Raw genomic sequence first — 144,179 nt, 5'->3', positions numbered from 1 at the left:
TCCCCAACGTAGCATTGCGGACTGCTGCATTGGCAATGAATGACTTCTGCCAGAACGCAAAGAGTTTGATGCATCTGGTTGACATGAGGTGTCACATTACTCATAAGCACTCAGTTACGTTACGCAGGATGTCATCTATTTCAATAGGGATGTCCACAACGCAGTGGAATCGCAATGCCCCCTTGTGGTTGAAGACTTCATTGCCAGACGAATACTTTGACATTTTCCAAACATTGCGTCGTCTTCAGTCCAGCCAGAGTCCGTAGAAGAACAAGAAGTTACCAAACCACAGAAGAAGAGAAACATTTGGTTTTTGGCGATGGCTTTATGGGATAGCTAGCATCTTGCAAACAATTACAGATTCCTATAAGTGAGTACTATTTTAATAGTAATGTTAAATAATACACATTGGCTTTTAAGCCAATTAGATTATATAACTGTTGCCTCCGATTTAAGTTTATTGTGATGGTAAGGACTTTTGTTTTTGATGATAATTATTAGGTGGAGGTCGCTAGCTACTAGTGGTATTTTCAAGCTAGCCTAGCTTTTAGCTAGCTAGCTAGCTGCTCTGCTGTGCAAGCTAGCTTGACTTGCTATAAAGTTGGAGAAACAAGTTGAGGAAGAAGTAACTTAACAAAACATGTTTTATTATCACCTGAAACAATATATTTATCTTGTCTTGAATGAAAAGGTAATATTTTACAATCTCCCAAAATAAATGCGATCTCTGACGAGAGACAGCCTCTCCTCCATCTTGCGTTACAAACACTACACCCACAGATAGAACAATGAGACAGATATTTCACCGGTTGTATAAATGTGAAGCGTCCGGTTGGCATTTCCACTCACTACTAAATATGGTGATGAAAGGAATCGCAGTGGCCAGCAGTGGTGGAAGATGGGGCGAGATTGATTTTGGCCGACATTCTGCACATTTTTTCCTCGATTAAACATTTGATCTCAATGCAGTTTTCTGTTTCCAAAACTAGAATCTGTAACAAACAGAGTAGACTATGTTTTGCAGACTTTACCCTTTGCCCCCCTCCCCCCAAAAAATTGCATTGTTTAGAAGGAGTGCAAGGGTGAATTTAGTTATTGCCCACGCGCACTTCCCAGAGTAGGTGTTCCCTTATGGAAATATTCAAATAAATGCTAGAATGTGCCAATAGGATCTCGCTAGCTCGTGCTTGGCTCTGCCCACCTTGCTTGTTCTGCCCATGACAGGCTCTGGTCTATCTTAGGTTAAAAAAAGTATTGAGCTATATTGTTCATCGACAGGCTATTATAATTCCGTAAGCCTCTCAACTGCAGGAGGGTCTACTCAGAATTTCTATTCCACTTCGAAAATAATTTTAGGTTCAAACGAAGCTGTCTGTCATGGGCGTCGTAAGGATAGGACCAAGGCGCAGTGGGTATAGTGCTCATCTTCTTAATTTATTTAAAGATAACACATAAACAAAACGACGAAACAGTTCCGTAAGGCAACACAGGCTATACAGAAAATAACCACCCACAAAACACAAGTGAAAACAAACCCAACTAAATATGGCCTCCAATTAGAGACAACGACATCCAGCTGCCTCTAATTGGGGATCATTGCCACAAACCCAACATAGAAATAGAAAACTAGATATACACATAGAAATAGAAAATATATAACATAAACCAAAAACACCGAAACACACAAAACAAACACCCCCTGCCACGCCCTGACCAAACTACAATGACAAATAACCCCTTTTACTGGTCAGGACGTGACACTGTCTTCCTTTTACATGGTAGGCCTACTGCTGGCAACTGCCTATTCCGTTTTTTTTTTTTGGGGGGGGGGGGACATGTTGTATTTGATGTAAACACCATGGCAACTATGCACTCCAGTAGTAATCATGCATCAATCCACTGTAGCCCTATCTATAATGTATCTAGCCTATATATAGTTGCCATCTTTTTTCCTCCTCAAATCAACGTCTTCATTATTATATTACTGAAATTCCAACTTTTGACCAAGTGGTTATAGCCTTGATCAAGTGGTTATAGCCGGACTATTAGGCATACTAGAATGTTGTTTATTTAATGATAAGCATCACTGGCATGTACAGTTTCTCTGGACCCCCACAAGGTTGGAGTTTTGATTAAAGAGATTTAAGTCCAGACAGGTTAGGCCTGTTTTAGGAAACTTTCTGAATGGACATAGAGAGAATTAGCAAACTCGCACAGGCACACCCACCCACCTAAAATAACCATCAATCAAAGCCGTCTGCAGCCATCTCTCTCAGACATAAGCAAATCACATTTCTCCTTCCCCCCCAAAACATCAAGTCTTAGCTTCAAATCCTTTCTGGCGGATATCAAAAATGAGTGTACATTATAGAATAATGCTAAATCAATGTAGCCTATCATATCAATTAAGGGGAAGACATAGAGACAGCTGTGATATAGGCTATACGAAGATGAAATTGACAACCATTAGAAAATAGAAACACATCCATAGCCTATCAGCCGTTGATGAATTTTAGTGAAGCAATGGATGGTTATGTTGACACTAGGCCTACATTTTAATTTGAGTGCTTTATCTAAATCTGTGAAACCACCTATTGATAAGGATAGTCTAAACAGCAGTTGATATTTCACTGTTCCCTTCTTGGAATTCACGCAAATCTTCTGGCAACTCGTCTATCTCTTCCTCCTCTCTCTAGCTCTTAAATAGACAATGAACAGCGATATACACTGAACTAAAATATAAACGCAACATGTAAAGTGTTGGTGCCATGTTTCATGACCTGAAATAAAAAATCCCTGAAATTTGCCATACGCACAAAAAGTTTATTTCTTTCAAATTGTGTGCACAAATTTGTTTACGTTCCTGTTGGTGAACATTTCTCCTTTGACAAGATAGTCCATCCACATGACAGGTCTGACATATCAAGAAGCTGATTAAACAGCATGATCATTACACAAGTGCATCTTGTGCTGGGGACAATAAAAGGCCACTCTAAAATGCCTCAGATGTCTCAAGTTTAGATGGAGTGTGCAATTGGCATGCCAGAGCTGTTGCCAGATAATTTAATGTTCAGTTCTCTACCATATGCCTCCTCCAACATCATTTTTGAGAATTTGGTAGTGTGTCCAATTGACTTAACAACCGCAGACCACGTGTAACCACGCCAACCCAGGACCTCCACATCGTCTTCTTCACCTGCGGGATCGTCTGAGACCAGCCACCTGGACAGCTTATGTAATTGTGGGTTTGCACAACAGAATCTATTTTTTTTCTTCGTTTTTTTTACTTCTTACCACTTTTTCTCCCCAATTGGTAGTTACAGTCTTGTCCTATTGCTGCAACTCCCGTACGGCCTCGAGAGAGGCGAAGGTCGAGAGTCATGCGTCCTCCGAAACACAAGCCTGCAAAGCCGCACTGCTTCTCTACACACTGCTCACTTAACCCGTAAGCCCACCGCACCAATGTGTCGGAGGGAACACCATACAACTGGCGACCGAATTCAGCATGCGCCCAACCCACCCCAGGAGTCGCTAGAGCGCGATGGAACAAGGACATCCTGGCCGGCCAAACCCTCCCCTAACCTGGACGATGCTGGGCCAATTGTGCGCTGCCTCATGGGTCTCCCGGTCGCGGCCGGCTGCGACACAGCCCGGGATCGAACCCGGTCTGTAGTGGTACCTCAAGCACTGCGATGTAGTGCCTTAGAACGCGGCGCCACTCGGAAGGCCACAACAGAAGAATTTCTGCACAAACTCTCAGGGAAGCTCATCTGCGTGCTCGTCGTCTTCACCAAGGTCTTGACTTCAGTGGGCAAATGCTCACCTTTGATGGCCACTGGCACGCTGGAGAAGTGTGCTCTTCACGGATGAATCCTGGTTTCAACTGTCCCGGGCAGATGGCAGACGTTGGTGTGGTGTGGGGCCAGCAGTTTGCTGATGTCAACGTTGTGAACAGAGTGCCCATGGTTATTTAACACTTTTTAGTTACTACATGATTCTATATGTGTTATTTCATAGTTTTGATGTCTTCACTATTATTCTACAATGTAGAAAATAGTAAAAATAAAGAAAAACCCTTGAATGAGTAGGTGTGTCCAAACTTTTGACTGGTACTGTAACTTATCAGGCTATGTAACGGGGAATGAATACATTAACAACGGAGGGTAGCTGAAAAAACTATTCACACAATGAAACATCAAATGCGCACAAATACTGTCAGGAGAAAGACAGAACTTATACGCCCCTATAGGCCTACGCGTCTTTGCCAAACACTCATTCCCTCTTTCTTGTCTAGACATTTTTTCATTATACTCAATAGCCTTTATACTCAATAGCCTACACATAATCTTTACAAGGAATATGCCTACTCTCAAAAACGTGGTGAGGTGCTAAATAGTAGTCATTCATTTGAAAATAATGCATTTTCTCGCAGGGGCCATGCGGAGCATATCTAAAACAATTATTATTTTTTACAGATGCCTGTTTTTTCATAAAAAGCAGAATATAGTAAATATCATTAATCACAATGGTTAGCCTATGCAAATGAATAGGAAAACATTCAGACCTTATTCATAGGACTACATTTAGCCTATTTGGAGGTGCGGGGAGAGGTTTAAGGATCCTAGAAGTCAGGCCATTGTTTGTCAAATCCAGATGAAATATAGTTGAAGTCCGAAGTTTACATACACTTAGGTTGGAGTCATTAAAACTCGTTTTTCAACCACTCCATAAATTTCTTGTTAACAAACTATAGTTTTGGCAAGTGGGTTAGGATATCTACTTTGTGCATGACACAAGTAATTTTTCCAACAATTGTTTACAGACAGATTATTTCACTTATAATTCACTTTATCATAATTCCAATGGGTCAGAAGTTTACATACACTAAATTCACTGTGCCTTTAAACAGCTTGGGAAATTCCAGAAAATTATGTCATAGCTTTAGAAGCTTCTGATAGGCTAATTGACATCATTTGAGTCATTTGGAGGTGTACCTTTGGATGTATTTCAAGGCCTACCTTCAAACTCAGTGCCTCTTTGCTTGCCATCATGGGGAAAACAGGTACAAAAGTATCTATATCCACAGTAAAACAAGTCCTATATTAACATAACCTGAAAGACTGCAGCAAGGAAGAAGCCACTGCTCCAAAACCACCATAAAAAAGCCAGACTACAGTTTGCAACTGCACGTGGGGAGAAAGATCGTACTTTTTGGAGAAATGTCCTCTGGTCTGATGAAACAAAAATAGAACTGTTTGGCCATAATGACCATCGTTATGTTTGGAGGAAAAAGGGGGATGCTTGCAAGCTGAAGAACACCATCCCAACCGTGAAGCATGGGGGTGGCAGCATCATGTTGTGGGGGTGCTTTGCTGCAGGAGGGACTGGTGCACTTCACAAAATATATGGTATCATGAAGGAGGAAAATTATGTGGATATATTGAAGCAACATCTCAAGACAGCAGTCAGGAAGTTAAAGCTTGATCACAAATGGGTCTTCCAAATGGACAATGACCCCAAGCATACTTACAAAGTTGTGGCAAAATGGCTTAAGGATAACAAAGTCAAGGTATTTGGAGTGGCCATCACAAAGACCTGACCTCAATCCTATCGAAAATTTGTGGGCAGAACTGAAAAAGCGTTTGCAAGCAAGGAGGCCTACAAACCTGACTCAGTTACACCAGCTCTGTCTAGAGGAATGGGCCAAAATTCACCCAACTTATTGTGGGAAGCTTGTGGAAGGCTACCCGAAACGTTTGACCCAAGTTAAACAATTTAAAGGCAATTCTACCAAATACTAATTGAGTGTATGTAAACTTCTGACCCACTGGGAATGTGATGAAAGAAATAAAGGCTGAAATAAATAATTCTCTCTACTATTATTCTGACATTTCACATTTTTAAATAAAGTGGTGATCCTAACTGACCTAAGACAGGGAATTTCTACTAGCATTAAATGTCAGGAATTGTGAAACTGAGTTTAAATGTAAAGGTGTACGTGAAGGTGTATGTAAACTTCCGACTTCAACTGTATAGGCGATAGTGGGCTAAATCAAGGATAAATATAGTTGACATTTTCAGGCTTTGTCATGATCTGTGATTAAAATGGTCGGGGAGGTTTTTGGTGTTCCGTTCAGGTTTTAGGTTATGTGTAAGAACGCAACTGCACTGAAACGAATAACCTGATCAATGAGATTCCCCTGTCCTGAATTCTTTTGGGGTTTATCTTTTAAGCTGTTTGGTCTATGGATAGACCCATACCGCTTCTATTTTTTTGGTTGTTTGCTGTAAGCATAGCCTACCACCAATATTGTAAATTCCAGAGCATTTAAAACAACCACAGTTTCTTTGTGGGATAATGATGCATGCTTTATATTTAACATTAAATGTTTTGATAGGCCTATAGGCCTACCATGAACCCATGTTGAGGCTGAGCATGACCTTCGATAGGCTAGTAGACTATACAGAAAGCATCGTGGAGTTAATTGTTGTTATAACCTAGTTCACTTTTTATATAATCTGGACTGTTGTTTTTTCTCACAATTTATAAACCAACGAGTTTGGCTATATCCTCACATACCCCGTCAATTCAAGCCCTACTTTTAACCATAACACATAAAGCCCTCCACAGAAATTGATAGCATACAGCCTAAGGAATGCATGGTGACAGTGATTGCATCTGTTAAACAGGTAAACCTAACTCCTATTTCTGAATAGGGCTCAGACGAAGCCATCCTGTCCATATTTATTTGAGAAATAGGCCTATATCACCTATAGGCTATCTACACAGTAATGGTGGCTGGCTGCAAATCAACTAGCCTAATATTTTTGTGTATAGAGGTGATAGGCCTATTTTAGCTACAAATTAAATTGATTAGATTACACTGCCAATTAAAAATAATTTCAAAAGCATGTGCATGTAGACATCATGAAGACGTTTGTAAGGCGTTCATGGTGAGATCTTTAATAAAAACGTACACGTAAACTGACACGTGCCATGTAAGTGTAATGTGTACACGATGAGAACACCGTCTACATGACGTGACATGAACGTGTAGGCAGGTTGACGCCTATAATTAGTTTTGTCTCCATTTACTGTCCATGTTAATTCATGGCGGTGTTTTATGGCGCTAGGAAGACGTTAGGTGGGTGACATGCTGAGAGGCATCAGTAGTTTCACTGGGCTTAATTCTGGAATGAATCACTCGCGTTGGTGTGTTTGAGATGGGAGCAAGCAGACGGAGGGAGAGAGAGCGCCATGGCAACTCGGCTACAGCCAAGGCTAGCTAACGTGTAGCAGCCACAATGTTATTTATCATCCCATATAACAGTGCCTGTCTTGACTGGAGTAACCTAGAGAAGCTAGTACTATAGTTAGCTAGGCTAATTGAGGCCACATGCTGTGCATTCTCCCCAACCCCATTCAGTTAAAACAACAACCTAACTGTTGGTTGCTCGTTGTAGCCTACTCCTTCTCCTCATTTAGCTGACTTTTAATTCCCTAATTTTATTCCATCTTGCATTGCATTAGTGAACTCTCACTCCACTTGTTACACATTGAGCCTCTTTGCCGCTCTGATTGGCCAACATAAACAACACTTGGAGGCTACCGCCTTTTTAAGGGGAGCGCACTGTGCACGTCATAAAAACTACATTGAAGGTTTGTGGTATGTCATGGTATATCCTTGTATGTATTAATGTCACATGGATATTTTAATTAAATTTAGAAAAAGCCTTTTCAGTGTTAAAATAGGTCTTTAAAATTACATTTTTTCTTGTAAAAATGACTACTCACACAAGTATTAGAATACTCACATCGTTGGGATATTTGAATACTTCAATATTCGAATAACGTGCACATCTCTAATTTTGTCTTTTAATTCTTTGTTTGCAATTATTCAACATCTGGTCGAATATTTTCTTTACCAGACCATTGATAAACGTACAAAACTAACCAACACAAATCCTTCTTCATTTCCCTTCTAAGTCGTAAGCAGACAGATACACAGTGTTCTTCCCACTACTAATGGCCAACCATGTGCCATTCAATATGGGCCGGACCTTCCAAGTATTGCGATTCCATGGAGCAACTCTTGGGAGAGCAAATAGGCTGAGATAGTGCTCTTATTTTATTCAGCCTCTCTCTGCCCCAGCCTGTGTCTCAGCCTCTACCTCTCTCACATTCCAGTCATGAGGACTGATCCACTCCCTGCCATCTCTCCACTCCTCCTTGTCCATCCTCCCTATCCTCTCTTCTCTGCATGGGTCCTCCTTTTCTTCTTCTCAACATCCATTTGACGTATTCCAATCGTATAAACATATGATTAGATACACTATATATAGTATAACACTTACAGTATTATACAATATTCCGACACTCTTAAAAGAAGGACAATAGAAGTTGTCTCATCCCAGTCAGCCCACGAGGTTAATCATCAAGCCAGTCATGCCAGCCAGTGGTGTCCCACTCCCCCTCTGTCATTTTTCAGTCACAGTGACACACATTCAAACGTAGCCTTGGGGGCAGACCTCGTGCAGCAGAGGGGAGTGTGGCAGTGTGGTGTGGGTCATGTCGTCGAAGGTTAGCGCACAGACACATTTGAGGCTAATGAGCAGGCTAGCTTCCACAGTCCAGGGCAGCTAGCCTAGCAGAGAATGGGTAATGGGCCAGTGGTGGGCCTCTATAGGAGGTCCTAGACTAGAGTCGTCTGGTCTGGTTCCCGCCCTCCCTGTCATGTGCTGATGCATGCCATATGTGTCACTGGTGATGGCCATGACACTTCAGGGCTGTTTGAACTCACTTCAAAGAGTGGTGTTTAGCCATAGATACATACCTGCATATCTGGTACATAGATAGATATTAGATACATACCTGCATATCTGGTACATAGATAGATATTAGATACATACCTGCATATCTGGTACATAGATAGATAATAGATACATACCTGCATATCTGGTACATAGATAGATATTAGATACATACCTGCATATCTGGTACATAGCTAGATAATAGATACATAGCTGCATATCTGGTACATAGATATATATTAGATACATAGCTGCATATCTGGTACATAGATAGATATTAGATACATAGCTGCATATCTGGTACATAGATAGATAATAGATACATAGCTGCATATCTGGTACATAGATAGATAATAGATACATAGCTGCATATCTGGTACATAGATAGATATTAGATACATAGCTGCATATCTGGTACATAGATAGATAATAGATACATAGCTGCATATCTGGTACATAGATAGATAATAGATACATAGCTGCATATCTGGTACATAGATAGATATTAGATACATAGCTGCATATCTGGTACATAGATAGATAATAGATACATAGCTGCATATCTGGTACATAGATAGATATTAGATACATAGCTGCATATCTGGTACATAGATAGATAATAGATTAATAGCTGTAATACATGTGTAGTAGCCATACAAAGCTACTAAACAGGCCTCACTAGCCTTTTCATTATGTTTTTTAACAAATAGTGGTAAACATGTTTCAACATACTGTGCAAGGGGCCCTTTGTACTTTTGCTTCCACTGGTTTTCACTGGTAACAACTCCCAAGGATTCGGTTGATTTTGTGTTGCTGTTTGTGTTTTCCCAGCACAGCAACTAGTCCTCTTCCCCCCCCCCCAGATAATTTTTTTCCGCAGGGGAGGTCTCCATAGAAACCATGCATTCTTTCAGTTGGCTGGACAGTTTTGTTTAGAGTCCTTTGAATTACAGCTTTACAGAAACACACAACAAAGAGATGTTGATCTCAGCTAGTGCTTTATGTGGCCGACACCTCTGGAGGAAGGTATGGCCTCTGAAAACAGAGATAGACAGTGTCAACGAACAAGGCTTTGATACATTTATATCAACGTTCAATGATTTAACTAAAGTGCAGCTATTGGTTTTTTCTTGTTTGTCTCCACCATAAATGTCATTATCCAACTTTTGAAGGGATGGTTCAGCTTTTATCATGATTGGAAAAAACCTGAGCCATCTTTACTTGAACATTATACAATATGATGCTAATGAGATTTACTTACACATTTGGTGCAGAAGCAACAATAATACCCAAGTTCAAAAATGTGTCTGACTGGAATGTCACTTATGTCAGTTTGACTTGGAGATCTTTGAGACTCCATTTCTCTCATGAGACTTCAGATAGAAGTAAGTGTTGTATAAATTATTTGAGAACAGTATCTCTCTCATTGAACACTTGCAAGGGAGATTTGTGAGTGAGGGTGAGTTGAGTGTTTTTTGTCTGGTCGCTAAAAACAGTTAGCCTATTGTGACAGTCTGACATGATCATTGGCCTGTTTTGAGGAAGCATCTTTGTCACTCCTGTTTTCTGCTAATTCATGTCACTTTGAGTGTACGGCGCTTTGTGAAGGGGATGATTGCCTTAGGGCCCCTGTGGTCTCCCAATCAGGCGTTCGCTGTTAACCAAACACAATTTATCTTATTAAATCTGTTATACTCCCATTCCTACTCCCACTCCTAGTCAGGGCTGCTTTGCGCCAGGGTAACATGATGGCACGGCAGGAGCCACAGACTCTCATTGGTACTCCTGCAGGCAAGGTCACATTGCTTCTTTGCGGCTCACTCCCCCCCCCCCCTCTAAATCATGACTAAGGGAGATAGTGGGCCGTGCCCCATGAAAGGCCTCAGCGCTAGACTTAAATGCCAAAGCCCATGAGATTAGGGGTAGATATATAGTTTCTCATTGTTTGCTCGTCGCACGGTCAACTGAGCAGACTGAATACGGACGTGTAATGGCCTTTGTCATGTCGTTTTAAGCATCATTTCATTCAACCCTTACGAAATGTTGGGACAGCCTCCTCGGTACGTTTAGTGTAAGATGATAACAATGATACAAATAGAATGGTGGAAGTGATTAAAGGTCTATTCCCTTTCAGCCCTTGTTGCTCCGTGAAAGATCATGGGGACTGTATTCAGTCATCTTGCATTCCTGCTAAATAAGACATTCTCTGAGGGACAAAAAGCAGTGAAAGGTGTGATATGAGCTGTTTCTCTGGGGCGCAAAGACTGAGCAATATTCATGAAAAGAGATATTTGTCTTAAGACATTGGACATTACTTCCATGGCCATGGAAATGTACAAAGCAGCCTAGTTAGGCAAAGTGTAATGATGAACAATAGCCTTGGTTAGTTTAATCCAAGTCTTGAGGAAATACATGATAGCATTTTTTGTACACATTTTAAGTTAAGATTTCGGTCAATTTTGTATGTCTACTGTATTAGTGTCTTACTGTGAAGTCATTGTCTATTAATACTTTATAGCCTACTGAATATGTTTACATATAGACACATTTTGTGTCAATTCCCAAATTATGATTATGATTACAACAATATGCATAATTAATCTGAGGACGTCTATGTGCTATTTATGTGACGATATGATAATGGTTGATATGCATGTGTTTAGTATGTAGTGTGGATTTGTGCCCTTATTGTTGCTATATCTGTCAAATGTTCATCTATTTTATCATACGGTATACGTTAGAGTATTATATTTTTGTTATATTCATTCATTCACATTACATTTAAATGTATTGTCACACTCAGAAGGCTGTTTCCTGTGTGTTTCTCACTAATGTATGTGGCTGCAAATGGACTTTTAGTGCCTACTCTAATGGCTCACAGTGTCTCACCCCATCCTGTTGTCCAAACAGGATGAGACCAAGGAAACCCACACGTAAGTACGGATTCATCGATCGCCAAACTTTGAGATTAAACAACAAGCAGAAGAGAAACTCTTCCTAAACACACAATTGTAACTATTTCTAGACAAAAGCATTCAAGAGCATTTTGGAATGGTAAGAATTTGATTTAGAAATACACAACAGTAAAACATCAAATATTGTGACAACCGGGACTGATTTGGGAGTGTAGGAATTTCAACGCATCCCTTTTTTGTTTACAAAAGGCACCCTGTAATCTGCTCATAGCCAGGCTGCAGATTCATCCATCAGCAAAAGTTTTGAGATATTTTATTTGTATTTTCCCCTCCTTGGTCTTTATGCTAAAAGGTTAAGATAATCATCTCTGAGCCCTGAACTTGTCAGCAGTGACATTTCCTCATGGTTTTATTGCACTGGGATTATTTATCTGTGTGGACTTTATCAGGGCATGCCCCATTAGCCTGGTGAGGGTTTGAGTCAGAGTTGGAGCCTACATTGTCCAGGGGAGACGGTGGTCGGGCTAGGGGAGGAAGGCAGGCCAGCAGGGTTGCAAAATTCTGGATACTTTCCCAAAGTTTCCTGTTTTTTCAGAAATCCAAGCTGAATGATTTCCAGTTGAAGTATTATTTTCCTGTTCATTCACTCCTGATTTTCGGAATCCTCAAACTGGGATTTTATGAAAAACCTTGGAAGTTTCAAGAATTATGCAAGACTAGCCTACACTCTTAGAAAAAAGGACTCCATTTTTGGTTCCAGAGAGAACCCTTTTTGGTTCCACGTAGAACCCTTTTGGGTTCCATATAGAACCCTCTGTGGAAAGGGTCCTACATGGAACCCAAAAGGGTTCTATGGGGACAGCCGAAGAACCCTTTTAGGTTCTAGACAGCACCTTTTTTCTAAGTGTAGGGTACAGAGTTCACAGACAATAGCAGCCACAACACCGTGACACACCTTCCCCATGAGTCTAGTAAATGGTGTTACATCACCGTCTGGCTCGGTTTCTCTTCTTTCATCGTTGTTGTTGTTAGGTTTTGAAATCAGCAAGGGCACCATAATGACTTACCATATTTCCAGTAGCTGAACTATGATTGTGTAGGACCAGATAAGCTGTAATAAGTCAAAAGGACACTAAAATGTGCTATATTACCAACCCAAATAAAGAGTAGATTTATGAGTATTCAGTGCAAGTACTCCACCCTATTCTCAGCAGGGCAGGAAATGTCTTGAGACTAGTGGTGGTCTGACTCCATGCCCCTCCCTTCTTTGGCTGCTTGTAGAGGGTGTTGGAGGAAGTGCCCCAGTGTTGTGTTTGGGGATAGAAAAAACCGCAAGCTCTTCTTTTTTATTGGTTCGTTGTCGGTCTGCATGATGTGACCCCACCCAGTCTGTCACTGTGTCTGTGTCCCACACTCCATGTGATGAGGGACAGGATGCCCGGTGGCCTCGATTGCATTACACTGCAGACTAGCACTCTGGACGAATCAGGCTCTTTAGAGCTGCCCTTTGCCGACACTGCAGAATCATTCCTGTCATTGCGAGGGACAGTGGTGTCGAACATGAAGCCTCAGAGCTGTTCTTTGTCATCTACATGTTTTGTTTTGCTTTTTGGGCTTGACATCATCGGTAAGACATACTCAGCCCTGCTTTGACAACAGAACGTCTGACCAATGAAGTGTTCACTCAGAAAAAATGTGCTAAGTACAACCATATAGGCTTCTTCAGTTTGTTCTACCTAGATCTTCTATGAAGGGTTCTGCCTAAAACACTCTGAAAAGTTCTACCAAGAACCCTTTTGTCCTCTAAAGCAGTGCTTCTCAACTGGTTTTGGCTCGGGACCCAAATTGAACCAGGTTGTCTCAGTCGCGACCGAATATACCACAAAAAATGATCTGCGAAATACAATCTTGAAAACAATTGTTAATGCTGTATTCATATTAAATGTAGCAATTATATGACAAGGGAACAACACAACTTTCATTGTGAATAAGAACATTTTGCCCATTTTCTTGACGAAGAATATTAATACCTCACTGTTTTGAGACGACAAAATCAACCAAAATAGCCCTGCTAATAGCTCTATATTTTTTTCTGAGATGAAATTATACAAATATTTACGTTCATTATCATTTCTACACATTTTCTACCTGGTTTAAGTCGTTTAAGTTCAGACTGGAGTATTTCTTCGTAATTTTTTTACTCAGACACCTGCGACCCAACAGTTCGCTGCTCTAAAGGTTCTTCCTAGAACCTTCTATGAATGGTTCTCCTGGGATCCGCCAAACCCAGATTCGTCCATCAGACTGCCAGATGGTGAAGCGTGATTCATCACTCCAGAGAACTCGTTTCCAGTGCTCCAGAGTCCAATGGTGGCGAGCTTTACGCCACTCCAGCCGACGCTTGGCATTGCACATGGTGATCTTAGGCTTATGTGCAGCTGCTCGGCCATGGAAACCCATTTCATGAAGCTCCCGAATAATAGTTATTATGCTGAGGTTGCTTCCAGAGGCAGTTTGTAACTCGGTAGTGAGTGTTGCAACCGAGGACAGATGATTTTTACACGCTACGCGCTTCAGCACTCAGTGGTCCCGTTCTGTGAGCTTGTTTGGCCTACCACTTTGCGGCTGAGCCGTTGTTGCTCCTAAACGTTTCCACTTCACAATAACAGCACTTACAGTTGACCGGGGCAGCTCTAGCAGGGCATATATTTGTCAAACTGACTTGTTGGAAAGGTTGTCTCCTATGATGGTGCCACATTGAAAGTCTCTGAGCTCTTCAGTAAGGTCATTCGACTTCCACTGTTTCTCTATAGCGATTCTATGGCTGTGTAGTCGATTTTATACACCTGTCAGCAACGGGTCTGGGGTGTCCACATACTTTTGTATATATAGTGTATATCCTCAGGCCTTTCTTTGAGGGCCTAGTTATAACATAACACATTGGTGATACGAAACTCTTGGTTTACAGGCCACATCAGGCCTGCAAGTCACATTATGCTCACTGATGTGTAATTCCTATTGGAATCCAGCCAGAGTGAGGATATCTAACCATTGGAACTTTTAATCACCAGAAAACTGCCATCAGAATGCATGCCAGGGTAGTGATGAATGAGGATCATCTAAATTGGAACAACCATCTCAGTAATGGGTGCAATAAATCTAACAGATTGGATTAGTTTTGAAAAAGGTTTGCTATTTATCTTTGTGTAGCATAAGATGAATCAACCAATCGATGTACATGCAAAAACACAGATATTGAAAAATATTTTTATCAGGATAGTGATGGGTGTGCCGATCTGGCTGTACTCGTATTACTAATCGTATCCGTAAATTGACAGTTGATAGTTGGATCGGATGATACTGATAGGTTTTAATATGCCTTCATAGATGTTGGAAAAATACATTTACATTTACATTTAAGTCATTTAGCAGACGCTCTTATCCAGAGCGACTTACAGTAGTGAATGCATACATTTCATTCATTTTTTGTTTTCTGTGCTGGCCCCCCGTGGAAATCGAACCCACAACCCTGGCGTTGCAAACACCATGCTCTACCAACTGAGCTACAGGGAAGGCTAAAATACCTATCTCCCTGTGTGTTTTTAGACAAAAAAGCTGCAGATTAGGAGCAGTGCGAGGAGGGGTTTGTGTCTGCGTGTGCTCAACTTGCAGCGGGCAGAGACGAGTTTTCTGTCACTCAGTCAGAATGCGCATCGGAGTTTCATGGTTTTTTCCCCTACCCTCGCTCTGCATGTTAGATATCATGCACATTGATAGCTTGCTACAGTACTAGCAAATGTCCTCGCCATTTGATTTTGTCATTTACATTTTAGTCATTTAGCAGACACTCTTATCCAGAGCGACTTACAGTTAGTGCATTCATCTTAAGATAGCTAGGTGGGTCAACCACATATCACAGTCGTAATAATTACATTTTTCAACAATAAGGGGAGGTGGGAGCTGAGATTTCTTATTTTTGAGATAGGGTTTCTGATGTTTTCATGGTGCCAGGACAGAGAATAATTTTGACTGTGCTAAGCAGGAGCTAATCTCCCATAGGGGTGGGACGGCCAAGAGACCAGAAGTTGCAGAACAGAGTGTTCAGGTTGGGTTGTAGGGTTTGAGCATAGCCTGAAGGTAGGGAGTGGCAATTCAGTTCCTCTTGCTGTTTCATAGGCAAGCACTATGGTCTTGTAGTGTAAACATTTTTTGGGGGGTTGCCAGCGGGCATCTTTATATCAAGTGCAAGGTGCTATGTGGTCTTAGTAGCAGGCTAACAAGCGACAGCAGCAATCTAAATGATTCGACCGAACCATGCGAGGAGAAGTGATCAGGTGAAATTATGAAGCTAAGCGAGTGGCCTGTAAACCAATCTGAGGAGCAGGATCAACGTACAGCCCGCCCTTCTCTATACAGACAGGCAGACTAGCCAGTTGAGTTATTTAGACCATGTAGCACCTCACACTTGATTGAAAGATGCACACTGGCACCAGAAAATTAGAATTTTTCAGATCAGGGATAATAACCAAAAATACTGGGATCATAATCGTATCACGACAATTGCCCATATGCGTTACGATACTTGTTTTGTTCGAATACTCGGCACACCCCTGAGCGTGGTTTGGAGTGTTTTTCTCCTTACAGAGTAAAAATGTCACAATCACACTCAACTCTGGTTATTACCACCAACACTGGGGTTATTTTATACCACTTAGTGTTCATTTTATTTCTGAATCAACATTAAAAATGTTGCACCGAAAATCAACACTCGGTAAAACTGGCTAATTTGCTGTGTACTATACAATACACTGCTGGTTCACTCATACTCCCTTCTCTTCTCCTACCCTCTGCTCAATAAAATCACAGAAAATACTAATTTGAAAGATGGAAATCATGGCAAAGATATCAACTATGTCAGTGCTGTATAAGTACAATTATTAATGGAATACCAGATACCAAATATTCCCATATACAGTTGAAGTCGGAAGTTTACATACACTTAGGTTGGAGCCATTAAAACTCGTTTTTCAACCACTCCACAAATGTATTGTTAACAAACTATAGTTTTGACAAGTCGGTTAGGACATCTACTTTGTGCATGACACAAGTAATTTTTCCAACAATTGTTTACAGACAGATTATTTCACTTATTTCACTGTATCACAATTCCAGTGGGTCAGAAGTTGACTGCCTTTAAACAGCTTGGGAAATTCTAGAAAATTATGTCATGGCATTAGAAGCTTCTGATAGGTTAATAATTTGAGTCATTTGGAGGTGTACCTGTGGATGTATTTCAAGGCCTACCTTCAAACTCAGTGCCTCTTTGCTTGACATCATGGAAAAATCAAAAGAAATCAGCCAAGACCTCAGAAAAAAAATTATAGACCATGGGAGCAATTTCCAAACGCCTGAAGGTACCACATTCATCTGTACAAACAATAGTATGCAAGTATAAACACCATGAAGACCACGCAGCCGTCATACCGCTCAGGAAGGAGATGCCTTCTGTCTCCTAGAGATGAACGTACTTTAGTGCGAAAAGTGCAAATCAATCCCAGAACAACAGCAAAGGACCTTGTGAAGATGCTGGAGGAAACAGGTACAAAAGTATCTATATCCACAGTAAAACAAGTCCTATGTCGACATAACCTGAAAGGCCGCTCAGCAAGGAAGAAGCCACTGCTCCAAAACCGCCATAAAAAATCCAGACTACGGTTTGCAATTCCAAATGGGGACAAAGATCGTACTTTTTGGAGAAATGTCCTCTGGTCTGATGAAACAAAAATAGAACTGTTTGGCCATAATGACCATCGTTATGTTTGGAGGAAAAAGGGGGAGGCTTGCAAGCTGAAGAACACCATCCCAACCATGAATTACGGGGGTGGCAGCATCATGTTGTGGGGGTGCTTTGCTGCAGGAGGGACTGGTGCACTTCACAAAAGAGATGGCATCATGAGGAAGGAAAATTATGTGGATATATTGAAGCAACATCTCAAGACATCAGTCAGGAAGTTAAAGCTTGGTCGCAAATGGGTCTTCCAAATGGACAATGACCCGAAGCATACTTCCAAAGTTGTGGCAAAATGGTTTAAGGACAACAAAGTCAAGGTATTGGAGTGGCCATCACAAAGCCCTGACCTCAATCCCATAGAACATTTGTGGGCAGAACTGAAAAAGTGTGTGCGAGCATGGAGGCCTACAAACCTGACTCAGTTACACCAGCTCTGTCAGAAGGAATGGGCCAAAATTCACCCAACTTATGTGGGAAGCTTGTGGAAGGCTACACGAACCATTTGACCTAAGTTAAACAATTTTAAGGCAATGTTACCAAATACTAATTGAGTGTCTGTAAACGTCTGACCCACTGGGAATGTGATGAAAGAAATAAAAGCTGAAATAAATCTCTCTACTATTATTCTGACATTTCACATTCTTAAAATAAAGTGGTGATCCTAACTGACATAAGACAGGGAATTTTTACTAGGATTAAATGTCAGGAATTGTGAAAAACTGAGTTTAAATGTATTTGGCTAAGGTGTATGTAAACTTCTGACTTCAACTGTACATGTAGCTACAGTTTAAAACATTCTCACACCTATCTTTTTAAACTTATCTGATTACTCAAACTCCTGATGTTAAAGTTTGAACAATGAGGTAAACACTAATGCTTAGTCACAAGAAAAAGTACAATAAAAAGCTTATTCAGATTCAGAAGAGTTACAAAGAATCCTTCTTGCCTTCCAAAGAATCCTTCTTACCTTCCAAAGAATCATCAAATAACCCTTTCTTCCAAAAAAGGTTATTTGGACATTTAAGGTTCTAGGTAGAACCATTTGTCTTATAAAGAACCCTTGTTCTTAGATGAAAATGGTTCTTGGTAGAACCCTATCCCTCCACAAAGAAGCCTTTTGGAACCCTTTTTTCTAGGAGTGTATGGCCTAGAAGTGAAGAGCATGACATTACCTACAGGTGTAGGATCTTATGCAGGAAATGTAAAACATGTAGTGTATTTGAGGTTTAAAAAGGCTTGAGTTTCCCTTACGTTTTATTTTCTTTCAATCCCTACAAAAATGTCCATTAATTATAATCCACATAATAATAAAAATGACCTGTTGCTGCAGGATTGTTTTCCTGCTGTAGCAAACAGCCTCAAATTAAGATCCTACATCTGTATCAGTGGTAACAGGAGGAGAGTAAAATAAGCTGGCCCATCTAGACATTCTCTCCGCCTGAAAGGAAGAACATCTGCTGCAGTTCATTTGTGTGTCTGATGTCATTTCTTTGGGAATACAGAATAGATGTCTCAGATTCCATATTCTCAATGAGCTGTTTTTTTTATATATAAGTAAAGATATATTGTGTCAGAGGAATGGTGATCAGTGTGAAATGGGCTCAATCCAAAAGCGACAAAGGAAATGTCAAGAGGAAAAGTAATTATAGTTATTCCATCTCTGAATTCAGATAAAAGTGGAAAATAGTAGCAGGCTTCATGGCTAGATCACTGTGTATTAAAACGTTGCTAGTGAGCCTGGGTTCCTCTGCACTGATTCTACATTTACTCTAACAGTTACTTCATCTTTCTGTCATATTTTGCTAAATATCTTGTCGAGGAAACTGTTTGGTTTATGCGTTGGTTTCCGAATTGTTATTATGACGCACTCAGAATAAGCACCAAGCTCACTCCAAATCCCCTGACTACATCAGCAATGCGGAACACATCTCTCAGTATTTGAAGTGACACGGCACCTGCGCTCACTAATTTCCCCATTTCCTTTGAAGTTTTTACCTGCCTAATCTAATCAAGCTGACCTGACATATTTCAAATACTTTTTTTAATTTCCCGACACTCAGAACTGTGTCATTGTCCTTGCCCTCACCAAGACTAGACTCGAGTATATCCTACTTAGTATGGCATCACTGATTCCGAGAGAAATTGGAATCCTTGAAAAGCCTGCAGTTTTCCCAAGGAGTAGAATTCCGCGATGTGCAATGCATCCTGGATTGCCAAACTTCCAGGGGCCAGAGAGGAGATGGCATGGGGGATGATAGCATTGGCCTAAGCATAAACAATAATGATACAACAACACACAGGCAACACTACCGCACCTCCAACTGAAGTAAAACTAAGATCTAATACCACATAGAATTTCACAATATGTGTAATCAGAGTAGTTTGAAAATACCCATGGAATATACACTGAGTGAACAAAACATTAGGAACACCTGCTCTTTCTATGACAGACTGACCAGGTGAATCCAGGGGAAAGCTATGATCCCTTATTGACGTTACCTGTTAAATCCACTTCAGTCAGTGTAGATGAAGTGGAGGAGACAGATTTAAAGAAGGATTTTTAATCCCTGAGACAAATGAGACATGGATTGTGTATGTGTGCCATTCAGAGTGTGAATGGGCAAGACAAATATTTAAGTGCCTTTGAACGGGGTATGGTAGTCGGTGCAAGGCGCACCGGTTTGAGTGTGTCAAGAACTGCAACGCTGCTGGGTTTTTCACCCTCAACAGTTTCTTGTATATATCGATAGTCCACCACCCAAAGGTCATGCAGACAACTTGACACAGATGTGGGAAGCATGGGAGTCAACATGGGCCAGCATCCCTGTGAAACGCTTTTGACACCTTGTAGAGTCCATGCCCCGACGAAGTACTACTGCTAGGTTTTACACAGTCAAATGTAACAAATATATATATTTTTTATAAAGCACTGTACAAATGATACATTTGTGACATCAATATTAAAAAATACAAATAAAAAATACAAAAATGAATCAACACAGTAATATGAGATCTGTGTGTAAAACATGTACATTACTCACACACACACACACACACACACACACACACACACACACACACACACACACACACACACACACACACACACACACACACACACACACACACACACAGAAACACACACCACCTATCTTATACCAGAGCTGTGTGTTGGGCTAGACCCATTTGATCACCCAGCTCACTGTTCAAACCCTCAGAGTCCTCTCTGACCACCAGGTCACAGCACACCTCAGATTCACTTCCAATGAAATGTTCAACAACAAAAAATGATAAACCTTTAAATGAAATAAAAATGTATAATAAAAAGGGCATGATGTACCAGTTTATGGTCAGTATTCATGAGTTAAGGGGGCCAGTAGTCTGCAATACCCCCAGGCATTAGAGCCAAATGTGTTGATGCTGGAAGTCTTAACATTCCCACAGAGATTGACCACATGCATTTTGTCTGGCCCCATATTGATACATTTATCATCCTATCGCTAATGACAAAAAGTTTCAAGGGCTAATATTGTGCAACGTAACAATTTACGCATTTATGAAATATTTATAAGGGGACATTTTTCATGAAAACGAAGCAGTTTCTGTGGAAGGGGAACAATCTCTTCTTTGAGGCCTGACCAAACCCCCCTGCCGTTGTTTGTGCTTCATTAAAATGCACACGTGACAGTGAGAGAATTAGCTTGTGAATGCTCCAAGACATATGATCTTCATTTTGGAGAATTCCGAACATTCAAAGCATGCACTGACTCAGTACTGCAGCTGAAAAAACAAAACAAAATCCTGGCTAGATTGTTAATTTGCAGAATAGACTCACCTCTGCTCTTTGACCCACTAGTAACCCTCTGAATGTTTCTGCACAGATTGATTAGTTCATCTCCTGATTTTGCCACTCAAACAGCCTCCATCAAACCTCAGCATAGCCTGTACAGATTGGTGGATAGCTTATACTTATTGGTAGATAGCCTTTACTTATTGGTAGATAGCCTTTACTTATTGGTAGATAGCCTTTACTTGTTGGTGAATAGCCTTTACTTATTGGTGAATAGCCTTTACTTATTGGTGGATAGCCTTTACTTATTGGTAAATAGCCTTTACTTATTGGTAGATAGCCTTTACTTATTGGAGAATAGCCTTTACTTATTGGTGGATATCAAATCAAATTTCATTAGTCACATGCGCCGAATACCTTATAGTGAAATGCTTACTTACGAGCCCCTAACCAACAGTGCAGTTTGAGAGAAGAATAAGAGATAAAATTAACAAGTAAAAATAACAATATACAGGGGGGTGCCGGTACAGAGTCAATGTACACGGGTACCGGTTGTTTGAGGTAGAATATACATGTAGGTAGAGTTGGGGGGGGGGGGGGCAATGCAAATAGTCTGGGGGTAGCCATTTGACTAGATGGTCAGGAGTCTTATGGCTTGGGGGTAGAAGCTGTTTAGAAGCCTCTTGGACCAGGACTTGGCACTCCGGTACTGCTTGCCGTGCGGTAGCAGAGAGAACAGTCTATGACTAGGATGGCTGGAGTCTTTGACAATTTTAGGGCCTTCCTCTGACACCGCCTGGTATAGAGGTCCTGGATGGCAGGAAGCTTGGCCCCAGTGATGTATTGGGCCGTTCGCACTACCATCTGTAGTGCCTTGCGGTCAGAGACCGAGCAGTTGCCATATCAGACAGTGATGCAACCAGTCAGGATGCTCTCGATGGTGCAGCTGTAGAACCTTTTGAGGATCTGAGGACCCATGCCAAATATTTTCAGTCTCCTGAGGGGGAACAGGTTTTGTCGTGCCCACTTCACGACTGTCTTGGTGTGTTTGGACCATGTTAGTTTGTTGGTGATGTGGACACCAAGGAACTTGAAGCTCTCAACCTGCTCCACTGCAGCCCCGTCGATGAGAATGGGGGCGTGCTCGGTCCTCTTTTTCCTGTAGTCCACAATCATCTCCTTTGTCTTGATCACGTTGAGGCCTCCTCCCTATAGGCTGTCTCATTGTTGTCGGTGTCATCAGCAAATTTAATGATGGTGTTGGAGTGGTACCTGGCCGTGCAGTCATGAGTGAACAGGGAGTACAGGAGGGGACTGAGCACGCACCCCTGAGGGGCCCCTGTGTTGCGGATCAGCGTGGCGGATGTATTGTTACCTACCCTTACCACCTGGTGGAGGCTAGTCAGGAAGTCCAGGATCCAGTTGCAGAGGGAGGTGTTTAGTCCGCGGGCCCTTAGCTTATTGATGAGCCTTGAGGGCACTATGATGTTGAACGCTGAGCTGTAGTCAATGAATAGCATTCTCACATAGGTGTTCCTTTTGTCCAGGTGGGAAAGGGTAATGTGGAGTGCAATAGAGACTGCATCATCTGTGGATCTGTTGGGGCAGTGTGCAAATTGGAGTGGATCTAGGGTTTCTGAGATGATGGTGTTGATGTGAGTCATGACCAGCCTTTCAAAGCACTTCATGGATACAGACATGAGTGCTACGGGTCGATAGTCATTTAGGCAGGTTACCTTAGTGTTATTGGGCACAGGCACTATGGTGGTCTGCTTAAAACATGTTGGTATTACAGACTCGGACAGGGAGACGTTGAAAATGTTAGTGAAGACACTTGCTACTTGGTCAGCGCATGCTCGCAGTACATGTCCTGGTAATCCATCTGGCCCTGCAGCCTTGTGAATGTTGACCTGTCTAAAGGTCTTTCTCACATTGGCTGTGGAGAGCGTGATCACACAGTCTTCTGGGTACAGCTGGTGCTCTCATGCGTGTTTCAGTGTTATTTTGCTCAAAGTGAGCATGGAAGAAGTTTAGCTCGTCTGGTAGGCTCGTGTCACTGGGCAGCTCTCGGCTGTGCTTCCCTTTGTGGTCTGTAATGGTTTGCAAGCCCTGCCACATCCGACGAGCGTCGGAGCCGGTGTAGTACAACTCGATCTTAGTCCTGTATTGATGCTTTGCCTGTTTGATGGTTCGTCAGAGGGCATAGTGGGATTTCTTATAAGCCTCTGGGTTAGAGTCCCGCTCCTTGAAAGCGGATGCTGCCTGTAATCCATGGCTTCTGGTTGGGGTATGTACGTACGGCCACTGTGGGAATGACATCATCGATGCACTTATTGATGAAGCCAATGACAGATGTGGTGTACTCCTCAGTGCCATTGGAGGAATCCTGGAACATATTCCAGTTTGTGCTAGCAAAGCAGTCCTGTAGCTTAGCATCTGCTTCATCTGACCACTTTTTTATTGATCTAGTAACTGGTGTTTCCTACTTTAATTTTTGCTTGTAAGCAGGAATCAGGAGGATGGAATTATGGTCAGATTTGCCAAATGGAGGGCGAGGGAGAGCTTTGTATGAGTCTCTGTGTGTGGAGTATAGGTGGTCCAGAGTTATTTTCCATCTGGTTGCACATTTAACATGCTGATAGAAATTTGGTAAAACTGATTTAAGTTTCGCTGTATTAAAGTCCCCGGCTACTAGGAGCGCTGCCTCTGGGTGAGCGTTTTCTTGTTTGCTTATTGCAGAATACAGCTCATTCAATGCTAACTTAGTGCCAGCCTCTGACTGTGGCGTTATGTAAACAGCTACAAAGAATACAGATGAAAACTCTCTCGGTAGGTAGTGTGGTCTACAGCTTATCATGAGAAACTTTACCTCAGGTGAGCAATAGCTTGAGACTTCCTTAGATATCGTGCACCAGCTGTTGTTTACAAAAAATACAAAAATGTCCTTTCCTGTCCCGCTGTTCTATCCTGCCGGTACATCGTATAACCAGCCAGCTTTATGTTGATGTTGTCGTCGTTCAGCCATAAGCATAAGATGTTACAGTTTTTAATGTCCCATTGGTAGTTTAATCTTTTCATAACTCGTCGATTTTTAATTGTCCAAAGATTGCACATTGAGGGAAGTGGGGGTTTATTAGATTGCCTTCGAATTCTCAGCACACAGCCCGCTCTCCGGCCTCCCTTTCTCCGCCTCATCTTCACACGGATCACGGGGCTCGGGGCCTGTTCCCTAGGGAGCCGTATATCCTCTGCCTCGGGCTCGTCAGAGTCATGAAAGAAAAAAAATAATTCTGCTAGTCCGTGGTAAGTAATTGCAGTCCTGATGTCTAGAAGTTATTTTCAGTCATAAGAAACTTTAGCGGCAACATCATGTACAAAATTAGTAAAAAAATAAGTTATGAACAAAAAAACATTCGGTTGGGGGCACATAACACGTCTGCCTTCTGCTCCGGCGCCATTTAGATAGCATTTACTTATTGGTGGATAGCCTTTACTTATACAGACTTTGATTTGGCCTAGCTGGGGCTGAGGCATAAAGCATGTGTCGCTGTGTATGCTAGCATCGTTTATGCAGTGTCCTAGAGGGTGCTATAGGTAGCATTCAGATAAGTCAGCAGCGATGGTGGCCAGCACATGGCTTTGTCCTGTCCTGTCCCTCTCTCTCCGACCTGTCAGCCCAAAGCTGCTGACTGGGCACACAGCAGCAAGCAGGCATTTCCCCCAGACAATAGCCCATACATGATGCAGCTCTGCTGAATTCTGCATACTCGGACCCAGCAGTCACAGCCACACATAGCATTAGCCTGGCGTAGCATTTAAGAGGAGCTACGCTAATAGCATTCTGCCCCCGAGACATAGTATCTACGCGAATGAAAATGTCTGGTAGACATGGTCCTAGGCTGAGTTCTGCTGTTTCACCTTGAGGCCCTAGTTGTGAATTATAACCACCCGCTCTCCATTTTCTCTGCTTACCCCCTCAGCTTCTCACACCATTCTCCACTGTAAGCCAAGCAGCCAAATATATTTCACGTAGGAGCCCCGAAAAACCGCATGATATTTTTACAGGTGGTGTGTGTTATATGGGGGGGGGGAGTCCTAGGGGATGGGAAACACATGTTGGGGTGGCAGGGGTTGTCGGGGCCGGCGGGGTAGGGCTGTAGCGCAGGCCAGGCATTCCTGCGTTCCCTCATGGCATGCCGTGTGTCTCATCTTTCAAACGGGGCTATCAGAGGGGGGCCGTTCCCGACCAGCACACTCCCAGTTTGGGATGGAATGGTGCTAGGGGTGCTTGTAGTGGTGGTGGTGTCTGGGTGGGATGCATACCTCTCCTCTCCCTCTCTTCTCCTATCAGAGCATGCTCTGATACAGAGCTCTGAGGCTTCTCAGACGGGCTGTCTGTCTTGTGACCTTCCAGGAGGCGTGCGGTCAGTCATTACGCCGTGTGAGGCATTGTAATGAACATGAAGAGTCACTGTCCCTGTTGGAGAGAGAGAGAGACACTGTGTGCAGCTTGAGGTTTCCCCTACCGTGACTTCATAACAAATTATGTCTTGATGTCATATTTTGGTATTGGAAGTCTAGCAGTTTTTCGGGGGGATTTTGCAACCTGCCTGTGGAGAAAGTGAGGGGAAACATTGGCAGCCTTGCATCCTGTGTTCTCGCTGGATGCTCTCTCTCTCTCGACACTGTTCCCCTGCAGTCTCCTCCAGGAAAGAATTCCTACATTTTCACCCTCCCCCTCAAAAAAAAAACTATTGTGAAAAAAGATGATATTGAGCCAGCTTGAGCCTCAGCTTGTCTCTCACTCTATTTCACGCTCAACTTGTCTTACTGTTACTTATCTAATTATGTCATTACGGTGTCGGACATCTTGGCTAGCACACGAAACCCAGAGTGACAATGCATTGCTACGGTTGTAGATCGTTCTATTAGATGAGGGCTCTTGAGTAGTGCACTCACTCAACTTGGTCCTTGCCTATTCTACTAAGCTACTACTAAGCTACTGGCCATTGCTGCTTGAGGCTAGATTATCCTTTTCGTTATACTTTCTCTGGGGTTGAAAGGTCAAGGAGAGGCTGTCCTTCTGGCATTCTTACACTGACCTATCAGAGATGAGAATTGGAGCGTAGAGACAAGGGCTGCTGCACAGTAGGCATGGCAGATCAATCCTCTGGAACCTGGAGGAGCCAAATGAATCCAGGGCCGAACTCAAACTGGCCAGAGAGAGGACCAATCCTGACTAGCTCTGATGAAATGGCCCTGGTGTGATATAAACACTGTATGGTTTGGCAATCTTTAACTATTGTTCTGATGTAAGGGTAGACTTGGCCACAATTAATTTGAGTTTAGTTACAAATATAATGCGTATAATGATTCAAATGTGTCTAATAACACAAACTGCAAACTGGACAACAGTTGTAGCCTACTTACACTGTAATTACACTATACCTATCTACATATGAAGCTACAGTACCAGGTAAATACTGTACGTAGGTTTTTTGGGCACTTCATCTAAAGTGGGACCATATGACATTCACCGTGTGCTAATGTGTTTTATTGTGTTTGACTGTGTGAATATGTGGCCGCACATTTTTGTGGCCTGAATATCTGGAATCGATTAGCCAGGCATGCGCTTGAGAAACATTGTCAACAATAGGCCTACAGCATATTATCGCCCGACATCAATATTTTCTTTGTTCAATGACCCTTCCAATTTCTTTCTTCCTGTTTCGTAAGATGAATGGAATTACCTCGTGTGGTGATTGGTGACTGTTCATGTGCATCCTTATTTCCTGACAAAGATATCAAAATGTGAAAGTGTGAGGTGGACGTTCTACAGAATTATCCATGGTATCTATTTTATAAGTCAATACTTTCTTTAAGGTGTTGGTCATATATTTTCTGTTTTTCTGAAGTCAAAGAACTTGTGTGGGTTGTGGTAAGTCGTACTGTTGCCAATGAATCAGCTATTTGTGTGGTCGTAATTTTTTGGGGGCTTCATTCCACCTATTGAGTCCTATGCACGAGGTGTTACTTTCTTTGCTACAGTATTTGTTTTTTATTTGGGGGGGGGGGGTCAGTGATGTGAACTAATTGAACGGACATAATTCAGCTATAGTCCAGCAATTAACCATACACATACAGTATTGCATATACAGTATGACTAGGAGTTTATCCAGGAAAGAATGTGTGTCGGAAAGCTGATCTGCACATGCTCTGAATTCCTCAGGTATGAAAGCATAGACGCATACATATGTTTCCTCTCTAGTAAAACGCTTGACAGGCAGGAATTAGATATTACGACTGTCAATGAGACTGGAGGATGAAATCCAGATTTCTCTCTCTCTCTTTCTCTCTCTGTGTGTGTGTGTGCACGTTTCAAGTTTCACATTTTATTTGTCACATGCAGTGAAAAAAATAATATATCCCAAATACCTCCTCCCTATCCTTCTCTCTCTCTTCTCTCTCTTTCTCTCTCTCTCTCTCTGTGTGTGTGTGTATCATCATGTCCTTCTTCTTTCGATGTATTAGGTCTTACTGCCCGGTATTCTTTTCAATGAATGCTTTTGCAACATTGGGTTACCTCTTGTTTGTTTGAATTCGACGGCGATAGAAGGAGAGGGTGGGCGATGTTTGTTCATGCCTGTTTGTGAAATGAAGTTAATAGTTTGTAATTAAGGTAACCAGCGGTGGAAGGAATGCAACCTGGCCTTTCCCATACATCTCATTATGTTTTAAATGCAAAGAGACCCATGGTATCCAAAACCACAAACCTGGAAGGCCTGGCTATTTCTTAGAATGATGTCTTCACGGCCAATTGTCTTGTGGGTTTCTTGTTAAACAAGTTAACTAGCTCTCTCTCTCCGCCCCTCCCTCCCTTTCTTCCCCGCTCCCTACCTCTCTCACCCCCACCCTTTCTCTCTCTCTCTGGCAGGATGTCTGAGGGGCTGTCACAGCAGGAGAGACTCCAGGCTATAGCGGTAAGTGATGAGATCCTCCTGCCATATGTGGCTCACAACCGTTACACTTTCATGGCCAAAACACTTACTATACAGTATAATGTACACAGCGCACTCCGACATTACCGCGCAGCGAAACGATTGCAATTAATATGTTTATATACGGTAGTAGATGGACTGGTTTTGGTTTGATGGATTTGACGGGAGATTTCTTGCTCCACTTTCATTTCCGTCTCGAAGCGTTCCACGAGCGTATCCTCTTTAGTGGCTTTAATCATTAATGCCAACCGACTGGGAAGGAGAAATAAAACCTTTTGATCCCTAAGCCCATGGCTTTCAGCGTCTTCCTCCGAAGACACCCCCAACTCTCTCCCCTCTCTCTACTCTCTCTCTCTCCCCTCTCTCGACTCTCTCTCTCTCCCCTCTCTCTACTCTCTCTCTCCCCTCTCTCTACTCTCTCTCTCCTTCCTCTCTTTCTATATCTTTATTGCATACACACACACACACACACACACACACACACACACACACACACACACACACACACACACACACACACACACACACACACACACACACACACACACACACACACACACACACACACACACACACACACACACACATACCCTATCACACACACCCTTTCACACACACAACCCTATCACACATACACTCAAACTTCCCTCCATTTTGTTTTTAGTTTTAGTAAGCCACAGAGAGGGGTAATGCAGCCTCTAATGCACCAATCGATCTGCACACACACACACACACACACACACACACACACACACACACACACACACACAATCAATCGATCTTTAAAGATTTTGCCTCATTTCTTTTCTCTGTCGTATCTCTTTATTTCTTCATCTCCCTCTCTCAATTTGTCTCTCCTCTCAGTCTTTCAATTTCATTCTGTCCCTTTTCAATAATGCTGCATGAGCAAAACTTACAGAAAGACTTAGCCAGGGCCAGTGCTGCAGACTGCACAGTTTAAATGGGCACTGTAAATATCACAAGTGTCAATGCTAATAACACTCACTTCCAATACATTTCCCACCACTCCCTTCCATAATAATGATAAAGTCTAAGGCAACTTAATACAGTTATTCTTCCCACGTGGGAATCAAACTCACAGCTGTTGTGTTGTAAGCTTTGTGCTTTAACCAACTGCGCCACTGGGCCAGCCATCTTCCTTGTGCCCTTGGTTTCCCCTTCTATTGTTGGGACAGGTCATACCATTCTCTCCTCTTCACCACGGCCCACTGCTTTCAGATGAAGCTTGTGCTGATGTGGCAGATATACTCTCTCTCCCATGTACCATGTTGGAGCCAGGCGACAGTGTGTGTGTGTGTGTGTGTGTGTGTGTGTGTGTGTGTGTGTGTGTGTGTGTGTGTGTGTGTGTGTGTGTGTGTGTGTGTGTGTGTGTGTGTGTGTGTGATCTGCAGGTCTTCTCATAGGGCCACAGATAGTGAAGTGAACTTTTTTCTTCGGCCAACTAGGGTGATTGCTTTTAACAGCATAGAAAGAGAACAATCCCAAATCAACCCCTAGCCCCTACCACTATGCCCCGACAAAGGCCTGGGTTTAGGGGCGAGTGGATTCTCTCGGATTGGACTCTAGTTGGCAGGGTTGTGTATTGTATTTCTGTGGAGCTGGCGTCTCTGAGAGGCAGGGCAGAGAGGAAGTCATGCCCAGTATGGCCAGACCTTTTAAACATAATACCCTGTCACAATGACAAATGCACGGCCCATTGTGTCTGTGTACGCGTGCGTCCGTGTGTGTCTGTGTGTGTGTTTGCATGCGTGTGTTCACGTGCGTGTGTGCGCGCATCCATTTTTGGGAGGTTGAATATGAAGTACAAGTCGTGTTAGGGCACAAGAGAGGACAGTTAAAGTCACGCCGTGTGTTCCTATCACCTTGAATCAACCATTTCTATAAAACCTTCTCTATTCTCAACATAGAGCACATGTTGATTTAGATTAGACAGTTTATTAGCACAATACGAAGTTCAGCCCAGAATGTCCTTTCGTACAACTCATATCCAGCCTGAAGGAGGGGCTCATCACTGTCAGTGATGTGGACACCGAGGGAACTTGAAGCTTTTCACTTTCTCCGCTGCGGTCCCGTCGGTGTGGATAGGGGCGTGCTCCCTCTGCTGTTTCCTAAAGTCCACGATCAGCTCCTTTGTTTTGTTTTGTTGAGGGAGAGGTTATTTTCCTGGCACCACTCCGCCAGGGCCCTCACCCTCCTCCCTGTAGGCTGTCTCGTCATTGTTGGTAATCAGGCCTACTACTGTTGTGTCGTCTGCAAACTTGAGGATTGAGTTGGAGGCGTGTATGGCCACGCAGTCATGGGTGAACAGGGAGTACAGGATGGGGCTGAGCACGCACTCTTGTGGGGCCCCTGAGTTGAGGATCAGCGAAGTGGAGGTGTTGTTTCCTACCTTCACCACCAGGGGACGGCCCTTCAGGAAGTCCAGGACCCAGTTGCACAGGGCGGGGTTCAGACCCAGGGCCCCAAGCTTAATAGTCAATAACATAGCACATGCCAAAGTCTGTAATGGTTGCAGTTAAGAGCTCTTTAGGAGGAGAGTGTATATGGTTTCCTCTGTACTTAGTAGGGGGTAATGGCCTGGTAAAGCTTATCTCTGTATATTTGGCCCATGCAGGAATCAAACTCACCATCATGTTGTTGCTAGCACTTTGCTACAACTTACTTAGGAACCTTCAGGGTTCCATAATCCATCCGTACTATTTACTGTTGGTTTATATTGAATGTCTTCTCCCCACATACTGACTGTGTTTTTCCTATGCTTCAACAGGAGAAGAGGAAGAGGCAGACAGAGATTGAGAATAAGAAGAGGCAGCTGGAAGATGACAGGAGACAGCTCTCTCATCTCAAGGTAAGAAGGGGGACAAGATGGGACACTGGGGGAACACTGAGGGTTGGATGGGACACTGGGGGAACACTGAGGGGTGGATGGGACACTGGGGGAACACTGAGGGGTGGATGGGACACTGGGGAAAACCGAGGGGTGGATGGGACACTGGGGGAACACCGAGGGGTGGATGGGACACTGGGGGAACACCGAGGGGTGGATGGGACACTGGGGGAACACCGAGTGGTGGATGGGACACTGGGGGAACACCGAGGGGTGGATGGGACACTGGGGGAACACTGAGGGGTGGATGGGACACTGGGGGAACACTGAGGGGTGGATGGGACACTGGGGGGAACACTGAGGGGTGGATGGGACACTGGGGAACACTGAGGGTTGGATGGGACACTGGGGGAACACCGAGGGGTTGATGGGACACTGGGGGAACACCGAGGGGTGGATGGGACACTGGGGGAACACCGAGGGGTGGATGGGACACTGGGGGAACACCGAGGGGTGGATGGGACACTGGGGGAACACTGAGGGTTGGATGGGACACTGGGGGAACACCGAGGGGTGGATGGGACACTGGGGGAACACTGAGGGGTGGATGGGACACTGGGGGAACACTGAGGGGTGGATGGGACACTGAGCATCCAGCTCTTGGGTACAGTTATTTTGGTTTCACAGTACAACAGGATTGGGTGCAGGAGTGTTGGAAAGTACAAATATTTTTTACTTTGAAGAGTGCAGTAGTGCCAACGTTGTCACGGCAACCCCTCAGAGAATTTGGAAAATGTCTTAGCCGTCCGAATCGCTATCTCTTATTTCACTTTCATCTCAGACATTTTGTATGTAGTTGGTGTTTTTAATTGAGCTCAAGATCCACCTAGCTAGCACATAATGTTCTGAGAACCATATGTTTCTTAAAGGTTGGTGAGAGTGTGGTTGTCCTTTGGTTGTTTTGCATACAACCTTCCCACAACTATCTGGGAATGTTGCAGGATAGTTTTGGAATATTCTGAGCACATTTAAGGAACTTGACAAAAAAAATTATTTTCTTGGTATTTCATTACTTTAACGGAACGTTTCCTAAAAGTTCAAACATGGTTACATTTAATTAGATTTTTGGTAATGTTCTATGAACGTTCTTCAGCTGGTTTGACATTGGGAATGTTCTCAAATAGTTCAGAGAATGTTAAGAAACAACGTTCTTCTGTGCAAATTTCAGTACTTCAGCATAACGTTTCCTACAAAGAAAACATTAGTAACGTTCAAAGAAAGTTCTAAGAATGTTATTTAAAAACAAATACATTCCATTCTCATTGTCAACAAAACTCTCTCTATCCTCTATCTCAGTGGTCACCAATCTTTTCTGAGTCAAGATTACTTTCTGAGTCAAAATGCAAGCCGAGATCTACCACAACTTAAAAAACATAAGCCTATGCAACATTAACCAATTAAAAACTGTTATGTAGCGATGAGGCTTGTGCAGTAGGCTATAGGCCCAATACATTATCACTGCATATTGGCTATGCTTGAATTGCCCTGCCAGTGTTGTTATTCTCAGACCATTTAGAAATTATATATATAAAAAAATAGGTATATGATTACGCTGGTAATAGATCATTTGTTGTATTAATTGTGAGGCATTGCTGAGTGAGCATTTTTTTGGGGGGGGCTGATGCATGCATCTGATGGTCAGTCTGAGGGGAGGGAGCAGCGGTGAGGCTGCCTCTCACCCGACTCACCGTCCCTCCGCTCTCCCTCCCTCCCTCCGCTGAGAAAAGGGGACACAGTCTTCCAGCTGATGGCGAAACTGAAGTCGCACTGCATTATTTCTGCCCCATGCACCAATTCATCCTGCTACTCCTATGACCAGCGAAAGTGAACACTTATCAGCACACTTTGCTATACTCATTCATCGCAGCTGCAGTGCTGGTTGTAGTGTGAGTGGATGTAGAGAGAACGCGCATTTTATGGCTTATAAAAGTGTTGACGGCGCTGAATAACAACTTAAACATGAACTTACTTATAAAAACAGCAGCTCTTTGCTGCATTCGTTGATTCTCTCTCTAGTCATGGTTTTACACGTTTTGAAATCTCACAGCACCAACTTTGCTGTGCGTTCGAGGATTCTTTTTTCAGTCTATGGCTCGGGGAAACTGCGTCGACACGGTGATCTGAGCTATCTGATTCGCCAGCGGTAGGCATATACTGTAGGTGCACTTGATTTGCACTCTTGGCCTGCCGGGTAGGCAGAGTTCTACCTTCAGACACATTAAGTGGTTCAACATTGGAACACTTTGCTAGGGCTGCTGAGTCAAGCGCACCTACAACCAACAATGCGAAACAAATAAAATAAATTGGGGTCTGTTTGAATAGTCTAAAATAAACAGCTTTGTATGAGTTTAAAAAAAAACATAGCATGCTAGCCCCATCCTGGTGGCCCAGTGGACTACTTCTTCCATGGATAGAGAACAGAAGACCACTGACGCTGTGCCACAATAAAAAATACATGTGTTTGCATGATTAATGTCTTAAGTAAATTCATTTCCATGTGTCCAATCTGTGCTTGGTGTTAACAGTTAAACTAAGCTAGCAGTGTTATTAAAACATTCAGTAAAAGTTTTAAGGAAGTGTAAGGGGTGCGTAACCGGTGGCAGGGAAGTCAGCCGCAGGAGAGCAGAACTAGGTAATAGCCGGAGCAGTTTAATTCCAAAACCAGCGGCATCAAGAAAATAACAACTCGGGTACAAAACCCGATGCGCACCAGTCGACATGTGCACAAGCACTTACAAACAAACAATACCACACAAAGACATGGGGGGAACAGAGGGTTAAATACACAACACGTAATGAGGGAATGAAAACCAGGTGTGTGGGAAAACAAAACAAATGGAAAATGAAAAATGGATCGGCGATGGCTAGAAGACCGGTGACGTCGACTGCCGAACACCGCCCGAACAAGGAGAGGAACCCGACTTCGGCAGAAGTCGTGACAGGAAGTTATAAAAAAAACTCCAAATAACCTTTACATTTCATTCAAAACATTTACAGCATTTAGAGAATGTTTTCAGAACGTTATTTTGCCATTTTAATTACCTTCAAATAACATAAAATGTCAGTTCTCAGAACGTTAATAAAAACTCCCAGGAAAACTTTCAGGGAACCATAGTAAAACATTCTCAGAACCTCCCTGCAACCTAAAAAGTTCCTAGAACAGGCAAAATGTTCACTTCCGTTCCCAGAACGTTTAAAAAACATTCCATTTTACCGGACAGGAAAATGATGGTTTCGTTCCCAGATCCAATGAGAAACCAAAATTGTACCTTCCCACAATTTCCAAGGAGTGGTATGGTGGCTTGAGTATGATGGTTTCCTACACCCTTTCCTTTTAATATAATGTTTATTTATGAGTGCTGCATTGACAAATCAGTTTTTAGGGGGGTAGTTAACCGTGCCAGTAAAGCTTGGCAGTGGTTGTGCAAGGAACTGGGCACCAACTCCTAAGGTCTAGAGGAGTAGAGGGGCCTCTCTATGGAATGAGCACAGCAGGGATCTAGAAGGACTTGGCTGGGGCTGGTAGAATTGATCTCCTGCGCTGGACATCAGTAAAGGATGTGTGTGTGTGTGTGTGTGTGTGTGTGTGTGTGTGTGTGTGTGTGTGTGTGTGTGTGTGTGTGTGTGTGTGTGTGTGTGTGTGTGTGTGTGTGTGTGTGTGTGTGTGTGTGTGTGTGTGTGTGTGTGTGTTCAAGGGTCCTGAAAGCACATGGCTGGACAGAGGAGGCCCTATGCTCAGACAGCAAAAGAAGAAGAATCCCTCTGAAAAAAAAACCTAAAAACTTTGGCTTTGAAAGACATCCTGTTTTGGGGCAAGAAAAAAACACACTTCCCCTGCTAAGTATGCAGTGCATTGTCTTGCCCTGATTTACTTTCAGCTAGCTGCATTCTTGTATTGTGGAAAGTGAATTTGGCGTTGTTTTTGGTTGCATGGCTTTTTGCTTTTATTCAGTTACTAATACTTGTGGCCTCTAAAACAAGCTTTAATCGATTTTCAATTACCCCTCACTTCAATTATGACTCACTTTTTGAAAACAACAAGAGTAAAATGGCACTAGTAAATATAATAAAATGTTTATAAGTGCAATCTCCATATTGGATTCTGTTACTCTTCTATTTCCTCTGTTGGCCGATGGATGGATTGAGGATCAATAGATAGTGATCAGGTCTCCACATAGGTTGTGCCCCAAATGGCAACCTATTCCCTACATATAGTGCACTAATTCTGACCAGGGCACATACAGTAGCGCTCTGGTGAAAAGTAGTGCACTTTATAGGGAATAGGGTGCCTTTTGGGACATATCCATAGTTATCGGTGAGGCAGCTAATACAGCTAGCCCAATGCAAGCAGAGAGAGAGCCGGGCCAGCCAGAGCGAGATAAGATCCAAAAACTGGACTCATTAGCAGTTTCCATGGAGCTCAACTGTCCAGGCAGCAGACACACTGGACAGAGAGAGAGAAAGAGGGAGAAAGAGGGAGAGAGAGCGGGAGGTAGAGATAGAGTGAGAAAGCGATGGAGTAGTGATATAAAAAGAGAAAGAGGGAGAGAGAGATGAGAGGGAGAGAATGGGTAGGGGATAGAAAGAGAGAGAAAGAGAAACAGAGATGAGACAGAGAGAAACAAATGTAGAAATAGAAACAGAGGGGGGAGAGAGAGAGGGAGAGGCAGGAAGCTGAATGGTGGGTGAATACAGACCAGTTGCATTCAGCTTTTTCACCTCACTGTCACTCAGCAAACATTGATGTTTTATTTCTGTTTATTTTTGATTGGTGCAGGGATGTAGATATTATAGGCTATTGGTCCTTGGGGTGGACAACAGGGCTGCGATAGGTTAATGCCCTCCCAACACAATCAATCCAGGAAATCTACTACAATCCAACTCGTAAATGGGTATTGTGCTGTTATTGTCTATAAAGGTTATTTAGATTTCTTAATTGAATTTCAGTACATTTCCTGAGTTGAGTAATCAAAATAGAAATGGCACCAGCTACCCTCTTAGAAAAAAAGGTGCTACCTAGAACCTTAAAGAGTTCTTCGGCTGTCCCCATAAGAGAAACCTTTGAAGAACCCTTGTTGGTTGGTTCCGTGTAGAACCCTTTTTGGTTCCATGTAGAAGCCTTTTGGGTTACATGTACAACCCTTTACACAGAGGGTTCTACATGGAACCCAAAATGGTTCTACCTGGAACCAAAAAAGGGTTTTACCCGGAACCAAAAAGGGTTCTCCTATGGGGACAGCCAAAGAACCATTTTGGGACCCTTTTTTTAAGAGTGTATGATGGTCACAGGAGGTAGTAGAACAGTAAAGGATGTCAGTTTGGGACTCGGTAACACAATATGCAGCTTGTCTGTTATTGTTAGAATTAGTCTGCAAATGTAGTTTCAGTACAACTCCTGCTTTATTATATTTCCCAGTAGAGTCAGTTTAGAAATGTGAAAAGGATATTGAGTAGCTATTATTATATAAAATCGCTTGTCTGATCATGTTTAATTTGCAGTAAAACATAATAGTGTGAAGCTAACTGCTGTGGCTAGTTCTGTGCCCCTGATCTTTTACAAATGAGTGAAATGCCCAGTTGGTGTGAGAGTGTGTGTACCGTATGTGTGTGTGTGCCTGTCAGTATGCATGTTGTGTGTGCACATCTGTGTATGTGTGTGTGTTTACGCGTATGCACATATACGTGTGTGTTTATTTATGGGGCATTGTGCTCCCCTAGAACAATGGATCAAACACAGGGTACATGTGTGGGAGCTGCTGTGGCTTTGTCCCCTTGCTTCCAACGGGGCGACGGTGTGTGTGTGCGTGCGTGTGTGTGGAAGGGCGTGAACAGGTGATGATGTCACCCAATCATAGAGCCCACCAGGGGAGAGGCAGGGAGAGCATACGCAGGGGAGCTGGATAAGAGAGAGAGAGAGAGTGAAAGGGAGAGGAGAAAGGAGGGAAGGCGAGAGGGGGGAGAGCGGTAGAGTAGAGAGGATTGTGAAACAGATCGCCTTGTAGTCATGTAGTAACCAAAAGTGTTAAACAAATCAAAATGTATTTTTTTAGATTTTTCAAAGTAGCCACCCTTTGCCTTGATGACAGCTTTGCAATTATCTCAACCAGCTTCACCTGGTATGCTTTTCCAACATTCTTGAAGGAGTTTGCACATATGCTGAGCACTTGTTGTCTGCTTTTCCTTCACTCTGCGGGCCAGGTCATCTGATGCATCACTCCATCACTCTCCTTCTTTGTCAAATAGCCCTTACACAGCCTGGAGGTGTTGGGTCATTGTCCTGGTGAAAAACAAATGATAGTCCCACTAAGCGCAAACCAGATGGGATGGCGTATTGCTACAGAATGCTGTGGCAGCCATGCTGGTTAAGTGTGCCTGGAATTCTAAATAAATCACTGACAGTGTCACTAGCAAAGCACCCCCACACCATCACACCTCCTCCATGCTTCCCGGAGGGAACCACACATGCGGAGATCGTCCGTTCACCTACTCTGCATCTCACAAAGACAAGGCAGTTGGAACCGAAAATCTCAAATTTGGACTCATCATACCAAAGGACAGATTTCCACCGGCTTAATGTCCATTGCTCGTGTTTCTTGACCCAAGCAAGTCTCTTCTTCTCATTGGTGTCCTTTAGTAGTGGTTTCTTTGAAGCAATTCGACCATGAAGGCCTGATTCACGCAGTTTCTTCTGAACAGTTGATGTTGAGATGTGTCTGTTACTTGAACTCTGTGAAGCATTTATTTGGGCTGCAATCTGAGGTGTAGTTAACTCTAATTGACTTATCCTCTGCAGCAGAGGTATCTCTGGGTCTTCCTTTACTATGGCGGTCCTCATGAGAGCTAGTTTCATCATAGCGCTTGATGGTTTTTGCGACTGCACTTAAAGAAACTTTCAAAGTTCTTGAAATGTTTCGTATTGACTGACCTTCATGTCTTAAAGTAATGATGGACTGTCATTTGTCTTTGCTTATTTGAGCTGTTCTTCCCAATAATATGGACTTGGTCTTTTACCGAATAGGGCTATCTTCTGTATACCACCCCTACCTTGTCACAACACAACTGATTGGCTCAAACGAATTAAGAAGGAAAGAAATTCCACAAATTAACTTTTAACAAGGCACACCTCCTAATTGAAATGCATTCCAGGTGACGGAAGCTGGTTGAGAGAATGCCAAGAGTGTGCAAAGCTGTCATCAAGGCAAAGGGTGGCTACTTTGAAGAATCTCAAATATAAAATATATTTTGATTTGTTTAACACTTCTTTGGCAACTACATGATTCCATGTGTTATTTCATAGTTTTGATGTCTTCACTATGTAGAAAATAGTACAAATTAATTTAAAAACCCTGGAATGAGTAGGTGTCCAAACTTTTGACTGGAACTGTAAATACATAATGTTTTTTCTCAGAGAAAGGGAGGGAGAAGGGAGGAGGGAGGGAGGGAGGGAGGGAGGGAGGGAGGGAGGGAGGGACAAACCAGCTTATTGATAAGAGTAAGATGGTCAGGTCATGAGATAGTTGGGTTAGATGGATTTTTACTGCCTGGGGTTGAATTCATGAATAGTGATATTATTCTATGCTGGATACACTGGCGTGGCATGAGACTCTTTCACTGCTGCAAAAATAACCTTTACCCACATTTTCCTGCTTTTGAAAGAGATTGTGTTCCTATAAACCAGTCCCCTAAATTAACCCATCTGCCAAGGGGAAATTATGCAAATCCATCATGCTGCATTGAGCTGATTTCAGCCCATTCCTAAGTGGATGCTATTCATGGCAATGAATTTGCATTCACGTTACATTTGAACTAAGTTGGAAATTAACATACAGAGTATTAATGCATGATATGAATCCCGTCTACAGTTTGAATAAGTGTGCGTGTGCGCGCGTGTGTGTGTGTGTGTGTGTGTGTGTGTGTGTGTGTGTGTGTGTGTGTGTGTGTGTGTGTGTGTACGTGTTTAACTATACTTGCGAGGACATTTTGTTAGTCCTCACAAGGTCAAATGCTTTTTCTAGGGGGTTCAGGGTTAAGTTATAATTAGTGTTAGGGTTAGGAGCTATGGTTAGGTTTTGAGGTTAAGGTTAGGATTAGGGTTAAGGTTAGGGTACAGGTTAGGATTAGAGGTTAGGGAAAATAGGATTTTGAATGGGACTGAATTGTTTCATCACACCTTTGTGTGGCATATCAAGAAGCTGATTAAACAGCATGATCATTACACAGGTGCACCTTGTGCTGGGTGCTATAAAAGGCCACTTTAAAATGTGCAGTTTTGTCACGCAACACAATGCCACAGATGTCTCAAGTTTTGCTGACTGCGGGAATGTTGACCAGAGCTGTTGCCAGAAAATTGAATATTTCTACCATAAGCTGCCTCCAACATAATTTCAGTGAATTTGGCAGTACGTCCAACCAACCTCACAACCACAGACCATGTGTAACCACGCCAACCCAGGACCTCCACATCCGGGGGGATAGGGTGCTTTCTGTCTGTATTTCTATCTGTAATAAAGTATTTTTGTGGGGGAAACTCATTCTGATTGGCTGGGCCTGGCTCCCCAGTGAGTGGACCTAGCTGCCATGTGGGTGGACCTATGCCCTCCCAGGCCCACCCATGGCTACACCCCTGCCCAGTGTCATGTGAAATCCATAGATTAGGGCTTAATTTATTTATTTCAATTGACTGATTATGACTCTCATACATTTCACGTTTTTAGTTTTTGTTGTCCTAGGCTACCTGGCTAAAATGCTTGCTCGCTAGCCTAACTTCCTTTCATGGGCAACGATGAGCCAGCTAGTTAACATTAGCCTACTACATCTAGCTACATATTGAACTTCTATCCTCTCAGGCCAGGGGCACAATGTATGAATTTATGGTTGGATCAGAATTGCCGTTATAATCATTGGCCAGCACACAAGTCCAAATCCCTATCTCCATCCATGGCTAATTTAGGAAAGGGCCCATTTTAGCTAGCTAGCTAGCCACCAGAGGACGACACAACAAAATGTGCTGCGTCAACCTGTTTCTTCTTACCTTCTTGGTGTGTTGCGCAGTTTGAATATGCAGACCGTCGTCCGTTACATGATCAATGTGGCTTTTTCCCAGAAGCTTAAATCTGATGTGGGCAATGAAAGGGGTTCTTCAACAATAAATCCACTACATTGTTGTTAACTTTAGCTATTCTGGTGTAGAAAACTGCACTCTGGTAGCTAGCTAGCTACTTGCTACTGAAGTTAGCATGGCAAATGTAAATAAAAAACTATGTAGTTATAAAACCAAGAAAACAATATATAATCTACGTCCTCTGTCTCCTGCAGTTTGAAGAAACAAATTTAAATGGAATATTATCACAAAAAATGTCCAACTGTCACTGTTCACTATCTCAACCTCAATCTATCCAACAATGTCACCAACTCATCAATCTTCTAAATCACACATGCGTAGTATTAGGTTCATTCTCTGATCCTTTGATTGGATGGACAACATGTTAGTTCATACTGCAAAAGCTTTCTTTGGTTGGAGGACATCCTCCGGAAGATGTCATAATTACCATGTCGGTCTATGGAAGGGGTGAGGATCACTCGCCTCCAAGGTTTTGTATTGAAGTCAGTGTAGCCTGAGGAGGACAGAAAATACCTGTCCTCTGGCTACACTATGGCGCTACCCTAGAGGGCACTGTTGAGATTACTGTAGACCTTCACTGCAAAACAGTGTTTTTATCAGGTATTTGGTGACGTGAATATATTTAGTATAGTTTTATCTAAAAATGATAACCTTTTTGTTTCATTATTTTACATCTGCGTTACAAAGTGGGATTGAAATGAATATAATTGTGATTTTCTTTACTCTGTAATGTCAAAATGGGAAAAAATTAAATAACAAAAATTATGAAAAAAAAACAACTAACATACTTTGATTAGATAAGTGATCACCCACCTGAGTCAATACATGTTAGAAACACATTTGTGAGTGATTACTGCTGTGGGTCTTCTTGGGTAAGTCTAAGAGCTTTGCACACCTGGATTGTGCAATATTTGCCCATTATTCTTTTCAAAATTCTTCAAGCTCTGTCTTTGTCAAGCACATCCATACCCTGATGCAGCTTGACTGAGTGGCCATACAAAAGTTGTACGTATGGGGGACAGAGGAAGGGGTAGTCATTCAAAAATCATGTCAACCCCTATTATTTCACACAAAGTCCATGTAACTTATTATGTGATTTGTCAAGCCAAATGTTACCCCTGAACTAATTTAGGCTTGACTAAACAAAAGGTGTGAATACTTTTGCAGCAACTATTTGAGTTATTTAATTTTGATAAATGTGTTAACATTTGTAGAATTTTCTTTTCACTTTGACATTATGTAGTATTTAGTGTAGATCAATAAAAAAAATCACAACTAAATCCATTTCAATCCCACTTTGTCAAGCAACAAAATGTGATGAAATCAAAGGGGGGGTGAATAATCAGTGATTGATGTTCCTGTGCTCTTCTGTCCTGTCCAGCAAAAGTCCCTGAGGGAAAGATGGCTGCTGGATGGAGCTGCTGGCTCGGAGCAGGACGAGGCCAAGAAACAGCTTGCGGAGGACGAGGCCAAGCTCAAGGGGATGGAGGAGAACATCATTAGGTACGTCTACAACCCTGGAACACTGGTGTACCTACCAGTTGCTCTCGGTGATGTTTAAGATGAGGGAGGATGATTCTTTTGTTTTATGAGCACGGCCTTGTTTCTATTACAGCATATTGGATGACTGTCATTCATATTCCTATTCCATCCACCCAGCTCAATGTAACATTGATAGGTTTAGGCTACTACATGATACTCGAATTTTCCCTGTACCCATCATGAGGTTGCTACAACTTACATTGTAGAATAATAGTGAAGACATCAAACTAGGAAATAACACATAAGGAATCATGTAGTAACCAAAAAAGGGTTTTATATTTGAGATTCTTCAAATAGCCACCCTTTGCCTTGATGACAGCTATGCACACTCTTGGCATTCCCTCAACCAGCGTCATGAGGAAGTCACCTGGAATGCATTTCAATGAACAGGTGTTAAAAGTTAATTTGGAATTTATTTCTTTCTTAATGTGTTTGAGCCAATCAGTTGTGTTGTGACAAGGTAGGGGGGGTATACAGAAGACAGCCATATTTGGTAAAATACCAAGTCCATATTATGGCAAGAACAGCTCAAGCAAAGAGAAAAGACATTCCATCATTACTTTACGACATGAAGGTCAGTAGGTACAATATTTCAAGAACTTTGAAAGTTTCTTCAAGTGCAGTCGCAAAAACCATCAAGCGCTATGTTGAAACTGGCTCTCATGAGGACCGCCATAGTAAAGGAAGACCCAGAGTTACCTCTGATGCAGAGGATAAGTTCATTAGAGTTACCAGCCTCAGAAATTGCAGCCCAAATAAATGCTTCACAGAGTTCAGATAACAGACACATCTCAACATCAACTGTTCAGAGGAGACTGCGGGAATCAGGCCTTCATGGTCGAATTGCTGCAAAGAAACCACTACTAAAGGACACCAATAAGAAGAGGAGACTTGCTTGGGCAAAGAAACACGAACAATGGACATTAGACAGGTGGAAATTTGTCCACATTTTTGGTTCCAACTGCTGTGTCTTTGTGAGATGCACTGTGGGTGAACGGATGATCTCCGCATGTGTATTTCCCACCGTAAACCATGGAGGAGGAGGTATTATGGTGTGGGGGTGCTTTGCTGGTTACACTGTCTGTGATTTATTTAGAATTCAAGGCACCAGCATGACTACCACAGCATACTGCAGCGATATGCCATCCCATCTAGTTTGGGCTTAGTGGGACTATCATTTGTTTTTCAACAGGACAATGACCCAACACACCTCCAGGCTGTATAAGGGCTATTTTACCAAGAAGAAGAGTGATGGAGTGCTGCATCAGATGACCTGGCCTCCACAATCCCCGGTCCTCAACCAACTTGAGATAGTTTGGGATGAGTCGGACCGAAGAGTGAAGGAAAAGCTGCCAACAAGTGGTTAGCATATGTGGGAACTCCTTCAAGACAGTTTGAAAAGCATTCCAGGTGAAGCTGGTTGAGAGAATGCCAAGAGTGTACAAAGCTGTCATCAAGGCAAAGGTTGGCTATTTGAAGAATCTCAAAATAACATTATTTTGATTTGTTTAACACTTTTTTGGTTACGACATGATTCCATATGTGTTATTTCATAGTTTTGATGTCTTCACTATTATTCTACAATGTAGAAAATCGTACAAATAAAGAAAAACCCTTGAATGAGTAGGTGTTCTAAAACGTTTGACCGGTAGCTTAAGTGCACAGGTCGAGAAATGTTGAGTAATCAAGGGGACAGACAGTGACACATTCGATACCGCCATGCACACTCTTGTCTGCATCTAGCTGATCTAGGCTGTAATCATTAGTTCAACAATTGCAAATGAGAGTCTCTATTGGACAAATTCAGGTATGTTTATCCCCATTTCATTCCGTAGTCATAGTCAACATAGCTAATAGAACTAACATGTTAGTAAACCCGCTACAAACATGCAGTACAATTTACAGTCAGAAAGCAGTTTAGCAGTTACACCAGTGGGCCCCGGTGGCAATAAATTAATAAAATCATGACTTGGAAGGGAATCCAGTGTTGGATAGCCATAGCCAGCTAGCTAACATAGCATCCCTCTCTGTTTGAGCCAGGTTTTTAAGTAGGCTAACTAGCTAGCTGCATTCTGTAGCTAAGAGAAAGTGAAAGTTAAAAAAAATACTAACAAATATAACTATCTCTCTCTGTTCAACTATTGTCTTTCTCTGTCTTTGAGTCAACTACTCACAACACTTTATACACTGCAGTGCTAGCTAGCTGTAGCTTATGCTTTCAGTAGTAGATTAATTCTCTAATCCTTTGATTGGGTGAACAACATGTCAGTACATGCTGCAAGAGCTCTGATAGGTTGGAGGACATCCTCCGTAAGTTGTCATAATTACTGAGTAAGTCTATGGAAGGGGGTGAGAACCATGAGCCTCCTAGGTTTTGTATTGAAGTCAGTGTACCCAGAGGAGGACGGAAGCTAGCTGTCCTCCGGCTCCATCATGGTGCTACCCTACAGAGTGCTGCTGAGGCTACTGTAGACCATTGCAAAACAGTGGTTTTAATCAATTATATGGTGACGTAAATTAATATATTTAGTATAGTTTTATCTAAAAAGAATACTTTTTAAAATGTTTCACTATATAAAAAAAAATACATTTACTGAGTAGGAGGGTCCTCCCCTTCCTCCTCTGAGGAGCCTCCACTGGTACCTACTACCTATACATTTTTCTGGATTCATTATATGTCATTATAGGCAAAATCTGCTCTTAACTTATAAAAACAGATAAAATCTTGATATCCTATTCTCTCGATATAATTTTGGCATGCCAGCTCACTGGCAATGTGGCCCAGCATATTTGCTATCAGTGAGATCGTTTGCAATGCTTCTTAGAAAATGTTTAATAAGTTTAACTCTTAGCTCGAAAGGAGTACAGATGTAGGATCTTAATTTGATCACTATGTTGTTGATGACAATATTCCTGCACAGCTGGAAATGCAAACTTGTAGTGTATTCGAAGTTTAAATGTATCAACCCCATACAAAACAATGCCCATTAATTATAATCCACATAATATTCACATTTCCTGTTGCTGCAGGATTATTTTCCTGCTTTTCCTGTTTATTTTTCCTATTTCACACATGTGTGTAGTAATACTGGAAATGTGTTTTTTGCATATCCGCTCTCCCTGAGACACCCTCAGAGAGCGGGGTCACAGCGAGGGTCTGTCATTCAACAGCAACCCTGGAGCACATCGACAGAGTTTTCACCTTGTCGGCTCGGGTACAGAAAGGAGACCCAGTAGCCAAGAACAGACCAACCTTCCACCTCCACCCCTCCCTCCTCGCTCCAACCATTTTCTTTCTCACTCATAGCAAAACAGTGTCATCAATCTTCTTCCCCTGGCAATCCAATTCGCTAATTAAATTCCTCCTGGCTGCTGTAGTGCTGGCTGGCTGTTGGGGCTCAGACTGGGGCGACATTGGCACTAAACTGGCACAGCACCCAATGAGCAACGCAAGCGAACAATTGCCGGAGCTAGGGAAAAGGCGGAACTGGAGAAAGCTAAGGAGAATCTTTTGTCCATTTCCCAAATAGGCGCTTAATTCTGTTAGATAGGCCATAGTGAGGAAGGACAGTGAGGTTGTTTTGGCATTGAACAATACCAGGACACTTAAAGAAATAGTTCACGGTTTAAGGAGGCTGCTAATGTTTTTCATTGATTTTGAATAACTCCTTATGCACTCAGCTCATTTATTTTAGACAAAAAATGCCAGTGCATCTGTAAAATCTGTAAAATCCCCTTCCCAATGGATGAGCACTGTTGCCAAAAATAACTAACATTTAAATTAGACAAGACAGAAATCCAAAACTGCTTTGGAACACTACGGCCCGTGAATGCGTGATGTGCATGACTTGCCAAGCGTTCTCACACTGTTTGTGTGTCATTGACCATGTCTGTGTGTGTGACTGATAACATCTCTCTCTGTTCTGCAGAATGGAGCAGGAACTGGAGGAGCTGGAGACGGGCGTGTCGGCGACCTCTACCAAAGAGAGCCTGACAGACGCAACAACGAATGAGGAAGCCAAGACAGCAGACAACAAAGTGAGTCTCCCTCGCCTTCTACCCCTACGAGGGCAGCTGGACACAGCAGGTCCACCGGACACACACACACACACACACACACACACACACACACACACACACACACACACACACACACACACACACACACACACACACACACACACACACGCGCGCGCGCGCACACACACACACACACACACACACACACACACACACACACACACACACACACACACACACACTCCCCACTCCTGTCTCTAACAGTGTGTGTGTGTGTGTGTGTGTGTGTGTGTGTGTGTGTGTGTGTGTGTGTGTGTGTGTGTGTGTGTGTGTGTGTGTGTGTGTGTGTTGGAGGGGAACGTTTGAAGTAGGGGAGTATGAGATGGAGGAATCAGAAGGGAGGGGAGAGGTTTAGCAGGCCGAAGCAAGCCTTGGGGCACATCGGAAAGCGAAAAAGCCCTGTGTACAAGTAACTGCCCTTGTGATAAACTGACAGTGGCGTGTCCACTTGAGCAAATGACATCTCAATATTATGCCATCAGTGATATCATTAGTGACGGTCCGGATGGGCCCGGAGAGTCAGACACTGGGTCTGACAAGCAGTGTATGGGGAACAGTTGTTGACAGGAGGGAGGCTCTTGTCCAAAGGGGAAGTTCATATTGACAGCACACACTGGGTAGCTTTTAACATAGGGGTTTCATAGCAACGGCTAGAAAAGATGCTCTGTCTCTTCGTTTTTCCCTCTTGAACTCGTTGGCCCTTTTTGCTCTTTCCTCCACAAGTTAATATCCACTTCCTCAACCTATCCAGGCTGGCACCGCTTTATTCAAAGGGAAAGTGCTTATTTAATGTGGCGTCTGTTTCTACCTCAAATCATTTTTCTTGCTTTCTTGTCGTCCATGTTTTTTTGTGGCATAAAAATAAATATTGTATGTTCCTTCCCTCAAACTAGGTTTTCAACGAAATACGTTAAATACTGTATGTGACATAATGTTCATTCATTATGTAGCCATGCTTTTGAATAAGAGTGTCTCTTCAAGAAACAAATCTATTGCCTCATAGCTGTGGGTTGTCAGTAGAACCGTTTCACTCAATCTGTTATAGTATTTTTAGAAATGGATGCTGTTCGACTGTGCGGCCACATTGATACAATAATCCCGATTGTTCATATTGCAGAAATAGACCCACCCCTCTATACGTGTGTGGTGGTAATGTATTTGATGGGTTTGACACTGAATTTTCTGAGTTTAATGATACATGGGTTAAAACAGTGGCGTAAAGTACTAAAGTAAAAATACTTTAAAGTACTACTTAAGTAGTTTTGGGGGGTATCTGTACTTAACTATTTATGTTTTTGACTACTTTTACTTTTACTTCACTACATTCCTTAAGAAAATATTGTACTTTTTACTCCACACCCAAAACACCCAAAAGTACTTGTTACATTTTGAATGCTTAGCGGGACAAGAAAATAGTCAAATTCACACACTTATCAACCGAATATCCCTGGTCATCCCTATTGCCTCTGATCTGGCGGACTCATTAAACACACATGCTTTGTTTGTAAATGATGTCTGATTGTTGTAGTGTCCCTTGCTATCCATAAATAAAAAAAATACAAGAAAATTGTGCCATCTGGTTTGGTTAATATAATTAAATTGTATTATACTTTTGATACTTAAGTACATTTTAAACCAAATACTTTTAGACTTTTACTTTTAGACTTTTACTTTTACAAGTACAATTTTACTCGGTGACTTTAACTTTTTCTTGAGTCATTTTCTATTAAGATATCTTTACTTTTTCAAGTATGACAGTTGGGTACTTTTTCCACCACTGGGTTAAAATACTGTTTTCTCTCTCCCTCTCTCACAGGCTCCGGCAGGCACTGTGCAAGGTAATACATCTTCAGTCAGATATTCTTCCTCCTCCCTCTCTTCTTTCTCCTCTTTTACATGTGTTCTGTGTTTGTCGCTCTTTCTCTCTCCCTGCCTCTCTCTTTCTCACCCCACTTTCTTGACCGCTTATAGAGGTCAAGGAAGTTACAGAGGTCAAGGAAGTGGTCAAAGTGCACACCAGCCCTCATCTGGAAATGTCTGGAGGTGCCTCAGATAGGATGAGAGCAGGTGAGTCTCAGTACCCTGTAGCTCACATACTGAGACATACTGTAGAGAGACGTCTTAGACAAATGTTTTGCCTCCATTTTTTTCACTCTTTAGAGTCTGTCATGCTAAGCGTATTAAAGTGATGTTATTCCTCTCATTGTAAAACAAACGTAGATATTCAATGTACCCACCCCTGTTTCATTCAGGAATATAGTAATTGATTGATAGGCAATTGATACATTATTGACTGATTATAATGAATCATTTAAGTTGCGTATGTACAATCAGACATGCAATAGAGTCTCCCAAGTGGCGCAGTAGTCTAAGGCGTCACTACAGACCCGGGTTCGATCCCAGGCTGTGTCACATGAGGCAGTGCACAATTGTCCGGGTTAGGGGAGGGTTTGGCCGGCTGGGATTTCCTTGTCCCATCGGCGCTCTAGCGACTCCTTGTGGCGGGCTGGGCGCCTGCAAGCAGACTTCGGTCGCCAGCTGGACGGTGTTTCCTCTGACACATTGGTGCGGCAGGCTTCCGGGTTAAGCGAGCAGTGTGTCAAGAAGCAGTGCGGCTTGGCAGGGTCGTGTTTCGGAGGACGCATGGCTCTCGGCCTTCGCTTCTCCCGAGTCCGTAGGGGAGTTGCAGCGATGGGACAAGACTGTAACTACCAATTGGATATCACGAAAAAGGGGTTAAAGTAAAACATTTTTTTTTAGGAACTCAGCAAAAAAAGAAATATCCCTTTTTCAGGACCCTGTCTATCAAAGATAATTCGTAAAAATCCAAATAACTTCATGGATCTTCATTGTAAAGGGTTTAAATACTGTTTCCCATGCTTGTTCAAAGAACCATAAACAATTAATGAACATGCACCTGTGGAACCGTCGTTAAGACACTAACAGCTTACAGACGGTAGGCAATTAAGGTCACAGTTATGAAAACTTAGGACACTAAAGAGTCCTTTCTACTGACTCTGAAAAACACCAAAAGAAAGATGCCCAGGGTCCCTGCTCATCTAGGTGAACGTGCTGCAAGGAGGCATGAGGATTGCAGATGTGGCCAGGGCAATAAATTGCAATGTCCGTACTGTGAGACGCCTAAGACAGCGCTACAGGGAGACAGGATGGACAGCTGATCATCCTCGCAGTGGCAGACCACGTGTAACAACACCTGCACAGGATCAGTACATCCGAACATCACACCTGCGGGACAGGTACAGGATGGCAACAACAACTGCCGAGTTACACCAGGAACGCACAATCCCTCCATCAGTGCTCAGACTGTCCGCAATAGGCTGAGAGAGGCTGGACTGAGAGCTTGTAGGCTTGTTGTAAAGCAGGTCCTCACCAGACATCACTGGCAACAACGTTGCCTATGGGCACAAACCCACCGTCGCTGGAACAGACAGGACTGGCAAAAAGTGCTCTTCACTGACGAGTCGTGGTTTTGTCTCACCAGGGGTGATGGTCGGGTTCGCGTTTATCGTCGAAGGAATGAGCATTACACCGAGGCCCGTACTCTGGAGCGGGATCGATTTGGAGGTGGAGGGTCCGTCATGGTCTGGGGCGGTGTGTCACAGCATCATCGGACTGAGCTTGTTGTCATTGCAGGTAATCTCAACGCTGTGTTACAGGGAAGACATCCTCCTCCCTCATGTGGTACCCTTCCTGCAGGCTCATCCTGACATGACCCTCCAGCATGACAATGCCACCAGCCATACTGCTCGTTCTGTGCATGATTTCCTGCAAGACAGAAATGTCAATGTTCTGCCATGGCCAGCGAAGAGCCCGGATCTCAATCCCATTGAGCACGCCTGGCACCTGTTGGATCGGAGGGTGAGGACTAGGGCCATTCCCCCCAGAAATGTCCGGAAACTTGCCGGTGCCTTGGTGGAAGAGTGGGGTAACATCTCACAGCAAGAACTGGCAAATCTGGTGCAGTCCACGAGGAGGAGATGCACTGCAGTACTTAATGCAGCTGGTGGCCACACCAGATACTGACTGTGACTTTTGATTTTGACTCCCCCCCTTTGTTCAGGGACACATTATTCCATTTCTGTTAGTCACATGTCTGTGGAACTCAGTTCATGTCTCAGTTGTTGAATCTTGTTATGTTCATACAAATATTTACACATGTTAAGTTTGCTGACAAAAGACATGCAATAGAGTCCAAGTTTGTCCAAAATGGAAGAAGTCTCAATAAGATTCTATTGGAGTCTTCTATCGCTATCTGTCTTTGCCGAAACCTGGCCACCTCCTCTGTGTTTGTCTCTTTCTCTCTCTCTGTCATTCTTACCCCACTTCCTTGACTGCTTGTAGAGGTCAAGGAAGTGCTCAAAGTGCCCAACAGCCCTCGTCTGGACATGTCCGGAGGTGCCTCAGATATGATGAGAGCAGGTGAGTCTCGGGAACCCTGTAGCTCACAGACTGAGACACACTAGAAAGACAAATTCTACTCTTTGCCTCTTTTTTTTCCTTTTTTCACTCATAAACTCTGTCTCTGCTTGCCTCTTTACATAGACGGCTGAGTACTATATCTGATGTTAGTTTATTTGATATCGTTTACTTACTTTTATCATTTTTCAAATATATAACACTTGGTTATTCATTACTCAGTCAATAACAAATATTCAATAGGTATTAATAGGTATTACAGTGTAAGAAAATCTAATATTAACCCCTAACCAAAATCGTCATTTTTGCTGTATCCTGTTCACCCACTCTGGCATCAGCTACTGGCATTAGCATCCTGGGTAACTGGATTAGACATATAATAAATGTAAAATCTATAAATTCAATATGTAACTCCTCAGTGGAACTCATTATGTAAACACAACCAGTTCCATTGGCCCGGCAGTAGCTCCTCAAGCGTGTTGTCAGCCGTGTCACAATGTCTAATCTAACACATTATCGAATCTTCATTTGAATGGAGCTTTGAATGACAGCTAAAGGATACCTAAATAGTTGGCCATTTACCCCACTGTCATATACAACACCTCAGTGTAGCTCAGCGTATTGTAAACACGAGCAGTTAGAAACATCTGGGGATGACTTCATCTCCTCAGCAAGGGGTCTTTTCAGCAGTATCAAGGGGTCTCCACCTTCCTCCTCCTCACACGTGGGCCTCTGTCCCTTTTAATCAAACATGTGCTTTCATCAGCCTCACAGCTCTGGAAGGAGAGCGAGGGACTCCACTGAAGGGCTATTCTCCACAGTGATTGAGATAGCGAGAGGGCGAGTGGCTAATTAGTTTTACCTCTTGAGCTCCGGTCCTCATACATCTCATCTAGAGGACCCTTGCTGAGCACAGCGAATACTTAATGTTTGGTTTCATCAAGACCCAAAAATTCTCATTGCCAACGCTTTCCTGGATATGATCGTTTTTGGTAACATTTTGGTGTAATATCACCATCGGCTAGGAACTTAGCAACTGGAAACTAAGAAAGTAACACAGTTTGGTTACTATACCCTGTGCATAAACAAGTTATCGATGTACAGTAGATATCTAGAAGCTAGATAAGTTGATAGGACACAATACAATAGAGAGGGACTGTTATGGGGGATGAATAGAAGGGTACTTTGATGTGGGGTATACATCTACTAGTTCCATGCTGTGTAATAGGATGTAGTACAGTTCCTGTTTTACTGGTGTGAGTGTACTTTGACGCACTATATGAATGTGTGGGTGGGAAGGTAAAACAATGTTGAGTCATGTGGGAGGAACTATTTTAATGACGGACCACTCGGGTATTTCACCGTTGCTAAGTACTATGCTTTCGTGACACCTTTAGGAGGACACAAAAGCAATGTAAATGCCATTGAACATGTCGTGCTCTCTGAAGTGTTGTGGTATATTTCAGGTCCTCTATTTGTTGTCACTAACATTGTGTGTCTGTACTGTATTTTTTCCCCTAACATTTGTCTTCTGTCCAAATCTTCACAGCTATCAACTGTCTGTCTCTGTGTGTTTGCCTATCTGTATGGGAATGTGTTTGTATGAGTTGATGTGAGTCTGTCTGTCTGTCTGTCTGTCTGTCTGTCTGTCTGTCTGTCTGTCTGTCTGTCTGTCTGTCTGTCTGTCTGTCTGTCTGTCTGTCTGTCTGTCTGTCTGTCTGTCTGTCTGTCTGCGTATTGGTCTGTTCTTGTGGACTTTCACTCTTGTGGATATTCACTGTGGTTTGTGGCTAAAGGTGTTAAAACAAGAAGAGTGGTATGTTTGTATAGAGTTAGCCAGGATGATGTACTGAGTATTCAGTTCTCACAGTACATCTGTTGTGTGGGGATACACTATATATAGTCTTCATCAGACGATGCGATGTTGCCAAGGCAACACAGCTCTGCTAAAAAGTACAATTTCTCTATCCGTCAACATGGCAGCGTTAGACTCGAATAGTGTAGGCCTGCCGATGACAAATGTTCGAGTTTACCTTAGTTATAGTGTATGTAGCCAAGTTATTGACCGTTCTCCAAAGACATGCTTCCTTAACAGCCACACAGTCATTTAACTTGCCCAGATATGCTGTCAAAGGAATGTCATGAATCAAAGTTGACCGTCTTCTTCATAAGATTGAGTTTGCGTATCGTCGTGTGTGTTACTTGGGCTGTAACTAAGTGCTATATTTGTTGGTGGAATATGGTTGTTTAGAGTGGTTGTCTGGTTTTGGCTGGTATTATTATACATGTGTATTGTGGAGAGACTACATGGTTATTTATAATTGTGAAATATGGTTGAGTGGAACTGGTATGTCTCTAGTCTTGTTGAGCGAGAGATAGTATGGCGTGTGAAAGGGCGTTGTGGTGAGAAAGTGAGAGAATTCCTGTGTCCCATGGATGTGTGGTGAGAGAGAGAGAGAGAGAGAGAGAGAGAGAGAGATAGGACACCTCTGCAGGCCCCTAACATCTCCTCTTGTTGACACCCCATGCACCCAGCAATGTACTCAGTAGAGATCACCGTTGAGAGGGACAATGTCACGGGCGAGACAAAGGTGTTGTCCACCAACACCCTACTGCCCATTAACCTCTCTGGGCAAGGGGTCAAGGTGTATGAGGATTACCAGAAAGGTGATTTCCCAACATGATTTCAACAGCAAAACGAAACACTTGGCTAAAACATGCGTTATGAGAAGTGTTAACAATTATGATGAGAACTAAGATATGTGCCTTCAGAAACTATTCACACCCATTGACTTTTTCCACATTTTGTTGTGTTACAGCCTGAATTTAAAATTCATTCAATTGTCACTGGCCTACAAACAATACCCCATAACGTCATGTTTTTTTAAATGTTTACAAATTAATCAAATTGAAAAACTGAAATGTCTTGTGTAAATAAGTATTCAATCCTTTTGTTATGGCACGCCTAAATATGTTCAGGAGTAAAAATGTGCTTAACAAATCACATAATAAGTTGCATGGACTCTGTGCAATAATAGTGTTTAACATGATTTCTGAATGACAACCTCATCTCTGTACCCCACACATACAATTATCTGTAAGGTCAGTAGAGCAGTGAATTTTGAGAATGGTGAAGTTATTAATTTCACTTTAGATGGTGTATCAATACACCCAGTCAATACAAGATACAGGCGTCCTTCCTAACTCAGTTGCCAGAGAGGAAGGAAACCTCTCATGGATTTCATCATGAGGTCAATAGTGACTTTAAAACACAGTTACAGAGTTTAATGGCTGTGATAGGAGAAATATGAGGATGGATCAACAACATTGTAGTTACTCCACAATACTAACCTAACTGACAGAGTGAAAAGAAGGAAGTCTGTACAGAATACATGCATCCTGTTTGCAACAAGGCACTAAAAAAGGATTACTGCAAAAAATGTGGCAAAGGATCGGACCCTTTTTTTCACCTAAAATGACATACCCAAATCTAACTGCCTGTAGCTCAGGACCTGAAGCAAGGGTATTCATATTCTTGATACCATTTGAAAGGAAACACTTTGAAGTTTGTGGAAATGTGAATTTAAAATTATTTGAAATGCAAGAGCATAGCCATACATTGAGATAGGATCCTAGGTGTAATTTACATGTTGTCCACAGGATGGCAGCAGTGTGTGTGGACAGTTTCAGACTGATCCAGTGAAGAACTACATCACTACACAATATTTTGTCTGCCAGGAGTTTGCCCAAATGTGCCGAATTGGTCAATTGATACATTTTCAAGTACATTTTATTTTTTTATTTAACCTTTATTTAACTAGGCAAGACAGTTAAGAACAAATTCTTATTTACAATGACTCCCAGGAATGTTATACATGATGGATCATTAGCTTCCCTACAGAAAATACACTAACCTTCACACATCTAGATGGCCAGGGGGGTGGGTGTGGAGCCAAAGACAGCAGAGGGGTCAAACTGTAGAACCCAGTTCCTACATTTGAATATAAAAATTGATTTTATCAAACAAAACTATGCTACATTTTATCTCTGGGATCCCTCAGGATGACAAATCAGAGCAAGATTACTGAAAGTAAGTACATTGTTTACCTTCAGAGGTTAATGTATCAAACCAGTTGCCGTGATAAAAGTGTTGTTGTTGTTGTGCACTATCCTCAAACAATAGCATGGTATTTTTTTTGTTGCTGTAATAGCTACTGTAAATTGGACACTGCAGTTAAATTAACAAGAATTTAAGCTTTCTGCCCGTATAAGACATGTCTATGTTGTTTACAACGTCATTCTAATCACATTATCGCATATTGAGCAACAACTGTCCCGGTTTAGGGACACCGATCCCGTAGAGGTTAACTCTTTGTCCGGAATACAAAATGTTATGTTTGGGGCAAATCCAATACAACACATTACTGAGTACCACTCTCCATATTTTCAAGCATAGTGGTAGCTGCATCATGTTATAGGTATGCTTGTAATCGTTAAGGACTGTGGAGTTTTTCAGCATAAAAAGAAACAGAATGGAGCTAAGTACAGGCAAAATCCTAGAGAAAAACCTGGTTCAGTCAGCATTCCAACAGACACGGGAGATTAATTCTATTTGAAAATCTATGGCAAGACCTGAAAATGGTTGTCTAGCAATGATCAATAACCAATTTGACAGAGCTTGAAGAATTTTTTTAATAATAATGGATAAATGTTGCACAATCCAGGCTTGGAAAGCTCTTAGTGACTTACCCAGAAATACTCACAGCTGTAATTGTAGCCAAAGGTGCTTCTACAAAGTATTGGTGTAAATACTTATGTAAATGAGATATTTCTGGATTTCATTTTTTTTAATAAATTTGCAAACATTTCTAGAAACATGTTTTCACTTAGTCATTATGGGTAGTGTGTGTAAATGGGTAAGAGAGAAACTGTAAGCCATTTTGAATTCAGGCTGCAACACAACAAAGTGTGGAATAAGTTAAGGGGCATGAATACTTTCGGAAGGCATTGTATAATAGTAATATCAGAAGGGGAAAAAATAATGTTGTAATATATGATCTGAGATAAGACTACCTAAAATGATAGTTATTACAGGCATTGCTCGTCTGATCATAGCCATTGAAAGACGTACATCGTGTGGTTCAGTAAACTTGATAATGCATTTTCACTGGCATATATAAGCTTATACTCTGTCTCATATAATGAGTGCCTTGAATCCACTTATTGACGCAAGATATTATTACCTTGATATTACCACTTCTCGTAAAGTAAAATGAATAGTTAAGCATAGCATGACATTGTGTTGCAGGGTAACCAATAAACACAACTCTACTTATAGACCTGGTTTTAAACCAATAATTCTACTTCAATAGTTCAATTTGTGAACGTGAACTTGGTCTATTACGTATTGGCGTAAAACACAGTCAGTACATTCGGAACTCATTTGAAATTGTCCTTTTGGTCTCCCTGTAGCACCTGTTTTGCTCCCTGACACAGACAACAAGCACTGGGCTCGTGATGCGGCCGCTGTGGCATTCGCTTTGTTTCCCCCTGCTCTCTTTCAGCTGCTCTCCTCTCCTTGTACTCCTTGTCTGCTTTTCTCGCTCCCCTGCTTCCTTCCCTGTGACTTGACTGTGACTGCCATCACTGGTCAGCTTCAGAGCATGTCATTGTTCTATGAGTGGAGGTTTGTGGGAAAAAGGTATCGCGTTAAATAGCCTCCCTCTCCTTGTTTTTCGAGTATCTAAAACGATTGTATAGGAGCCAGGTGGAAGCCATAGGTCCATGACATTGCTTTGGTCAGTCCAGTTGTATCAGATCATTCATGATTGCTTCAAGGAAGGATGCATTTTTTAAGAATTTGAACAGGGCCTAGTTCTCCATGCTCTCATGAGGAATGCTCTGGTTCTCTTCTGTCAATGACACATCTGTCTCTCTCTCTCTGTCTCTTTCTCTCTCGTAGTGGTACACGAGGTGAACGGGGAGAACGGGGTCCACCAACTCAGCGCCAATGAGGTGGACGAGCTCATCCACAAAGCCGACGAGTCCATGATGAGCGACGCCACCACCGCCGGGGCCACCTCCACTGCCCCCGTCGTCCCCACCGATGCTGAGTTAGCCGCGGAGCAGCAGACGACACCGCAGAAGGAGATCACTGGCATGAAGGCCAAGGCGGGCGGCTCCAGTCCCCAGCCAGGTGGAGGCGAGGTGGAGGCCAGTGCTGAGAACCCCGTCACCATGGTGTTCATGGGCTACCAAAGCGTGGAGGATGAGGCGGAAACCAACAAGGTGCTGGGCCTGGAGGGCACCGTCAAGGCCCAGCTGGTGGTCATCGAGGACGGCGAGGGCAAGAATGTGACGGTGGGGCCCAACCTCGCCACTGTGACCGTCACCGAGGGAGGCACCAAGGAAGAGCAGTCACCCCCGCCCAACGGCAGCGCCGCCGACCCCGTTAAGACCCCCCAGGAGAAGGCCCCCGTGGGGGAGAAGGGGGGCGAGCCAGAGGGGGGCGCCACTGAGCTCAACAATAAGGAAAAGCAGCCCTGCAAGTGCTGCACCATCATGTGAGCCACCGTTGTGTGGGCGCATTCCCCCCGGGACTTGACTTTTCAAAGAGAAATGACAAACCAACAACAACCATAACGTGAAGAAAACCAACAAAAACTCACCCCTTTCCCGTTAGCCCCCCTCCCGACAAAAAAAGGCATAAATGTTCTGTATTTTTTGATAGCCGGCTGTTGTTTCCCAACTTCATTTTCATCTCTGTTTTATATATTTCATTTTTATCCTTTCATTCTTTTAACTTTTGTATTATTTTGGGCTGTGACTAAAACGGATGGTGCCAAAGGCGAAGCCGTTCCCTGCGTTTTCACACTTTGAGGTTTCTGAGGGAGAGAGAGAGAGAGGAGGTAGAAAAGGAAAGATAGAGGGAGAGAAAGACAGAGGAACTGGTTCGTTCACACACCCAGCATTGTCCAACAAGCTTTTTTTTATGACATCTCTAATACACCGTCATGAGTTTTGTAATCTTAACTTTCTGAATGAAGGACAGATATATCTCTCTATATATCTATATATATAAATTCTTTATTTTAAAGATATATTTATTTGACTTTTTAGATTTTTTGAAAAAGCCCTGACAGAAGCATGTTATACATTGTGCTTTCTGTCCTCTGCTAGTGCATTTTAGATAAAAACATGGGGAAATATTTATGACTGATAAAGTTTGGATTTTGTTTTCCAGAAAGAAAAAAAAAAGAAAAGTGACTTTGGAATTTCTGAGACAGACACCAACCACACTGCTATTTGGAAGTGACATGCAATGAGACGTGATGTCGATGACGTCATTGTACTGTGTGCGTGTATGTATGTATATCCGTGCGTGTGTGTATGATCATGCATGGATGTGTGCTTGAATGTGTGTGTGTTGGATTACAATGGCCTCATTGGTCCTTATATCATCCTACACTACACTTCCCACAATCCCCATCACCTCTTTTCTTTCTGGAAGAAAAAAACAATACTCGCTTATTTTTTTGTCAATTTCCTGCACCCAAATCAACTACCCTAGTTCGACAACACTAGTAATGAATTGAATAACATGCGTGAAGGTCTTTCATACCGAAGCTTGAGACTGATGAAATGAATACCCCAATGTAAGCCTTGCCGTTTGTGTGGTTCACCCCCACTTAACTACATTACCCAGAATACAACTACCCTTTTAAAATAAATCATGTTGCTTACTGCTGCCTTTGTGATAACAGTATTAACCATTTTTCATTTAATTCAATGACATAATCCAAGCTCTGGCTCCTGATGTGATGACCTACCAACAACTGTGTTTTGATATGATGGTCGGCCTGGATAGGCCCTTCCAACGTCCCAAAGATTTTCAGCTGGATATCAACTACTGTGGAATTGGTGCATAGAGCATAGTCTGTTGTTTTCAACCTTGGCACAGCAGCGCATATACTAAACTGTGTTGCAAATACTGTAAGAAGTTGCTCCATTCAGACTTTTAGGATGAGTGCCATTTGGAGGGGGTTGGGGGTCATATTGTATGTCGCCCTCAGAGTTGGTGTGGGAGGAGCTTCACTTTAAGAGTATTTGGTTTCCTGTTTTCCTGTTTGAACTCTACTGTTAGGCCCTGGTTTTGTCATTTAAGGGAAACAAAACCAAACAAAAGTTGAAGTAGGCCTACTTTTCAACTAGTGTATCTATCTATCTATCTATCTATCTATCTATCTATCTATCTATCTATCTATCTATCTATCTATCTATCTATCTATCTATCAACATGCTAGACCTGAGACAAAAAGCAGTGAATTTCAACGTTTTTACAGTCCAAGAAGTTGACAGAATCCTTTTCCACTGCGAGTGACAAATTTCACTCCAAATTCAATGTTGCAATAATTTTTTTATTTTCTTCACAGATAATTTTTTTTGCGGTGTAGGTAAAATTGAACAGCTGTGTTTTACTTTTGTGTGCGTTTTTGCTGCGTTATGAGTGCCTGTAGCTATAGAATATCTTACTTCTTACTTATTTTTGCCATCTGGGAGCCAAATTTCCAGCTGAGCTGAGGGTCATGTTATCATTGTCCAGTGTATTTTTCCAGTGGTGAGTTGAGTCAGTTGAGTTGAATTGGTCAAGCTAGGAGCCAGATCTCTTCAACCGACGCACTGACACGCTCATATGTAAACGTGGTCCATGTACTATTCGCATGCGGAATAAAACAAACATTTGGTTTTCAAAGATGGCTAAATAGTGGATGGTCTGCGTTATCTTGAAGTGAGTCAAAGATGTGAGCGCTCTCCAGCAAGAGGTTGACCGACCTTGCGTAATGTTTGCCTAATCCTCGTTTAATATTGTTCCATGTGCATTTGTACCTATCCATTGATATTTATAGAGCTCTATAGGATATTTTAACGGTGTATGTCATTGGGCTCCTGAGTGGCGCAGCGGTCAAAGGCACTGCATCTCTGTGCAAGAGGGCATCACTACAGCCCCTGGTTCGAATCCAGGCTTTATCACATCCGGCCGTGATTGGGAGTCCCATAGGGCGGCGCACAATTGGCCCAGCGTCGCCGGGGTAGGCCGTCATTGTAAATGAGAATTTGTTCTTAACTGACTTGCCTAGTTAAAGAAAGGTTAAATAAATAAAAGTCTTTGTGAGGGTTCTAATCAAGAACGGGATAGACATAGATAAAAAAAAAAAAAACTCTGATAACAAGGTCTGATAAGCCTTGACAGAATAATGCTGGTGAATCCAGTGCATTGTAGAAAAACCCCCAATGGAACATCTGTTAATTTTATAATGTAAAATATATCATGAAATAATGTATTTTGCCAATCCCACCTCCTCCTGCGCGTTGAAATGGGCAGGGGCAATCGTTGATATGCCGACACGTTCTCCAATATGCTGCTCAGCATCCAGCAAGGAGGAAGGAGCAGAAAAAGCCACGTGACATGGCCTGACTCTGTAGACTGCTCTTTGTCTCGGTGAGTGGCCGCTGGTCATGACGAGGGTACAGAAATGTGCGTTACTCTATAGGACTGTCAGTATGGGGTGTTGGTCTAGAAGGTGTCCCGACAAACACTGCCTTCGATCCGCTCAGGCATCACTGAAGACCAGTCCTCGTCAAGTCATATTCCCACACTGCTGGATCTAAACCTATGCAAGAACTCCCATGCTAACGAATCACCATCTAGGCATAGCATATAGGACTAGCTACTGCAGCAGATAAGAGGCTTTTAGTTAATCAGTATATTACACAAAACAATTATCTTAAGGGCCAAGGATTGAACCATGGCCCATCCCTTCCTGTGTATGTGTTTATAAGATTATGCCTTTTTATTTCTGAAATACATTCTAGCTAACAGCTCATTACATATACAGTACATGTGGCTCAGTGGCTGTTGGTTGGCATAGGTTAGGTTGGTCCATTTCAATATAAAAGGTGGGGGAAAAGGATTTCATATGTTGGCACTGCCAACTTGGTTGCACATGACATGTTGGGATGGCTAAATGTGGGTGGTGTGTTTCTGTGGTGCTAAATCATTGATACTGTCATATCTGACTGCTGAAGTTGAGATATTATGTTAGATATTATTTTCTGCAACTTGTGTTTTTAAGAAAATCACATATATTTCTATTTGCAGTAGGAAACAGTAGCAAGAGTCATTTGCTAGACACCTCAACAAGGAAGTGATTCATTGGTTACATTCCAAGATTATCTGAAGCAGAAACGGTGTTTTAAATGTTTAAAATGTTTTTCTTTTAAGAAAACATTTGCAACATTCATCTCAAAATGGAAAAACACAAACCGTACAAATGCACTTAGGTTGATCGAACTGAAACCCATGGCGTTCCTGGTCTAACTATTCACCCATACTATTAGAGTCAGAGAGAACATTGGTGACCTTAACGAAATCAAATTTGTTCATCCACTTTACAGTGAAATACAGTGAAACACTTAAAGTTGAAGAAGACATGCAGGATACCTTCCTAATATTTCGATAGAGGAAAGAATTACTTGGCACTTTGGGAAACAAGATGACACTGTTAATCGTATTTGCTCTATTGGCGCAGCCCATTTTGCTTCATCAACTTTGAGCTTCAAGGTAAACAAATGTCAATGTCGTTCTTATGAAGGGCAATGAATGCCAATGCCATTCTTATCAGGGGTAACGCATGGACACCTCCACTCTAAGTGCCCTCACTGAGCAGTAGCGGGAAATGTTTCCTAACAACTGATGCAGGGTCAAATATTTTTCTATCCCTAATGTCTAAGGTTAGGATAGGGGTATAGGGTAGTCCGATCCGAGATCTGTGGTGAAGGGTAACTTTTACCTCGAGCTCCTGTTGAATACCCAATACCCTTCCTTCTTTGGCCCCTTCCTCTTGGTGAGCTTGGTGCAGCGGCAGTGAGGCTTGTCGCCCCTGGCAACCCCAGGTCCTCCCACTCTGCACTGCCTGCAACGTGGTGCATTGCTTGCTGTTTGGGGTTTCAGGCTGGGTTTCTGTATAGCACTTTGTGACATCGGCTGATGTAAAAAGGGCTTTATAAATACATTTGATTGATTGATGACTCTGCAGCAGCACCCCCTGTTGGTTCTTATTAATATTTACATTCCAGTTCTGACTTTCTCTCTCTCTACACACCCCCAATGCCTTGTAGTCTGGCCCCCGGCCAGGCATATTTTTTGTAAATGCATATATAAATATCTACATATAAATGTCTTTGTGCAAAACAAAATGTCTGTCGCTCTCTCGTCTTCTAGTGTAGACTCATAGATCCCCGTCCCTTCCCCAGTGACTCTGCGCTCATGGCAGTCAGTCAGTGGAGGGCCCAGGTAATAGAGTGAGTGCCCACAAACTGATGCTTTCGTATTGCTTTGTTAGTTGTGAAGGTCTGCTTTCTTACAAATTGGAAAGTGCTGTAGAGGAAAGTGTTTGAAAAGACAAATAAAAATGTGATGTGCTTCAAAGGTCTCTCCCAGTCTCCGTTTTGTTTTTGTGTTCCCTCCCTCCATCTTGAAAATAGTTTTCACCTCAGTCAGTACAAATTCGTGAAAGTGTGTGTGTGTGTGTGTGTGTGTGTGTGTGTGTGTGTCTTTAGCCTTGGTTCTTAGACTAAAGTTGAAATCCCCCTTGAGGTTTGCATCGATCTCGAAGGCCTGCATTGTGAAATCCTCACAGTCCTTTCCTATGAACAAAGGTCCTGCCCACTTATGCACCACAATGCAATGTTTTAACACTGCTAATCTAAGACCTGCTCCACCATTGTCATGGACACAGTCACCTGGCTACATGGTCACTGTTGGTAGAGGTGGGACTTTGTGTGCGCGTGTGCGCAGATGGCTCCTCTTTTGTCTGGCACTTTGTGATGGTCAGCAGCATTCCATTGCAATTCCCCTGCCCTCAGCAACAGACATGGGAGCAGTCACGCCACCCAACGCTTTGTGTTCTGGACCCCCCCCCTTACCCTCTCACCCCCTTTTCACCCTCTCCCCCACCACAACCGGTCAATATCTCTGGACTAGCAGCTTTGATGGACAGGGTGTTGAGGGGGAGGATGGAGAGGGTGAGTGACAGATACTGTTGAGGGGGTAACAGGGAGGGGTCTGGTCAGGGCCAAACCCCAGACCAAAACACCAGTGGAGTCCGGAGACCAGCTGTTAGGCTTAACACAGTAGGGGATACGAGGGGGGTGCAGATCCAGACGGCAGAACACCTGCTGGAGAACCCAGACGTCTAGGAGGGCAAGTCTAGAACCGAGAGGTGAGTTAAGGAAAGGGCGAGGGTTGGGTCTTTGATTAAGCTACTGACCAAAAGAATCTAAGACAAATATTATGGTTCGGCACCAGAAATATTCCTTGTGTACTCAAATATGGACATTTGTGGAATGTGTACAGTCATTTTTAATTGCCAGATGAAATAAAACGTGAGGACTAATCAACCAAAAAAGCAACTGGAAGGTTCACCAAAATGTTAGTTTAATCAATGTTTTATTGATGTTCTGTCTTATCCCAAAACTTTGAATTCAAATTCAATGTACTGTCTTTCCCATTGTTGACTCTTCTACCTCCCTCCCTCTCTCGTGTCAGAATGAGCACACCTGGCCTGAGTTGATCTTGATTGCCCCCCCTGCACCTAGCCTTGAATCCTGTCACACAGAGAGCTGCCCGGACACATTCACCAACACGCTGAAACACACACAAGTGCTCTCTTACACACAGACAGACAGACATACACTCACACTGCAGGATGTTCAAGTACACTCCTCCTTGGCAGGTGCTGTGTAACAGCATGGAGCATGAGACCAAGGTAAGACAACCCTTACCCCAAACACACAATGACAGGGGTAGTTACAACAATGTTAAAGGGATCCTGATTGCAGGCTAACAATTTGTTTTGCTTTGACATTCTCCCCCCCCTTTACCAACATTCCACACAGTTGGATCTGCATTGTTTGTACCACAGCCATTGCAGCCTAGAGTCTTCCCATGGTTTCCATGATATTGGGGGGGGGGGAATAACTGTGGCATTCATTGATTTAATTGTAATTTTGGACAAATACATCTCAATAGTACCCACTTTAATGTCTGTTTCATCTGTCATGCATTTGATTCCTAGATGTAAGACCATAGTGGTGTGAAGTAGATGTACAATCACAAACATTCCTTTGCATTAGTAAGCTAAACTGAGATCCATATTATGTTTGTCATGACCCCTTCAAGTCTTTATTCAGAGTGACAAAGTTGATTGAAATACTCTGGTGTACATTTACAAGGTAGTCACTAGAGCGCAGTAAAGCTATGTTCAGTGTGAACCTTCCCATTTCTCAAAGCGAATGCCTTCTTAAATGGAATGCCCTCTATCAGGGCTGTCATGCACCCCAAAAATCTGAGGGGGCACAGTATGTGAGGATGGCTGGGGGGTGAAAGACACCTGAAACAGCTTTTTCCTGCAATCTAGAGCCATAATCATTTTGCTTTATTTGATGTAAAAAATATGTATTTTTTTTCTGCATTTCTAAGTAATGAACATTTTGGCCATGATGACTCAAGCTCTTCCACTGGTCTAGCTGTAGCAGTGACATCCTCTCAGGTGAACTTCAACCCCAAAGGAAGATTCTTCTTTTAACAGTTCACAGGCAACATACTGATAATGCCTCAGTACTTTTAAACTGTTATTTTCTGTTTTTGTTTCCTTATGAGACCAATGATAGGTAAAGGGAATGGATATGTTCCCATAACAGTTTATCAAGTCATGTCAGTGGTCATGAAGGAAAGGAGAAGGAAGCTTCTGTACTGGGACACAAAATGATCACCAGGAAATTAGCCAACTCATTCCCTTAGGTCAGGGTTCTCCGACTCCAGTCCTGGAGGGTTACTGGGTGAGCAGGCTTTTGTTTCAGCCCAGCACTCACTGACCGGTTACAAATAATCAACTAATTACAGACTTCACTTTGGACCACAGGTCATTTTTAATCTGGGTCATCTTGTGTGATTTGCCTTGGCAATGTGAATGGGTTTCTCTTCTCTCCCTACCTTGTTATAGCGGTTTGTCAGTCTCGTGCACTTTTCCCTGTTCGGTAAGAGGGTGTGGCTTCAATAACTGACATGATATTGGCTGAACTTTGCCTGTGCTGTAGGGTGCTCAAAAGACAGAGAGAGAGAGAGCGGGAGACACAAGACAACAAACTTTTGTCTTGTTTGCGGTATACTAATTAAGGTAGGGTTAATTACTTCATTTTTCCCAAATTAACTGTACTTTAGATCGAAATGCATTTCAATGGCATTATCGATACTTACATTATCTATGAATTGGAAGCGCTTCAGTTAAGTGGCAGTTGGGTGAGCAGGTGCATTAGCTTAGAAGACACTATGGTTGGATTTGCCATCTCGTCACACTGTCTACATTACTGAGTAATGACCTACTTCTTTTCAAAAGTTGATGTCAAATTAAACCCTTGTGCATTGACTGAGGGAAGTAAGCCTAATGTAAATCCATTTCCCTATACACTTTTTTTGTGTTTATCAAGTAGTGGCTGTTCTCCATGTTTCTCCAAATGCTACAGCCTACCCTATTTGAGGAGGACCTTGTATACGCTGGTCTCTGTAGCTACACATCCTGTACCCATGGGAACACCATCACATTGTTTATTTGCAAAATGTTCTCTTTTTTTTCTTTTCTTTTTTGATTAGTAGAGCTTTAATGAGCAGTTGGCATGGTTGTCATTTCAAGACATGAAAACTGGTTTGAAATCTGTATCGCCGACAGACAAGCTGTAGGGTATGACAACATGTATTTGGGCATTTATTTCAGACAGTCGATGAGTATATATATTAGCCTTGAATAAGTCTGAAGGTTGATGGGGATGACTTATCTGTGGCAAAATCTTTATTGTGTAATTTGTTGTATTATCTTGTGTGCTACATGCAACTTGGCCTTAGTTGATCCATGCAACAATAGGCACTTTACTGACAGGAACTAGTGAGTGTTTCGTACACACACCAGTGTGAGGTAATAAATTAGTGGGGGCGAGGAGACTTGTGTATCTCCTGTCCCCCACCGATCACTCCTCTTCTCTCTCAGCCAATGAGCAAAGGGCAGAGGAGCCGATTCCAGAAAGTGGCGCTGAGAAGAGCTTATCAGGGGTACACAGTCCACTGTCACACAAGTGGTCACATGCGCGCATACACACACTGCAGGCTGCCTTAGAACTCTTGGGATAGTGCGTTACTTTTTACATTTACATTACATTTACATTTACATACACTTTTTAACCCAAAATGAATGTATATTTGTTGAAGAGCTTATTCTGAGGTCAGCCAAAAGTCTTGGCATCTCAGGGAAGGTTAGGACTGGGTTTACTCCGGTCCATTTGTCTTGTGTTGTGCATCTGTCATGATTAGTTTAATTCTGTGTCAGCAGGGTTACAATGACAATTGTGAAATGCAGGATTGTTTTGTCGAAGTCAATTTAAATTACAATGTTGGATGGAGTGGAAGCTTCCAGGGGCTGTAGGTTTTACTCATTAGCCAACATGCTCGAATAGCAGTGAGGATGTTATGCTATAGAGATTCTAAGTGATACTGCTAGTTGCCATGAAATATTTTCCTTTTAATCCTTTGTGTGGCATATTAAAATGATTGACAAGTCAACCCGCCCTAGCACCCAGCCTCCAGTGTAGTTAGTTCTACATAAGTTGAGTGGAGAGAAACTTATGTTTTCATTGGCCAAGACTATCTAATATCCTACTCTAGTGTCAGTACTCCCACCTCCATGAGAAAGGAGTGAACACATTCCTCTCTCTCCCTCATTATGGTTCTTCATACATCTTCTGACAACTAGGCACTTTGAAAAGGAATTGTAGCTGCACACTCCTGGTCAGAGTTCTCCAACCCTGTTCCCGGAGAGCTACCCCTCCTGTAGATTTTCCCTCCAACCCCAGTTGTAACAAACCTGATTTTTAATTTTGTCTACCAGCTAATTATTAGAATCCGATGCTCTAAACCTACAGGATGGTAGTTCTCCAGCAGCAGGGTTGGAGAGCCCTGCTCTAGGTACATGTCTGCATGGTTAAGATTAAGGTTGATTTAATCCATTGCTTGAATAAATTGATAACGGTTGATAATCAATAACTACACTGAACAGAAATATAAACGCAACATGTAAAGTGTTGGTACCATGTTTCATGAGCTGAAATAAGATACCAGAAATGTTCCATACACACAAAAAGCTTATTTCTCTCAAATTTGGTGCACAAATTTGTTTACATCCCTGTTAGTGAGCATTTCCCCTTTGCCGAGATAATCCATCTACCTGAGAAGTTTGGCAGATCAAATGGCATGATCATTACACCAGTGCATGTTGTGCTGGGGACAATAAAAGGCCACTCGAAAATGTGCAGTTTTGTCACACAATGCTAAAATATTTTAAAGGAGTGTGCATTTGGCATGCTGACTGCAGGAATGTCCACCAGAGCTGTTGCCAGATAATTTAATGTTAATGAAATGTATGCATTCACTACTGTAAGTCGCTCTGGATAAGAGCGTCTGCTAAATGACAAATTTAAAATGTAATTCCAGGGGCCACAATCAACAGCCTGATCAGCTCTATGCGGAGATGTGTCGCGCCGCATGAAGCAAATGGTGGTCACCAGATACTGACTGGTTTTCTAATCCACGCTGCTATTTTTTTTTTTTTTAAGGCATCTGTGACCAGACCAACAGATGCATATCTGTATTCCCAGTCATGAAATCCTTAGATTAGGGCCTAAGGAATTTATTTCAATTTACTGATTTCCTTTATATTAACTAACTCGGTAATAAGCTACGGACAACGAACACCATTTTACTGATGGCAATTTGAATGCACAGAAATACTGTGACGGAATCCTGAGGCCCATTGTGAGACTTATAATTTATTTTTAAAGGTCTGTGACCAACAGATACATACTGTTTCTGTATTGTCATGTGAAATCATTGATTAGGGCCTAATGAATATTCTTCAATTGACTGATATCCTCATATGAACTGTAACTCAGTAAAATCATTCATTGTTTCACGTTGCATTTATATTTTTGTTCAGTATATAAAATCTTGACTGTATGAGTTGTGCCGATAAATACCAATCCATGTACAATATTATGAATCGGAATGTCTTGGCTAAGACGGGAACAGACAGTATTTATGGATCTTCATACAGTATCACAGCAATGGATCTGGTAATCCTCCATACAGGAACTTCAAAGTTTGCAATAAATAGAGGTCTGACTGAGATGATTGAACCTTGTGTGTAATTCCCTTGCATGCCAGCTTAACATTCCTTTGTTGCCTTCTAGACCGACGCAGACATCTTCATCTTTTTAGACCATCTCACACATTGGTTTGCTCTACATTTTCTCAGTTTGAGTTCTCGTGTCTTTCCTGATGAGCTAGGTTTACTGCAAACACGGTCTCTCGTTCTCATGCGGAAGTAGGCATTACATTTAAGCTATAAATGTTATTGGCAACTTTTTTTTTATATTGGCATTCCAAAGCAAATCTCTGCATCCTGTCTTGCACAACTTTTTTATTATTTCCCTTGTTAAACAGATTCCTGTAAACCATAAACCCCTGAAGTGTTATGCAACTAATTTCATTTTGGTGGCACAAGCCGTATTCTGTATTATCTGTGATATGCAAAGATGTAGCTACTCAGTGTCTTCAATGAAATATTGAATTGTAATTTGTTAAAGTATTTGGACAGTGGAAGGCTTGTTTGATTGGTTATAATGATCCAGTTGCCACTTGACCATTTAATCTTTCTTAATTATTATATTGCTTAAGTGTTGGCCTATTTTTGAAATCTTTTTTTTTTTAATCTTTTTTTTATTGGTTGCAGAGACTCTCAGTTGCTGCACCTGATGATTCCCAGGATGTGTTGACCCAGGAGGAGGGAGACCAGATAGTGTTCCAATCTCACCAGCTTCCTGCTGCAGAAATCTCACTGTCTACACAGGAAGACACCACATTCCAAGGAACCATGGAAAGCACACCCAGAAAGTGGGTGCTTCAGCCCATGTCACCCAAACTGGAGCTGGCAGTAGACCTTCGCACCATGCTCAGCCCCACCACTGATGAGCCCTTAAGCCTGGACCGGAGCTGGATCTACAACCGGAATGACAACTCTTCGGCTTTCAGTTTTGACAGCATCTCCGTGACCCGCACCCAGTCCACAGTTATCGTATCCACCCAGCAGAAGGTGTCCCGGGATGTGGTGGTGCAGGCCAGGCAGGTGGCTGTGTCAGAGGAAGATTGCGGCAACACCAGCGAAGACTGGCAACCCAGTAGCCCTAGCAGTGCAGGGAGTACGGGCTCCCAACGTGGCTTCTACTCCTTTGTGGATGATCCGGTGAGCCCCGAGGCGGAGATGAACGAAGCCTGGATGGTGTCCCCAGAGAGACAAGCCAAGTTGGCGACCCTGAAAGAGGAAAGCAGCTTCAAACTGCAGACATACGCCAGTGGGAAGAAGCCAGGTAGTCTGTTCGAGGAGGACGAGGACTCCCGCTACCAGGTGAACACCAACGGTGCCCAATTGAAGACGGAGGAGGAGGAGAAGCACCTTAGGCAGGAGATCATCCACAGTCAAGCCCCCAAAAAGATTCCCACATTCAGGGAGCAGTGGAGTGCACTCGAAACCCTGGATCTCAGCAAATCACCCAACAAGTTGCTCGACGGGTTCAGCTTGTGCTATGGGCCAAGCAGCATCAAATCTGAGTCCACACCAGCAGCTGAGCCATGCACTATTGACAACGAACAGATCAACTTCAGTGCAGCACGGGAGCAGTTCCTAAAGATGGAACAGTCGAGGCTCAACCCATTCCTGCAGAGTCCCAGCTCTCTAAAACCACAAAGAAGACTATGGCGGTCAGAAGACAGCTTGCTATCACCAAGGAGCGAGAAAAAAGACTACCACTCTGCGAAATGGTTTAACCAAAGTCTGACCCCAGTGAAACGTCAGGACAAATGGGAAAATGTCGCTGGCAGAAAGGTGTACCGCACAGAGGAGAGGGTAACCAAGAGGCAGAGTAGCCTGTTTGACGACCTTGACTCTGGACTGGAGGATCTATCGGGTGACACAAGTGTTGGCTACACAAGTGACGGAAGCACGTCCAATGACAACCCTCAGCCAGAAAGCAAGGGCACCCAATCGGTAAGTGGTTACAGAGAGACGCCCATAGAGAGGGAGATTCGTATCGCTCAGGAGAGAGAAGAGAGTCTTCGGCGATTGCGGGGCATCAAGCACACCGACGTCCAAGAGATGGTGGAGGTCAAGTCTCTGCTCTCCCAGCCTACACCACCACTGATGCCTGTTAAGGCAAATAAGAAGAACCGGGTGAGCTTCTTCATCCAGCGTGAGATCAAAAAGGACAGCCAGAGGGAAGAAGACCTGCTGCACCAGGGGAGAGTCCCAGGTCTGTATGACTGGGGAACTCCTCAGGAACTGGAGGATCGGAGAAAGATCTTTGAGCTTAGAGACCAATCTGGAGCCGAGGTCGAGACGATGAAAAGGGCTTGGTCATCACCCAGGGTCATTGTGAGGAGTAGCAGCTCAGATACGGAAGGCTACCCTTCCCCTTGCTGCCCTCACCGGCACTCAGATGAGACCGAGTTGTACATCGGCAGCATGAGCGCCACTCCAAGCGTCAATACCACCAGCAAAAGCCGGAGTTCAGAGTCCCAAGACCTCAATAGAGTACTGCCAAGCAGCTTCCCAGAGGAGATCATCATGTTGAAAGGCAATGAGACCAGTAAGGCAGAAAGCGCTCAAGTCACAGTGGTGGTGAAGACAAGTACTAGTGAAATAGTAAATTACCCATCGTGGTTAGTGGAAAGAAAGAAGCCAGTTCCAGCCAGAGGCTCCTCTACTAAAGAAGCCTCCTCTTCGTCATCCTCACCTACAACCACTGCTTTTGCAGTGCAGGAGTCTGAACCGAGTGATAAGCCTATTCCAACCTGGAGGGCGCACCTGGATTCTGGCGGCCTGCGACCTCGAAGACCAAACGCTCCAGATATTATCCAGAAGGAGATCGAGCAGGATCTGAAACGTGAGCAGGAGCTCCGGGAACTGCGGGAATCCAGTGGCCTGTCTGCCTCTATGGAAGGAAACTTGGACTGTATAGAACGAGACGCTGAAGACGCATGTCAATCGCAAAGCCTGCGAAGAGTCATTGTGGAACAGGAAGAGTCTGTCTTCTCTGAGAGCCCTTCACTTCCAGTAGAGCAGACGAGCTTGGCCAGATGGTCCTACTCATCTATCACTCCAGTATCAATGCTAGGTAGGATGGTTCAGTCCATTTATCCATAGACAAATCTATACAATTACAAGACTACATAACAGGAATTATTCATGATGGCAATATCTTATACTTGTTTTTGGCTTGATTTAAGCAAAAGTCTACATGCACCAATTGTCAAATGTCCTCACAATTCTAGCTTTAAGTAGAATTGTTTGTCTTGTTTACTGCTGGCTTTCTTAGACTGGAAGACATGACAAACTTAATTAGAACCTGAACTTTGGTCATATATGGGCAGAGGAACCAATGCTGTGTTACCAGCCCTGATTAATCATTGACACAAAGGCTATTACTTTGCATCAAAAAGGATAAAATAAGTCAGGAAAAAACAGAACAGTGAATAATTGAATAATTTCTTCCTTTATTGCGGCTTTTCCTGATGCACTGAAATTGTGGTTCAAGGCCCAGCGCAGTTAAAAACGTGCTTGACCTGTGTTTTATACATATTTCCACATTGAGGTTAGAATAATATTGTAAAAATTATGATAATGCCCTTTTAGTGTAAGATGTTTGAAAAGACCACCTGAAATTCCTGCCTGTTTTAGTGGGATGGAGTTTTGACCTGCCTGGTGACATCACTAGGTGGAAATTAGTTAATAGACCAATAAGAAAGAGTTCCAAACCTCTCTGCCAGTAAGAGCTAGTTTCAGCTTTCCCATCCCCACTCAGACCACTCCCAGACAGTCCTAGCAAAATTGCCTGAGATTGTTCTTAGCTAAGAAGCCATTTGTTTCTTATTGACAATTTTAATTGAAAATAATCACAGTAAGGTACTAAATGATTTGATATTGAGATAAAAAATGGCTGCACTGGACCTTAAGATTATTCTACATCCAGTCACATTAAAGGGCCAATGCAGCTGTTTTTATCTCAATATCAAACAGTACCTTACTGTAATAGTTTTCCATAAAAATGGTCAAAAACAGCATTTTAGCAAAATTTTCTCAAGCTAAAATTTAGCTAGGACTGCATGCAACACTCACGACCGAGTTCCAAACTGCCTCTGGAAGCAACGTCATCACAATAACAGTTCGTCGAGAGCTTCATGAAATGGTTTTACATGGCCAAGCAGCCGCACGCAAGTCTAAGATCACCATGCACAATGCCAAGCGTCGGCTGGAGTGGTGTAAAGCTCGCTGCCATTGAGCAGTGGAAATGTGTTCTCTGAAGTGATGAATCACGCTTCACCATCTGGCAGTCCGACAGACTAATCTGGGTATGATGGATAAGAGGAGAACACTACCTGCCTGAATGTATAGTGCCAACTGTAAAGTTTGGTGGAAGAGGAATAATGGTCTGGGGCTGTTTTTCATGGTTCGGGCTAGGCCCTTTAGTTCCAGTGACGGCAAATCTTAACGCTACAACATATAATGACATTCTAGACCAGGGATGGGAAACTCCTGTCCCCGAGGGGGGGGGGGGGGTGTTGTTATCACAGGCCAAACTGTGACACCAATCAGGCCCTCGAGGACTGGAATTGCCCACCCCTGTTCTAAACGATTCTGTGCTTGCAACTGTTTGGGGAAGGCCCTTTACTGTTTCAGAATGACAGTGACACCTTGCGCAAAGCGAGGTCCGTACAGAAATTGTTTCTCAAGATCGTTGTGGAAGAACTTGACTGGCCTGCACAGAACCCTGACCTTAACCCCATCAAACAGCTTTGGGATGAATTGGAACGGTGACTGCAAGCCAGGCCTAATCACCCAACATCAGTGCCGACCTCGCTAATGCTCTTGTGGCTGAATGGAAGCAAGCCCCCGCAGCAATGCTCCAAATTGTAGTGGAAAGCCTTCTCAGAAGAGTAGAGACCAACTACATATTATTGCCCATGATTTTGGAATGAGATGTTCGACAAGCAGGGATCCACATACTTTTGGTCATGTAGTGTAGTTTCATCAGCTGTTGTACAATATCATACAAAACACAGGAAAAACAGTTTTGACTGCACTGGGCCTTTTTTAAAACTAGTGTTACGGCAAGATGTCTACCAGTGTCCATTTTCATAGTCAAGTGTGTACAATGGTATGACTACAATTCGGCTGTCATTGCCTTCAGAAAGTGTTCATACCTCTTGACTTATTCCACATTTTGTTGTTACAGCCTGAATTCCAAGTAGATTAAATGTATTTGCTCACATGTCAAAATGAAAACATGTTTTTAGATATTTTTGCAAATGTATAAAAAAATGAAATACAGTAGTATCTCATTTACATAAGTATTCACCCCCTTAATCAATACTTTGTAGAAGCAATTTTGCACTGATTTACAGCTGCGAGTATTTCTGGGTAAGTCTCTAAGAGCTTCCACACCTGGATTTTGCAACATTTGCCCATATTATTTTCAAAATTCTTCAAGCTCTGTCAAATTGGTTGCTAGACAACCATTTTCAGGTCTTGCCATAGATTTAAGTAGATTTAAGTCAAAACTGTAACTCGGCCACTCAGGAAAATTCACTGTCTTCTTGGTAAGCAACTCCAGTCTAGTGGAATGCAGACTGAACCAGGTTTTCCTTTCAGATTTTGCCTGTGCTTAGTTCCATTGTTTTTTGTTTTTTCCTGAAAAAATCCTCAGTTCTTAACAATTACAAGCATACCCATAACATGATGCAGCCACCACTATGCATGAAAATATGGGGAGTGGTGCTCGGTAATGTATTGGATTTTCCCCAAACATACATTAACACTTTGTATTCAGGATAAAAAGTTAATTGCTTTCTGACTTGTTGCAAAAAGGATTCATGTTTTGGAATATTTGTATTCTGTACAGGCTTCCTTGATCCATCCACTGTTTGATCCATCCTCTGTTTTCTCCTATCACAGCCATTAGTCTGTTTTAAAGTCCCCATTAGCCTCTTGGTGAAATCCCTGCTTCTTTTTTTTACAATCTACCAATAGGTGCCCTTTTTGTGAGTCATTAAAACCCCTCCCTGGTCTTTGTAGTTGAATCTGTTTGAAATTCACTGCTCGACTGAGGGACATTACAGATAATTGTTTGTGTGGGTTACAGAGATGAGGTAGTCATAAAAACAATTATGTAACACAGTGAGTCCATGCAACTTGCTAATCACATTTTTACTCCTGAACTTGCCATAACAAAGGGATTGAATACTTAATGACACAAGACATTTCAGCTTTTCATTTTTTAACATAATTCCACTTCCTGTTGAGTTGTATGAATATTTTTAACCCCTTATTTCACAAATGTTTTAAACAATTGCATATAGCTTAGAACCTCCTCCGCCGGCTTAGACGGGGCTTAGACTCTTATGGGTTAAATATGGTTACGCATGTGTATTGCTCTAATAACCTTCCATATACTATGAACACCGCCTTAATCATTCTCCTAGTAAAAAAATAAATGGGTTTAAAAATAATTAGCAAAGCCAACAGATTAGAAACTAGTCTTTCCAAAATAATACATTCTGATCAAACGGGTTTTATGAAAGTCTGACACTCCAGTCAACAGGCGCCTCTTTGACATCATGCATCTCGCTTCCCGAACAGAGTCAATATGACCTTCCTGAACTTGGCACTCGAGGAATTTGGTTTTAGTACATCTATATGCAAATGGTTTAAACTTTTCTCTAGCTTACCACAAGCCTTGATAATTCAGTTCAGTTGTAGGCATCCGATTCGCAAAATAAGTCTTTACACTGATATTCTGATGTTCGTACAAGAATCCAAGCGATCATTAGAACATGTGCTCTCGACAATCAACATATTCAGCAGTATATCAGGGTATAAGATTAACTGGGACAAATCCGAGATCCTCATAAATGTATTTAACTGGAACTCTGGCCAAAACTCTCCCCTTCAGATGGTCAGTCAATTTGAGATGACCGTGTCTTAAAGTAATGATGGACTGTCTTTTCTCTTTGCTTATTTAAGCTGTTCTTGCCATAATATGGACTTGGTCTTTTACCAAATAGGGGTATCTTCTGTATACCACCCCTACCTTGTCGCAACACAACTGATTGGCTCAAACGCATTAAGAAGGAAAGAAATTCCACAAATGTAACTTAATATGGCACACCTGTTAATTGAAATGCATTCCAGGTGACTACCTCATGAAGCTGGTTGAGAGAATGCCAAGAGTGGGCAAAGCTGTCAAGGCAAAGGGTGGCTACTTTGAAGAATCTCATAAATATATTTAGATTAAAATAAAATTGGTTACTACATGATTCCATATCTGTGTTATTTCATAGTTATGTCTTTAACTATTCTTCAATGTAGAAAATAGTAAAAGTAAAGAAAAACCCTTGCATGAGTAGGTGTGTACAAACTTTTGACTGGTAGTGTGTGAGATGAATTTGCACCGTATTAAAAATAACAATTCCACTTCGACATTACGGGGTTGTGTGTGTGTGTGTAGGCCAGTAAAACAATTCCACTTCGATATTAGGGGGTTGTGTGTGTAGGCCAGTAAAACAATATCAATTTAATCCATTTTAAATTCAGGCTGTAACACAACGTGGAAAAAGTCAAGGGGTGTACTTTCTGAGGGCACTGTAGTTTTCATGTTGCATTCAACTTACATTTCGAATGTACTCTTAACACAATTACAAGCATGTATGTGCTAACTCAATGTTTCTCTATTTCTCCCCCCCCGATAAAGCGGACAGTGAATCTCGCTTTTCCACCTCCGTTCGACCCACTCCCCGTCTTCCCTCCTTTTCCATAGTCACTGCCCAGCCATGGGGCTCCCCACGGCCCACCTCCCCTGTGGTGAGCAGGGTTACCCACCTGTTGCCTGCTAGCCCGTGGGTAGAGATGGGTGGCTCCCCTGGGACCCCCACGCTAAAGGGCCTGACTGAAACCCTGCTAGAGGACTTTGAGGAGAGGAGAATCAAACTGAAGCTGGAAGAGAATGCTGTGAGGAAAGACTCTAGTTATTGATGCTGTCTACATACATTGAAAATCCATTATAGACATAAGACATTTAGGCACAGTTTGGAAAGAAATACAGCAATGCAATATGACTACAGAAGAGCACTGATAGTGTTGGCGAAACCATGTAGATCTTGTGAGACTTCTCAATTCATAGGTTTTATATTCTACAATGATGGTGTGCTAGTTGTTAAATTTGACTTTTCTGTTACCTCTAGTATGCAGGAATTCAGCCTACTGACGATGTGAACAATGAAGTAAGTGGTTGCTCTTCTCTCTGCTGATATCCATTGAATCATTTGTCTCAGAAGGCCTTTATCACAGGTCCAATATGATGTTGATGCTATTTCTTCCATTGCAGGTCTTGGAGGCGACCCGCGTCACCAGGCACAAAAACAAGCGGGCACTGCGCTGGGAGGCTGGCGACTACACCAAGGAGGACAGCCAATGAGTCCACCAGACTTCTCCACTGGAGGGTGAGAGAGGGTGGAAAGCCGAAGAGATGAACAACAGGCATTTTAGGGAAGTTGTCCCATCTCAGCACATATGAATATACTCCGTCTACACACTAACTGGCTGAACTAACGATTGGTCCACTTTGTGATAACCCCCCCCCCCGTCCATCTGCCACCTGAGCATTGCCCCGACTAGAGCAGGTACCCTTCCACGATTTATAAGAGAAAGGTGAACTGAAAAATATATTTAATAAAGACAAGACAGGTTTTAGCTGAGGCAGAAAATGGAGTGGAATGGAAATGGAATTTAAGAGTTCTACGCCTGCTTAGAATGCATTGCCTTGTTTTGGGATGAACACGGTGTATGAGTTATTTTTAAGTCTGGCAGTCACTGCTAGGTAGCTTTGATCAGGCCCATCTGCCCTCAAAAGGCTGCATAGAAAATGAGTGAGGGAGCTATTATTGTCTTGTCAGTTGTGCTTTGCAAAGCAAAAACAAGCAAGAAACCATCAGATATCCATTATGTATTTAATAAGGTAAACATTTCCAAACCAATATCCAGTCCAATGAAGCACTTGCAGTACAGTCTTCAAGAAATGTTGACTTTTGTTTAATTAATATGAAATAATATCTAATAAAGAGTTAGCTACAGCATGTTTGTGTTCTTAATTTGACTTGAATGTGCTGTGAGAGCAGCAGACTTGCAGACTACATGAACCTGCCAGGTTCTTATGTAATTACTGCCTTTCTTAGGTAATGTGTTATAAAAAGACTAAAGTTGTTTTTTGGGGGGGTAATTGTACTTTACTATTTATATTTTTGACAACTTTTACTACATTCCTGAAGTAAATGTACTTTTTACTCCATTTTCCCTGAAACACAAAAGTACTTACATTTTTCTTAGCAGGACAGGAAAATGGTCTTATTCATACTTTGCAAGAGAACATCCCCTGGTCATCCCTACTGCCGCTGATCTGGCGGGCTCACCAAACACATGCTTCGTTTGTAAATGATGTCTGAGTGTTGGAGCGTGCTCTAACTATCCGTAAATAAAAAAGAAAGAAAATGGTGCCGTCTGGTTTGCTTAATAAGGAATTTGAAATGATTTTTACTTTTGATACTTGAGTAAAATTATTTGGTTTTAAATATACTTAAGTAGGATTTCAATGGATGACTTTTACTTGTCATTTTCTATTAAGATATCCTTACCTTTACTCAAGTATGACAATTGGGTACTTTTTCCACTACTGGTTATATGACTGTAGCCTCGCAGTTAAGAGCCTTGGGCCAGTAACCGAAAGGTCGCTGGTTTGAATCTTCAAGCAGACTAGGTGAAAGAATCTGGCGACGTGCCCTTGAGCAACCCTAATTGCTCCTGTAAGTTCCTCTGGATAAGAGGGTCTGTTAAATTACTAAATTCAATGACAAGTTTAATCGCACTCTAAACCGGACTGTTTTCAACATGACAATATCTGGTTTTGATGGAAAGACTATGGTATGACATACTGCTGAGAATAGCCCAGGGAATGTAGATGCGATAAGAGATTCAACTCTGCTACATTTGGTGGTAGCGGTGGGATATGCTGCTTAAACGAGCGACGGCGTCAAATCGGCTGCATTGTAGATGAATAAGAGAATGTCAAACTGATTCAAATGGAGCAAGACATTGCCATCTCCTGGGCAGACACTTGAACTGATTGTAGGAGATTTGAGTGTTTAACTGTAACGTTGAAACTAAAAAAGTAGGACCATAAGTATGTGGACACCCCTTCAAATTAGTGGCTATTTCAGCCACACCCATTGCTGACAGGTGTATACGATTAACTACACAGCCATGACATCTCCATAGACAAACATTGGCAGTAGAATGGCCTGTACTGATGAGCTTAGTGACTTTCAACGTGGCACCGTCATTGATGTCACCTCTCCGACAAGTCAGTTACTAAAATTTCTGACCTGCTAGAGCTGCCCCGGTCAACTGTAAGTGCGGTTATTGTGAAGTGGAAACGTCTAGGAGCAACAACGGCTCAGCTGTGAAGTGGTAGGCCACACAAGCTCACAGAATGGGATCGCCGAGTGCATAGAGTAAAAATTGTCTGTCCTCGGTTGCAGCACTCACTACCGAGTTACAAACTGCCTCTGGAAGCAATGTCAGCACAATAACTGTTCTGGTAACAATGTCAGCACAAGAACTGTTAGTCGGGAGCTTCATGAAATAGGTTTCCATGGCCAAGCAGCCGCACACAAGCCTAAGATCATCGTGCGCAATGCCAAGCATCTGCTGGAGTGGTGTAAAGCTCGCCGCAATTGGACTATGGAGCAGTGGAAACGTTTTCTGGAGTGACGAATCAATCATACGTCACCATCTGGCATTCAAACGGACAAATCTAGGTTTGGTGGATGCCAGGAGAACACTACCTGCCGGAATGCATAGTGCCAAATGTAAAGTTTGGTAGAGGAGGAATAATGGTCTGGGGCTGTTTTTCATGGTTCGGGCTAGGCCCCTTAGTTCCAGTGAAGGGAAATCTTAACGTTACGTCATACAATGACATTCTAGACATTTATTTGCTTCCATCTATGTGGCAACAGTTTGGGGAAGGCCCTTTCCTGTTTCAGCATGACAATTTTAATTTTTTTATTTAACTAGTCAAGTTGTGATACAGCCTGGATTCGAACCAGGATGTCTGTAGTGACACGTCTAGCACTGAGATGCAGTGCCTTAGACAGCTGCGCTTCTCGGGAGCCCAATGACCCCATGCACAAAGCAAGATCCATACAGAAATGTTTTTTTGAGATCGGTGTGGAAGAACTTGACTGGCTTGCACAGAGCCCTGAACTCAACCCGATTGAACACCTTTGGGATGAATTGGAACGCCTACTGCAAGCCAGGCCTAATCGCCCAACATCAGTGCCCGACCTCACTAATGCTCTTGTGGCTGAAATGAGGCAAGTCCCTGCAGTAATTTTCCAACATCTAGTGGAAAGCCTTCCCAGAAGAGTGGAGGCTTTTATAGCAGCAAAGGGGGGACCAACTCCATATTAATACCCATGAGTTTGGAATGAGATGTTCGATGAGCAGGTGTCCACATACTTTGGCCATGTAGTGTATTTAAAGGGCAACTGCACCTGCTGATTTGGAATTGTTTTTTGGCTTGCTCCTCAAATGCTGGTGGCCATGAGAGGCCAAATGTGATTTGGCTTAGGGGTGTGGTTTGATGTGGGTGTTTCTTGGGTGTGTCATTGCTGACGTTGTCAATAAAGCAGTGAATTGAGAGCTTCAACGTTGTGCGGCCCTTCTTGCTCTTTTCTAGTATTCCCAGCATGTTTTTAAGGATGTGCCTATGACCACATGTTTCTGATGTCCTGTATACATCATGAGTTTCCTGATCCTGGTGATGAATACACAGGGTTTCTTCCTCTCCATATTGACTAATACCGTTCAATTCAATAATAAAAGATAATTCAAGTAAAAGTTATCTAGTGAAAATGTTATTCCGAGTGCCATGTCTCTCTCCATTTAGAGACCTCAGTATCAAGCCCATCTGCAGTGGTGTAAAGTACTTACCCCAAAAAACTACTTTAAAGTATTTTTACCTATCTGTACTTTACTATTTATATTTGACTACTTTTACTCCACTACATTCCTAAACAAAATATTTACCTTTTGCACCCATACATTTTCTCTGACACCCAAAAGTACTCTTAACATTTTGAATGCTCAGGCAGGACAGTAATATGGTCTGATTCACAAACCGATCAATATAACGCGTTGTCATCCCTGCTGCCGCTGATCTGGCAGACTCACTAAACACAAATACTGTGTTTGTAAATTATGTCAGTGTTGGAGTGTGCCCCTGTCAGTCCATAATTTAAAAAACAAGACAAGCATGCCTTATGGTTTGCTTATTATAAGGAATTTAAAGTATAGCATGTACTTTTACTTTGTACTTTTATCCAAGTATGACAATTTAGTACTTTTTCCACCACTCTACTTAAGTACATTTAAAACTAGATACTTTTAACTTTTACTGAAGTAGTATTTTACTGGGTGACTTTTCTATTAAGTTATCTTTACTTATACTCAAGTATGAATATTGAGTACTTTTTCCACCACTGCCTGTCTGTCAGTCTGCAAGTCTTCAAGTGCTGGCTCCATAGATGCATCTGTGAACACATACACAGTCACTGTTCTATTACCAATGGCAGTTAGTATAGGCAATATCTGACATACATACAGTGCCTTCAGAAAGTACTCATACCCCTTGACTTATTCGACATCTTGTTGTGTTGCAGTCTGAATTCAAAATGTATTCAATATTTTTTTCTCACCCGTCTACACACAATAACCCATAATGACAAAGTGAAAACATGTTTTTAGAGATTTTAGTTTTTTCAAAATAAAATACAGAAATCCATAATTTACATAATCCTTTCACTCTGTCAACTAAATTAGGTCTGTATTGTGCAGTAACTACAATGTTGTTGATCATCAGTTTATCTATCACATCCATTAATCTCTAACTGTTTTAGTCACCATTGGCCTCATGGTCAAATCTCTGAGCGGTTTCCTTTCTCTCCGGTAACTAAGTTAGGAAAGACGCCTGTATATTTGTAGTGACTGGGTGTATTGATGCACCATCCAAAAAGTGTAATTAACTTCACCATGCTCAAAGGGATATTCAATGTCTGTTTTTTTTACCCATCTACCGGGCCCTTCTTCCAAGGCATTGGAAAACCTCCCTGGTCTTTGTGGTTGAATCTGTGTTTGAAATTCCCTGCTCGACTGAGGGACCTTAAAGATAATTCTATGTTTTGGAGTACAGAAATGAGGTAGTGTTTAACATGATTTTTGAATGACTCTTATTGCACACGAGTGAGTCCATGCAATTTATGTGACTTGTTAACTACATTTTTACTCCTGAACCTATTTGGGCTTGCAATAACAAATGGGTTGAAAGCATATTGACCCAAGGCATTTCAGCTTTTCATTTAAAGTGATTTGTAAAACAATCTAAAAACATTATTCCACTTTGACATTATGGGGTATTGTGTGTAGGCAGGCAATTTGCCAAAAAAAATCTCAATTTAATCACTTTTAAATTAATGCTGTAACACAAAATGTGGAACGAAATCAAGGGGTGTGAATACTTTCTGAAGGCACAGTATGTTGAAGTTTGAACAGGTCAGACTAAACCTACCCAATTCTGGTCTCCCCATTGCCAACCATTGGTGAGCATTCAAAAGGTGAGCCTGGAAGTAAGGTCTTTGCCAGCGCCCTATTGATGGGCATGGCATGTCAGCTCTTGGTCACCCATCATGCACACAGTGAGGGCATTTCTGCATGATGCTGAGGATCCCCTTGCTGGTCTTCTCTATGTTGCAAGTTCAGCTGCAAACTGGACATCTCTTGAACAACTGCAGCAGGCAATCCTCTTAAATGTGCTTCCTCATCTTATGAGGTGGTGTTGACAGAGGCCCCGTGACAGGGTGAAAACAATTGACAGCCAAGTGGTAAATTGCATTTTGTTATAAAGGACAAAGACTTTTGATAATGCACTTCACAACCAAAATGACTCTACTGCTTGTATCTGCTTGGTTGGGTAATTAATCTACTAGTTTATCAAACCGGGTATTTCTTCATACAACTTTTCACATAACTGTTGTTGAAGCAGTCTGTGCCATCGGGGCAGTAACTCGGGACAAGCTAATTCTAGGTAATCACTAGTTACCACACCCACAAAGTCAGATGGCCGCCTATTTCTACAATCTCGTCTTAAAATGTGATTCTAACCCTAACCACATCGGTCCTGGTTTTGCGTTTTAGTTTTTTTGCCCTAGCACTATACAGGTGATTAAAATAACGATGAGTTGGTTATTTGAATCAGTTGTGTAGCACTAGGGCAAAAACCAAAACTTGCACCAGGTGGGGGTTGAGTTTGGTAAACCCTGAGTTAGCTAGCCTGCCTTGCTAGATTATCAAATTATAACATTACATAACCAGCTACATGTATGAGCTGCTAACTAGCTAGCTAACTTTAACTGTATAGCTAAGTAAATCAAATATCATCAGCTAGCTATCTTAATTTTTATCGTTGTAAATTAAAAACACAAGCTCCAAATGTATCTGTAGAAAACAGCCATGGAAGGGGGTGAAAGGACTGAAGCTCCAGATGTCAGTTCCAGACCCTAGTAAGGGAAACTATTAGGACAGAGAGACAATAACAACATAATATTCAGTGCTGTCTAATTCTGTGATGTTTTATGCCTTCAGATACGGAGAGCTGTCCCAAGAGACTAAGGGTATATCGTTGTATAACACTGGTTATGTGTACCTATTAGCAAATGTATACTTGAGCAATAAGGCCAGATAGGGTGTGGTATATGGCCAATATAATCACAAACCCTCGAGGTGCCTTATTGCTATTATAAACTGGTTACCAACATAATTACAGCAGTAAAAATACATGTTTTGTCATACCCTTGGTATACGGTCTGATATACCACGGCGTTCAGCCAATCAGGGCTCGAACTAACTAGTTTATAAAGTTAAACATTGCACAATGTATAACCCTATTACAACTGGAGCAGGCCATCCCTGCTCCTGGAGGTCTGCTGGCTTCTGTTCCAGTCCAGCACTAACACACCTGATTCAATTGATAGTGTTATATTACTGGGCTGGAATAGAAGTCTGCTCACCCAGTAGATCAGGGGTCAGTGAAGCAAGGTTGGCCAATGCTGGTATGGACTTTTTTGCTTCACCTGAAATTATGCTTTACTAATACACCAGTCACTTTGGTTAAAAGTGTCTGCTAAATGGCATATAATACAATGCCTTCAGAAAATATTCACACCCCTGGACTTTTTCCACATTTTGTTGTTACAAAGTGGGATTTTGATGGATTGAATTAATGTTTTGTTAATGATCTACACAAAATAATATGTAGTGTTAGAGTGGTAAATAAAACACTAATATATCTTGATTAGATACATATTCAACCACCTAAGTCAATACATGCTGGAGTCACCTTTGGCAGCAATTGCAGCCGTGAGTCTTTCTGGGTAAGTCTAGGAGCTTTGCACACCTGGGGCCTCATTTATCAATCATGTGTATGCACAAATCTGTGCGTAAACCATGCGTGGGATCATTTCCACGCTAAGTGTGAGACTTGTTGGCTTGAGTGTTCAAAACTTTACCCACAGTATTGACCATGCGTACACACAGTGCAAAGTGGTGGAATAAGGGAACGGTTTGTCAATCGTAGAAGGGGGGAAATATGCAGTATGTTAAATGTAAAATTTTGAAAGCAATTCAATTTTTCGATTTCATTGCATGAATTCACAATGGAAATACAACATATCTTGACATGCTATATAATTTCAACACCACTGCATTTGTTATAATAATCCATATAAAGTAACGTATAGTAATTTGTTAAATTAGAGGTACATTTGAAAGTAAAACCATTGTTGAAATACTATAAAAAGACAGGTGAGAGATGGCTGATCTTACTCTGTTGGAAGATTTGGCATATCACAGAACAGTAACATACAATTTTCATACACCATTGCGCAACAGGTTGATGTCAAGAGGGGTTTGTTACTGTGCCATGATGCCTTCCAACCTGGTATCAGAGCATTTCATATTCTGTATGTAATTCTGAGACATGATAGTTATGATATGTTACATTTGGTATGGTATATATTAATTTGTAGATGTCTATCACCCATTTCATATGTTATGAATTACATTTCGTATTATATGTTAAGAATTTGCAAAACCTAGAATATGTTACAAATTCTTGCTAGCTGGCTAACGTTAGCTAGGCTAGGGGTTAAGGTTAAGTTTAGGTTAAAGGGTTATCTAAAAGGATTAAGGTTAGGGTTAATGGGAAGGGTTAGCTAACATGCTAAGTTGAAAAGTTGCTAATTAGCTAAAATACTAAAGTTGTCTGTGATGAGATTGGAACTCACAACCACCCACCCTACTTTCATTTTTGCTTTAAGTAACCATGTCTTATAACCATACCAAATGTAACATATCATACTAGATAAAGTGTCGGCTTAACGTACATAATACAACACGCTCAGACCAGGTTGGCGTTTAACACCTGGATTTGTTAGCAGTCAATATCTAGGGATATCATGTCACTTCTCTGCAATCCGGCGCAAGCAGGATCATACCGCCAACCTTTAGGCCTATGCAGCGGCGGTTGCAGGATCAGATGGAAAGCATGATCCATCTTTAGTCTTTTTCTTCCTCACAAATATCATCATCAATTCACAAGAATATGTTACATCTTCATCCCATGTATTGAAGGTAGTGCGATGTTACAACTCTCTTTAGACATAAGCAGTACTACCACTGAGGTTTATAACCCACCCAAACTATGCCCCCATCTGAAATGTGAACATTATTAAATCACCAGGTAGCTTACTGTCATGTACAGTCATTTAGCAGATACTTTTACCCAGAGGCGAAGATGCGTCCGTAGCAGTTTGCTAAATGGTACTATATATGAATATTATTAAAGTAGGTAGGCTACTATGTTTTTGCCAGGCAAAACCGGAGAAAATTAAACAAGCGCTACCTGGTCACTCATCTGGGTATGTGCGCCCACTTTTGAGTTCCAATGCTGATGACTGGACATTGGTCAACAGTCAAGACTTGCAACTTTATGGTTCTGAAGCACAGATAAAAACAAACATCTAGTGACCAGAACGATTAAGCAAAGGAATAAACATAAAAAAATACATTTAAAAAAAGGTAGGCTATATGTATCCTATTAAAATATGTATGACTTGTTTCCCCCCCCAATCAGTTTCACACTTGCAACCCCCCCCCAAAAACAAACTCTCACTGCTAGCTCACTTGACCTGTGTTTGTTTGTTTGCTGGTCCAAATCAGAGGGCCGAGTGTTTCACTATAGCGTTTTATTTTTTGCAAGTGCGATACCGTCTCTGGCTTCATGGAGAGTGTTACGAATCCCTTTGGCCCTGCAGTCTAGGGGGGGGGGGATGGAAACGAGACCCGTAACATAACTTATGCAAATTATAGTGAAAAGGAACAGTGAGAACAAAAACTACAGACAACTTATATCTACCGTCAAACTCTAATGGTTTATTGTTTAAACACACGGTAATAGGGGGCAGGAAGAGGGGCTGAGCTGGACCCAAGGAAAGAAACAATAATTCAAAAAACACCCCTAAGCTCGACTAGCCTGCTTCAATAACAGCTAGCTAACAAACCAAAAATACAGTGGGTGGTCCGCCCAGTTCTAACTAGTGTATTTAGACACAGTTTTCCTACATGTAATGTAGGCCCATGGGCGACTTGTCTTGTTACCCCCTTTTCCCACCATCAAACAAACAGTCAACACTTTAACAAAACAATACTCACAGGTACCGGACAAAGTGACATGTAGTTGCAAAAATTACAGAGAGATCTAGTTTACAAAGGGAGAGCAAGAATAACAGAGATTGAAACACAGAGAGATGGAGCTCTAGAGAAAACAACTGACTGGGGTTTTAAACCAAGGGAAAGGGATGTGATAGGGTAATGGAAAAGGAGCAGGTGTCTTCTGATTAGTGACTGATTGGGGAATGATGATTGCCACCTGTGAGGGGAAGACAGAAAAGAAGGATACACACAGGATACACACTACGGATACCTGTATCCGTAACAGAGAGTAATCCACTGGAGACCCGAATCCACAAAACATTACAAAACCTGGCCAGATACTTTCAAGTCATCAGTCTCAAGTCAAAGTCCATAGTCTTGAGGCACCCAAGTCAAGTCACTTTATTTTCTATCAAGTTATCAAATCTGTGACTCGAGTCCACACCTCTGGGATGCAGTTACCCCAGGGGGCTAGGTACCCCCCGTTACCCTATAATGCCAGGAGCCGATTTACAGTCATTCTGGTGTCTGCATTGGCCAAATAGCATTTACTGTGACGCAGATCTTTGCAGAAGTCAGGGCATTCATACATCTTGCACTTCGCAGAGCTGTTGTGAAGGAAGTTGTCAAGAAAGTGAGTTTGTGTTTATACAGGACGTACTGCCGCCACCTAGCCCTTCGCATTGTTATCAAATTTGGGAGGCGCACAGCGATGCGGTAGAGCTTTATTTCGCCTGCGCCAGTCTCCGGTGCCTCCACAATTTCGTCACAACCTCCATACGGCGCCTCCGGATCGCATTGCCAGAGCAAGCATAAATTGGCTTTTACACGGCTTGAAGCAGATCTGATTGAATAAAGCCCTTAACAGTATTATTATTATTATTCATGTGTCTTTCCCCTGCCAAGCAGTTCTTTAATTTGAACGTTTTTCTCTGGTAGCTAGCCTCCCTCAAGGTCTTCACCTCCACCTCTGGATGCAGATGCATTACTTTCTCGGAAATGAGTAAAGACCGTATATAGATCAGGGTTCATACACATTTTTGACAGACGGCATTTCATGACTTCTCATTACATTTACATTACATTTATGTCATTTAGCAGACGCTCTTATCCAGAGCGACTTACAAATTGGTGCATTCACCTTATGATATCCAGTGGAACAACCACTTTACAATAGTGCATCTAAATCTTTTAAGGGGGGGTTTAGAAGGATTACTTTATCCTATCCTAGGTATTCCTTAAAGAGGTGGGGTTTCAGGTGTCTCCGGAAGGTGGTGATTGACTCCGCTGTCCTGGCGTCGTGAGGGAGCTTGTTCCACCATTGGGGTGCCAGAGCAGCGAACAGTTTTGACTGGGCTGAGCGGGAACTGTGCCTCCTCAGAGGTAGGGGGGCCAGCAGACCAGAGGTGGATGAACGCAGTGCCCTTGTTTGGGTGTAGGGCCTGATCAGAGCCTGAAGGTATGGAGGTGCCGTTCCCTTCACAGCTCCGTAGGCAATCACCATGGTCTTGTAGCGAATGCGAGCTTCAACTGGAAGCCAGTGGAGAGAGCAGAGGAGCGGGGTGACGTGAGAGAACTTGGGAAGGTTGAACACCAGACGGGCTGCGGCTTCTCAATTACTTTAAACTCAATTTCCTTGACCGATAATTGGTGTATATGTGGAAAAACTATTAACACAGGGACGATGCACTCTGATTTCATGCACCATCTCCAGCACAAGGCACTTATTCTAATTCGTGGGGGGGGGGGATTAAACTGCACTAGGCTACTGTAGCATCATGTTAGGCTACTGTATAAAACACTGGTTGGATACTGGAGGGTGCAGGCTTTTGATGCAGCCCTTAAACACACCCGAGTCTGCTTATCAATGTCCTGTTGAGCAGCTGATCTTTTAGAACATGTTAAGACAGGGGCTGGAACAAAAGCCTGCCCACCCAGTAGCTCTCCTGGAGGACGGTTGGTCACCCTTGATATAAAACATTGCAACATTTACAACCAATACAACAATAGATAACTGAGTAGTAACAAGTAGGCTCTGATTACTAAAGCATAATTTAAAAGTGGGCCAAAAATATATATAAATAAATAAATAAAAAGTCTACACAAGCGTTGGCCAACCTTGCGTCACTGGTCCCTGATGTACTGGGTGAGCAGACTTCTATTCCAGCCCAACAATACAGTATGAAAGTGACGTGTCGTTTTGCAGGAAGTAGCCTAGTCATTTTTGAACTTTTGTAGGCTATTTGAATGGTATTAAAATGGGAAAAACAAAGTGCAATGTTATTGGTAATGGTGAGATGTTGGGGGGGGCATGATCTTTGTGCATCTGACTTTCTCACTCATCATTCAAAATTCATTCAGGATAATCCGTAATCATGGTAGCATCCACATGAAATGAATAAGTTTTCAGAAACATATTCTATTATTATTTACAATAAAAAGGGAGTCCCAAATTGACACATTATTTACACCATTCATTTCTATTGGGCACAACATAACCCGAATCAAAACCAAAACAAACTGCAAATGCATCCAACAACTTTGTAGAGTCACGTGTTAAGAATATGGGACCAAATACTCAACTTTTGACAAAATGTCAAAATACTTATGACACCTTCAAATGGGGGGGGCGCGGACGGACTTGATACATGCATTAATTTATAAAATGCTAAGAGACATGTATGAAAATACCCTCAAACAAAAGTTGACATTCAGTACAGTCGCCTCATAAAACATTTGATCTCAAATCCAAAATGGAGTAGAGCCAAATTAACAAATTTAGCTTCACTGTCCAAATAAATACGTACGGATGTACATTGTGTTTGACTTAATTGTATACAACATTTGCTGAATATGTACACATAACCTGTGGCATACAAGTATATAGCCTTAGTCTCTTGGGACATTCATAGGGACCTCTTCATCTGTGGACAGGCTTTCACAGCTCTCCGTATCTGCGGACAGAAAACAAAGAAACAGGCTTCATTATACAAAAATTTGACTGCACTGAATACTATGCTGCCATTATCTCTCTGTCCTAATAGTTGTCCTTACTAGGGTCTGGAACTGGAGACTATCATCATAATGTCCTCCCACAAAATAACCTACCCTATGCAGTCCTTTCACCCCTTCAATGTCTTATCTAAAATGCATTTGGATCTTGTTTTTAATTTACAACGATAAACATCAAGATAGCTAGCTAATACGTTTAGCTATACAGTGAAGTTAGCTAGCGGCTCATACCCAGTGGCCTACATGCAGTTACTGTAGCTAGGTAGTGAATAAATAATGATTTCTTTTTTTATTACTGTATTTACTTACATTGATACGTTTTCCAACTGCCTCAGTTTTCTTTTTTTTTGTTGAAAAACAACGATTTGTTCCCGTCTCTTAGCGTGTATTTCGGCCAATGGAAAATTTCATTATTGTGAATAAAAGAGTGCAAGGGTGAGAAAGAGAAGTAAGGCTTGACTCAATCAGGGGTGATAACTGACCAATGCAGGTTTGATGCTTGACTAGGGGAGGGTTGAGATTTGACTTGTGTAGGGTTGATACTTGACTAGTGGAGGGGGAAAGTCTGAGGAGGAGGAATGAGGAAGTTCCTAATATGTATAGCAATTGATGAAAAGATCCAAGCCCCTTTCACTTGGACGTTTACCTCCAATGTGTTTTGAGAAAGAGGTGAGAGGACGAAGAATTGAGGAAGAATTACATTGTTAGACATTGCAGCAGACTTTAAAAGTGAGTCATCACCTTGCATCATAAATAACTACTCAATATCAGTCAGTCAATGATACACCACGGTTTTGATGCTGTCGAACACGGTCAATAATTGAGTTTCAATCGGATCTTGTATGGTCTACAATGCAGCTTTTAAAGGGGCAATCAGCAGTTGCTACATACATTTTTGGACTTGTAAATGAATATGTACCCATTGATTCTTGAAGAATATAACTCATAAATGCCTCATTAGCTTAGTTAACCTGTCGTACCCCAGCAGAACCAAAAATATAGGGCTCTAATCAATCTATCGCTGAAGCACTACATGTTTAAATTTCAATCACGCTGTCAAGCTGAACTTTGCGATACGGATTGAATAGAGGGCATAAGCTTGTTTAAAATCAAAATCTAATTTTATTTGTCACATGCGTCGAATATAACAGGAATACCTTACCATGAAATGCTTACTTACAAGCCCTTAACCAACAATGCAGTTCAAGAAATAGCTAAAAAAATATTTACTAAATCAACTAAAGTAGAAAATGTGATAAAAAGTAACAATAAAATAACAATAACGAGGCTATAGACAGGGGGTACAGGTACCAAGTTAATGTGCGGGGGGTACAGGTTTGTCGAGGTAATTTGTACATGTAGGTAGGGATAACGTGACTATACATAGATAATAAACAGAGAGTAGCGGCAGTGTAAAAAAAGAGGGGGGGGGGGGGGGGGGTCAATGTAAACAGTCCAGGTGGCCATTTGATCAATTGTTCAGCAATCTTATGGCTTGGGGGTAGAAGCTGTTGAGGAGCCTTTTGGTCCTAGACTTGGCACTCCGGTACCACTTGCCATGCGGTAGCAGAGAGAACAGTCTATGATTTGGGTGACTGGAGTCTGAAAATTTGTGGGGCCTTCCTCTGACACCTCCTAGTATATAGGTCCTGGATGGCAGGAAGCTTGTCCCCAGTGATGTATGGGGCCATACGCACTACTCTCTGTAGCGCCTTACGGTAGGATGCCGAGCAGTTGCCATACCAGGCGGAGATGCAACTGGTCAGGATGCTCTCGATGGTGCAGCTGTATAACCTTTTGAGGATCCAGGGACCCATGTCAAATCTTTTCAGTCGACTGTCTTTGGTGTGTTTGGACCATGATAGTTTTTTGGTGATGTGGACACCAAGGAACTTGAAACTCTCGACCCGCTCTACTACAGCCCCTTCGATGTTAAATGGGGGCCTGTTTGGCCCTCCTCCTGTAGTCCACGATCATCTCCTTTGTCTTGCTCACATTCAGGGAGAGGTTGTTGTCGACCTCCTCCCTATAGGCTGTCTCATCGTTGTCGGTGATCAGGCCTACCTCAATGTATAGCCTCAAAACATGGTTAAATCTATGATTTTGAAATCGTGGACAGTAAGTCCTCGCATCCATAGCTCGGTCTATGAATTTGAGAGTGATGAAATTCTCCAGCCCTATCCCTTCAGCTTTTTACCGAAACAGTGGCGGGTCGCCTGCTTTGCTATTGTTTCAACTGCTGACTGACCCTTTAAAAAGGTAAATTCAGATTGAGGTGACAAATGCAGTGTTTACTGTGATCTCGCGAATGCAGGAACATTGCCTTTAAAAGCCGCGAAGCCTATATCCCATGATCGGATTGAATCCTGGTGTGGTGATACTGATGGTTTGTTGGGACTGATGGTTTGTACAGTTATCAGTTATAGCTAGAAAGGAGTTCAGCTATGGACAGACGTGACTTTACGTAGCATGTTAGAACTAATGCAGCAGTGTTGTCCCAACACGACAACTAGATGGAGCTGTACTCCATCTAGCCACAACTGTAGAAACAGTCAGTCCTTACACTGTCCTCCAACGTGTTCTGATGGCAGCTCCGCCTCCAGGGCACTGGCAGAAACGAAAGTGATTGGTTGGATGAAAGCTCAGTGGGCAGAGCGACAGGTCAGTGGGTGGAGTTTACAGGTGAGTCAAATTATTATTATTTTTAAATAAAAGAAGGCAGGTTGGTGGTGGATGGACGGACGGCGTTAAACACAGGTTATGACAGACAAGATCGCCAGTTCGAATCCCAATACAGGTTGTTTTCCGACATAACTAATCACATTTCTAATCTACTGAAAAGAGTGGTGCCCTACCCCTACTGACGTAGTGGACTGTGAAAGGGATCAGAAGGTCACAGGTTTTTATTTTATTTTACCTTTATTTAAATAGGCAAGTCAGTTAAGAACAAAATTCTTATTTTCAATGACAGCCATATCCAAACCAGTGGGTTAATTGCCTTGTTCAGGGGCAGAACAACAGATTTTTACCTTGTCAGCTTGGGGATTCGATCTTGCAACCTTTCGGTTACAAGTCCAACGCTCTAACCACTAGGCTACCTGCCGCCCCAAGGTCACAGGTTCCAATCTTGACATTTGAAAGTCAGGGAAACACCAATTAAGCACACACACATTTATAAAAAGGGGTATATGTATTGAAAAAGAGAAAAAAAAACTAAAATTAGTGTTTCAATACTGAATCAATCCACCCTGTCATTATTCATGTAACCACCACACTCACGTGACACCGCTGAAACAGTCTAATGACATTTTTACAGACATTCATAGCGTTTCCTGGGTGAATTCCAGACACTTGCAAGGGATGTGTGAACCAACAACAGGTTATGTAAATAGACAAACATACATGTATAGGTGCAAGGGAAAAGAGGTGTGTGTAAGTATGAAAAATATAGCACCAAAAACTGAAATATAAAGGCTTTAAAGAAACGATATACCATCTCCCAAAATGTGCTGTTCAATTTGGTTGCCAAAAACCAATAGAACATATAAATCTCAATGGGTTTAGTTATGTTGCGGCGTGATTTACAGATATGAACACCTATGTTCATGCAAAGTGCTACGGTCAGTTTTAAATTGTGACTGAAGCGCAGGGGTGCCTCAGACTTCGACAAGAGGTTTCTCATTCACTGAGTTTTATTAGAATGGGGGTGGGATGGAAACAGAGAAACACAGGACCATTCTTTGGGGGAAAAAAATGTTTTGTTTGTTTTTTTAAGAGCATCATTTCTATTGATTCCAATGAGCCAAATATACCACTGAACATGGCTGTCAAAATATTGAGACAAGGAGGGAGAATCAATAGGTGGTAGTAGACATTCTGGGACACGGCTTTGAGAACAAAGCCAAGTCATGTTATGAACAGCAGCGGGCGTAAGAGACACACCATATCCAAACCAATGCATTGAGTCCAGAATCTGATATATCGAATGTTGTGATATATGGTGCACACAAATACAGACATGATGGATTGTCAAAAGTTAAGATTAGTACGAGATATTACTTAACTCCACTAGTGTGAAATAGCTATCCAAATAAGTGATCAGTGTCATGCAATCCACTTTCAATCCTTTTTGCTCAGACTTATAGCTAGTACCAAAAAACATGCTGCCGTTTCACACTCTTCCATGTGACAACGTGAGCTCGGTTCCACTTACTCTGTCCGGCCATTGGCTAATGATATCATGCGAGTAGCCTGTTGCTAATGAAATGACAGTAAGTGAAAGTAGCCACACCACATGATTGATATACAGAAAACTCAATTTAGAAAAACAAAAATATAATTGCTAATGAATTGATAAAAGAAAAACAGATGACATTACATTTTTCTGGATGAAATAATTAGAATTATATGATCTGCCAACATGTGGCTGAACACACCCTTTTCACATGATATTTTCAAATGTACAAGGTGCTCTCAAAGAGCCATGGCATTTAATTCAATTGAAATTCGATTTTAACTTGTGAGAACTGCATGCTTGTACAACTCGGCATGGCCAAAAAAATATAATTTCAAGCGTAGTAAAAAAAACAAAAAACAAGTACATTTCTCTAAGAATAACAGTTATTTAACCCAAGTGAAAAGAAAGTTTAAAATCCTTTCATATCCCTTCTCCTTGAATAAAATGAAAATATCCTTTGTAACAAAGAGCAATATAACACAACGAGTGCTTGGTCTGCAAGCAAAGTGGTGGGCATAGTAGTGCAAGCAGTGCTGGCATGCATTTGGACTCAATCTGCTTTGATAGGAGGCTAAAAGCGTCGACATTCACAGATAACGTAATTTACATTCGACTGCAATTAAACAGAAACACAAGCGATTGCTGATATAACTGACTTTGCGTTCTTGTTAAAAATCTTATGTTTAGCATTTACTTTAGTTCACAATAATAACCACTCTGTGATAAATGGAATGTACTGTCTTGCAAAGTATTGCTAATGACTTCCCCATTAGCATCTCTCATTTTGTGAATCCCTCTTCAGTGAAGCTTACCCTCTGGCGCGTGTGCCATTCAGTGGTCCCGTTGATATGGCATATTTAAGAAACAAGGTCCGAGGAGGTGTGGTATATGGCTAATATACCACGGCTAAGGGCTGTTCTTACGCACGACGAAACACAGAGTGCCTAGATACAGCCATTAGCTGTAGTATATTGGCCTAATACCAAAAAACCCAGAGGTGCCTTAATGCTATTATAAACTGGTTACCAATGTAATTAGAACAGCAAAACTATTTTTTGTGGTCATACCTATGGTATTCGGTCTGATATACCACGGCTTTCGGAAAATCAGCATTCAGGACTCAACCCTCCCAGTTTATAATTACAATTAGAGGATGGTGGCATCATGCAGCTTCTCTATGATAAAAACAATTCTGGTCTTGAAGAGGGACTCAAATAGAGGTTTGGATACAGTTGGTGTATTAGTGTGGAAATATACTGTACTGTTAACACTTCATTCAAAGTGCATTTTTTCATGAAATAACTAGTCGGGTACTAAAACTGTAATTAAGTCATGTGAGTTGGTACATAAATGACTCAATTGTCTATTGCCTTCCATCTAAAACTACTTATGAGTATTTATTTTTAGTACAAATTATTACCAAGTATTTACCAAGCTATTTCATTTAAAAAGACACTGTCAAAAGTGTTTCCCACAGTATGTGCTCTAGATGAAGGGTTAAAGTGACTGATATGAATGTTACACAAAAATACTGCACATTTCATGATTTCGTGAAACATGGACTTCATTATTTTACCAACGCCAGTGTAATCCTTCTGTTCACATGCATACCATTACCTTCCAAGACATTGGCGATCTCCTTATAATGTTCATAGACCGCCTATGAAACTCAAAAGGGGATGTAGAAACATGTCGTCGTCCTTCAGTAAGTGCTGAGGTCTCTGCATGTCTACATGCGCACCAGGAGACAACAAAGGCCCCATCTTCACCTCCTCTCACACACCCTCTGCCTTTTTTAAGTTTTTGACAGACATCCTATTCTATTGTAACACTGATTCTCTCACTGCGGTCCCCTTGTCTGTGGAAATTGATAACTGTGCAAATGGGTGCAGGGCTAAATATACCTATGAAATGCTATACGGATTAAATGATTCATCGTTGAAGGAAGAACTCAGGAGTTCAGCCCCAAGGAGGCAGAGGGTTTCCTACAGCTGTCGACTAGTTTTCTCTGGGCTGTTGCGGATTTGGATCACAACTACCTGGCTGCTGATAAGAAGTGTGAGGAACTTCGATTAGTATTGCCAGTCTTCTAAGTCCACCTTACCTAGCATTCATAATGAACAACCTTTCTTCATGTTGGTAGACCAAAGACTCTTGGACATCTTCATGTTCTGCCTTCATTTCCATGGTATAGATGTACCCAGGCAAAGATGGGAGTGCTTGCTGGAGTCCGCTCTATATTAATAAGACTGAAAGGAGGAGAAAAGCCTGCTAATCCACCAGGCTATACTTGATGCATGCTAGGGTGGGAAACCGTCAGTTTAGAGGGGGGAAACGAGTCCATCACAGTTTAAGAGAAGATAAAGTGAGGGAGATACTTTGGTGGATAAGAGTGCAGGGATCTGAAGATTCGGCTTGTTCTCTCTCAGAACTCCACTTTACAGGCAGGGAAGGTCTCCTCTTGCATGGCCACAGTGCTGTTGCTGCCCAGCACGGTAATGCCCAGCTCCCCCTGCCTCTCGTGGGTCTCCTGGTACCACTCATGCATCGTCAGTGAGTCAAAAGTGGGGATCAGGGTCACCTGAGAGTGGAAAGGTAGACGGTAAATAAAAATGAGAGCATGAGTACATAGAAGTAGACAGACTTTTGTTGACGTACTACAAATACGGAAAATTAGAAATAAGAGGAGGGTGACCTGCACATCGGGCCAGGCCGTCTTCCCCTCCAGTAGGGCATCAAGAATAGGTCTCATGACAGACTCCTTCAGGTGCTCATTGCCACTGACGATGTAGCAGGAGGAGCGCAGGCGGCGGAAGAACTCCACGTCAATGGTGGTAGAGGCACAACCAGATGGGAGATAAGCCAGGTCCAAATAAACTGGGGCCCCTCCAACTGCACTGGCCTTATTGCCCACAGAACCTGTAGGACACAAAGCAGAGTTAGGCATAAAACACAATGTACACAAATTGTACAAAACATTAGGAACACATGCTCTTTTCATGACAGACTGACCAGGTGAAAGCTATGATCCCTTATTGATGTCACTTGTTAAATCCACTTCAATCAGTGTAGACGAGAAAGCTGTTCATTGACTACAGCTAGGCGTTCAACACCATCGTACCATCCAAGCTCATCATTAAGCTGGAGGCCCTGGGTCTCAACACTGCACAATCGGGTCCTGGACTTTGACGGGCCGCCACCCCAGGTGGGTAAGGTAGGAAACAACATCTCCACTTTGCTGACCCTCAACACTGGGGCCCCACAAGGGTGCGTGCTCAGCCCTCTCCTGTACTTCCTGTTCACCTATGACTGCGTGGCCATGCACGCCTCCAACTCAATCATCAAGTTTGCAGACGACACAACAGTAGTGGGCTTGACTACCAACAATGATGAGACAGTCTACAGGGAGGAGGTGAGGGCATTCGGAGTGTGGTGTCAGGAAAACAACCTTTCACTCAACTTCAATAATACAAGGGAGATGATTGTGGACTTTAGGAAACAGCAGAGGGAGCACCCCCCCATCCACATTGAAGGGACAACAGTGGAGAAGGTGGAAAGTTAAGTTCCTCGGCGTACACGTCACAGACAAACTGAAATGGTCCACCAACATAGACAGTTTGGTGAAGGCGCAACAGCGCCTCTTCAACCTCAGGAGGCTGAATAAATTTGGCTTGTCACCTAAAACCCTGACAAACTTTTACAGATGCACAATTGAGAGCATCCTGTCGGGCTGAATCACTGCCTAGTACAGCTACTGCACAGCCCTCAACCATAAGGCTCTCCAGGGGGTGGTGCGGTCTGCACAACCTATCACCGGGGGCAAACTATCTGCCCTCCAGGACACCTACATTACCCGATGTCACAGAAAGGCCAAAAAGATCATCAAGGACAACAATCACCCGAGCCACTGACTGTTCACCCCGCTACCATCCAGAAGGCAAAGTCAGTACAGGTGCATCAAAGCTGGGACAGAGAGACTGAAAAACAGCTTCTATCTCAAGGCCATCAGACTGTTAAACAGCCATCACTAGCACATTAGAGGCTGCAGCCTACATAGAGACTCACTAGTTACTTTAATCAATTTCACTTTAACCTGTTACGGCTAGGGGGCAGTATTGACACGGCTGGATAAAAAACGTACCCGATTTAATCTGGTTACTACTCCTGCCCAGTAACTAGAATATGCATATAATTGGCTTTGGATAGAAAACACCCTAAACTTTCTAAAACTGTTTGAATGGTGTCTGTGAGTATAACAGAACTCATATGGCAGGCCAAAACCTGAGAAGATTCCATGCAGGAAGTGGCCTGTGACAATTTCTTCCCCTTCTTGATTATCTCTATCCATTACAGGGGATCTCTGCTGTTACGTGACACTTCCTACGGCTCCCATGGGCTCTCAGAAGGCGGCAAAAAGCTGAATCGTGGCTTTGCAGGCTCTGGTTGAAAAAAAGTAGCGCGTTTGGGTAGTGGCTGGTTACAGTACTGTGAGACTCAGGCTCGTGCCCGCGTCGACAGAATGCTTTGTTTTCTTTCCTCTGTTTACCTAAACGCAGATTCCCGGTCGGAATATTATCGCTTTTTTACAAGAAAAATGGCATAAAAATGGATTTTAAACAGCGGTTGACATGCTTCGAAGTACGGTAATGGAATATTTAGAATTTTTTTGGTCACGAATTGCGCCATGCTAGTGACCCTTATTTACACTTCGGATAGTGTCTTGAACGCACGAACAAAACGCCGCTATTTGGATATAACGATGGATTATTTTGGACCAAACCAACATTTGTTATTGAAGTAGCAGTCCTGGGAGTGCATTCTGACGAAGAACACCAAAGGTAATCAAACTTTTGTAATAGTAAATCGGAGTTTGGTCAGGGCTAAACTTGGTGGGTGTCTAAATAGCTAGCCGTGATGGCTGGGCTATGTACTCAGAATATTGCAAAATGTGCTTTCACCGAAAAGCTATTTTAAAATCGGACACCTCGATTGCACAAACGAGTTCTGTATCTATAATTCTTAAAATAATTGTTATGTTTTTTGGGAACGTTTATCGTGAGTAATTTAGTAAATTCACCGGAGGTTTGCGGGGGGTATGCTAGTTCTGAACGTCACATGCTAATGTAAAAAGCTGGTTTTTGATATAAATATGAACTTGATTGAACAAAACATGCATGTATTGTATAACATAATGTCCTAGGTGTGACATCTGATGAAGATCATCAAAGGTTAGTGCTGCATTTAGCTGTCTTCTGTGTTTTTGTGACATTATATGCTAGCTTGAAAAATGGGTGTCTGATTATTTCTGGCTGGGTACTCTGCTGACATAATCTAATGTTTTGCTTTCGTTGTAAAGCCTTTTTGAAATCGGACAGTGTGGTTAGATTAACGAGAGTCTTGTCTTTAAAATGGTGTAAAATAGTCATATGTTTGAGAAATTGAAGTAATAGCATTTCTAAGGTATTTGAAAATCGTGCCACGGGATTACACTGGCTGTTGCGTAGGTGGGACGATTTCGTCCCGCCTAGCCCAGAGAGGTTAATAATGTTTACATATCTTACATTACTCATCTCATATGTATATACTGTATATTATACCACTTATTGCATCTTGCCTATGCCGCTCGGCCATTGCTTATCCATATATTTATACATTCTTATTTCATCCCTTGAGATTTGTGTGTATTAGGTAGTTGTTGGGGAATTGTTAGATTACTTGTTAGATATTACTGCACTGTCGGAAAGAGAAGCACAAGCATTTCGCTACACTCGCATTAACATCTGCTAACCATGTGTATGTGACAAATAAAATGTGATTTGATGAAGGGGAGGAGACCGGTTAAAGAAGGATTTTTAAGTCTTGAGACATGGATTGTGTATGTGTGCCATTAAGAGGGTGAATAGGCAAAACAAAAGATTTAGGCGCCTTTGAATGGGGTATAGTACTAGGTGCCAGGAGCACCGGTTTGTGTCAAGAACTACAACACTGTTGGGTTTTTCACGCGCAACAGTTTCCTGTGTATCAACAATGGACTACCCCCAAAGGACATCCAACCAACTTGACAACTGTGGGAAGCATTGGAGACATCATGGGCCAGCATCCCTGTGGAACGCTTTCGACACCTTGTAGAGTCCATGCCCTGACGAATTGAGGCTGTTCTGAGGGCAGAAGGAGGGTGAGGGGGGCAACTCAATATGTGACCGACCGGCTCGATTGTCTTATGTAGCAAAATTTGTAATGGATAAAAGTAAAAATCAGAGCTAGAAAATGGTATATCATACACTGCAGTTGAGGAACAATGGAAAAGTTATTCTGCATTGAAAGTTGATAAACTTGTTACCTCACTTTTGAGAAAATGGCCCTTGAATGTTTTGGTACAACTACTGGAGAGCTCTTCTTTGTCAACACCCATTCAGCATCATTCACACCCTCTTAAGCTTTAGCCCCACCCATCTCCTTAAGGATTCCCATGTGAGGCCATGTACTAAACAACCAAAGACTTCAAAACAATTGCTGGTTTATACTACATGTGTGTTGGTACATTTTATCTGGAGTGCCAGAGTGTTTTTTATTTAACCTTTATTTAACTAGTCAAGTCAGTTAAGAACAAACTCTTATTTACAATGACGGCCTACCGGGGAACAGGGTTAACTACCTTGTTCAGGGGCAGAACGACAGATTTTTACCTAGTCAGTTTAGGGATTTGATCCAGCAACCTTTCAGTTACTGGCCCAACGCTCTAACCACTAGGCTACCTGCCAGGTTCAATGATGTCTAGCTAACATTAGGCTATAACTAGCAATGCAAATGGCTCTGAGATACGAATAATATTACTACACAGATCATACACCTAATGTTAGCTAGCGAGCCAGTCAATGGTTGCCCTTAGTTTGAAGATGTAATCCGGAGACAGGTGCTTTATACAACAGCCTTCTGTGTTCTCTTTTGGACTACGTCGGCATATTTGCAATCAAACGGCAGAATTTTCTCCATCTCCTTAGCTATTATACTCCAATTCCACTCATTTCAAAACTCGGTCCTCCAGAAAGTGGAGAGCAACACTTACGCAGTTCTACTATGTGATATCTTCCAAAAAAGACATGTTAAAAAGGATTACCTACACATACTGACCGGCTCATGTTATAGACAGAAGTGTACTGCATGGCAGACCAATCCGAACTCATCTCTCGGCATGTCCAGCCCACTCATCTCCTGCTAGCAGGAAGGTTGCTAATTGTTTCCGTGGCTAAACCAACTAGACTCGTAATTTACCAATTTTATTCGTATTTAAGGCACATGAACGTTCACATGTTCTAGAAGGCATTTCTGCCAAAAAACACATTTTGAATAAAAAGTTCACATTCAAATGGCTCTCCTGTGAAGTAGTGACGCTTTACATACGCCTAGTTTCCTGAAAAGAGTCACATATCTGGAAGGAGTTCCTAATGCTTTGTAAATTGATTTTAGAAATCAAGTAATAAAAGATTATCAAATGTCATCGTTCTAAGTGTAAAACACGGTCTGTGCCTACCTGAAGAAGCTGACCTTGCAGTCCCAGGTCTAGAGCCATTAGTGGTATTGCGGGATGAAGGCCTTGTGTCAAGACTTGAGGTGATCTTCAACGTACCAGTTGTGCTGCCAGTCTTGGTCTTGCTGTTCAGAGTCGTACTGGTGGCTGACGTTAACCTGTGTGTGACCCCAGCTGATTTCTTGGTTTTTGTGGAGGTGCTCTTTGAGGTCTTGCTGGGAGCATCAGCCTCAGGGTCAGCCATGCAGGCACCGGGCTGGGGCGGCAAGGGTGGCAGGTCCTTCATTGGGGCTGGGGGAGGGTCCTGAGAGGAATGTTGAGCTCCCCTGTTGGAGGAGTGAGAGCTGGGATGGTCGTGTGGATGGTGGGGTGGGAAACTCCCAGAATCCTCATCAGAGTCCATGTCTGCAGTGATGGAGGGGCAGTCTTCAGTCCCTGGGGGTATGTCTGAATCTGTGGCTGTGTTGAGGGACTCACTAGCAGATGTGGGTGGAGTCTCCTGACCTTGTGGCGAATGTCGATCACTATGAATTACGCTTTGTGGCTTAGCTAGCTCCTGGGAGTGGTCGCTGTTCTCTGATAGTTCTCGCGGGCTACCTGTCGCTAGCCCCGGAGACAGATGCTGTTGGTTCTCTGGGGACTTCGGGTGCTTGAATTCACAAGGTGAGACCAGGCAGAGGTCAACATCATGGGGAACGTCGGGGAGAAGACCCTGAAATCCAGTAAGGCGTTCCTCTGAGCCATCCCCTGGCGGACGCATGTTATGACATGTCCTCAAAGGTAAGGACATCCCCATTTTGGGGTCAGGATCAGCAAAATGCCCATTCGAGTAGGACCTGTCCATATGGTCTCCCTTGAGTGACTCGTCAATAGATGGGAGCACCTGTTCAAAAGACACGGAAAGAGACTCATCAACTTCTGTCGAGTGTGGGGAACCGATTTCAGCAGGCATAGAGGTAATATTGGGGGAGACAGAGTCCGGCAGCATGAAGGGACTCAGTGTCAAAAGGCTTGATTGCTTCTCCTGGGACGATGTAGAGTTCTCTAGGTTCCCCCTCAAGGAGCCTACCTCAGAGTTCCTGCAAGAACCCATGACATGGCAGTCTTCAAACCCAAGGCTAGGCACCCTTCCCCCGAGACTACTGTCCTCACCAGAGCCCTGAGCATCCTCTTCAGGTGATTGGTGGAAAGGGGTATGCCCAGCACTATTAGGGGCTGAGTCAGCAGGGGAGACCAACTCTAAAGTCTTCTCATCTGAGCTGGCACATGCATCTTGTCCATTTCGCAGGGCCCCATCAAGAAGCCTGTATTCAGTTGGTGTGATATCAAAGTTCACACTGCGGTCACTTTTAGGAGTTTTGGCAAGAGGTGAAGTGGTTCCCAGGGCCTTCTCTGGATTTGGGAGTGTCTCCATGCAGCGGAACTTTTCTGGACTTTCCAAGATGTCGCCCTTCTCTGCATTTTCTCTTGATCCATTCTCTGTTTCAGGTTGCGCCATTCCTTCATTGTTAGCTATAGTGCTCACTACAACAGCCGTCTTTTTCTCCGACTCTCCATTTTCTGCTCTGAGCTTCTCGAATTCCGCTGTCATGTCTTCAGGCGTTGACATCTTAGAACGATCAGCATCCCCTTCAGAGGCTTTTTGATTCTCTGTCTTTTTACTCGTCTTTGACTTTCCCCCCTTGTTCAATGAGTCTTTCTTGGGGATTGCATCCTTCTTCAAAGTTCCATTCTTGCCTAAGGGCTTTTTTGCTTCTGCGTTTCCTAATGAAGGTCCAGCTGTCACTTTTTTGACATCCTTGCTGACAGGTTTTGTTGGTTTCTTCTCATCTTGCTTGATTTCCTTCTTGATCTCTTTCTTTGGATCAGGTTTGACATCTTTCTTTGGTTTTAGACCAAGAGGTTCTTTCTTAATTGGTTCTTTCTTTTTCTCCACATTCTCATCCTTTTTGGCAACACCTGCAGAGGCTTTCTCATCCCTCTTTTTGACTTCTTTTTTCTCATCCTTTAAAGGTTCTTTCTTTGTCATAAGCTTTTCAGGCTTTGGAAGTCTTTGTTTAGCATCCCCATCCTTCAATTTCGACTTCTCATCCCCTTCCTTCTTTTCTTTAGGAGCAATGTCACTTGGGCCCTTGGGCTTGGTCTTCACGTCTTGTTTCTTAATGTCCCCACGTCCAAGTTTGTCCTTCAGCAAGGCACTGCTAGGTCTTGAGTCCCTGGGAAGGGACTTAAGGCTCTCCCGACTCTCTGCGCGTTTCGGTTGTTTATCTGATTTGGATGCTTCAAGGTCCCTGAGGCTCACGGCGGGGTGTTTCAGGAATTCTAGATGCTTTACTTTGTCAAGTCCTTCAAGAATCTTGGCCTGTGGAGTACACCCAGGGAAGAGAACTCGAATGATCTTCTCTTGAGTACTGGCAGGATGCCACACCAATAGAGCACAGATGGAGACAAGGCAAGGCAGGGGTATCTCTGAGCCTTTCATGTTAGATTCATTGCCGGGCCAGTTCTTCATCAAAGCCTCAAGCTCTTTACTGCCTTTGACTGGGTTAAGAACATACAGCTCTAGACGACCGACTCCCATCTTCTGGAAAAGTATAACAGGCTCAATGGTGGGTCCATTTGAGCGACTAAGAGGCTCTGGATTGATTGTTAGCCTGTCAAGGTGCTGCAACGTGAGTGCCACCTGATCGCAGCTCCGCAGCTCTTTGGGATCACCCTCGAATGACTTCAATCTCTCTGGAGCATTAAGGAAAACTATGCCAATATCAGGGGAAATTAGATTTTTCATCCAGTCCTCATTGACCTGAGAGTCGGCAGACTGTTCATCCTCGAGTTCTACCACTTTCCTTTGGAGAAGACTGTTCACCCCTGGAAGATTGTCAGTACCGATGTGGGTGAGGAGCAGGGAGTCAACTCTGTCCAGATGTCTAACCAGTTTCCAGAAACAGGAGCGTGGATCGGACCCACCATTGACCAGGATGTTGAAACCGTTAACAGCAAAGAAGGCAGAGTCTCCTCTCCCACCTGGAAATACGTAGCAGCAGGGACGGGAGAGTTTGAGGAAGCCCACAGTACTGGGGGGCTCCAGCAGCTCAAAAGAAGACTGTAGCTCCAGGGACTCGGAGAGGTATTCTGTGAACTCTTGCAGACCTTCCATTTCAGGTAGCACTGATGGCAGGTTTGTTTTGATGTCAATGAAGTCTTGTAGGTTGTGCTTCTCCAACACTGAGTTCTTCCACACCCCAGTGTTAGGACAACTCAGTGTGAGGCTAGCTTTTTGTGTAGGGTCTGCCGAGCTCAATAACTCTCCAATCTATTCAAAAAGATAGAATGGTTTGATGTAAAATCACTTGACCAGCTTATTAATAATGCTTACAATTTAAATCTGTAACTTAGACTATAAACTGATTGTACAAAACATTAAGAACACCTGCTCATTAAGAACATTTGCTATTCCTATGACAAATGTCTGGTATACTCCGTGTATATTACAGTAAAATAACTCACCTCTTCATCAGCAAATATCTGAATGAAGTCACTGAGAGAGAAACATCCTGTTTGTAAGACCAGGTCTCCTGCCTCTTCGACACATTGTCCAGCAAGAACCAACAACTTGTGGCGAGACACATCAGATATAAGCCGGCGCACCTAGGGAAATGGAAGGAAAAGTAGTCATGAAATTAAGCTCCATTTAGTAGCCTATACAATTCCAAATAGGGCAATAGTTTAGATTGTGCTTAGTGTCACTGAAAATAAAGAGAAACAAGGCCCCTCATTCAAGTTTTTTTTTTTTTTATGTTTACAGTCTATAATATGATAAAAAGGGAACATGGCAAGATAAACCTTTCTTCATCTTGATCCAAATTACATGCATACTAGCCAGATCGGATATAAAAAAGGCTGCACACAATTTGTTTTGGTGCAGATGCTGATTTCAATGTTCAGCCTACATACAATGTTATTAAGTGATCAATAAAAAAGTATCATGTGTTAATATTTTCATGATAAAAAGGCAGCCCCTCAAACTCCATGGTAATATTCTATTGTTACAAAAATTCTCAAATTCCTCATCCCCCATCTTTTCCAAGAGAAAATATTTCAGGAATTACGGTTTACATATTCTCTTTACAGTACTAAACATACTGCAAATGTTGTTCAGCCATGACATTGAAATAATTCCTGAATTTACCAGCAGATATGCTCACACAGAATGAGAACGCAAGAGATTATTTCCCCTAACATTGAATGCATTCTGAAATATCGGTGAATTAAGCATCACAAGCATTAGCTGACAAGCACAGGCTGAAGTAGATTGTTGGTTCAAATGAGGAAGGTTATATTTCATTACAGCAATGACAGGATATGATTTCCAGTATGAAATGAGAGCCAGATGGCAGGGCAAAGAACCGTGTAATGTGATGGCAGAGTGTAGTGCAGGTGTCATCTGAGCAATTGGATCCTTTCCATCTCAGGACAAAGCAATTGTTATGCAAAGCAGAGCATACCTTAGTAAATATCCTATTGTCATTCTGAACATAGTTTATTTTCCAGTATTTTAAAATGAATTTGGACTACACAAAATATACCTTGAAACCGAATTAAGACTTCAACACCGAGGTCTGACATTCAACAGTGAGAGATGTAGCCTAATTAAGTCTCACCTCTGAGCAGACCAACTCATGGGATGGGTTCCCCACCACCTTGGTGTCTAGAACGTCTCCACTGTGCTGCAGTGTCCTCTGGCCTATAGGGAAGGAGGGAGAAACTGGTCAGAAACCTGAGAGTGAGGGAAAAGGCTCCTAGGAGGTAGAGGTTAAAATGGAACCTAGCCTGTTCCTTTAGACCTGACAACAACAAGGGGTACTGGGCAATAGTCTATGGATTGTTTACAGACTACACTAGAGACTGATGGTTGGAATGAAACCGTCCACATAGGCCAATGGACGTATGCTATATGTGGATAGTTTGGGAATAACAGATCCTGCATCCACTAAAAAGGTAAAAAAGCTTGGGAAAATCAGATGTCAATTTTTTTTCTCTTTTTACCGTAAACCGATTAGCAGATATAGATCACTTCAGCTCAATCAATCAATCAATCAATCAATCCAAATGTATTTATAAAGCCCTTAGTCTATGGTGTAGTCTGTTAGTCCAGACCAGCTCACAGTTAGTCTTGACCACAGCCAGAGAAAGATCCGTGTCAGCATCAGAAACAACCAGTCTATGGAATTGAATGCCTCTGTAAAGTGAGAGAAACAATGCTGCTCCAGGGCTTGATTTGAATTTTTTTAGCCACTTATCACCATTTTTTCACCATTGAATGATGCAAGGAACCACCTTACAAAACTCACTACCATCTTTTTTACCATACAGAATCAGACAATGTAGGCTACACTCTGCCTATTGGCTTCTTTGCGTATTCAAGCCCGTCTCAAAATACAACACTGACCCTTTAAGGCTCTCCTGGAGGATGGTTGGCCACCATTGGTTGCCTTTAAAATATTGCAACATTACATTTACAACCAAATCTTTATAAAATAATTCCCTATAAAAAAATCTATGAGGCTGATGCAACAGATCAGAACGTTTAGCTAAAAATTATAAAGTTTTATTTCTTCCTATTATAAGGTCAACAATGCGCGTATTAATGTGCCAAAATGCATTTAGCAGCCAAACACAAGCATTTATTTTTTACCTTTATTTAACTAGGCAAATCACTTAACCTCTACAGGATCGGTGGGTCCCCCACAGGACGGTTGAGCTAACGTTGGTTAATGTGATCAGCATGAGGTTGTAAGTAACAAGAACATTTCCCAGGACACAGACATATCTGATATTGAAAGAAGGCTTCAATTATTGTTAATCTAACTGCACTGTGCAATTTACAGTAGCTATTACAGTGAAGTAATACCATGCCATTGTTTGAGGAGAGTGCACAGTTATGAACTTAAATGTATTAATAAACCAATTAGACACATTTGGGCAGTCTTGACACAAAATTTTGAACAGAAATGCAATGGTTCATTGGATCAGTCTAAAACTTTGCACATACACTGCTGCCATCTAGTGGCCAAAATCTAAATTGCGTCTGGCCAGGCATAATACATTATGCCCTTTCTCTTGCATTTCAAAGATGGTACAAAAAAAGGCATATTTTTTTCTTGTAATATCTTTTATCAGATCTAATGTGTTATATTCTCCTACATTCATTTAACATTTCTACATACTTCAAAGTGTTTCCTTTCAAATGGTATCAAGAATACGCATATCCTAGCTTCAGGTCCTGAGCTACAGGCAGTTAGATTTGGGTATGTCATTTTAGACTACATTTTGAAAAAAAGGGGGCGGCTCCATGAACAAATTCTTATTTACAATGACGGCCTACCCCGGACGACGCTGGGCCAATTGTGCGCCGCCCTATGGAACTCGCAATCACGGCCGGATGTGATACAGCCTGGGGTTCATGTGACAGAGATTAAAATATCTGTTAGAAATTAAGAAAGCGGGGAGATCTAAAGATGCATCAACTAGCATGGGTTACTAATATGACTAGGATTATGCCTTTGGCTGCTGGACAATAAAATTATGAATACCAATATAACATGAGAAAAATGCTGGTTTCAATTGCATATTAAGTGTCTATAAAATAATACATTCAACATTATAGTCGTATTTTGGCTAGGATAGGTTACTTTGAAACAGTGTAAGACATGCTTCATAAAATGACATAAAACGTACAGGGTTTAAACAACTAAGTTTATGGTTAAATAGTTAAATGTTGACCGCCTCCACTCAGTTTCAAGGTGGGTGATGTGTGCGGTGCGCAACAGGCACTGTCCTTCACTCAGGTCTTGTGGCCATTTGATCTGAATGAACCGTGCCTCGAGCATGTCGACAGAATAAAGCCTTTAGACGTTAATGTTAATTATCCTTCATTATATTTGTCAAACATGACTGGCGTTTAGCCCATATTTATGTAATAAAAAAATCTAAGTTTGCCTCCATTTTCTGGCACCTCATGTCTGCATAGATTTAGACAATATGCATATCTACTACACTGACATGTAGGCTTTTTAATTTATGTACATGAAACATTTATTTGAATATTATTCCAATGTTGGCCTCTCTGATCCAATTCTGGTCGCAATAATGGTTTTATATATTTTTTTTTACTCATCCAGTCGGACAACTTAAAATCTATATTCTTCTTGTCCAACAATTTTTTTAAACATTTTTTTAAATTACTTTTCCCGGACAAGAAGACAGTGAATGTCGAGCCCCGTGCACAGTTTGAGGCACAGAGCTTTGCATAGCACAAAGATAAACCCTGGGCTTGCAGTGTGACTAACTTTTAGTGCAGGTCTGAAGAGAGAATAGGTCAAAAACAAGGCAAGGCACTGAAACCAGACAAGGCTGAAGCAAAAACCAAAACATGACTTACCAGTAGTTAGAATGTTCTTGGTTAAAAAAATGACATGTATACAATAATGCCATAAAACTCAAGAGAAACAAAAAGGCAACACTTATAATATCATATTTTTTGTTTTAGTCTATATTTGTTTAGAATTCTAGTTATAAGCAGGCTTCAAAAGCTGCAATGCCATGCCGAGGCTATTCAGGCTGAATAAACGACCTGTGAGTCAAAATCCTACTGCATCACATGACAGAATACAGTGGCATTCACTCATGTGCTGCGCCCAACAGCATCCCCATTTAACCTACAATTTTCCACACCGAATAATTATTAGGGGGTGGGCGTGGGGACTGTTTTATGACTGGGGTAGTGGAGCTACATGTTCTAAAAGGTAAAATAATCATGGAAGGCCGGTAGAAATCAAGAACTGTATGTTTTTTATGGGTTCTATAGGTAACACACTGTATGGCTAAAAAGTCTGTGGGAGCGAGAGAAAGGACTGCCAGTGAGATAGAAGGAAAAACTCAAAGCAGAACTAACAGTATGAACATTTACACTGCAAAAGTTCCGTCACTTACTACACTATGTCTGCTATATGAACAACAGCTCAAATGCACATTAACCAAACGCTCAGTAGATCCAAAAGTGAGTGGACAGTTACCCAAAAACCCAGCACAGGTCAGGTTGTTGGTGTGGATGGTCCAGCCAGCCAAGAAGGGAGATTTAGAGTGTAATTGTTGCTTGCTGTAGTCACATGTGCTAGCAGGTATTGAGCCTCTTATTGAATTACCACCCCATTAGGGAAGTAACTATGGTATATTGGAACATGGAGATCATAGTGCTCAGTCACTCAATTATCCAGTGAACCAATCATTGACCACTGTCTGATAACGCCCACCCCGAGTACATGAGATTGCGTCATTACATGAAGATAAGTTGGTCATTGGTTATCGCCAGTCCCCTGAACATCACTGAAGTGCAGAGAAGGTAGTTGTGGACAGCATTGAGAAACCAATGTCGTTGGCGTATCAACTTCTCACCCTTGTCATTACCCTAGTCAACCCTATTTACTGCGCTTAGAGAAGAGGAACCATTCTTTCCAGTCACCAGAACATGTGTAAAAAAGAGACATGCTCAAAGAGAGGGCCTCAGCTCCAACCTTGACCCTTGTGTAGAGAAGAAACAACATGAGAAAGCACTTCCTTCCTGTCAGCTAGTCGAGCTACGACGTTGCTATGGCAACAGCTGCAGAGGCTATATACAGCCAGAGAACACAATAGCACAAGGAAGCAAAGAATTAAGTTGACACAAATTATCTTATTTCTATTTTGGAATTATTCAACAAGGGCCATGACCAGATCGTGTATATAATGGTCCAGCAGTGTGAATCTCTCAGAGAACAGATATTAGTTGAACCCATGAATAACTAGAATCATTTAAACAAAAGGCTCCATTACCAAGGTTCAGGACTACCACAGCCCTTTTCTCCACGTGCTTCGTGTCTGGTTGAGCCCTGTCCTATCAGAGATGTGCCCCCTGCAGGGAGAAACTTGAGCAGCACACAGGGCAACATCCGACTCCCCACCACAGTGAGACTGAGACATTGTGCAAATGAAAACCAGCTAAACTGGATTTAAGGATTACCCTAAAACAAAATCCACGCTCCGTTCCCCTCATCCCCCTGCCCTCTGACGTCTCATCTTTGATGGCTCTCTGGGAGTTGGCTCCATTTGCCCCTTGGGGCAGATCCTTTCTTCCACTGTCAGGTTCTTATTGTACATACACACATTGCAATGTATCATTCAGTGCTGCTGGAAAAGACAAAGCTGAAAGCTGCCTGAAATATTCACAGCGATATGACTGAAAGGAAACAGTGCTGGATGGTTCCAGTTTCTGCCTTTATTCTTCAACTGGATGAGTCAGACCGCAAAGCAAAAGGTAGAACAGATTTGAAATCAGGATCTTGAAAGAGGAAAGATTCTACCATATTTCTCTTCTGGCTTCTTTCTGAGGTGAATTGTCGTTCTTTTTTAAGGTTTGCCATTTTCAGGTGTATCCCCCCCTTTCTGCAGTGCACGCTTCCTGGATAGATGGTTTTAATCTGAGCTGTAAATCGCAGAAGGTAACCAGGGCAGCCAGCCAACACACCCCACCCCCACGGCTCCAGACTGCAAACATTTAGTTAAACTTTGTGACCCTTTGACTTGGCTGTGCGAGTTAAATACATTTCTGGTCGCACTGGTGCAATCTGCACATTCTACATGGTCATTTTTTAGGGCGAATAAAACCACCCTTACCAAAAAAATTATTGTAGTTTTGAAACTACAGTAAAAGTACAGTAACAGCAGTCGACTGTGTGTGACGCTGTAATTGTATAATTGTTATTTAAATGTAATCTTTAACTAGGCAAGTCAGTTAAGAACAAATAGTTATTTACAATGACGGCCTACCGGGGAACAGTGGGTTAACTGCCTTGTTCAGGGGCAGACGACAGAGTTTTACCTTGTCAGCTCGGGGATCTGATCCATCAACCTTCCGGTTACTGGCCCAACGCTCTAACCACTAGGCTACCTAACTGAAGTGTACTGCAGTTAAAATAAAAATTACTGCAGTTAAAAAAATAAAATGTTTAATTTGGTCGCAATATTTGCAGCATAATGCAGTTATACTGGAATGAGAAAGCCTCTCACAAAAAATACCTCTCCCCTTCATGCGGCTGCTTGCTTCCAGCACACCAATTCCTGCCACGTCACTCAAGCAGGCAACATAGTTCCTAGCCGTTTACATTCTCTCTGCATGCTATCAAAATATTCTTCCAAAACAAGAATGACGCTCCTTTCCACATTGCTTCTTAATGTGAATCCACGTTTGCTGTATTGTACTATTAGTTTGTTTGTCTTGCCCTCTGCAAAATACTAGCTAGTTAGCTAAATAATACTAATCGCTAATACTAATCGTTAACTAGCTAGCAAAGCAAACATTAACTCTAATGCAGGTTGCTACCAGTGGTGGTGCAGACCTAGGATGACCACATTTAAATATACTCAAATGCAGGACAACAGGATGATTTTGCAGAAATTGGGAAAACAGTGTAACCCCCGGAGGGCCTTACAAATGACAATTTTTCAAAGGATGTAGGGTCAAATATTGAATATCATAATAGAATATGCATTAAATGCATCCTCCAATTGCAACGCTTGCCTATTGTCTCAATAAAAAAAATTAAAAAAAACAAGATAGGCATTCCTAACTTCAAAATAGGCCAGGGCATCATCCCTGTCAATCGTGAATGATAATTCTTAGTTTTACCAGTGAAATGAAAAACTGCATCTGCATGCCAATCATTTGATCTCAATCAGTTTCATGGGAATATGCATTTAGATCTTCTTGAATTACTGTTTCATGAGCAAATTAAAGCAGATGCTGTTAACTATATAGCCTTCGTGTATTTTGTTTCAATCAAAGCAGATTCTGCCTAGTGTGCGTGCTAACCATCCTAAAATATAGGAAATGTTTTTGTTGTAACATTATACTATCGTTGTGATCTTCCAAGACATTGAATTCAGCCTTGATCTAACTTTCCTAAATGAGCACCATTGTGAGAAGTGGCGCTCCGGCAGCACTACATCCCTGCAGTCCACTACACCGACTGAGCAATTGAAGCATAGCCTACTATTGATGCAGAAACGAGAGACCACGTGTGGCTGTTTTATGAAAATCTCTATATTTTGACAAGGAAACATTTCTGGTTGGTCTCAGGTAATGTAAAACAGTTAGGATGGGAGTCTTAAAATGGGATTGAGTTAAGTAGCAGCAAATATGTTGAATGGGTTACTAATGAGCATGGAGATCCTCACAAGTTTGACAAAATGTTTATAATGTTTACAATGTTGCAAGTTTGCTAGCACAAGTTTCCAGCCGGACCCTTCTGATAGTTGATACAATGTTTCAAGTTTGTTGCAGACAGGCAGTGCGTAGCCAATGTGATTTATAGAATTTAAAAAAATAAAACATTTAAATCAGGATATTTTCTACCTGCAGGCTGCAATGTTTTCATTTGTTGTCTTTTATGTAGGCTATTTTTACATAGTTTCCAATGGCAATGTAAGTTACTTTTAGATTAGTATCATTTTCATTTAGATATAATTTAGATGAACTACATGGCAATGATTTTGAGATGCAAAGACTATTATAAATGAAATGAAACTGTTCCATGAAAATGTGCATATGAAAATCATAACTGGCATGCAGATCGGTAGAAAGAAATTGGCACTCCAAATGGAAAAGGTTGCGGACCCCTGGTGTAGCCTATTACCGGAAACTTCAGGAGCATAACGGCAGAATCTGCGAAGGCCAGCAGCAGCGGAAGGATGGGGGTTGGGAACAGATTTTTTTGTTCTCGTTAGGCTCTTGAGCTCTGCCTCGGTCATTTGTATCTTAATTATTTAATCAAACAGTGTGCTTACAGCATCAGACAAGCTCAGTACATATAGTTGATTTAATTAAAACACATAGGATGCGTCTATACGTGGAAAAATACATGTTTTCAAATTTGGTTTTCTGATTCTTTTTTTAGGTCAGCATGTTGTTAGTGCAACATTATGTTCTGAATCAGAGAGCTACCTATATTCCAATTGTATCATTCCAACAGTTCACCCAAGTGCTTTGATCTACAGGTAACTGCCAAAATAATGGAAACACTTGAGTAAATGAGGGATACAAAGTATAATTTAAAGCAGGTGCTACCACACAAGTGTAATTCCTGAATTCATTCCGCAATTAACATCCCATCATGCTTAGGGTTATGTATAAAAATGCTGGGCAGCCAAAATAATTTTCTACGTCCCCATAGAATGACAATGCTCCCACCCACAGGGCACAAATGGTCAGTGAAAGTTTTCATGCTCATCAAACCAATCAGATGTCATCAGATGTTAACCCAATTGAACACTTATGGGAGATTCTGGAGTGGTGCATGAGACAGCGTTTTCCATCACCATCAACAAAACACCAAATGATGGAATTTCTCATGGAAGAACAGTGTCGCATCTCTCCAATAGAGTTCCAGACACTTCTGGAATCTATGCCAAGGTGCATTTAAGCTGTTCTGGCTCGTGATGGCCCAACGCTCTATTAAAATACTTTGTTGGTATTTCCTTTGGCAGTTATCTGTAAGTCAAATTGAAATCGCAATATTTGGTTGAAAAAAAAAAAAAGAAAAAAAAATCTCACAATTAGATGTTTTGCCCATATTGTGCACCCCTATTTAAAAGCAGCTAGCTGTCCATATTAAAGAGGGTCACTTTCTGTAGGTATACGTTTTTGTTTATACATCTGTCTCAAAGCACACTTTTACAATCGAGATATCTGATATGACTTTCAAATACGGAGCGCACGAAATGCGCATCGGCCATCGCAATAGGCCTCATTGCAAAGTAGGAAATTACATTTACTGTTTGATTAATACATGGATACTAGCAATAGGTGTTCCATTTACAGTTAGCGATCTAGCTACTGTGGTTTGAGTTTCCACGTCGTTAGGTGGTGAACTAGCACAAATTGAATTATGCCAATGTAATATTTGTGCACAAAGATGGAAGCAAATTCATCTCTGGAGCCTTATTTTGACAGTAAAATAAAAATCTTAATTGTCAACCCAAAATTCATGACAATCACTGGATTCATTTATTTCTTAAATATTTATTTCTTGGATATCTTTGAAACTTAACTTTTATATAAGACAAATAATATTTGAAATGCCATCTCAGTGGTCTCTTAAACTTCTCAATAGAGCACTGTGCATGACTTTACAATGACGTTATAGGATGATTACTCCTATTTGTATTATTGTGTGACGCTGTGACTAAGGCTAGGACGGATATTTAATAACCGGGTAACTAACTGTAATGGATGAAGACCGCCATGAAAATAAAACAACCGTCGAAACCGTTTACATAGGCCTACATTAATGTTTTATTAAATTTCATTTTCAGGTAGATTAACTTTACCTAGTGGCGGGAGTGTACCCCTAATAAATAAATAAAAATACACACACATAAAAACACAGTTTACAAGCAATTTTTTTGCTAACTTAGTCTGTCTACATCTCCTCTTTTCAACTGTTTGATGCTCCAGCAGCTAATCTGCTAGATGCGTAGGGGAGTAGAAGCGGTAGCCTATAGGCTATGGCACGTCAGTAAAAGAATAGCCCGTGTGGACTTTAAAATAAAATACAATTTCGTCACAGGTGCCGAATACAACCGGTGTAGACCTTACAGTGAAATGCTTACTTACAAACCCTTACCCAACAACGCAGTTAAGAAAATACCTAAAAAAAAAGTAAGAAATAAAAGAAATTAAAGAGCAGCAGTAAAAAAACAATACCGAGGCTATATACAAGGGGTACTGGTACAGAGTCAATGTGCGGGGGCGCCGATTAGTCGAGGTAATTGAGGTATGTAAGAAAAAGTATGTGAACCCTTTAGAATTACCTGGATTTCTGCATAAAACGTAATCTGAATCTTCATCTAAGTCACAACAATAGACATTCACAGTGTAGGTTGGAAAAAGTATGTGAACCCCTAGGCTAATGACTTCTCCAAAAGCTAATTGGAGTCAGGAGTCAGCTAACCTGGAGTCCAATCAATGACACGAGATTGGAGATGTTGGTTAGAGCTGCCTTGCCCTATTTAAAAAAAATACATAATAATTGTGAGTTTGATATTCACAAGAAGCATTGCCTGATGTGAACCACGCCTCGAACAAAATAGATTAGCATTTTTGGCTTGCATAAAGCTGGAAAGAGTTACAAAAGTATCTCTAAAAAGAGTCAATGTTCATCAGTCCACAGTAAGGCACATTGTCTATAAATGGAGATGATGTGTTACCTCGACTAATCGGTGCCCCCGCACATTGACCCTGTACCAGTACCCCTTGTATATAGCCTCGCTATTGTTTTTTTTACTGCTGCTCTTTAATTTCTTACTTTTTTTTGTATTTTTTCAGTAAGACTTTTAGACAGGTCAACATTCACAAGGCCACAGGGCCAGTTGGATTACCAGGACGTGTACTGCGAGCATGCGCTGACCAACTGGCAAGTGTCTTCACTGACATTTTCAACCTCTCCCTGTCCGAGTCTGTAATACCAACATGTGTCTGAATACTTATGTAAATAAAGTATTTCTGTTTTACATTTTTTATAAATTTGCAAACATTTCTAAAAGCCTGTTTTCACATATGTCATTATTGGGTATTGTGTAGATTGCTGAGGATGATTTTTTTAATGTTACAAAATGCGCAAAAAGTCAAGGGGTCTGAATACTTTCTGAATGTACTGTGTATTGCCTACTCGTTCAATAACTAGAGAGAGAGAGGGGGAAGAGATAGGCCAGTGGAGTTGCCAGCAGAGAGACGCGAATTGCGCAAGAAGGGAACAGTGAAGACAGAAAAAAGAAATATCAGCCGGAGTTTACTCTTATCAATATGTGGTTGCACAGATTCAGATAAAGCGCACAAAAAAAATAAAAAAATAAAATATAAATGGAGTGTCAACATGACACATGTATCAACGGCTGAACATTAGGTTACGGACAGGTTGCATGCGTTATTAATTTTCGAATGGTTGTCAATTTCATCTTCATGCCTATCACAGCTGTCTCTATCCCCCTTGACTTTCCTCGTCAATGTAGATCATATACTACATTGATTTAGCGTTATCCTATAACGTAGACCATTTTTTAAATATCCTACAGAAAGGATTTTAAGCTAATACGTTTTTGGGAAAGGACAAATGCGATTTGATTCTGTCAGATGTGCTGCAGGCGGCTTTGATTGATGGGTCATTTTAGGTGGGTGGGTGTGCGTGTACGACTTCATTAATTCTCTACGTCCATCCAGAAAGTTTCCTAAAAATAGGCCTAGCCTGTCTGGACTTTATTTCTATCTGATTAAAGAGATGAACTGTCTAGTTGCAGGGTCAGCATATGTGCGAGGATTGGAATGACAGGTGCCAGCATTGGGTTTCCTCTCTTATTAAATGGAGTGCGACTGAATGAAACGTAGCCAAGCGCCTTTCATGAGTCATCCCATAGGCTGCATAAGCTTATATTTTTACATTTTCAGCAGCATATACGTTTTCCAGTAGTATATAATTTCTCTCTCATTACTGCGTCCTCTCTACCCACTTTGAACAACATATTGCCACAGAGAATGACCGCAGCAGCATTGGTGACGTTATGCAAATTGTTTGATAAAGTGGAGGGGGGGGAAAAAAATACTATTTCTGTTGTTGTTGCAGAAAACACATTTATTTATAAACATTCAGCATCTGACAAGAGTGCATGAAAACAAACTATTTGATATAATGCAATCTGATTTTATGATCGAAAGAAATTATTGCACATTAAGGTACATTTTTTTCAAGGGATATTTGAAAACACAAATGGTCAAATCAGTGTTGATTTCCATGACACCTATTAGACACACAATCAAACCAAAACAGTGTCTAATTCACGACTCGCATTGCAATTTCATCATACAAAGCTATTATTGAAAGCCAATTTAAACAAGTTGAATTGTCTGCTTTCCCAAAGCAATCCGATTTAAAAAAGGTGCACTATGCAGAAATCACTCCAACATTTCCTGGTTGCTAAAATGTTTACTGTTTTGGTTAATATGACGAAACAAGCAAATATAGTGTAGAGAATAATTGTACCATCTGAACTGCTGTGAAATAGCTCTTCCATAACCAAAAACATTGTATTTTCAGCTGTTTAAAGCTGGTGTACAAAACCGAAAGTAAAAGACGCGAAAACAAAACGTAAGAATGGGAAGCATAGAAATAGTGCACTTATAACAGCTTTACTAGCGCTTCTTTGACTTGCTTGCAATGACAGATCTATAACTCACATTTCTATGTGCATTTGGTCAGGTGGCCCAGAAAGGTACATATTGCAGCTTTAATGCCAGTGACATACATTACCCTGTTTTCATCAAAGAATCCAGAGCGGACTGCTTGAAGGACATTAGTAGTAGTCTTAACTTCTCTAGGGTAGGGGGCAGTATTTTGACGTCCAGATGAAAGGCGTGCCAAAGTAAACTGCCTGCTACTCAGGTTCAGAAGGTAGGATATGCATATTATTAGTAGATTTGGATAGAAAACACTAAAGTTTCTAAAACTGTTTGAATGATGTCTGAGTATAACAGAACTCATATGGCAGGCAAAAACCTGAGAAAAATCCAACCAGGAAGTGTGGAAATCTGAGGTTTGTAGTTTTTCCAGTGATTGCCTATACAGTATACAGTGACTTAGGGTTCATTTTGCACTCCCTAAGGCTTCCACTAGATGTCAACAGTCTTTAGAACCTTGTTTCATGCCTCTACTGTTACTGGGGAGAGAATAAGAGCTGATTCAACAAGTGGACTGCCTGAGGCCAATGAGTTGTTTACTGCGCATTCACGCAGGCACGCCGTTCCTTCTTTTTCCTCTGTAATGAATACGCTATTGTCTGGTTGGAATATTATCGAATATTTATGATAAAAAGACCCCAAGGACTGATTGTAAACATCGTTTGACATGTTTCTACGAATGGTAATGGAACTTTTTGACTTTTCGTCTAGGGTTTTGCGCTCGCGCATTGTGCCTTTGGAATAGTGATCTGAACGCGAACAAAACGGAGGTATTTGGACATAAATATGGAGTTTATCGAACAAAACAAACATTTGTGGAAGTGGGAGTCCTGGGAGTGCATTCCGACAAAGATCAGCAAAGGTAAGTGAAGATTTATAATACTATTTCTGAGTTTTGTTGACTCCAGAACTTGGCGGGTAACTGTATAGCTTGCTTTGATGGCTGAGCTCTGAACTCAGAATATTGAACAATGTGCTTTTGCCGTAAAGCTATTTTGAAATCTGACAGCGGTTGCATTAAGGAGAAGTGTATCTATAATTCTTTCAATAACTGTTGTAAATTCTATCAACATTTATGATGAGTATTTTTGTAAATTGATGCGCTCATTCACCGGAAGTTTGAGGCAAAACATTTTCTGAACATCACGCGCCAATGGAAAATGGGGTTTTTGGATATAAATATGAACTTTTTTCGAACAAAACATACATGTATTGTGTAACATTGAGTCCTGGGAGTGTCATCTGATGAAAATTGTCAAAGGTTAGTGATTCATTCTAGCTGTATTTCTGGTTTTTGTGACGATCCTCCTTGCTTGGAAAATGGCTGTGTGGTTTTTCTTGTCTCAGCGCTGTCCTAACATAATCTAATGTTATGCTTTCGCCGTAAAGCCTTTTTGAAATCGGACAATGTGGTCGGATTAACGAGAAGTGTATCTTTAAAATGGGATATAATAGTTGTATGTTTGAGAAATTTGAATTATGAGATTTTTGTTCTTTTCAATTTGCCGCCCTGCTATTTCACTGGCTGTTGAATAGCGTGTCCCACATACCCCAGAGAAGTTAACCTTGCTAATAGAAAAAGGACACATTTTTTATATTTTACCTTTATTTAACCAGGTAGGCAAGTTGAGAACAAGTTCTCATTTACAATTGCGACCTGGCCAAGATAAAGCAAAGCAGTTCAACACATACAACACAGAGTTACACATGGAGTAAAAAAAACATAGTCAATAATACAGTAGAAAAATAAGTCTATATACAATGTGAGAAAATTAGGTGAGATAAGGGAGGTAAAGGCAAAAAAAGTCCATGGTGCCGAAGTAAATACAATATAGCAAGTAAAACACTGGAATGGTAGATTTGCAGTGGAAGAAAGTGCAAAGTAGAAATAATGGAAATATAAATAATATATACAATAAAATACTGTAAGTAAGGCGTGATAAGAAAAAGGCAAGCTTGACCTCAAGGCAAATGTTTCAGGATCAGGAAGGAGATGAGGGCCTGGAACCACAAATCTATATTTTGAGCAGCAAGACGACGTAAGGATAAATAAATCTCTCTCACCCACCCAACTAGGCTTCAGAGTGAAGAGATAGAAACCCACCAAACTGGGTTTCAGACTGGATTATCCATGAGAACTGACTCAAATATGGACATTTTTGGCACTATCCTTGGAGTTCAGACGAAGGGAATTGGATGTGAACTACCAAACAGTTGCATTCACAGTATGTATATGCAATATGGCAGTAGTACATACCAATACATCCCCAGTCATGAAGAGATTTACAGTAATAACCACTGTTAATTGTTTAGGCTTCAATACATGGACATCATTTGAACATGACAAATTAAATAATGATAAAAGCAGCTCTGATAAAAAACGAAATCCCATTGAAAACACAGGTAACTGCCCAAGTAAAGGAAACTCCAACATAGTGTCTGAATAGGGTGTTGTGGCACCACGAGCCACCAGCTTCAAAGCACCTTGGCATGAATTTGACAAGTGTCTGGAACTCCGTTGGAGGGATGCGACACCATTCCACAAGAAATTCCATCATTGGGTGTTTTGTTGATGGTGGAGGAAAACGCTGTCCCAGATGCCGCTCAAGAATCTCGCATAAGTGTTCAATTGAGTTGAGATCTTGTGACAAACACACAGACACACACCACTTAAACCGCCTATGCTCCTTTGAGACCCTTCTTTCAAAGTCACTGACAGCTCTTCTAGCCACGGTAGCTAAATAATGGGCAACTGGGCATTCGTATACATGACTAAGCATGATGGGATGTTAATTGCTTAATTATCTCAGGGACCACACCTGTGTGGAAGCACCTGCTTTCAATATACTTTGTAAAACACATTAGACTTGTCAATCATGGGCTGGTGCCATCAGGGGAAAATGTCAGCCTGGAGCCCTGCCCACTGTATCAGGAGAGACAGCCAGCCTGGAGCCCTGCCCACTGTAACAGGAGAGTCAGCCAGCCTGGAGCCCTGCCCACTGTAACAGGAGAGACAGTCAGCCTGGAGCCCTGCCCACTGTATCAGGAGAGACAGCCAGCCTGGAGCCCTGCCCACTGTAACAGGAGAGACAGTCAGCCTGGAGCCCTGCCCACTGTATCAGGAGAGTCAGCCAGCCTGGAGCCCTGCCCACTGTATCAGGAGAGTCAGCCAGCCTGGAGCCCTGCCCACTGTAACAGGAGAGACATCAGCCAGCCTGGAGCCCTGCCCACTGTAACAGGAGAGACAGTCAGCCAGCCTGGAGCCCTGCCCACTAACAGGAGAGACAGTCAGCCTGGAGCCCTGCCCACTGTAACAGGAGAGTCAGCCAGCCTGGAGCCCTGCCCACTGTAACAGGAGAGACAGTCAGCCTGGAGCCCTGCCCACTGTAACAGGAGAGACAGTCAGCCTGGAGCCCTGCCCACTGTAACAGGAGAGACAGTCAGCCTGGAGCCCTGCCCACTGTAACAGGAGAGACAGTCAGCCTGGAGCCCTGCCCACTGTAACAGGAGAGACAGTCAGCCTGGAGCCCTGCCCACTGTAACAGGAGAGACAGTCAGCCTGGAGCCCTGCCCACTGTAACAGGAGAGACAGCCAGCCTGGAGCCCTGCCCACTGTAACAGGAGAGACAGCCAGCCTGGAGCCCTGCCCACTGTAACAGGAGAGACAGCCTGGAGCCCTGCCCACTGTAACAGGAGAGTCAGCATCACAAGGGTAGAAGTCCCCTTTTCCAAAACAGATATCTATCAGTATCATATTCATTAGAGGTCGACCGATTATGATTTTTCAACGCCGATACCGATTATTGGAGGACCAGAAAAGGCCGATACCAATTAAATCGGCCAATTCTTTTAATACTTTTTTTTATTTGTAATAATGACAATTACAACAATACTGAATGAACACTTATTTTAACTTAATATATCAATCAAATCAATTTATCCTCAAATAAATAATGAAACATGTTCAATTTGGTTTAAATAATGCAAAAACCCAGTGTTGGAGAAGAAAGTAAAAGTGCAATATGTGCCATGTAAGAAAGCTAACGTTTAAGTTCCTTGCTCAGAACATAAGAACATATGAAAGCTGGTGGTTCCTTTTAACATGAGACTTCAATATTCCCAGGTAAGAAGTTTTAGGTTGAGGTTATTGTAGGAATTATAGGACTATTTCTCTCTATACCATTTGTATTTCATATACCTTTGACTATTGGATGTTCTTATAGGCACTTTAGTATTGCCAGTGTAACAGTATAGCTTCTGTCCCTCTCCTCGCCCCTACCTGGGCTCGAACCAGGAACACATCGACAACAGCCACCCTCGAAGCATCATTACCCATCGCTCCACAAAAGCCGCGGCCCTTGCAGAGCAAGGGGAAAAACTACTCTAAGTCTCAGAGCGAGTGACGTTTGAAACGCTATTAGCGCGCACCCCGCTAACTAGCTAGCCATTTCACATCGGTTACACCAGCCTAATCTTGGGAGTTGATAGGCTTGAAGTAAAACAGCGCAATGCTTGAAGCATTGCGAAGAGCTGCTGGCAAACGCACGAAAGTGCTGTTTGAATGAATGCTTACGAGCCTGCTGCTGCCTACCACCGCTCAGTCAGACTGCTCTATCAAATATCAAATCATAGACTTAATTATAACATACAGAAATACGAGCCTTAGATCATTAATATGGTCAAATCCGGAAACTATCATTTCGAAAATAAAACGTTTATTCTTTCAGTGAAATACGGAACCGTTCCGTATTTTATCTAACGGGTGGCATCCATAAGTCTAAATATTCCTGTTACATTGCACAACCTTCAATGTTATAATTACATAAAATTCTGGCAAATTAGTTCACAACGAGCCAGGCGGCCCAAACTGTTGCATATACCAGACTGCGTGCTATAAACGCAAGAGAAATGACACAATTTCCCTAGTTTAATATTGCCTGCTAACATGAATTTCTTTTAACTAAAAACGCAGGTTTAAAAATATATACTTCTGTGTATTGATTTTAAGAAGGGCATGGATGTTTATGGTTAGGTACATTCGTGCAACGATTGTGCTTTTTTCGCAAATGCGCTTTGTTAAATCATCCCCCGTTTGGCGAAGTTGGCTGTCTTTGTTAGGAAGAAATTGTCTTCACAGTTCGCAATGAGCCAGGCGGCCCAAACTGCTGCATATACCCTGACTCTGTTGAACAGAACGCAAGAGAAGTGACACAATTTCCCTAGTTAAAAGAAATTCATTTTAGCAGGCAATATTAACTAAATATGCAGGTTTAAAAATATATACTTGTGTATTGATTTTAAGAAAGGCGTTGATGTTTAGGTACACATTGGTGCAACAGTGCTTTTTTTCACGAATGTGCTTGTTAAAGTAGGCTATGATTCAATGATAAATTAACAGGCACCGCATCGATTATATGCAACGCAGGACAAGCTAGATAAACTAGTAATATCATCAACCATGTCTAGTTAACTAGTGATTATGTTAAGATATATTTTTTTAATAAGATATGTTTAATGCTAGCTAGCACCTTACCTTGGCTCCTTGCTGCACTCGCATAACAGGTAGTCAGCCTGCCACGCAGTCTCCTCGTGGAGTGCAATGTAATCGGCCATGATCGGTGTCCAAAAATGCCGATTACCGATTGTTATGAAAACTTGAAATCGGCACGATTTAAAATCGGCCATTCCGATTAATCGGTCGACCTCTAATATCCATTAGCTTACAGCTATAGAGTAGCCTAATTACTAAAACTGTGTCACTCTTGCTTGGTAACTTTCCTCCAATATAAATGTATATTCTAACTTATTTGTATTAGGTATTTGTCATGAATTAGCCCATTCTGGATAAGGTTATACTGTAGGCCTGTGAAATGAGAGCAAGGCAAGGCACTGTGTGGCACACCATGTGCCCCCTGATGACTGTCATGCTCCTCCATCCAGCACTACCCTGCCCAGTAGCACTCCTCTAGTGTAAAAACACACATACAGGCTCTGACGCCACACATTCCTCAACAGCTAGCCTGCCATTAGTCAGCCTGCTGCCCGGAAGAGGCTCTGCAGCACAGATTCCATAGTGGAGCACTGCAGTAACATAGTATTCCTTTTACAGAGTTGCGATAGCCTGGGCTAGCATGAAAGTGCCAGTGTGGATGTATTGTGGGTGTTGGGGTGTGACACACGGATTGTGAATGGGTGAGGACTGAAGGTTGGGCGAGGTAGTTCTTGATACTTGAGGAGAAAGTTGCCCCGAGGATAAACAAATGTTCTGGTGACTGAGGGAAGATGGGCTTCAGGGCGAGGATGGTGCAGCTGTGGCAAACTATTTTCAGCTGTGAGGTCACACACACACACACACACACACTCTCTCCTACCACTCTTCCTGTGATTTCTCTCTCTGCTTTCCATCAACCAACCAGTCTCATTCCTCTGTCCACCCCACTAACATTATCACTAACTCTCCACGCAAACTACACGGCAAAGATACAAATAACAGTACGAAGGAGCTACTCTGCTGAAGTTGTATTGTCGAGGCGTAAAGGAAGAACACTTGAGGCCCAATAAGATTGTCTCCAGAGTACAGATCTAATTGCAATATTTCTACGGCTATAGTCTGGTGTGCGTGGCTTTTAAGTTACTCTACAAGTAGACAAAAAGGAGGTTGCTTGTTGGCCTCTGGATCTCACAGGAGTGTTCTCACCTTGAGAAACCTGACATTTCTAGGCGTCAGTATACAGAGCAAACATGAGAATACGACATCTGGCTATGCAAGACAACTCCTGCTGTAACTTAGGTGGGTCGCTATCTGGGCTTTGGAAAACATCACTTAGCTTAAATTATAAACTGACCTGACATGAAGAAACAGCCAGCTGGCCACTGGTAGTGGACAGCACCCGTTAACCACCCATGGCATTGCATACACCTTCCCAAGCCAGTCAAATAAAACATTGACTCATGTCTATTATTAGCGGCAGATAACCCAGAAGGGCACACGCTTTCTGCCTTGACCAAGGCTGGTGATACTCTGCTAGATTTCTCAAGTAGATTTTTGGCTGAGGAGAAGTAAAGACAAAACAAGGATTTTTCTCAAAGTCAATTCTAGAATTTTTCCAGATGTATTGTCGATTATCTGGATAGAGAAATAAATAGCCACTCATCTGAAAAGTTCAGTCTATCCGAATGAGGCTTTTCAGTGAAGCTGAATTGAAAGACGCTGGCAGAGCAACCAGATATAAAAGATGGAGTTATCACAGGAGATAAAATCTCGTGGGGAAGCGAGTTCCATCTCCACTCGAGTGTGAAGATGCTGGGCAAGTGTAAACTCGCTGGTGTTTGCCTGACTGAGCAGACCCTGACCAGCCGAGCAAGTCAAACTTTCTAATCCACAAGCGGCTTGCAGCCCCCAGTTAACGGCTGCCACGGCCTCTCCGCACGCAAACCCCAAGTCCAAGGGTACTGCCGTGTTGCTAACCACTGTGGACCAGCATGCCAACAGCAGGGAGGGAGACACACACACACCTAACAGGGATAAATAATAGAATGCAAAATGGATTGTAAGTTATAGAGGAATGTAAAAAGGTTCCAATGACTCAGTTTGTTGGAGCATGGCAGAATGGTTATTCTCATTCAAAGCAACTCTTGTACTATTTAGAATGATTGACTAATTTATGCTTATGGCATCTTCTCTAAGAACTGTGACTATCATGAGATGTAACAATGTGTTTCACAGAAAATTAGTAATGCTTTTTTTGCTTTTCATCATGTGTCTTTGCTCAGTTTCACAGCTGTCGAGTTTGAAAAGTGGGTCATAAACCGCATTCACACAGATATTCAATGTAACTCATTGAATGAACTTTGATAAGGAGCCGGACAACATAATGAAAATAAGAGCAGGCGTACAAGTATGGGTCAATATTTGGACAGGACAAATAATGGCATCATTTAGATCGATAGCGCTTCAGACATTTGGCAGCTCACGGATAGATCTGGCATTGAATGAACAATGGAGATTGAACATCAGCATGCACAATGCAAAGGTCAAAGAGAATGGTGCGATTTTTTAAGACCTAGCTAATTAATGCTACCTATGTCAACAGGAGTTGGCATTTCGCAGTAACGATGAGTGGCAGCAAACAGGCCCAGGGACAACTATGTGGAACTACTACATGCCTTTGCTGAAAAGAAATGAGCAGTTATCAACCTATTTAGAGACCGCCACTGTGTTTGCTTTTTGCTCACGGGCTATGATGGAATTTTCCACCGTATCAGTGACACAATGAAAGCACCGGAACGGCAGCGGCAAGACTTCTAGTTCCTATGAGCGATTCGAGCTGAATTGTAATGAACTGGGCCTGGCAGAAAGCGAAACTCATAGTAAACGGAGTATAGAGGGGGCGAATCTACGACAACATACTGGACAATATCTATCTTCAGTAGAGAGCCAGGTTTGACCAATTTGGTGAACTTAATTGCCTTGGCTCAGTGGACCGCAAAAAAAAATTGGAACAATTTCACAACACCAGCAAACGAGAGCCTGTCAAAATATTCCAAGTACAGTTCACAAATGGTACAACACAAATCACCTGGACAGCTCCTCAGCTTCTTGTTCCAGTATGACCTGACACAGACTGTCGCAAGTTACTGCAGCTGGTCCTCACTATACCAACCACAACAGCAACCACTAAGATGTCATTTTCTGTGTTGAAGCGGATAATGACGTACAGTCGAAACCAAGCCGATCAAGGACGATGGATCCCTTGCCATGATCACCATCGCGTCAAGAGACTTAATACTGAGGGCCAACAGGGAGGTGTTTTACAGTTCAGTCACTGATGTTTTTACCCAGAAGGATAGACGGATGGGAAAAAAAGCTCCTTACCTTTTATTTCTTCCGAGAAGAAGGCAGAGTGTCGAGACACAAAGAGCTTGAGCTGCTCGTCCAGGTTACAGAATGTCAGGTCCACATCCCATGAGCGGATGCCTGTGAAAACACACACACCAGGGTGGTTAGGAGAACACTCAATACTCAAGTCAACAGCATGTTCAAATATTCAAACCAAACATACACTTAACATGACAGGCACTTTTACTTAGAGACTACGAAGTGAGATTCCAAAGGCCTTGAGGAAAGTGAAGTATCATTCATTTGACATAGAAATATAATATCCTATTCTCGTAACGCAAGGCAATGCTAGCTATTGTGGAGTTTAGTTGCACCCTGACAGAGGCCATACAGACTTACAGTATAAGTAATTAGCCAGAGGTTGAAGTAGAACATTCCCAAGCTCAGAGTTGCTTCATAATAACATACACAGACATAACATAGCCCTCTGCCATTTTACAACCCGATTATTGGACGACACAGCCCAGTTTAATGAAATCGTTGAGGTTTGTGTTAATAAATACCATGCAGCTGATAAGTGAACAGACGCCTCAAATTCCTAGACTCAATGACATAGCAGAGGTACAATAACATTATGTAAAAATAGAGGAGAAAGGGAAGGATTCAAACTGAATCTACAACTGGGGAAGCAAAGACTTCAGGGATGGGCTGAGAGACTAACTCACAGACAACATGGAAAATGCTACTTGTGTAGCGGTAATGAAATTACAAATGAATTGAGTTAAAGCTGCAATATGTAACTTTTGGGCTAGACCAGCTTCAAACAGCTGAAAACACAATATTTTATGGTAATGGTAAATATATTTCACAGCTGGATTAGGTGGTACAATGATTCTCTACACAATGACTGCTTGTTTAGTCACAAACTGAAATTAGGCGAATTATTCGAATTTTAGAAACTAGGAAATGGCGGAGCAATTTCTGCATATTGGACCTTTAATAAGTAACTCACATACAGTAAACAATATAATAGGTTATGGCTCTGTCACTGTTGGAGATACTTTTTGTAACGTCAACATGCTATAAATACCATGCAGCTGATAAGTGAACAGAGGCCTCAAATTCCTAGACTCAATGACATAGCAGAAGTACATTATGTAAAAATAGACTAAATACAATAAATTGACCAAGACATGAACTAAGAGTATGGCAAATGGATAATAAGACAGAATATAATGTATACATTTCATCTACAATTTTGCTGCTATTAAGCTATATAGCATAGGTTAAAACGTGGACCTTTTCTGCTTGAAAAATGTATACAAAGGGTATGTCTGTCATGTCTAATGTGGTTCACAGGTGTAGTGTCAAATTCAAAATGGGAGGGCACAGAATTCATATGGTCCATATGACATGCCCTGCATGACAAGAGAGCTACAGTGCCGAGAAACACCACTACAGTAAAGGGATTGGCCATTTACGGGCTTAAGCATTGCATGTGGTGATGACATAACTAACTAACAGTGGGAGGGCAATATCAGATTCAACTCTACTAGAAAAAGAAATGAATGCTATTTAATGAATTTAATAATCTAAATATGTTAATGAAGACACCTATTGAACACAAAGGGCAAAACACACAAAAAAAACTCATTCCCCTGCCTATACGACCATATGTATGATGAATCATGAATTTTCACCCAAAAAATGTTCAGAGAGAAGATCTGCTTTTGAATTCGCTCACCATAGGGAAGATCAAGAGGGACGACGACAAAGCAAGAGGAAGCAGTCTCCCCTACTGTCTGGCTGGGACAAATTTAGCTCTGACCTCAGCGGCATATGTTATTTTTATTACTTCTCCAAAAACGGAGAATAAAGCAGTCTTCCGAGAGGACAGTATCTCCTCAACCAATTGTATTCATTGCTCAGTTCCTGGCATGAACATTTTAACAAAAAAAGGTGAGACCACTGGCCTAGGGGCCAGCCCAAGGTTGTTTCATCTCATTCTGGAACTACTAAATTAAGATGGGACGATATCTATCAAATTCATTATTATACTCTGTGGCACTATTGTTAGGCTCCTGCTGAACTGTGTTTAATAAATTGGCAAATTATACAGAAAAGGGCCAGCTAATTAATTAAATTAATATATATGAGATGTAATTATTTAAAAAAGGACGAATGTGTGTTGCGCTGAATGAATGTGCGTGTTCTGATCTCTGGGTTTGGGCATTCCATTCTGAACTGTTGGGAATTACGATCAGCCATTCTAGACTGAACTGCCACTAAAGACATTGTGTTGATATGATTTCTCATTCCTGTAAAATTCTGTTTAAATTTTGATGAAGTAATGATATGGTAGCCTACTGCTATGTTCGTTGAGGATTTTGGCAAGCTCATTCAAATTACCCAGAGAGCAGAAGGATATTATTTTGTCACAATGATCTAGCCAAGCACACTGTTTTAGCATGCATCCTATATTTAAAAAAAAATTACGTTTGTGACACTGAATGACTTGGGCAGCACAATATAACTTACTGCCCTTTGATCAGGAAAGGACGATCCAATCACTGAATACCGCACCCATATAACAATTCATAGTTTTGTTTCTAGACGGAAAATGTCTCAGAAAAGCACCAGGCTAGGGAAGAACATGTATCTGGGCATTACTTTACTTCCGTATAACCTCAACAGGCAAACATCTTTGTCTGGCAGTGATTCGGAACTTGCATTGAAAAGACCTTGCCATTTGTCCTGATTTGCATGCACATTCTGAGTGAAATTAATTGATTCAAAAGGAAAACAGTACTAAAAAGGGTCTTACTGGACTCACCAGCTCCCGCTTTCTCTTGTTATGCACTTTACAAGGAACACATGACTGGCTCAACTGTTCTGGGGAACTACGGTAAGTTTCATAATGTAACATAATGTAACATGTGAAATGAAGAACGCAACCTGCTTTATCTCCTAACGTATTGTACAAGTTGACAGCAGGTATTAACTTAAAGTTGCTACAAATATTCAAAATCATTGAAAAACGTACAAAAAAATGGTTGACGGCCGGGCGATATGACGAGACGTTTCTCTATCATTTCATATTATGCTCTATCGTTTATTTCGTTGTCGCAAATCACTCTTTACGACAATATTGTTCGGCAATTGCAACACAAACAAACAAACATGGAGGAGAGTGAACGCGACACAGAGCATGGAGACCGTACCTAAAAGAGGGGCTACTTCGGTCGCATGGACATGGTTTGGGTATGAAAAGTCTGACACGGACCAGAAAACTGTCCTCTGCAAAATATGCCGCAGGCCGGTCCCGACAACAGGCTCAAACACCACTAACCTCTTACCACCTACGCAAGAATCATGTGAAACAGTACAGAGAGTCTACCCCAAAAAGTACAGTCGAGTGATCAAAACAAACCCCTGACTCAGACGTTGCAAGAGGCTTTGCCCACGGCACACCATATGGCAAAGAATCACGAAGATGGAAGGAGAACAGCTGCCATTACAACTTAAATCTGCAAAGACATGGCCCCAATTTACACGGTCGAGAAACAGGGGGTTTCGCGAGTTGGTGCAAACACACGACCCAAGGTACCAAATACCTTTTATTTGTTGAGTATAATTCAAAATGTAATAAGAAATAGGGCTTCACATGTGGTCATTTTATATAAACCATTTATTCATTGAATTTACAGAAAATGTGTATATCGTGATATGTATCGGTATATGAAATGACCTATATTGGGATATGAGATTTTGGCCATTTCACCAAGCCTTTTTTGATGCTATTGAAAAACCATCCCATGGCTTTTTCCAAATACCCCAGTATACCTACTGCTCAAGCCTGCATACCGCCCCAACTGATTCACAGATGACGCAATCGCTATTGCACTTCACACTGCCCTTTCCCACCTGGACAAAAGGAACCCCTACATGAGAATGCTGTTCATAGACTACAGCTTAGCGATCACTATAGTGCCCTCCAAGCTCATCACTAAGCTAAGGACCCAGGGATTAAACAACTCCCTCTGCAACTGGATTCAGGACTTCCTGATGGGCCGCACCCAGGTGGTGAAGGTAGGTAACAACACATCCACCACAGGGGTGCATGCTTAGTCCCCTCCTGTACTCCCTGTTCACCCATGACTACGTGGCCGGGCACAACTCCAACGCCATCATTAAATTTGCCGACGGCACGACGGTGGTGGGCCTAATCGCCGATGACGATGAGACAGCCTACAGGGAGGAGCTCAGAGACCTGGCAGTTAGGTGCCAGGACACCAACTTCTCTTTCAACGTCAGCAAGACAAAAAGGAGTTAATCGTGGACTACAGGAAACAAAGGCCTGAGCACGCCCCCATTCACATCAACGGGGCTGTATTGGAGCGGGTTGAGAGCTTCAAGTTCCTCTGTGTCCACATCACTAATTACCTATCATAGGGCTGGGTGATATGGCCCCCCCAAAAATATTTATTTTATTCATTTTTAAATTGGACGGTATGAGAGTGTTTTGTGTTTTGGAATAATAACAGTTTTTAATTTGCTTTATGAGTACTGAGTGACCCTAGGGTGGGAACACATACATTCTAAGTGACTTCAATGGGTTTTTGTCCCTTCTGATTGTTTTATACTGTTCAATTCAACTTCAACCAAAAAAGTCAGCATTTCCTGCACTCATTTGAGATCATTTCCACACTGCCACGTAGGGCTGCACGATACGCACAAGAAATCTGGGCCTCATTTTTAACCAGTTATTGCGATTTGACAGGCGATTTAGAGCATAACACTTGGGTTAACTGTTGGAATCATGGAAATAGAATGATTATTCTAATTATATAGTTAGAATATAATAGTGGGCACTTTGAATACAGTGTTGTTTGACATGATAATGAATGGAAATGCCAGGGAGGAGTTGTGACAGGGTTGGAACGAAAGTGTTGATATGCGTTTCCTAGGGGACCCTATAATCTTTAGCTACATTGAACGTTTTCCCTTAGCTACTTCATGTAGCTAACATATTCTTGCTTTGTGTATTCCTCTTTAAATTTAGAAGATACTGTTGCACAAACATGCTTATTTAAGTCTACACCATCAGTGGTATTATCAGGTTGTATAGCTAATTACGTTTGCTTTTACTCAGTACATTTATTAACTAGATAGCGATTAGCATTAGCAGCTAACAATCAGCAGCTAACAAGATTTAGGAACAACTTGCTAAGAAAAGACAAACTAGCTGTTTGCAGATGTAAGAAACAAAAACTAAGTGTAATTATAAAACGCTAGTAGATGTATATTAAGAAGCAAAGTGAAAACAGTGTCGTTGTCATTAACATTGTTGCATGTGCTGCATTGACCATGCAGACTGAACGCAAGTGTCTCGTGGTCGAGGAACAACAAATGAGCTCCTTGAGTGAAAGGTCTGTGTGGAAAGCGGCATCGAGAGAGAGAGAGAGTGGCGAGAGACGACTCAAGTAACGAAGTAAACTATAAAAATGGACGTTACACACTGCGTATCACATTTAACAAACCAAACATTCAAATACCGTTATAGAAGGTAAAGTAAAAACCCAAACTGTTCCGTGCAGCAATAACAGTATATCGTAAAAAAAGGTATACCGCTGAGCCCTAACCCATCATGAGCCAAAACACACCAACAATCTTGAAGAGGGCACGACAACGCCTCTTCCCCCCCTCAGGAGGCTGAAAATATGTCATGGGCCCTCAGATCCTCAAAATGTTACTGTCCAGTACATCCTGCTCTATACCAGGCGGTGTCAGAGGAAAGACCTAAAAATTGTCAAAGACTCCAGCCACCAAGTCATAGACTGTTCTCTCTGTTACCGCAATGGAAGCAGTACCGGAGCGACAAGTCTGGGACCAAAAGGCTCCTGAACAGCTTTTACCTCCAAGCCATAAGACTGCTGAACAGTTAATCAAATGGATACCTGGACTATTTGCATTGAGCCCCTTTTTTTTTTGTTGCACTGGACCTTTTACACACACACACACACACACACACACACACACACACACACACACACACACACACACACACAAGGGCTGGACGATACATTTAATGAAGTTGAATTAATGTTTTGCAAGATATTCCAAATGCCTGTATCGCAAGGTATCAAGGTTTTGTTTCTTTTGTTTCTATGAGCGTTTATGGCCGCTTGTTACAATGTTGTCTTTTTGGTCTCGTCTCCTTCTGTGCTGTGTGCACCTTCCCATTTACACCAGAGATCTGTATGTAATGACGAGATAATATATAATATCATCCTAGGACCATGCCTCAAGACTACCTGGCCTGATGACTCCATGCTGTCCCCAGTCCACCTGGCCATGCTGCTGCTCCAGTTTCACCTGTTCTGCCTGCGGCTATGGAACCCTGACTTGTTCACCGGACTTGCTACATTGTCCCGGACCTGGTGTTTTCGACCCTCTCCCCACCGCACCTGCTGTCTAACTGAATGATCGGCTATGAAAAGCCAACTGACATTTACTCCCTCGACAACCACTGTGATTATTATTTGACACTGCTGGTCATCTATAAACGTTTCAACATCTTGGCCATGTACTGTTATAATCTCCACCCAGCACAGCCAGAAGAGGACTGGCCACCCCTCAGAGCCTGGTTCCTCTCTAGGTTTCTTCCTAGGTTCCTGCCTTTCTAGGGAGTTTTTCCTAGCCACCGTGCTTCTACATCTGCATTGCTTGCTGTTTGGGGTTTTAAGCTGGGTTTCTGTATAGCACTTTGTGACATCGGCTGATGTAAAAACAGGATTTATAAATACATTTGATTGATAATAATGGGAGTCGTTGTCCCAAAGAAGGGAAGGCAGGCGACAAGCTGAGGTCCAAAATAAGCCCATAGAAACACATTGGGCTAATTTTGGACACATTTTGGCGAGAGTGAAACATCTCGCTTCGCCTCTTCCTCTCTCTTTACTAGGGCCATGCCAGACTAAAAAATAACCTTGGTAGAACGAGAGTCTTCTGTTCTTTCGACCAATTGATAGGTCGAAATATGAGATATAGATGTCTGTCTACACACAAAAGTTTAGACACACCTACACAAAGGGTTTTTCTTGATTTTTACTATTTTCTACACTGTAGAATAGTGAAGATTTCAAAATTATGAAATAACACATGAAATCATGTAGTAGCCAAAAATAGCCACCCTATGCCTTGACAGCTTTGCACACTTGGCATTCTCTCAACCAGCTTCACCTGGAATGCTTTTACAACAGTCTTGAAGGAGTTCCCACATATGCTGAGCACTTGTTGGCTGTTTTTCCTTCACTCTGCGGTCCGACAAATCCCAAACCATCTCAATTTGGTTGAGGTCGGGGGATTGTGCAGGCCAGGTCATCTGATATAGCTAATGTATACATTTTTTTTCCTTTAAAAAGTCTGACGTGAAGGACATACTGCTTTCCCAGGAACAGGCCCAAATCCCAGTCATTTGCGTGAAGACGGAGGTCGGGCTGCCTTTGAGAATTCATAGGCGATCGAATAAACCCCTACTGCTTTCCGTTCTACTAGCTAACATGCAATCATTGGAAAATAAAATCGACGACCTACGAGGAAGATTAAACGACCAACGGGACATTAAAAACTGTAATATCTTATGCTTTCACGGAGTCGTGGCTGAACGACAACATTATCAACATATAGCTGGCTGGTAAAATAGCCCTTACACAGCCTGGAGGTATGTTGGGTCATTGTCCTGTTGAAAAACAAATGATAGTCCCACATTGAAGCCCAAAGGTAGAAAATATCCTATAAAAATCATTGGCTATGCATGGCCTGTTTGCAAGAAACTTGAAACATTGTATCAACTATTGTATTAACTTGGTCCAGCCAAAGCTAGTGCTAGCAAACATTGAATAAAATATTCTGGCGCTAGTGAGCTCCGTACAGACAAACACAGCCGTAGGCTGTTTTGCGCAAGGGATAAGTAGTACTCAGGTCTGCCTATTTTATGACGTTTCCACCAGATCAGAGCATGCCATTCTTTTGCCCCCCCTTTCATGCCTAGTGGCAATTGGAAAATTGTGTACAGATCCTTGCGACATGGGGCCATGCATTATCATTCTGAAACACGAGGTGTGAATGGCATGACAATGGGCCTCAGGAACTCAGTATCTCTGTGCATTCAAATTGCAATCAATAAAACGTAATTGTGTTCGTTGTCTGTAGCTTATGCCTGCTCATACTATAACCCCAACGCCACCATGGGGAACTCTGTTCACAACGTTGACATCAGCAAACCGCTCCCCCACACAACGCCATACACATGGTCTGCGGTTGTGAGACCGGTTGGACGTACCGCCAAATCTCTAAAACAAAGTTGGAGGCAACTTATGGTCGAAAAAATTAACATTATCGGGCAACAGCTCTGGTGGACATTCCTGCAGTCAGCATGCCAAATGACGCTCCCTCAAAACTTGAGACATCTGTGGCATTGTGTTGTGTGACAAAACTGCACATTTTTGAGTGGCCTTTTATTGTCGCCAGCACAATGTGCACCTGTGTAATGATCATGCTGTTTAATCAGCTTCTTGATATGCCACACCTCTCAGGTGGATGGATTATCTTGGCCAAAGAGAAAAGCTCACTAACAGGGATAAACACATTTGCACACAAAATAAGCATTTTGATTGTTTCTGGGATCTTTTACTTCAGCTCATGAAACCTGGGACAAATACTTTACATGTTGCGTTCATATATATATATGGCAATGTGTATTATGCAATATTGACATATCTTTGGTTATAGTGCGTAACAGTATCCGGTTCTCTTTATTGTGTCCCCGTCGATGGCAACTGTCGGATGCATGGAATTCTAGCATCAGGCTTCCAGTGCGTCAACCCAGTCCGACTCGGCCTGTTCCCGCTCCCCGCACTAGCCCTGAGGTGCGTGTCCCCAGACTGGCACATCCAGTACCACGCATCAGGCTTCCAGTGCGTCAGAGTTTGGCAACAGTGTGCAGTCCAGAGTATCCGGCGACAGTGTGCAGTCCAGAGTATCCGGCGACAGGGTGCAGTCCAGAGTATCCGGCGACAGGGTGCAGTCCAGAGTATCCGGCGACAGTGTGCAGTCCAGAGTATCCGGCGACAGTGTGCAGTCCAGAGTATCCCGCGACAGTGTGCAGTCCAGAGTATCCGGCGACAGGGTGCAGTCCAGAGTATCCGGCGACAGGGTGCAGTCCAGAGTATCCGGCGACAGGGTGCAGTCCCGAGTATCCGGCGACAGGGTGCAGTCCAGAGTATCCGGCGACAGGGTGCAGTCCAGAGTATCCGGCGACAGGGTGCAGTCCAGAGTATCCGGCGACAGGGTGCAGTCCAGAGTATCCGGCGACAGGGTGCAGTCCAGAGTATCCGGCGACAGGGTGCAGTCCAGAGTATCTGGCTACAGGGTGCAGTCCAGAGTATCCGGCGACAGGGTGCAGTCCAGAGTATTTTCTTGACTTTAATTGGTATAGTGTGAGTGTTGTCATTCTTCAGCACCGTTGTGGAGTACAACGACTATGCAGATGCCTTATTTTGAGGGAGGAAGCTCCCGTCTTGCTTTGTTCATGGTGCCGACAAAGCTTGTTTTATTTGCAAGCAACTTGTTCACCAATGACAGTAAAGTGAAGAAATTGTCCACTGTGACATTTCTCCCCTTGCCAACATAAAGTTCCACAAGCCTCATCACCACATTCTCCGACACTTGCTCACCTGCTGCCCGATGTGGATCTTTTCCCGAAACAGTGCCTTCCCTTCCTTTCTCCTCTCTCACCGTTTCATTTGGTGGTGGCGCTGGGACCTGCTCAGTGCACACCGTTCTGGCTTTTTTGCACTTAGGCCTCGGAGGTGTAGAATCAGAAGAATAATCAGAGAGGTCATGATTCATTTAGGTTCAATTGAGGCAATTACCGGGGTGATTATCAACTGGCCACTGCACCTTCCAACATCGGGCGGAGCAGGCCCTACTGTCGGGAGGACGGGCAACGGGGAAAACCATTCAAATAATGACACTCCCTCCTAAAACTGGTTAGAATTCCAGTTCTGTTTGTGATATAACAATTCTAACAAATGGCAGTATATTATATAGACTTATTTAGGAAAAGTCAACGACGGAGGGGATATGACTTTAAAAATTAATTCATGAGCTGTCAAAATGACCGCTTTAGCGGGTCTAGTGTTAAGCCAGTGGCACATACAACACAGACACTCAAGAGGGAGTACACTGGACAATGGTGGTAGCAGATGGGAAATGGGGCTGAGGGGTCCTGGGAGGATGCTAGAGTACACAGAGGCAGCTGGTAAGTCTCTGACCGACAGTAACAAGAGAAGACTTGTCTGGGGTAGACTAGGGCTGGCTTGACCCACCGTTGGGTTGGAGCAAAGATAAGACCTTTTGACCAGCTGGGTCTGTTATCTATTCTAGGCTGTCCATCAGCACATTACAACAACACATAAGAACAAGCACAGCTGAACCAACTAACTGACAGACCATCTGCACAGCGTTGTTCTTTCAATAGGAAGCCCCTCTTCTATTTGCACTTTGCCAGCAATCACAAGCATGTTGACCATGTAGGAGGAATACAGTATTCAGGGGCTGCATTCATAAAAATACAAAATGTTTTGACAGTCATCACCAAATACTTTTAGTCATGTTATACTCAGAGAATCTTCAACACAAGACCGTTTCTTCAGGCTTGTTCCCCAAACCAAATCATTAACAAAGCGCCTGCCTCTATCACTGACCAGGAAGGGAAGGATATGGTGAGCAGTGTGACACACACACACGAAGTGTTTGTGACATCAGTCACATGGCCTCAACACAGATACTGACGGGCAATTCCACTGTAACAGAATTACGCTTTAACACAGTTTTCACATTAAAATGTATGCCAAACAAAAAGCATTGATTTCAAAAGTTTAACAAACCATACAACTCTATGCACAAGGACTACTTTTAACAATTTCCATGGAAAAATTTACAAAAACTAAATTTTGTGGAAGAACTTTGCAGATGCAAACTTTGGTAATGGAATTACGGTAAAATCTGTTTAATGCAACCAGGTTTATCTGCTCCAAATTAAGATTCAAAGATGTCTGCAGAAAGAATGGTATGTCAGCTATGACATGGCACCTTGAGTTTGAAAAAAAATCTATTTTGGTTATTAAACTACAGTAAGTGAAGTGGATTTACACCCGGGAATGGAATTATGGTAATGAGTCCCTGATTTGTACTACGCAGAAATGCATAACTATGGAAATGAATGTCATTCTCCTTTGGACATCTTTACTGTACTGTATTGTACTACAATCAACTGTGCTGTAGTCACTGTCCTGTACTTTACTAAATGTACACTACTCTACTATGCTCAACTCACTGCACTATCAAAACGTGTCTATGATAGGCTCAGATTTGGTCCAGTCCGCTCTCTCTGTGGATGTTAACGGCAAGGCCAGGGTGGACTGACCAAATTTCAACTACTTTTCAAAGTTCATGGACGTCCGGGGTTGGTCGGGACTCAGTGGGTGAGGATGCAAGACAGGGGGCTCATGTGGATGTGTCAGTATGAGCTGGGAGAGGAGAAAAGAAGAGAAAGGAAAGAAAGAAAGGGCAGAGAGGGGCAGGGTTTGTCCAGACGCAGGCTGTTTTAAAGGGCTACTTCGGGATTTATCTACTTCCACAGAGTCAGATGAACTCGTGGATAATACCAATTATGTCTCTGCGTGCATTTTGAAGGAAGTTGCTAACTAGCGCTAGTGCAATGACTGAAAGTCTATGGTTATCTGCTGGCAAGCTCGCGAAACTAACTACCTACTTCCTTTATACTAGACACAGAGAAGTAAACATGGTATCCGCAAGTTCCTGATTCTGGGTAAATTGAAAAAGGACTTAATCTCGCACTATCCCTTTAAGAGCGGAGTGAAAAGTAACAACGTATATTAGTAACTAGCAGTGGCGCAAATGAGAGCCACGAGTGCCCAGACACCGCTTGCTCCTCCTCCTCATCATCATCATCATCATCTCCCTACAGTGCAGTGGCACGGATCAGTTGTATTTCAGATGGTGTCAACATAATTAAATGTTCATATATTGGAGTAGAAATTGTTTTTAAAAAGTCAGAGGTAACATTCCCAGTCGTTCTACAAAAAAAAAATCTTCCAGAGGGAATGCTGTCAGACCACCGCAGCGGACTAACTTTTCCATTGCATCAAAACAAAATCCTAGGGGAAACACTGCAAATGACTGAACTTCACACATTCAGTCTCATTATGGGGCTACAAGCTCTCAATAAGATGCAGCCAGAGTCCAGTATTTTCACACTCAGACACACAGCTGCATCGTCCCTAGTACCCTCCCCAGCCCAAGCTGAACCAGATAGAAATGGTGGAAAACATCGAATGCCACTACCAACTTACCCAACCTCTGCATTTAAGGACAACGTTCTCCTAGCAACCCAGGGTATTCTGGGTAGTATATCCACACCTCGCCTCTGAACTGCACGGTTACTGGAGTCTGTCTGGATGGTGATAAGGTAACTCCGAATAGCTAATGCTAAAGGGGTAGTGAGGAAACAACGTGTACGTCTTGACAACGGAGACTTCTATTCTCTGGCACTCTGGTGAAGCCAAGCTGAAGTAAATAGGTTTCATTATTTATGCTCGGCAGCGTAGCTGGGCTCTCAGGGCTGCTGGCTTCTTCAAGAGACTTCACCATTCCGTCACACTGAACGCTGCCAAGGCACACTGACGCAGGCATGACAATTACATATTTTGAGACCAAAACTATTCATTGACATTTGCAGTCAATTCTTGTAAAGGTACACAAGTTGCCAACTTGCATGAATTTATGGGAATCAAGTAATGTTTGTGAGCATGGGGAAACTATCCAAAAGAGAACATGCTAAATGTAGCAGCAGAGTCTACAAGCCTATGCAAAGGGCACGGAAATCAAATCAAAGTGATTCCTCATGTAACCCAGACAAAAGAAGACTATCCAATGTTGAACCAACTTTGCCACGGGTCGAACACCAGCCTGCTAATTGGTGAAAGAAGTTGGCTAGCATTAGCTAGCCTAGGCGACTTCAAGACAATACCTGGTTAGGCTGTTTCAAGTTATCTAGAAGGGTGAGTGACTAACAGTGTACAAGTGATGTGCGGGTTGACTCATAACACACAGTCCCCACAGTGGACGGGTTTAGGGCCATGAAATATTCAAGTTTCAGTTTCAAGTTTTAATGTCACATGCACAAGTACAGTGAAATGCCTTTCTTGCAAATTCAAAACCCAACAATGCAATAATCAATAACAATGTAATCGTAGAAAGAAAAAAAACATGATAAATAAGATATGACAAACACAATAAGTAAGCATACTATACACACACAGGTTCAGCTCCAATACCATATTTGCAATGTGCAGGGATACTGGAGTAATGGAGGTAGATACAGTGCATTCAGAAAGTATTCAGACCCCTTAACTTTTTCTATATTTTGTTACGTTACAGCCTTATTCTAAAATGTATTGAATATTTATTTTTTCATCAATCTACACACGAGCAAAAATATATTTTTAGACATTTCTGCAAATGTAGAAAAAAAATGTTAAAAGTGTACAACGTTTGCATAAGTATTCAGACCCTTTACTCAGTACTTTCTTGAAGCACCTTTGGCAGCAATTAACAACCTTGAGTCTTCTTGGGTATGACGCTACAAGCTTGGCACACCTGTAGTAGTCGGGGAGTTTGTACCATTCTTCTCCGCAGATCCTCTCAAGCTCTGTCAGGTTGGATGGGGAGTGTCACTGCACAGCTACTTTCAGGTCTCTAGTGATGTTCGATCGGGTTCAAGTCCAGGCTCTGGCTGGGCCATTGAAGGACATTTCAGAAGTTTTGTCCCGAAGCCACTCCTGCGTTGTCTTGGCTGTATGCTTAAGGTCGTTGTCCTTTTGGAAGGTGAACTGTCACCCCAGTCTGAGGTTCTTGAGCGTTTCATCTGTACTTTGCACCGTTCATCTTTCCCTCAAAACTGACTAGTCTCCCAGTCCCTGCGCACTGAAAAACATCCCCACAGCATGATGCTGCCACCACCATGCTTCACCGTAGGGATGGTGCCAGGTTTCCTCCAGACGTGATGCTTGGCATTCAGGCCAAAGAGTTCAATCTTGGTTTCATCAGACCAGAGAATCTTGTTTCTCATGGTCAGAGTCTTCAGGTGCCTTTTGGCAGACTCCAAGCGGGCTGTCATGTGCCTTTTACTGAGGAGTGGCTTCCATCTGGCCACTCTACCATAAAAGCCTGATTGGTGAAGTGTTGCAGAGATGGTTGTCCTTCTTGAATGTTCACCCATCTCCACAGAGGAACTTCTAGAGCTCTGTCAGAGTGACCATTGGGTTCTTGGTCTCCTCCCTGACCAAGACCCTTCTCCCTCGAATTGCTCTATTTGGCCAGGCAGCCAGCTCTAGGAAGAGTCTTGGTAGTTCTAAACTTCTTCCATTTAAGAATGGAGGCCACTGTGTTCTTGGGGATCTTCTATGCTGCAGACATTATGACCCTTCCCCAGATCTGTGCCTCCACACAATCCGGTAATGTAACAAAATGTGGAAAAGGGAAGGGGTCTGAATACTTTCCAAATGCACTGTATATGTCAACAATCCTTCTACCAAAGGACTATTCTATGGATTACATTTTGTGAAAATCCCCAAAATCATATTTTTTTTCTCCTGTGTTTCTTGAGGAATCACTCATCACCATTTGATTTGTTACTCATTTTCTAAGTTGCTGGAAGCAATAAAAATCGCATATGCTTCCATTAACTAACGCTACACAAGGGTGACACACAAATCAGGATGTTGACGTTATTTGGAAATATAATTTCCTGCTATTCATTGTAGCATGAGTGGGGGAGAAAAAAAAAATCAGCTACAAGCAAGTGACAAAGAAGCTTTGTGAATGATACTAGCCTTGGAGTGTTCGAAGCTCAGCGCAAACTGTTTCTTTCTACAAAGTCGGAGCTATTAAGGCAACACCCTGACAGATGCGCAGGGCTGTATGTTAGTAACTAAACTAAAACAAACAGCAAGAAGGCACCCTTACAAAAACCCTTACAAGCTTGGGGAAAAAGCCCGGCCATTCCGTGATTCCGTGTGAGACTAGAGGACCCTGAGGTCTTGAGTGGTCTCGAGAGGCCAGACCTTTACAATGATCCCCTGTCTTGACCCTGGAGAAGTCAGCGCACAGTGGAGTCCCTCCCTGGTGAGAAACCCCCAGAAGTCCAGCACAGTGGCATCTTGGAACCAGACGGGAGTCTTTAAAACACAGTGCATTTTATGGATGCAAGCCAAGATAAACTTTCCTCCAAGACAAGCAGTCTTAAAGGGATGAGGGAGATACAACAGACTAAATGTAATGTAAAATGTCTTCGCCTGCTCAATGCGTTTACTGCCCGTGTTTAGTAAACAAACATACCACACCTTTCTCTGGAGCAATGTCCTTGGAAAGTGAAGCAAAAGCTATTCGGCTCCTTAGATAGAGCGGCGGGCACAAATGTTGAGCCCTTCCATTGGCTTGTTGCCATGGGATGAAAGAGTGATCTGCAGTGTGGCTAGTAATGCAAGTCTGTAAAAGATGAACTCAGCATACAAACAGCTTCCCTCAGCTAATCAGGAGTGGGAAATGACAGCTATTGGATTTCTCAACAGTACAAGCCAAGCAAATTCCAATGCACACACAAACTGGAGCCCCTGCCCACTACCAGACAGAGGCAACTCTGCATCATGTCATGCAATCATGTAATTGAAATAAATGTGATTCATGATAGAAGTGTACAGTTACCTTAATTCACTGAGGCACTTGCAGTCATCAAGAACAATCTTATATGGTGTACAGACAGAGAAGAGAAAACAAAATTCAGCTTAGCTGCCCAAGCTTTATATACTGGTAACAAAACAGCATAGAACATTTGTATGAATATGCTTCAATGACAAGGTCATCAAAGCCAATAATTAGAACTCTGGTGAGCACCTGCACATCATACTGAGTCATTCTAGGTAAGATAACAGAAAATGAAGCCTTGTACTTTGGGGGAAGGGTTTGGTACATGTCTGACACTTGAATCCTGCAAAATGGGTGTAAAAAAAAAACGTTATGTAGTGCTGAAATGTGTTAAATTTAAATAAATGAATGATAATTTACACAAAATATGTATTCATAAATATTGAAGACAGTATTTAAGATGTAAATGTCAGAATTCATCATTATAGAGCAAGCGCTAAACCATGCCATTGCATTAATTGGTCTCTTAACTTAAAATTTTGCCTGATCATTTTACATAGTTTAAACTTCCGTTGCTAACCTAGCTGTCTAGTTTATGGTCTGATTGACAGCTGGTCTATCAGGCAAGATCATCCAAAGCTAGTGATCAACTGGTAAATCAGATTCGAAGTAAAATAATACTGCCCCTTTTGTTTTGTGAACTTACACTAACACACCATATTGACCATTTTGTTTTGTTAACTTACACACCATGCAGATGCCCTCTGCGAACCATCTGCCAGGAGATCCAACATCCTTGTTGCTATTATATCCCTTACTGGCTTCCTCCTCCCTTATCTTTCCATTTACTGTCTACTACAAACGGGGTTTGCATGTGGCATCATCTTTAACGTTGTATTTCGTCGTGGAAAATATTTACATACATTCACGACACTAGTGGGATATTTCAGTGCCAATTGGCTGATTTGTGTGTTGATTTGCAATTAGAACCATTTGTTGACGGAATATACTTGAAAACGCAGTAATATAGTATGCAACGTCACCTGTACTAAAGGCGCTAGCTCGAGCCAAATCGGGAGGTGGAAGCGCGGTCTGGCACTAAATCAATCAACATTGGGCCACATTACCTCTCTTTATCTCTGCAACCACGTAGTCCACAAATCCAGTCCGACTATGTCCACCGACAATGACGAGCAGAGAATACTTGTCGTTACTGAAGCCAGGATGCGAAGTTCGGTTCGCATTTTCCATTGCTTCGATCGCTTCCGTTTGTTGTGTCGCCATGTTGAAAAGTTTGGCAAATGATGTCATACAGAGACGCCCCACCTTTATCTATAGGGCGGAAAATCTGTAGATTGACACTTCGCAAGACCAACCGAATCCCTGTGGCCAGGGTTAACGATACATTAAAGAAGCCAATGGTGTATATAAACCCTGGACGGCTAATGTGATGTATTGGTCATTGTTGCCGCGTTCACAACAACTGGGAACTCAAAAATCTCAAGACTTCAGACTTCAGACTTCATCAATGCGTTCAAAACATCTATGAAAAAACACTTTCAAGATCAACTGGTTGAAAGATGTTTGATCGATACTGATTCAATATGGTATTTAATTCCAAATAATGTGTTTAATAAATTGGGAGGTCTTCAATTTTTACTGAAATATAATTATATTCCTGAAAGATTACCTGCTAAATTGGCTAGGTTTCACCAACATGCGTTAATGGCCTGGAAATATGTTTCCTGCACATTCTTTCCCCACATAAAGCTCTTTTGTGGAATAACTGTAAGGAATAAGTCAATGTTCTACCCCAGCTGGCATGAGAGGAATATTGACTTTGTTCTTGATGTTTTTGACAACAAGGGTAATATTCTCACATATGAACAATTTATAACATTGAAAGAGTTTCCAATACCTTTCAGAGAGTTTATTTCTGTGATCAAAGCCATTCCCAGTGGTCTAACTACACTAATGAAAACTCATCTTAGCTTTGGTAATGATCACAAAGTTTATCCAGAATTTAGATTGGAAGGCGTGGGCTTACTTGAGAAATCTTGTTGTAATAAATATATAAGACAAATTCTTCATTCACAAAACCAACTTACACCGAGAGAAAAAAAAATCTGGAACATGCTTATTCCTGATATTGTCTGGAAAAATGCATGGTTAAGGCCTTACAAATATTGTATACCAAACAAAGTTAAGGAAGCGCACTTTAAAATTTTACATAAGATATATCCATATATCCATGCGGTCTGCAGCCAGAGCCTCCAGCGGCAGTCTGCAGCCCAGAGCCTCCAGCGGCGGTCTGCAGCCCAGAGCCTCCAGCGGCGGCCTGCAGCCCAGAACCTCCAGCAGCGGCCTGCAGCCCAGAACCTCCAGCAATGATCTACAGTCCGGTTCCTTCGACGACAATCCACGGTCAGGTGGTAATAAAGCAGAAGGATCAGCGGGTGGAGCGGGGAGTACGTCCAGAACCAGAGCCGGCTCCTATGCTGGAGGTTAAGGTTATGTGGACTGCATTTGAGCCGCCATAGACAATTATCACCCTCCCTACCCTCCCTTTTGTTTTGTGGTTTCTTTATATATTATGTTGCATTCGGAGTCTGCACCTTTGTGGGGGGTGGGGGGGTACTATCACGTCCTGACCCTAGTAAGATGTCATTTTCTATTGTAGAGTAGGTCAGGGTGTGACAGGGGGTTGTTTTGGGTTTTTCTATGTTTTCTATTTCTATGTTTAAGTTATAGTTTTTCTATGTTGGGGTTGTTTGGGTTGATCTCCAATTGGAAGCAGCTGATCCTTGTTGCCTCTGATTGGAGATCATATTTAAGTAGGGGTTTTTCTTCCTGGGTTTTTGTGGGTAGTTGTTCTCCGTTTAATCTAGTGTACCTTACGGAACTGTTGTCGGTCGTTTCTTGTTTTGTTAAGTGTTTTTTTGATTAAAGTAAAGAATGAGCACTATACAC

The 144,179-nt window shown here is 42.3% G+C and overlaps 3 protein-coding genes across 9 annotated transcripts in view; 2 read left to right on the top strand and 1 right to left on the bottom strand.

Moving 5' to 3' along the window:
- The window catches only part of palm1a (paralemmin 1a), a 65,983-nt gene extending 4,098 nt beyond the window's left edge, over window positions 1-61,885 (top strand). For 2 of the 5 annotated variants that reach the window (XM_014216048.2, XM_045687386.1), the window contains exons 2-10: window positions 28,242-28,287; window positions 31,094-31,174; window positions 41,716-41,837; window positions 45,806-45,914; window positions 47,773-47,794; window positions 47,928-48,023; window positions 50,319-50,396; window positions 52,929-53,060; window positions 56,356-61,885. In XM_014216048.2, the coding sequence (XP_014071523.1) occupies window positions 28,242-28,287; window positions 31,094-31,174; window positions 41,716-41,837; window positions 45,806-45,914; window positions 47,773-47,794; window positions 47,928-48,023; window positions 50,319-50,396; window positions 52,929-53,060; window positions 56,356-56,960 (1,291 nt within the window). In that variant the 3' untranslated portion in view covers window positions 56,961-61,885. The remainder of the gene's footprint in view (window positions 1-28,241; window positions 28,288-31,093; window positions 31,175-41,715; window positions 41,838-45,805; window positions 45,915-47,772; window positions 47,795-47,927; window positions 48,024-50,318; window positions 50,397-52,928; window positions 53,061-56,355) is intronic. The other 3 variants (XM_014216049.2, XM_014216050.2, XM_014216051.2) reach the window with 3 other exon arrangements.
- A 561-nt stretch (window positions 61,886-62,446) lies between these two features.
- Window positions 62,447-76,734, top strand: misp (mitotic spindle positioning). 3 transcript variants are annotated; one of them, XM_014216045.2, is made up of 6 exons: window positions 62,447-62,674; window positions 63,001-63,220; window positions 68,288-70,724; window positions 75,423-75,613; window positions 75,847-75,885; window positions 75,990-76,734. In XM_014216045.2, exons 2-6 carry the CDS (start codon window positions 63,161-63,163, stop codon window positions 76,077-76,079), a joined length of 2,817 nt encoding a protein of 938 aa, XP_014071520.1. In that variant the 5' UTR covers window positions 62,447-62,674; window positions 63,001-63,160; the 3' UTR covers window positions 76,080-76,734. The 3 variants fall into 3 exon arrangements, with proteins under 3 accessions (XP_014071520.1, XP_014071519.1, XP_014071521.1); XM_014216044.2 differs by having other exon boundaries at window positions 62,448-62,674; window positions 75,357-75,613; XM_014216046.2 differs by lacking the exons at window positions 62,447-62,674; window positions 63,001-63,220 and adding an exon at window positions 64,374-64,630 and having other exon boundaries at window positions 75,357-75,613.
- A 14,929-nt stretch (window positions 76,735-91,663) lies between these two features.
- Window positions 91,664-142,527, bottom strand: LOC106613609 (microtubule-associated protein 1B). The gene is made up of 7 exons (XM_014216043.2): window positions 142,337-142,527; window positions 125,454-125,555; window positions 104,919-105,001; window positions 103,765-103,905; window positions 100,261-103,570; window positions 95,425-95,648; window positions 91,664-95,310 (listed from the first exon to the last, which is right to left on the bottom strand). Exons 1-7 carry the CDS (start codon window positions 142,518-142,520, stop codon window positions 95,155-95,157), a joined length of 4,200 nt encoding a protein of 1,399 aa, XP_014071518.1. The 5' UTR covers window positions 142,521-142,527; the 3' UTR covers window positions 91,664-95,154.
- Between the last annotated feature and the right edge of the window lie 1,652 nt (window positions 142,528-144,179).

This window comes from Salmo salar, chromosome ssa10 (genome assembly GCF_905237065.1).
Source record: "Salmo salar chromosome ssa10, Ssal_v3.1, whole genome shotgun sequence".
Lineage (NCBI taxonomy): Eukaryota > Metazoa > Chordata > Actinopteri > Salmoniformes > Salmonidae > Salmo > Salmo salar.
The sequence above is the reverse complement of the archived record's forward strand: the minus strand, read 5'-3'. Positions and strand labels throughout refer to the sequence as shown.

Coding starts and splice junctions, on each gene's coding strand:
- LOC106613609 (XM_014216043.2), bottom strand. CDS start 142,520: ATGACATCATTTGCCAAACTTTTCAACATGGCGACACAACAAACGGAA. Junction 125,556..142,336: donor GGTTGCAGAGATAAAGAGAG/GTAATGTGGCCC, acceptor GTGTTTTCACAG/GCATCCGCTCATGGGATGTG. Junction 103,571..103,764: donor AGATATTTGCTGATGAAGAG/GTGAGTTATTTT, acceptor CTTTTTGAATAG/ATTGGAGAGTTATTGAGCTC.
- misp (XM_014216044.2), top strand. CDS start 63,161: ATGTTCAAGTACACTCCTCCTTGGCAGGTGCTGTGTAACAGCATGGAG. Junction 70,725..75,356: donor CACTCCAGTATCAATGCTAG/GTAGGATGGTTC, acceptor CCCCCGATAAAG/CGGACAGTGAATCTCGCTTT. Junction 75,886..75,989: donor CTGACGATGTGAACAATGAA/GTAAGTGGTTGC, acceptor CTTCCATTGCAG/GTCTTGGAGGCGACCCGCGT.